General features: G+C 45.9%; 2 protein-coding genes across 4 annotated transcripts; one reads left to right on the plus strand and one right to left on the minus strand.

Annotated features, from left to right (window-relative positions):
- Nucleotides 1–39258: 39258 nt before the first annotated feature.
- Ipmk (inositol polyphosphate multikinase) lies at nucleotides 39259–73465 on the minus strand. Of its 2 annotated transcripts, none has more exons than XM_037200067.1 (6): nucleotides 73181–73465; nucleotides 56491–56576; nucleotides 53719–53815; nucleotides 48289–48407; nucleotides 45157–45238; nucleotides 39259–40454 (listed from the first exon to the last, which is right to left on the minus strand). In XM_037200067.1, the coding sequence occupies exons 1-6, from the start codon at nucleotides 73317–73319 to the stop codon at nucleotides 39838–39840; spliced, it is 1140 nt and encodes a 379-aa protein (XP_037055962.1). In that variant the 5' UTR covers nucleotides 73320–73465; the 3' UTR covers nucleotides 39259–39837. The 2 variants fall into 2 exon arrangements, with proteins under 2 accessions (XP_037055962.1, XP_028733099.1); XM_028877266.2 differs by having other exon boundaries at nucleotides 48235–48407; nucleotides 73181–73463.
- Nucleotides 73466–73722: 257 nt separating this feature from the next.
- On the plus strand, nucleotides 73723–89255 carry Cisd1 (CDGSH iron sulfur domain 1). Of its 2 annotated transcripts, none has more exons than XM_037200068.1 (3): nucleotides 73723–73837; nucleotides 83795–84000; nucleotides 88576–89255. In XM_037200068.1, exons 1-3 carry the CDS (start codon nucleotides 73738–73740, stop codon nucleotides 88663–88665), a joined length of 396 nt encoding a protein of 131 aa, XP_037055963.1. In that variant the 5' UTR covers nucleotides 73723–73737; the 3' UTR covers nucleotides 88666–89255. The 2 variants fall into 2 exon arrangements, with proteins under 2 accessions (XP_037055963.1, XP_028733100.1); XM_028877267.1 differs by lacking the exon at nucleotides 73723–73837 and adding an exon at nucleotides 74831–75035.
- Nucleotides 89256–116281: the final 27026 nt, after the last annotated feature.

Consider the following 116281-nt stretch of genomic DNA (forward strand, 5'->3'; position numbering starts at 1 on the left):
CCTCTGACCTTCACAGGTATGCTATGGTGTGTGTGCATGCATGCACACACACACACACACACACACACACACACACACACACACACACACTTTTTTTTTTTTTTTTTTAGTTCCCTGGCTTATACTCTTCTGCTCCTTTACTTACTGGAGTCTTAGCCCTACAGCGATCTGGCCAGTCCTCCTAGCTTTTTGCAAACGGTCCCCACAGTTTTCTAATTCCGGGAGAACTTCCTCGTCATGTTAGCTCTGAGCAGAGACTTGGACCACAGAACTCCTCCAGCCTGGATTGATGCTCAGGTCCACTTGAATGTCCACAGGCGTGTGTTCCCATTGTCCTGGGGCTCCTTTGAGATACAACTCTCATTTCCAACTCAGTATTAAGACACGGTCCTTGAGAACGTAGGCTGCGCTGAATCAATGCTCCTATGTTACATCCCCTGTAACACCCAGAATAGCCCCTGACCCCACGTTGAGCTCGAAGTTGCTGTTCAAGCATACTTGCATACAAAACTAAGGAAGCAAACACCATTCAAAGGAATTCTCTGAGAAAAGCACATGTTCCTATGTGAAGCATCTGAACCATAAAACCCACCCTGGAAGGTAAATGTTGCTTGCTTTCTTTTAGCTGACCTTACACAGTTTTCAAAAGGTCACCTAGAACATGGTCAAGTTCAGATCAGAGCCTGCAGTTTCGGTCTCTAAATGTGGTAGGTTGTGCTGTTAGCCTGTCTGGATTCCTGTAAAATATTGCCTCTCACTTACCTCCATGTCAACACACGTACTTCAGTGACAAGCAAGGGATCCCATGGAAGAAAACCTTTCTTCGGAAAATGCCATCTTACAAAGATCATTTCCCCTTTGGCCACCAAACTGGCTCTTTAACAGTCATTGTGATCTGAGCTCAATTAATAAGCTAAATGCAATTGCTGTAGTGGAGAGATTTGAATGTAGAAATGGGTACTGTGCCTGCACTTGTAAGAGTGTGGTTGTATGAAGAATTCTCTTCTAAAAATTAGCTTCTCGATTCAGCAGTTTTCAGAAAATCTAGGGATATTGGGACAAGCTGATAAATACCATGGAGGGCTGGAGAGAGGGCTCAGTGGTTAAGAACACTGGCTGTTCTTCCAGAGGACTCGGGTTCAATTCCCAGCACCCACATGGCAATTCACAATTGTTTGTAACCCCTGTTTCAGGGGATCTGACACCCTCACACAGACATACATGTGGGCAAAAGACTAATGTTCATAAAATACAAATAAATACATTTTAAAAAAAAGAAATGTCATGGAGAATGATCAAGCCACACAGAATACAGATCATGTGATCTGATAAAAGGACACCATTTGAGTAATGCACTGCCAAGCAGTGATCACCATTTAAGCTAGAACACTCAGCTCCACACTCCAGGCTCCGGCTCCATCCCAGCATACTGAGTTGCCCTAACATGTGACATCATAGCTCTTCCTTGAGAAGTCAGATTAGCCTCTGCCTAATAGTAACAAACAAAAATCACTGCGACTCCATTTAAACCTAATTCAGAAAGCTAAATGCACTCTACCTCATAAGCACCCAGTTCTTGCCCTGTAGTATGAACACTCCCAACCACTGGTTCCTGAAAGCCTTCCTCGCTGCCACAGTGAGAACAAAGCCATCCAAGGACCGCCACCAACCAGGCAGGGCTAGGACAACTGCCACATCTGTGCTATGCTGATGCCTCACAGCTCTGTCCGGGGACTGAACAGTCTGGAGAGTAACCACAATGTGTGAGGGACAGCACATCTGGATGCTGGCTCCCACAGCTGCAACATAATGCATCCAGAAATTTAAGATGAGCTCATTAAAAAGTCAATCTAAACCGGTGACTATTTTCTCTGGTGTTCATCCTTGTACACAAACCCTTGTTTGTCTGTTTTTTTAATCTTATGGGTTAAACTATTTTCTCCCAACAGACAGCACATTTGTGCCAGGTAAACTCATTGCCAAACCTCTGGGGAGATGACTCCTGGAGTTAGGTGAGTAGCTCTCAGACGAGCTATCCCAAACTCTAATTTTAAAAGCACAGGCTTCCCTTAACACGTCTCAGTCTGATTCTGGTGAGGCCCAATATTTTTTTTTTTAACTCACAGTCATTTTGACAGTCAATCAGGTCTTAGACTTTCTGCTTCAGAAACAGGAACCCTCCCTTTTCTTTCTCTCCATGACCATATCAACTTGCCAGACACTTGCATCTTGTATTGTACCTTGTCGGGGGAAAGGGTCTCTCAGCCATCTGCTTCCCTTCACTTACTTCCACACAAGAGAAAGACGGCTTGACCTGGCTGACAAGATGAGGGATGCCTCCAGCGTGCATGCTCCCATCCTCTGTGCTCAGTTGTGGCTTTCTCCCAAGCAGGCCCGCTCCCCACTGGAAGTTGTTCCCCAATATGCTTCTGCTTGTATAGCATGCATGCCCCTGAAGGGCTGGATTCCGGCCTCACTTCTTGGCCCTCTGACTGGTGTCTCTATACTGGGAGGGATTTGAGTAGGCTGTAGTCTTTCCTTTGTCCCATTAGAAGAAGCAGCTTTCCATCTTGACTCCTCCTCCATGCAGTCCCCAAGGGTGTCTGCTAAAAAGACATAGCTCCTTGAAACAACCTCAGTGTTGTGTTCCCAGGTTAATACACTGAAATTGAATATCTAATGTGGGGAGTCTGGAGGCGATTACATTGTAAGGGCAGAGACTTCATGGGTGGGATCAGTAGCCTTATAGGCAAAGCCCTGGGTAGCGGGGGGGGGGGGGGGCCCGCTCATCATATTCACCAGTTGAGAACAGAGAAAGCAAAAGCCACCTATGCACCCAAAAAGGTGGGCTCACCAGATACCACATCTGCCAGAGCTTGGATCTTGACTTTCAGCCCCCACAATTGCGAGCAGTGAATGGCTATTCTTTCTAAGCCATTGCCTTGCTGGTATCTGTTATAGCAACACATATAGTCGATGATGATGAGATTTACTTCCTCCAGATATGGATGGAGAGGGACCTCGGTGGTAGAGTGACTGCCTAACATGCAGCGTCCCAATTGCAGCCCCCAGCACTGAGAAAATGTTCAGCTGCCAGCACTGGAAGTTTCAGAAACCAATATGCTCGTTAATTAATTTCCATCAGGATCCTCTGACCTCGCTGACCTACTCGCTCTTCTAGAACTCTTATTGCAGACCGCCTAGCCCAAAACCAAAACACAAGTGGAAGACATTCCTGCTCCATCCACCCTTAGTTAGAAAGGAACAGACAACAGGGCCCCCAAAGGAAAAGGAAACTGGAACGCAGAATCAGGCAAGAATTTTATTAAAGGTGAGGTGCACGGACGCACCCCAACTAAGCTCTCTGCAGGGTCAACGTTCTAGGGGATGAAGTAAAGGAAGATGCGCTGGTTAGGAATACTAAATTAAAAGGTGCTCGGGGAACTAAAGGAAAAGGCCTTCCCTCGGGCATCTTCCCTGATGGAGTCAGAGTCTCTGGCCTCTGTGGTTGGAGGGCGGAGCCTCCTGATGCTTCTCATGCACACACATGTGCCCACAGCACATACATAGAGCCCTCTTGCCCTTTCTCCTTGTGGTGCTGGGCACTAAACCTTGCACGCTAAGAGAGCACTCCTCCACTGAGGGATAGCCAGTGTCCTCTTTTTACATTTTAAAGGATGTTTATAAAACATTTTATCAGTGTGTGTGTGTGTGTGTGTGTGTGTGTGTGTGTGTGTGTGCAGATGTCAGAGGACAATTGGAAGGAGTCAGTTCCTTCCCTCCACCATCTTGGTTCAAGGCACTGAACTCGGGTCATCGGGTTTGGAGAAAGTGTTTTCGCCCTCTGAACCACCTCTCCAGCCCTACCGTTCATACTGAGACAGAAACTTAATTTCTCATGAAATCTTCCCACGCTGTGCTTGAACTTACCTATACTATAACCCTGACAGGGCTTGAATGTGCCATCCTCCTGCCGCACCCTCCAGAGTAGCTGCGTTATAAGCCTGCCACCAGACCTGTACAATCATCACTTTTAAAGGCCTCAAGCATTGGCTGAGTCACAGTGCTCATAGGGCAGGCTAATTTTGCTGAGTGTCTTTTAAATTATTATCGTACAAAAAAGAAACAGCTTTTCCAAGAAGACTGCTGTTTTAAAAAATGCTCCAATTTTCAACTCCCAACCTGTGTTCCGTATGCAAACTCCATTTCACCACAGGTAGAAATCGACAAGTAATTTTGATGTCATTTAAAGAAAAGTGCCAAGATCTTTAAAGGCACATGTTCCTTTTTTTTTTTTTTCTTTTTTTTTTTTTTACCAGTCTGTGTTATTCGTTGGTGCTTCCTCTGTTTGAAATGGTGTTCAATCACATGTTCAAGAGTGGCCTATTGTTGCTACATGGCAGGTAGGAGGAGGCTCTTTAAAGAGATCCTGACCACTGGAATACACAGCCTGAGATGACCCCGATTTCCTGTCATCTGCTCTTTCATTAAGCTCTCCAGGTCAATAATTTTATGAAAATATAGTAAGCTTTAACTGTGAGCTGACACTACCGTCTGGTCCACCACTATAAGGACAGACTTTGGACTCTTGTCCAGGTCCCTGGTAGGGTCAGCTTGAGCAGTGGCTCTTCAATTGCATTCTGTGCCCATCATGCGTGTGTGTGTGTGTGTGTGTGTGTGTGTGTGTGTGTGTGTGTGTGTAACAAACAGGTGAAGGGAGCGGTCTACAATCTGCTAAGACTGAAAAGAGCCAATGGCTGTCATAGGAAGCCTTGGATTAGAAAGCTAGACCTGTTGACAGTCAGACCGGTTCTTGAAAACACAACTGGGAGACACTGAGTTCCTTAATTCTTGAATAAAATGGAAAGTGCTTGCCTACTACGATAGACTTTGCCTGTCCAAGGTCTAAGGAGAAGGAAAGACACCTGACCCTTACAGAACCAGGCAGCGTTCACAGAGAGAAGTAAATGTGCATTTTGAAGCTCTCAAGCTGGGTTTGGGGGCGCGCCTCAGTAGAAGAGTGCTTGGCTAACATACATGAAGCCTGCATCCCATCCCAAAACCAGGTACAGCGGCACATGGCTACTGTCTCAGCATTTGGGAAGTGGAGGCAGGAGGATTAAAAGTCCAAAATTACCTTCGGCTGTATAGTAGAAGGCTAGCCTAAGCTATATGTAAATGTTTCATAAAAGGTAGGGGGAGGCCTTCAGCCTAAATCTTACCTGTTTGGATGTTGGTTTTTTTTGTTTTTGTTTTTGTTTTGTTTTGGGGTGTGTGTGTGTGTGTGTGTGTGTGTGTGTGTGTGTGTGTGTGTGTGTGTAAATCTTCAGAGAATATTAGAAAAGTGACCGTGAAAGGAAGAAAAGATAAACCAACTGTTACACCAAGACAAAAGACAGCAGTGACAGCCTCCCGAGTTGTAAATTCCCTCCCATCATGCTTCACTCTGACAACTCAGCTGACTATAATCCATATGCTGAATCTTCTTTAAATTCTCTCGTCAAAGATAAAAATGGATATGAAGACAACCAATGGATTAAAACACACAGGAGAGGGATCCTTTAAAAAAAAAAAAAAAAAAAAAGAACTGTTCAAATGCTTTCTAGGGTTGTTTTTGCAAGAAGTAATATTCATTTACAAAACAGCTATGTGCAGGGTCTTTGTTTGTTTGTTTTTGTTTTTCCAGACAGGGTTTCTCTGTGTAGTTTTGGAGCCAGTCCTAGAACTCACTCTGTAGCCCAGGCTGGCCTCGAACTCACAAAGATCCACCTGCCTCTGCCTCCCGAGTGCTGGGATTAAAGGTGTGCATCACCACCTCCCAGCTCATTTACAAAACAAACACAGGGCTGGGTACAGCTCAGTGGGGAGAGGGCTTGCCCAGCATACACAGAGCTCTCGGTTCAATCCCCACCAACACATAAGCCCTACATGGGGGCACGCGTCTGTAAGTCCAGCACTCGGTCAATGGAGGCAAGAGAACCTGGACTTTAAGTTCAACCTTGGCTATATCATGAGTTTGAACTTATCCTGGGATACATGACACCTTAACTCAAAACACAAATCATGGGGCTGGAGAAATGGATCAATGGTGAAGAGCACTAGCTGCTCTTCCAGGGGACCCAGGTTCAAGTCCCAGCACATACATAGCAGCTCCCAACCATCTCTAACCCCAGTCTCAGGAATCCAATGTTGTCTTGTAGCCCTCCTCAGTCACTGAATGCATGTGGTGCACAGACAGGCCAAACACACGCGCAGGCCAAATACTCATCCAGATAAAATTAGGTCACCAAGATCTGAGGCTGTCATTTTTTATTCACGTTCCATCGGATGCATCAATATTTTCTCCCCTCAGGTATCGATATTCTTAAGTGATCTGGCAAGCGGCATCTCAAGCAAGATGCAATTTAATCAGAGAGTTGGAAAACATTCAATTTCACCTAAGAGCAAGGGAAAGAGAATACATTGGCCGACAAAGAAAATGTATTTCCACCCATAAAAATATTGATTTGCCCACACAAAAAGGAGAGGCTGGTTTACCGTGCCAGCAAGAATGTCCCATCCAGCTCTTTCTGATCTGTCTGACACTGTAATTTCCAACATTTAAGTGTTAAATTCTCCCACCAATTTGCAAATGTATTCTTCTCACATACCAAAAACACATTCCTTTGTGTGATGTGTTCCACTTTAACATAAATAATTTTTTGCTGGACACCTTCTAAAGATGGCAAGGAACCCACTCACCTTTGTGACAGCCTTAATCTGAAATGAGCTAGAATCCATGGGGAAGAAATACCACATCTACAGGGAAGAAACTTTAGCTAACTTGCTATTTTCTTGTGAAGATATTGAGGAAGAAACTGTGGTGCACTGAATGAGAACACCCCATGCCCCGTAGCTTCAGGCATTTGAACACTTGGTACCCAGTTGTTGGGGCTGTCTAGGGTAGTTTATGAAGTGCACCCTTGCTCAAGGAAGTACCCTACTAAGGGGAAGGATTTGAGAGTTTAAAACCTTGTTTCCCTCCCACTTTTACTTTCTCTGCTTCGTGCTTTGCAGTTGAGAACGTGCTTCTCTCAGCTTCCTTCTCCAGCCACCAGCCTGCCTGCTGCCACACCTCCTCCCGTAATGGACTCTGCAACCATAAGTCAAATAAACTCTTCCTTTCCATAAGTTGCCTTGGTCATGGGATTTCATCACAGCAACAGAAAAGTAACTGAAACAGAAACTCTGCCAAATAACTTTGTGCTGCTTAGTATATCCAGCTCCCAAGAGGGAAAGCCGGAAATGGACCAATAGACAAGAAAAACGTGGCTCATCCTGAAGCTTTTAAAGCACAACTGGTGTGAAAGGGAAAGGAGTGGATGAGTGAAATTCTCATTCCTTCACCACAAAGAAAACAACCACAGCTTGGGTTCCAATATTAAACAGAAGGAATCCTTGGGAGGCAATAAGTTCCTGCATCCACCCCAAGAAGTCTTTGATTACGTGACTGTGGCAACATCATAGATTATAACTACGGTTGTTCTGTTTGAACCACAGTGTATTTTAATATTCACAGAGCATCTAACCACAGATACTATGAGCACAGACAAGGAAACCTTATACATCGGTTGTCAATCAAGTAAGCTCCAAATTGCACTGTTAGGCGCCATTGAACTCATGTTCTGCATTAATGGGTCAATTTCTCTATGGGGTCTTCTTTTGCAGTGGACACAGCAATATCCCAGAAGGAAGGGGTTCTCTTGCTATTTCCTGTGACTGCATAGATATGAGGGCATCTGGTGGTCGGCCCCAGCTGTGTGCTCAGAAGACCAACCCTCATCCCGGAAGCCCTGGCCTTGTCTCGCAATCATCACCCAGCCCAAACCTTCTAAACACAGATGCCAGCCACAGCATGCAGCTAACTGTGCCCAGTTAGTCCGAAGGAGCTGCTTGCCCAGAGACTGAAGACCAGCAAAAATCTCTGGCACTCATTGGCTGCAACCACACCTTCTCCCAAAAGAGCTGCCCCCAGCTGCTTCCCAATCCATCTGTGTGACCTTTCCCTGAGCTCTATGGCACCTGTGAGGTTTGCTGATATGTTGTAGCTACTCTTGGAGAGTAGCTTCATAATTTTTATGTCCTACTTCCCATGTCCAGACCATTGTGTAGTTTCCATTTCCTGATTGGACCCAAAATGGATTCATTTACCAGAGATGAAGCTACAGCCCACCCAAACCAAGAAACATCCCTAAGGGCAGAGAGAAATAAAAAAAAAAATTCCCTTTTCAGCCGGGCAGTGGTGGTGCACACCTTTAATCCCAGCACTCGGGAGGCAGAGGCAGGCGGATCTCTGTGAGTTCGAAGCCAGCCTGAACTACCAAGTGAGTTCCAGGAAAAGGCGCAAAGCTACACAGAGAAACCCTGTCTTGAAAAAAAAATCCCTTTTTCAGAACACAAAGAACTGAACCAAGTCACCAGAGTAACATGGCCCCTGGTGTCCTAACCCACAGGGGTCCTATTGTGTTGAACAGGGTACACAAGTTGAGTGCAAAATGAGTTGTAAGCTGAGGACTTGCAATTGATGAGCTGAGGACTAACAGAAATGAGAGAAGAAAATAAAAAGGAGAGAAAGACAAACCACAGTTGCTTAGTCAGGGTTGCTAGTGCTGTGATGAAACACCATGACTGAAAGCAAGTTGGGAAGCAAAGGGTTTATTTGGCTTAAACTCCCACATCATAGTCCATCACTAAGGGACAGGAACTCAAGCAGAGCTGAGACCTGGAGGCAAGAGCTGATGCAGAGGTCATGGAGGGGTGCTGCTGACTGGCTTGCTCCTCCTGTCTTGCTCAGCCTGCTTTCTTATAGAATCCAGGACCACCTGTCCAGGGTTGAAACCACCCACAATGAGTTGGGCCCTCCCTCCATCAATCACTAATTAAGAAAATGCCCTACAGGCTTGTCTACAGCTCTCTTGTGGAGACATTTTCTCAACTGAGGCTCCCTCCTCGACAGTGACACTAGCATGTGTCAAGTTGGCATAAGACTACCCAGCACAAGGGGGCAGCTGGAGGAATCAAGACCATAACTCCAAGTGCAGCACACATCTTTCACAGATGCTAGAACATTTAGCCCTGTTAGGACAAGAGGAATCTGGGTATATCCAAAGGCTGAGTTGAGCTGACTCCAGCTTCAAACACAGAACTCCAGCCCAGAACACAGAAGAGTCTGTCTGCAGGAGCCCAGGCTGTGTAATGTGAGATCCCAGTCTATTTGCAGAAGCCAGGCCAGGTGCTCCACGAGGGGAGGCTGAGTTTTAGAATGCAGTTAGGAGTTATGCTGGTCTAGTAAAGTGGCGGTAGAGAACTCAAAATAGATCTGAGCTGAAAATAAAACTAAACCCTACGATCCATTGCCTCACTGGTATGTGGCTGTTTCTAGCCCCGGACATGATTTCCCTCCTGCTGAGTATGCCTCAAGTCCCACCGGGGAGCTGTTGGTCACTGCCTACATATGAGAGCCACTACTGCGCCCTTAGGTGGTCACTCCTGTGGCTCATAGGCATCAGAGCTGTGGAGGACTATGGATCGCTTCCCTCCCTCTCAACTTGCACGGTACCTTCTGATACTGATACCCATGACACTACAAAAGCTGGACTTCAGAAAGGAGGTTTCTCAGCCAAATCCAGCTCAAACCTCCTGAGTCCTGAGTGCGACTGTGTGATGTCTTTAACAACAAGGACTCAACCTTTGACCTCTGGAAGGCAACCAAGAGCACCAGCAAAAAAACCCATGTTGTTTTGGGAGTCTCTTGGGCTCCCCTTACCAACAACTGGAAAAGGAGGTCTCTCATGCCTGGTCATGGGTTTTTTTGTTGGGTGGTCCATGGCTCTTGAAAAATGGAAGTCTTCACATGAGTTTAAATAAGTATGATGCAAGGCAAGCCAGAAGGAAAACGGTGGGCTTGGCTTCATCGTTCCAGAACACGGAGCAGCTGTAATCCAAATTAGTTCTCATCTTGACACCAACAATAGGGAGTCAGTAATCCAGGAGAATAGTAAACAGTGACCACAGTAAAGATGTAGCAGCCAGACGGTTCCAACACGTCATCTGAGAATCCTTAAGATAACACTAAACAGTGATCAAAGTGGGAGCCAGAGAACCAGAGATGTCAAACCCATCACCTGCACAGTGTTAGACACTCACCAGAGACACGTCTTGGAGAGTAATGATGATGTCGGAAATTTATCACTTCAGATCAGACCGTGTCGCTATGGTAACTAGTAGTTTACATGACAACGTTGAGAAGTTATTAAGCAGCATGATCCCTGTGCTGTTGTTAAGGAATCAGCATCAAAGCCAAGATGACAGTGTACTTACAAAGTCTACCCCGTGGGCAGAGTAAAATGAAGAGCCTTGCTGCTGAGATGCGCCGGTGCCGATCCTTTCCCAACTCTCCTGAAAGAAATGGCAACCCTCCCCGGCTACAATGTGTGTTCACTCTCTCTCTCTCTCTGTATAATCTCTAAGCTTCCCAGTGAATCCTCTGGTGTGCAGAGTGGCAAAATAGACCGTGTCTCAAACATGGCGAAGGTGAGGACAACATTGAGAATGTCCTCTGACCTCCACAAGCAAGCACCTGCACTCACACACAACGAAGAAGAGTAAAAGGCAAAGGACATGGAAACCCCTCACTTTAAAGGACAGGATCGGAACAATGGCATCATCGACACTGCTCAGACCCCACTGAGCAGAATTCAGCTTCATGACCGCCAAGCTGAGGGTCTAGAAAGGGGACACTACCTAATGGGCTTCCAAGCTTCATGATGAGAGAGGGGTGTCCAATACTACTGAAGAGACAGAGTGGCCTGTGTTCTCTTGTGAAGGATATACTAAAGTGATATACCCCTTGCTCAATTCTCAGATTCTGTGGAGGGCTCAGGCCCTGTAAAATCCTCTGACAGATCATTGGAGGGGAAGAATTCTCTGCTGCTTAAAAGACTGGACCTGAAGAGTAAGTCAAAAATAGCTTTAGAAAGTTAAATAATGACCCCCCAAAAAAAAGGATTATACACATGGTTCTTTTAAAAGTACATACTAGCCAGGCGATGGTGGTACACACCATTAATCCCAGTACTCAAGAGGCAGAAGCAGGTGGATCTCTGTGAGTTCAAGGCCAGCCTGGTCTACAGAATGAATTCCAAGACAGCCAGGGCAACACAGAGAAACCCTGTCTCAAAACAAAAACAAAAACAAACAAAAAAACCCACATGTTAACTATCTTTAGTGTTTAATTATTTTGGAGGAAATTAGGCTCTGTGATGGGGTTAGGGTTCCTCTAAGAGACCAGAGAGCTCACTCTGTAGAACCTCCATGGGGGCTGGAGAGATAGTTCAGAGTTCAATTCTCAGCAACCACATGGTGGCTCACAGCCATCTATAATGAGATCTGGTGCCCTCTTCTGGCGTGCAGGCATACATGCAGACAGAACACTGTACACATAATAAATAAATCAATACTTTAAAAAGAAAAGAAAAGAACCCTTCATGGTTCTGCACTGCCTCCATCCTGGTAGGGACACAGGGAGAAGCCATTTGCAATCAAGAAAGTGTGTCCTCACTAAAACCTGATCATGCTGACACCCTTAATCTCACACCAGCAGACCCTGGACTCCGAGAAAGTATACTTCCCTTGTTTCTTGTCTACAGTTCTTCACAATGACAGCCTGAGTTAAGACATCAGTACTTTCCTTTGTCTTCAGAAGACACACGTGACCCTGTTCCTTCCTCAAGGACCTGTTTCTTAGTCACGAGTCCTAACTACTGAGTGGGGAAGTGCAAAGGGGAGTGATGAGGCTGAAAAAAAGAAATGTAAAACTCCCTCCCCAAAGCACACATATGTATGCACACATGTACATGTGTACTACACACAAGCACACAATGCACATGTGCACATACACATCCATACACTTAAGCACACACATGTATATGCATGTCACTGTCCCAACTCCTTACTTTCCAGCCTGTCAGGAAGGGGTTCACTGGCTCTCCTCTCTCTCACTCTCTCCTCATCCTTCCTCTCCTTCTCTCCTTCTGTGTGTGTTTGTGAGACCACACATGTGTGTGTCCATGCCTTCACATGCTTCCAATTTCAGTAGCTAAGGTTTCCAACCAACCGTTACTCCCTGCCGATCTTTGTGGTTTCAGCACCTCGGACAGTGCTTCGCGCCGAAGTTCTGGCCTTGTCTTGGTTTGGTTTTGTTGTTTTTCAAATTAAAATATAATTACATCATTTTCCTCCCTCTGACACTTCCCACATACACTCCTCACTCTCAAACTCATGACTTCTATTGCTTTAATTATTGTTACACATATACATACATATATATTATGTCTGTATATATGTATGTTCCTAAACATACAAAAACAATACGTTTAGCTCATATAATGTTACTTATATGGACATCATTTCAAGGCTGACAACTTGGTATTGGATAACCAACTTTGGGGCTCTTCCCTGGGGAAGACTATTCCCCACCCTACCCCACCCCTGCTCTCAGCCTTCCTTAGCTGCCTCTAGTTCTTTGTCTAGGAAGACCTACGAGATGTCCTCCCTACCATGTTAGCATATCTACTGTCGGTATCCTTGTTAGGGTCTTCTTTAGGTGGTCATGTTGATAGGACTTCATTGCTGGAGCTTCTCTGACGTTTCTAGGAGAGGCCATCTCACGGCAAACTTCCTGCTCCTCTGGCTTTTACAGTCTTCCTTCACTTCTGTTTTGATCTATGAGCCTTAGTTGTGTTGTAGATGTATCTATTGGTTTCGGCTCCACATGGTGACTTGTTCTGTGCATTTTGATATATTGTGGTTTTCTATCATGATGGTCTCTACCTGTTATAAGAAGTTTATTGGATGAAAGGGGTGAGATATATAAGATTAAAAACATAGAACTTGATGAGAAATTCTGCTGGTTTAGTAAAGTGGTGGTTGTATGTTCTCCGCCAAGATCCATGACTTCACTGGCCCTGAGTAGTTGGCTAGATTCCCATAGCAGACATTCCCCTCCTGTTGAGAAGGCCTTAAGTCCGATTTGAGAGCTGTTGGTCACCGCTGTGGTATCCATGCCACGGTTGCAGCATTAGGGTCATCATGCCAGGCTAGTCATTGTTTTAGTTCAAAGTCATCAAAGCTGGGTGGGCCTATTGGTTGCTTTCCTCACTTGGAAGCCTTCTTGCCACCTTCTGTTACCAGGAAAACTATTCCTCAGAGAGGAGGCTTCCGTGACAAAACCAGCTTGGCTCCTCCAGGTCCTGGGTCTGAAGTATACAATGTCTTCAGAATTCTACTTTCGACCTCTGGGAAGCAACTAAAGAGAAGATCAATAGCCCATGTTTGGGAAGTCTCTTGGAAAACTCTGATCAACAACTCAAAAGGGTCTTCTCATGCCTGGTGTTAGGGTTTGTGTTAGATGGTCTTCAGCTCTTATGGAAGCGTTGTCAGACAGATGAGAAAATTCATTATATATGTGTGTGTGTGTGTGTGTGTGTGTGTGTGTGTGTGTGTGTGTGTGTATGTATGTTCAGGTATTATAGGATTTTCTTTTAGTTAGATAATAAACTCCTTATGACTTTTTCAGACATCTTTACTGCTATTTAACCCTCATTTCTCCTTCTTTTTTATTTATTTATTTTATTTTACAATACTATTCAGTTCTACATAACAGCCACAGATTCCCTTGTTCTCCCTCTTCCTGCCCCCCTCCCCTTCCCCCAGCCCACCCCCATTCCCACCACCTCCAGATCAAGTCCTCCCCCGAGGACTAGGGATCGACCTGGTAGACTCAGTCCAGGCAGGTCCAGTCCCCTCCTCCCAGATTGAGCCAAGCGTCCCTGTACAAGTCCCAGGTTTCAAACAGCTATCTCATGCATCGAGCCCAGGACCTGGTCCCACTGCCTAGATGCCTCCCAAACAGATCAAGCCAATCGACTGTCTCACCTATTCAGAGGGCCTGATTGAGTTGGGGGCCCTCAGTCTTTCGTTTCTCCTTCTGCATTTATCTTCTTCCCCTCCTTAATTAAAGCCCTCCTATTTTCTCATTTCCTCCTTCAAATCATTTGTACCCTGCTATCCTGCTGCCTATTGCCACTCCCTGCTCTTGTGCCTTTTTTACTCTTCTTGTCTCTGTAGTTACTCCAGGATATGTACTTATATTCGAACATCTGAAGCCAGGAGCCTCGGATGAGAGAGAACATGGGATGTGCTGTGTGATATTTTGATTTCATTCTGAAAATAAAGCTTGCTTTGAGTCAGAGGACAGAGCTAGCCATTAGCCGACCAAAATTAACCAGAGATTTGGAGGACTGTGGACAGATAGGAGACAGGAAGTAGTAAGGCGGGGCTGAGAGAGAATCTCAGTCCTTTTTGGAGGAAGGAACAGAAGAGGTAGGAGGTGACTGGTGGCTTCTCCACAGCTTCTCTAGTCCTTCAGGTTCTTACCCCAATATCTGACTCCCGATATTTTATTGATAAAGGAATTAGTTAAATGCATCAGTGATGTTTGTCTTTCTGGGTCTGGATGCATCAACGATGTTTGTCTTTCTGGGTCTGGGTTACCTCACTCAATGTGATCTATTCCAGATCTGATCATTAACCTGCGAAGTCCATGATTTCTTTTTTCTTTATAGCTGAATAGTATTACTAGGTAGTGTGTGTGTACCACATTCCCATTATCCATTCATCCATTGAATGGTGTTTAGACTGTTTCTATTTCCTAGCTATGGTGCATAGGACAGCAAGAAACATGGCTGAGCAAGTATCCGTGGAGTAGTAGTGAGTCCTTTGGGCCTGTGCACAGCTGAGTCACGTGGCCGGTCCATTTTTAGCTTTTGAGAGTTCTCCCCGTTGGTTTACAGAGCATCTGCCGCAGTTTGCAATCCCATCAACAGCGAATGAGGGTTCCCTTTCCCCCACACTTCCTGCAGAAGTTATTATGGGTTATTTAGTTGATTGTGGCTGTTCTGACTGAGGTGAAAGGAAAGGTGGAGTTGTTCTGACTTGCATTCTCATTTACATTTTTGTCTTGTGTCTTAATTTTTTTTTAATTTTATGTGCATTGGTGTTTTGCCTGTGTGTGTCTGTGCAAGGGTCCCCTGGAACTGGAGTTACAGACAGTTGTGAGCTGCCATGTGGGTGCTGGGAATTGAACCTGGGTCCTCTGGAAGAGCAGTCAGTGCTCTTAACTGCTGAGCCATCTCTCCAGCCCCTGTGTCTTAGCCATTTTTATTTCTTCTTTTGAGAACTCTCTGTTCAGATTCCAAGCCCCCCCCCTTTTGGGGGAGGTTCAAGACAGGGTTTCTCCATGTAGTTTTGGTGCCTGTCCTGGATCTCACTCTGTAGACCAGGCTGGCCTTAAACTCACAGAGATCCGCCTGGCTCTGCCTCCCAAGTGCTGGGATTAAAGGAGTGCACCACTGCCACCTGGCCCAAGCCCATTTTTTAACAGCTCACTTTGTTTTTGTTTGTTTGGCTCTTTGTTTTGTTTGTTTTTTGTTTTAGTTCTCTGTCCATTCTGGATATTATTCCACTGTCAGATGTATAGCTGGCAGAGATTCTCTTCCATCCTGTTGGCTTCCTGGTCACTGAATGGGTTTTTCTTTAACTATGCAAAAGCTTCTTAGTTTGATGAGGTCCCACATGTCCATTGCTGCACCTCCTAAGCAAATAGGATCCTAGGCAGAAAGTCCACCCTTGCCGTTTTCATCCACACCCACTGCAGGAATGTTATCAGACTGTTCCTGAAGTCACAGTCAAGACAGATCTCAACCAAGCACCTCTTTAAAAAGTACAGGCAATCGTGATACAGGACCAGCAAGGTCTAACATTTGTTGAGCACTTAATGGATGCTAGGGATGTTCAATTCATCTAGTCCCCAAGACAATTGTTCTTATTATTGTCACATTACCAAGGACATTAACTAGATGGCCCAGCTCAGGAGGAAGTCAAATGGTTTGCTTCCACATCATATGGGAAGTAAGAACCTAGCATGTAGGGGCTAGAGAGTTGTTCTTGCAGAGGACCCAAGGTCAGTAACCAGAACCCTACCCACATAGGGCAGCTCACACCTGCATGTAATTCCAGTTCCTGGAGATTCGATGCCTTTTTCCGGTCACTGCAGACATCCCCACACACATACACATACCCACACACAGACCCACAGACACACAAAACAAAAATAAATCCTTTTAAAAGAGTAGAGGCAGGACTAGAATCTAAATTGGGCTATTAATATTATACATCCCTACTTACATAACTCTGCTAAAATTACTGTTTCTCCAGATGATTTTTCTGAAATAAAACACTGCTTTCAGGAGCATTATCAGTATTAGGTGTGTTTTACCACATAAAAATTAGCTGCATCATGCATTGATGAATCTTACAATCTTGAGCTCCATGAAGCCAGACAACTTATGGGGTCTCCTGTAAAGAGCCACTCAAGGCTGAGGCAAGACACCCCAGTGCCCTGAACTTCAACCCTATGCCTGCTGCAGTTACTGCCTGAGCTGAGAGAGCAAGAAAGGGAAATGATAGCCGTGGGAAACTAATGGGTTTTTTCCAAGCCTTTTTTTTTTTTTGCAGTATTTTGAAATTTTAGGTTGCCTATTAAAAGTCCAGTGTATTATACTTTGTCCTAAAGCCTAGGCACACACTCAAGAGAAAAACTAACCCAAAAGGAAAACCTCATTGATTCTTCTAATACCCAAAGATAATCAGCACTCTGTTTCCATGTATCCTTCCATTGTTTTTTTTTTTTTTTTTTTTTTTTTTTTTTTTTTTTTTTTTTTTTTTTTTTTTTTTTTTGTGTGTGTGTGTGTGTGTGTGTCCCCAGCTTTTGAATCAACTGCTGTTTCACCAACCCCTGTAAATATAACCAGTGTCATGAGTGGGATAGAAGCATTTAATTTCAGGGGGTAGGCTAGGCATGACATCCCCTCATCAACCAGGAGTACTAAGAATCCTGGGCTCCAAATGAACTCTCTTGTAAAGGAAGCGCGCCACTCGTGTTTAAAATTAAAGCTTTGACACTTCACCTAGGAATATTTATATAGTAATTATTTTATATGAGTGTGTGAGTCTTAATGATAGACCACAAGTGTTAGAAACTGGTTAGCATCCCCCCACTAGTAGAACTTTTTAACCAGGATGTCAGCAACTCAACTTTCAATTTGCAGTGCACTTAATGACCACTAGGTGACACTAGAGTGTTTTTTTCAGATGAGGGAGGGAGAGACGTCTTCAGGTTTACAAGATTAAAACAAGCTTGACGGAAATTTGAGGGTGGTGGAAAGCTAAAACAAGACTTAGGGGCTTATAAATTCAAATAAAATTTACTAAAATGTCTTGAATTAATCTCAGTAAAGCTATGGAGGAAAAACAAGAACAAAAAAACTTTCCATCCGAATCTTGAGAGCTACACGTGTGTAAGAAAGTTCCTTGCTTGTGTACAGGTTCACATTTTATAGCTGTAAAATCTGACCAAACTCCCAACAGTCTAGTTTTTCTCCTCTCAGACGAGCCTGGCAACATCAGAAAATCACCATCATGTCATAAATACAATTTCTTAGCCAGTATAGTTCAGCACACATTAAAACATCTCTTCTTGGGTATGCAGGACTCCCAGGTGAAAACAACCCCACCTCGGTTCTTCACCTCTGCCATTCAGTGTAGACCCATGGATTCCAGGAGCCCACAAACCCACGTTTTTAATTTATGTGTGATTTTCGGCATTTAATTCTATTATAGATTCTATTTCATTCTATGGCAGCAAGAAAAAAACTAAACAGCATTTTCTTTTCTTTTCTTTCTTTTTTTCTAATCTACAGATCAAATAGTCCAGAGAGTTGAGATAAGCAAATCTTAAATCTAGGCTGAGCTCCTTCAGAAAAAGGATCCTTTTGGCGGTGATGTAAACTGAGATGTGAAAACAGTAATCATAATACATAAAAACAAACGCCTAACTTAGATTCTCCCTCTGGCTGATTCTCACTATTAACATTCTTACTATAAATAAACTATGGTGACCTCCTCCTGAACTTTCTCCTTTCTCATTTGTTCAATGGGGGATATTCAAAACTGACCTTAGTTACTCTTGGTCAAGCATACCTGTAATTCCAGCATTTGGAAGGTAGAGGCCAGAAAATCAGGAGGTCAGGGTCATTCTTGCCTCCACGGGGTGAGTCTGAGACCAGCCTCAAGAAGCAAACCTTCTCTTAGAGAGTGGGGATGGCGATTAAATGAAATAATCTGTATGCCTAGTGTCAGGACTCCAGCCTCTGCCCCCAGCTTGCGGCACTCAGCTGAGGCTTGTGCAGGCCGAGGAGCAGGACTTTGAGGATTATACTCTCCTCTCTCCCCAGCCTGCTTTCTCTGCTTCCCACGGGTGTGAACAGGCAGCCACCTCAACTCCCACTGCCAAGGACCAAGCAACCACGTGCTGCTCCTCTTTCCTTCCCACTGTCATTTGAGACAGCAAAACCCCAATACATCTCTCCCCCTTCACGTAGCTTCTCTTGGGTGTTTTGTTGCGGCAACAGGAGGATGACAAGTTCAAGACCAGCCTGGCTGCATGGTGAGAGCTTGTCTTAATTGAGTGAATGGAAGGAAGGAAGGGAGGAAGGGAGGGAGGAAGGAAGGGAGGAAGGGAGGGAGGAAGGAAAGAAGGAAGGGAGGAAGGAAGGAAGGGTGGATAGATGGATGGATGTGAATGGATGGATGGATGGATGGATCGATGGATGGATCGATGGGTGAGTGGATGGATGGATGGATGGATGGATGGATGGATGGATGGATGGATGAGTGAGTGGATGGATGGATGGATGAATGGATGAGTGAGTGGATGGGTGGATGGATGGATGGATGGATGGATGGATGGATGGATGGATGGATGGATAAATGGATGAAATTATAATAGCCACCCATGCCTGTCAAGGACAGGCTGTCACGACTCCATTTTCTAGCCTTCTGCTCCGTTTACAGATGCCATTGAGGAAGATGGAGAGAAAGTCTGGTGAGCCCCTTAGAGCCTGGTGGGTTTTCATATTCTCATTTTTATCCTCTGACCTTCTCATATATGCATATAATGAATTCCAGTCATGTCCACCCCCATTACCCTCTCTCATCCAAGCCTGCTGTTTTTAATAAAGATTTGGGTATCATAACAATGAAAAAAAAAAAAACCTCCTCCCAGGGAGGGCAGGAGTGTGGCGGGGGGACTATTTAAGTAACATGTTGTTTAACCTTCTGTTTTATTTTGTTTGTATTACTGCATAGTAACCAAGCTTATCATTCTCATGGCTTCCCTTAAGTCCTGTACAAGTTGTTCAGGGGCATTCAAGAAAAAGAAACTGAGTCCTATCCTACCCAACCGCCAGTGTGGTGTAGGGCAGTAAGCTGAGGCAAACAGGGTCAAGGGCTGAGGAAGAAGCTGCATTTGTTTCCCTTGAAGTCAATCCCCCGGGATCTCACAGAATTCTTGGAAAGTACTTCAAACTTCTCTGAGAATGTAGCATAGAGATAGAATCTCAAGAAAAATGTGTGTAAGTCTGTCTATGTGTGCATGTGCATGCCAGTGTGTGTCTGTGTGTGTGTGTGTGTGTGTGTGTGTGTGTGTGTGTGTGTGTGCAGTTGAAATTCATTACTCATGGAGCCATATTTGGAAATTCACTCGCTTGGTAAGCTATCTGTTGCTGTGGGATGTCTTTCTGTACACTGTGAATACGTGTTACTGTTTGGCCAATGACGAGGCAGAATAAGGTTAGGTGGTACATTCAAACTGAAGACGGGGAGACAAAGAAGGGTGGAGTCAGAAGAGATGCCAGCCTGCTGCCCTGCAAGGGAAAAACAACATGCCAGCAGACCGGTAATGCCACAGCCATGTGGCAACACATAGATTAATAGAAATGGGGTCAATTTAAGATGAAAGAGCTAGCTAGCAAGAAGCCTGAACCATAGACCATACAGTCTGTAATTAATATAAGCCTCTGTTTACTTGGGACCAGGCAGGACATGGGAAAACTTCCATCTCTAATCTGTAGCCAACTCAAGACTAGTCTATCAGTCATATTGTAGTTAGGTTTACTACTGATGAAACACCATGACCAAAGCAACTTGGGGAGGTGTGGTAGTATGAATGTAACTGGCCCCCATAATCTTCTAGGAAGTGACACTATTAGGAGCTGTGGCTTTGTTGGAGTGGATATATCCTTGTTGGAGGAAGGGTGTCACTGTGGGGGTCAGGTTTTGAGGTTTCCTATGCTCAGGATACTGCTCAGTGAGTCAGTCAACTTCATGTTGCCCGCAAGATGTAGGACTCTCAACTACAACTCCAGTACCACATCCGCCTGCATGCCACCACTCCCCAGTATGATGATAATGGACTGAACCTCTGAAACTGTACATGAGCCCCATCAATTAAATGTTTTCCTTGTAAGAGTTGCCATGGTCATGGTGTGTCTTCACACCAATAGAAACTTTAAGACAGGATGAAAGGGTTTTATTTGACTTACACTTTCATATCACTGTTAATCGTCAAAGGACATCACCACAGAAACTCAAACAGCGCAGGAATGAGGTGGGGCGGGGAGCAGATGCAGAGGCCATTGAGGAATGCTGCTTCTTGGCTTACTCATCACGATACTTTCAACCTGCTTTCTTATAAAACCTAAGATCACCAGCCCAGGGATGGCACCAACCCACAAGGGGCTGGGCCCTCGTACATCAATCAATAATTAAGAAAATGCCCTACCGGCCTGCATCCCAATCTTATAAAGACATTTTCTCAAGTGAAGGAGCCTCTCCTTTCCTCTCCCTCCCTCCCCTCCCCTTCCCTCTGACCCTAGCTTATGTCAAGTTGACATTGTGTCAAGCTAGCACAAGTCACTTGTACACAGGACAAAAGATCTGAGTCTCCCACTGTTGCAACAACATCTGAGACAGAACATGCACTACCTGCCTCCTTATTTCAGCTCTCCTGTCATAAACACCCTTTTTTCTTTTCTTTTCTTTTCTTTTTTCTTTTTGGTGTTTTGTTTAGAAAGAATCTAACTCTAAAACTCACTGTGTAACCAAGGTTAGTCTTAAAATCATGGCAAGCCTCCTGCCTCAACCTCTTGAGTGCTGGGATGACAAGCAGAAGCCAGCACACAGGACTTATTTTCATTTTTGAAACAGGATCTTACACTGTAACCCAGGCTGGTCTTGAATTCATCATCCCCCTGACTCAGCCTCCAAGAGTTGGACTGACAGTTGTGCCTCCATCATGGTCCCAGGCACATGAGTGCCTTCTAGGTGTCTTTCACACTTGTTCATTTTTTTGGTACCCGCTGGTTAAAGGGGCCTTAGCAAACGTAGCAGCAAAGGGTCGTCTGGGGTCAGAAAGAGCTGTGATGTGCCTGGGAAAGGACCTGTGTGTAGAAGAGCAGTGCCTGGGTACGAGTTCCAGTGCTGCTGACGAAGCTTCGATGGTAACACCAAGGATGTGTCAGGTACCAAGTCTCTAAACCTCCAGGTACTGAAAAATACCTGACACCGCATGCGCAGTGTAGCACTCCGAAAACAGCCGAGCCACCTGGGACTCCGCTCGGCGTGGGCTATGCACACATTCCTCTGCAAACAATGCACTTGGCAGCCCAAGAACCTCACATGCAGATATTACGCATGCACATCTCTCTCTGAACAATGCGCCTGGCAACATGCTAGCAGCCTAGGACTCCCATCTGCATGGAGTTACACGCACGCACGCACGCACGCACGCACGCACGCACACCCTTTGAACAATAGAGTAAATCCCCCTTCCCCTTAGCAACTATCAAACTTAAGAGTCCATCCGAGCATATTCTAGTTACGTCCAGAAACTATGGACAAAGGGCCAATCTGGCCTGAACAGGTTTGGAGTACATGTGCAATAAGGCAAAGTGTCCTCAAGTGAACTATTTAGGGATAGTTCTCTGTTGTCTTTTTCTTTTTTGGGGGCCCACCACCGAGCTCCCAAATAAATCATACACAGGGGCTTATTCCTAATTATAAATGTCTGGCTTTAGCTTGGCTTATTTTTTTGCCAGCTTTCCTTAACTTAAATTATCCCATCTACCTTTGGCCTCTGGGCTTTTCCCGTTCTCTCACTTCTGTAAATTTTACTCTTATTCTGTGGCTTGCTGTGTAGCTAGATGGCTGACCCCTGGAGTCCTCGTTCTTTGGCTGCTACTTCTTCCTCCCAGATTTCTCCTTCTATATATTCTCTCTGCCTGCCAACCCCGCCCATCTTTTCTCCTGCCTTGCTATTGGCCATTCAGTTCTTTATTAGACCACTAGGTGTTTTAGACAGGCACAGTAACACAGCTTCACAGAGTTAAATGAATGTAACATAAACAAAAGTAACACACCTTAAAATAATATTCTACAACAGTCCTCTACTTACCACCCTAGGCCTATGCATAACTGGGCATGCATAAGGCTAAAATTAGATGCATCATGGGAAGGAACATGCCCAGTAGGAAAGGGGTTACATAACCTGATAACTACCAATCAAAATAGAGAACCACACAAACTGTATCCCTAACCCTTCTCTTGAACCTCTAAACCAAAGCCCCAGGGATAGCACAATGGCAAAGTAGATAAAAGCACTTGCCACCAAGCCTGAGGACCTGCATTCAATCCCTGGAACCCATAGTAGGAGAGAACCAACTCTGAGAGGTTATCCTGTGAGCTTCATAGGCAAGCCATGCCATGCATACACCCACACTCACACACACACACACACACACACACACACACACACACACACACACTGGGGCTCTCGGTTGTAGTTTAGTGGTAGAGCAGGTGCTTAGCATGTACAAGGATTTGACTTCAATCCCCAGCAGTGCCCAGCCTCAAAACAAGGAAAGGAGGGGAAGGGAGAGGAGGGGAGGAGAGGAGAGGGGAGGGAGGGGAGGAGAGGGGAGGAGAAAAGAGCTAAAACAAAGCAGTAGACTAATCCACCTGTGTTCATGTTTTTATTCCTCCCGTGCCCTGAAGTTACTGGGCAACGGGATTGGACGTTCTCATTTCCTGAATTTGGATGATGAAAAGACATCCCTCGTTGTGTTAGTCAGGGTTCTCCAGAGTAACGGAACTTAGAGAAAGAGTCTCCCTGTGTATAGGAAGGGTGCTTATTAGAGCTGCTCACAGGCTGCAGTCCAGCTCATCCAACCATGGCTGGCTGTGAAGGGAAAGTTGAAGGATCCAGAAGTCGCTCCGTCCACAAGGCTGGATGTCTCAGCTGGTCTTCAGTAGACATTTGTGCTGACTAGTTTTATGTCACCTTGACACAAGTTAAAGTCATCTGTGAGGAGGGAACCTTAACTAAGACATTGTCCCCATAAGATCAGGCTGTAGGCAAGCCTACAGGGAGTTTTCTTAATTAATGGGCTGGGGGAGGGCCCAGCTTATTGTGGGTGGTGCCATATCTAGGCTGGTGGTTCTAGGTTCTGTAAGAAAGCAGACTGAGCAAGTCATTGGGAGCAAGCCAGTAAGCAGCACCCCTCCATGGTCTCTAAGTCAGCTCCTGCCTGTAAGTTCCTGCCCTGTTTGAGTTCCTGTCCTGACTTCCTTGATGATGAACAGCGATTAAAAAAAAAGTGGAAGTTAAATAAACCCTTTCCTCCCTGAGTTGGTTTGGTGTGTATTAACATTTAGGCATCTGTACTGGCCTACCCTTAGGGTCCTGACAGGATATATCCTCAGCTGCAGCCACTGAGAGCACCCCCTGTGTGCATTCGCTACATTTTCTTTTTCTTTCTTTTCTTTTTTTTTTTTTTTTTTTTTTTTTTTTTTTTTTTTTGTTTTTTGTTTTTGGAGGGTTTTTTGTTTTGGTTTTTCGAGACAGGGTTTGCCTGTGTAGCTTTGTGTCTTTCCTGGAACTCACTCTGTAATCCAGGCTGGCCTCGAACTCACAGACGGGCCTTGGCCACTTCCTGTCTCTCCCTTTTTCTTTGCTCTGGTCCCCAGGAACCGGTCTCTGCCCCTTTTCCTCCTCCCCTCAATAAACCTCCCACATGGGCCCTGTTGTATGGCATGACTCCTTCCCGCCATTTTTAACATACAACAGTGTGTCTTCCTGACTCAAGATCAGATTAAAGGCTGTCTTCCTACCTCAAAGATCCAGATTAGAGGTGGATCTTCTTACTTCAAATTAAGCAAAAACCCCTCACAGGTGTGTCCTCCATTTGGGGGCGTTCATTCCAGATGTTGACAACCAAGAACAGCTGCCACACTCATTTATCCCTCTTCCTCTCATTCAGCATCTACTCGGGGCCAAGCGCGTTACAGGTGTCAGTCATCAGGCTGGACGAGAGACATCATTCTTCACTCTCCACAAAAGCCACAGCCACTGATTCTGCCAGAAGCAACAGGTCAAGAGAAAAGCAGAACCGAAAAGTCCTATGTGATACCTCAGTAAAAAAAACCCCACTCTATCCCCTACAGACAAAGAGAAGCTTAAACCAGGATTCCTAAGTGTAGATAAGAACTTAGACCCCTTTTCCCCAGGTGGCTGTATCTGCTACAGGGACTTTGGAAAACACAGTCAGGATATTTGACCAAAAGACTAAAAAGCGAGGCGGGTTAAAATAAATTATATGGTCTGTGCCTTTAAGAACTAGCCTCACAAAGAAAGGGGAGCGCTCCTTCCAACCTCCCTGCTGTGAGTGAGAGATTTGGAAGAGCCTCCCTGGAGGCTTGTAAACTTAGAAAACACCTTACTTTTGCATTCTGTACCTAAAGTCTCCAGTGGTGGCTTTGGGGACATGATCTAGGCACAACAAGACCCTCACTCTATTGTCTCTAAAAGGGAGCCTTAGACAAAGATATCTCAATATAGATAGACCCAGGCCAGTTTCAAGTCCCCAGAAATGATGGCGCCAGCCCCAGGAACAAAAGAACAGAGTCAGGATGTGTGATGGTAACCAATTAACCACAAGATGCCCCTCTCCAGAGATAACATGACCAGACCCCGGAGATGAATTGTAAAACTCCTGACAGGGCAATCAGATAAGCTAGAATAAGATAAAGTCCAGGCCCGGGAAAAACTGGACCAATCAAGGATGGACCCGTACTAACCCCCTCCACTCTAAGAAATTTTATGGGTTTTGCCTATAAAAACTAACTTCCCCAAGAAAGAAGGACTCTTCTCTGCCTCACTTGAGATGGCTTGAGTTGAGTTCCCTGTCATGACTTGTAACAGATAAACCTTGCTTTTGCATTCTGGTATGCTCGTCCTTGGTGGTCTCTCTGGGGGTTACGATCTGGGCACAACATCCTACATGACGTGGGAGTCTTCAGAAGTGAAGACCCCAAGGCCGAAGGGAAAGCGGTCTTTGTAGGTGGGTGGATTGGATGGAGGATGAAGGGTTGGCTGTGCAGCAATGTCAAAGAAGAAACCGAGTGTGAGCTGCCTGCAGTAGACCCAGGAGGGGGACCCCAGGAAAAGCCGTCCTGGGCTCTTCTTTATGATCTTTCCACCCCTCATGGAAGGAGGGTCTGTGACATAGTGAAGGCAGTGATGCACCCTGGCAGGCAGAAAGAGAGGGAAAGGGGTCACACTAAACAACAAGACAACAAACTTGATCACGCTAAGGCCAGGCGGGCTCTACCAGCCTCAGAAGGCTGACTTGCCCGGAATTTCCTTAAGTCCATCCTGCTTGGCGCTGTGGACCTACCAGCTGCTGCTTCTTAAGTTGACTAATCCAAAACGAGGGGAGGAGACCCCCACCAGGCCACCGAAACCAGCTTAAAGCCCCAGCCTTCCAAAAGGAAAACATATTTCTGTTTCGGGATCCCCTTCCCACACGTGAGAAGTCTTTGGGGAGGGCGCAGAGGAGGTACACTCACTACATGCACTTTCGCTTTTACTAAAACCTGTTTGCTTGCTGTGACTGTAACTTATTTCCTGTCTTTTAATTCTTTAACTGGCAGATAAACTGAACTTGACCCAAGACTTCTAGATAGTCATATTTCCATCAGACAAGGGTAGGTCACAGAATTTCTTGATGGCCAGGGGAAGGTTTTATAACTGCCTTTGAAGGAGAAAAGTTCTGGTGTGTCCCATGGAAGGAAGAGAAGCATGGGGGGGTGGGGAGACGTAGACTCCATAGTGTGGCCTCATTCCATCTTGACTCAGGGTCAGAGAGTCCAAGCTTGTTTTGCCCCACAAGGTTGCATAATAGGATCTTTTGGCCAAAGGCGTGATTACCAGGTGTCTTATACTTCAAGGGCTAATTACAGAATGCTTTGCCGTAAGGCGGGGCTACTAGATGTTTTGAGAATTAAGGAAGTGTTTACACCTGCCTGTACTTTGTCCTTGAGAGGGGGAGGTCTTTTGCCTCGCCCCTTGCTGGTGTATAAAAAGCCCATGAGGAATAAACTCAGGGCAACTGTGGTGTTGACCCAGAGCCCTCCCGATGCTATTCTGTGGCTCTGTCTTTTTCTTTTATGTTAACTTCTCTACTCTTCATATCTATTATTTCTTAATCCTCACTCCTCTCTTTAAGGACTGTTCCGTAGCCAGCAGGACCCGACAAGCAGGGCCTAGAAGAACAGCAGGAGGGCACAAAGGGACTTGCCCCTGGGCCCTTCCAGCAGCCTTCAGTTCTTCAGAACTCAGCATACTGCAGCCCCAAGCTTTGAGGTATCATTTTCTGAGCCCCAAAAGAGGTATAGAAAGCAACGAACAACAAAATGGCAGCGTCCCGTTTCCCTTCTGCTGTGAAAAAAAAAAAGCAGCAGCTTGTGGGGAAAATGGGTTTATTTTAGCTCCCAATTCCAGTCCATCACTGCAGGGAACTCAAAGCAGCTAGTCACATCATCTCTGCAGCCGAGAGCAGAGAGAGAAGGAATACATGCATGTTTAGCATTCAGCTAGCTTTCTCTCATACAGTCCTGGGCCCCAAACCTAGGAATGGTGCCACGCGCTTTCAGGCCGAGTCTTTCCCCATCAATTAAAGCCGTGAAGACAACGCCCCACAGGCCTTTTGCACAGGCCAGCCCATTCCAAACAATTCCTCCTTGAGATTCTCTTCCCAGATGACTCTAGGTTGTAGGACCTTGACCATTAAAGCTAACGATGGCATAAAGTGTTCCCGAGGCCCATCCATCAGGATCAGACTGTAGAGTCCCTGTGGAAGGAGGCACCAGCTGGTTTTGCCCAGGGGGAAAACCTTCCTGACCATGACACAGGTAGAGCTTACAGAACTCAGAGAGAACGTGGGACAGTCAGTTCCTGGGGAGGAAGCTCAGTGCATACGACAGGCTGCAATAAATAAAAGGATCGTGGGTGCCTCGCTTGTCAGGAGGGTACTGAGCATGACAGGAGTGGCAGGAAATGAGATAAGAGAGGGAGTCACAGACATGGGAAGAGAAGATTCTGGAAGGGATGGTCAGGGTTTCAGAGTCTACCCAAGTGCAAGGAGAAGTCGTTGGAGGAATTCTGAGCCGGCGCCCATGGAACTGCTTGGTTGGCATTTTAGTCACTTCTTGCTGCTGAGTGGGGTGGAGTTGGGGGCCACGGGAGGGAAGCACTGGAGTAATCAGGGCTCCACTGAGCAGCCTCGGGCGGAACTGAGAGGACAGCAAACTGTGGTGGTGACTCTGAAAGTACTGAGGGGAAGGCCCGAGCTGGAAGTTCGAACAAACCCAGAAGATTTGCCAGTGAAATCGATCGGGAGTGTATGAAAAACGGAAGTGAAAAGCGCCCTGCAGATTGTGCCACAGAGACCGATGGAAAATGACCTGAGCTGGGGATGGCCGGGAAGGAACCTGAGTAGTTTTTCTATAGTTTTGAAACGCTTAGTGTTCTAGCGCAGTTGAATTATACTGTGAGTACGCTAGTTTATGGACTTCCTTGCTAATTGGTCAATGGCTTGAAGCCTCTTAGGTGCTGGAACTGAGTAAGGACTCAAGATCAATTAGCTAATATTTAGCCACCACTAAGCTCACGGGTTAACTGCTAAATGAAATCAATTATTTTCTAAAAAAAAATAATAATATAAACCAGCAAACTGAAAATAAGGATAGCCTCTGAGCAAGTTACCTTGTGCTTGTCTGGTTTAGGAATTTGTGTCTGTCTAAGTAAAGGGAGGGTGTTCAAGTGTGTGACCAGCTCTGAAAAAAAAAAAAACTGAATTTGAACACAAAACTCTGATCTTTCCTTTGCAATAAATGCAGTGAGCAGCTAGGAATGGAGGCTGGGAAAGGATCTTTAACCTTCATAGAAGAAAACACTTCCCTTTCCAGCAGCTCCTGTCTGTCCTTTGAACCGGGGATGGACTTTGTTTCCGTGGAAACAGAATGTGTGTCTTACAAACAGGTATAACCTGCCTAGCATGAGCAGTCCTCTTAGGGTGAATCACTGTGCCTGCAATTTCCCAGCATGCAATTGGTCCTAATGTCTGGTTGGGGGCACCTGCTGGGGTCAGCTCTGACAGGCTCCGCTCAGTCACAGCAGTCTTATCCTAGTAGTTTGGTGGGAATGGAGCTGTGACATTTAGGGCGATGTTTTCTGGACCCGCTTTGCCCTTGGGGCCAGTTTCTGGCCTCTCAGTCATGGCCTAACCTTTCACACACAAGAAAAAATGATCAATATCTTTGGAAAACCAAACCTTGGTTATCTCCAGTTTTCCACCAACTTGAAACTTGTGCCTTGGAGCTTAAAATGTTCTGAGCAAACCCAGCAAACACGGCTGTCCAGCAGCAGCCCTTGAAGTCTGATGCCTTCAAAGGGCAGCCAGAGTCTGTGGGTTCTGGGAAGGAGCCCATACATACGTGCCACCATCCTTACACAGAACCATATTACCAGGCCCCTTCATCTTCTCTAATCCACTTGGCCCCCACTGAGAAAATAGCAGCAATCAAAAGAGATTTCTCCAGGGGAATATGACCCATAGAGCAATGGAGTGTTTGGCTGGGTGGGGTGGGGGTGGTTAATGATGGCCGCGTCCTATCTAGCTGCTGAGGTCAGGCCAGCTGTGCCTTGTGGTTTCATAGTTCCACCATGACCTGGCTTTGCCCTCTCTGTTCTTCTTGCCGGTGGGGGTGGGGTGAGAGGGGTAGGGGATGAGGATGGGGGGGGGGGTGTTTCACCTACGGGAGAGAAGCAGAGACCACAGCAGATAGAGTGGGGGAGTCAGTAACATTGTAACATGTAGGGCACCCCCACTCAGATGAGAGGCTGACATGGGGATGAGAGCAGTGATTGGAATTGAAGGGACGAGAGACTGAGCGGTTAGGGTGCTGGGAGAAGACACCTGTGCACATGGAACTCGCCAGGAAAACCGCGAGCAAGGGAAGTAAGTACCCGAGGTACCATATTGGGCATGGGAGCACGCAGAGGTGACTGCAGTGAGGGGGGCCCCATCTTCACAGACACCTTCCTGTTCTTTCAAAGAACGGAACTAAGGAGTCAGGCGGCTCTAAGCTATTTGCATATGGGTCAAACAGCCACCACTTACCCTCAGCCCTTGTGGAAATACCAAGAAATGGGCAATGGCTTTTGAAAAGACTACTGTAAAGAAGTGAAGGACACCTTGAAGGGCACTTGAAAAATACACTTCAGTTGTTTGAAGCCGAGGTAGAGGGGGGGTTCTCCATTGTTAATTGCTATTTGCCGCTTTACTTCAAAAAGGTAATGCCACGTTGCAAAGAATCAAACACTCGACAGCCCTTTTGTAGAAGTGAGGTCTCTACAAACACAACGGAGTAAGATTTATTCTGCAGAAGCCATGTGGTCCATTCACAGCTACCGAGCCCCCATCTGTCCATCCTCCTCCTCAGATCGGGCGGTCTACGGAAAGGCTGCAATCTAGAAACCAAGATTGAGCCCCATGACTAGATGAGTTACACCCAGAGTGTTGCATATTGTCCTACGTCCTGGTTAGCTTCCTGTCGTGATAAACATCATGACTAAAAGCAACCCAAGGATGAAAGAGCTCATTTCAGCTCACAGGCTGTAGTCTGTCATTCAGGGAAGTCAGAGCTGGTTCTTAAGGCAGGTACCTGGAGACAGGAACTGAGGTAGAGGCCACAAGAGCGCTGCTTAGTGGCTTGCTCCCATGGCTTGTCCAACGTTTCTTATACAGCCCAGAAGTGTACCGTCTGCCCAGGAGTGGCACCACCCACAGTGGGGTGGGCCCTCTCGCATCAATCGTGAATCAAGAAAATGCCCCCACAGACTTGTCTAAAGGCCAGTCTTACAGTGGCATTTTCTCAACTGAGGTTCCCACCTCTCACATGGCTCTAGCCTGTGCCACGTTGACAAAACATTAACCATCATTCTTCTGAGAAGACACAGTCCTGTTGCTATGCCAACAAAACAGACTCAAAGCACAGTAGGCAGACGGCTACACTATGGAGGACTGAGTGCTAGAAGGCCAGCCCCTGTGTAACCAGGATGACAGATGCTGTGACCTGTCACAGCTGGGACCTAGATGGAGGGACTTAGGTCATGGGGACCCCACCCTTAGAATAGACTAATTCCGATTGCCTGGAGTGGATTGGTTCTGAGCAGAGGGAGGATATTATAGTGATTGAGCAAGGCCCCTGAATTAACTCTTGCTTCCCATGTTCCACATGATCTCTCATTGGCAAGTTCCAACCACAACCACAGGCCCCATGCCATGACGCAGACAGAACACTAAAGTTAAGCAGATGGGGGTCACCTTTCTGCCTCCAAAACTGAGCGCCCAATGAATCTGTCTTTTTTTTTTTTGAGCTGAGGATCGAACCCAGGGCCTTGTGCTTACTAGGCAAGTGCTCTACCACTCAGCTAAATTCCCAGCCCCGAACCTGTCTTTATACAGTTCCTAGGACAGGTGTTCATCCTTGCAACACAAAAGAGAAATGTTTGCTCCAGCATCTCCTCTAGGGGAAACACATGAGAAGCACATGGTGGGTGGGGGTGGTAATTATAACCAAGAAGCATGTTGGAGCTCAAATAGAGGCAAGCAGCTCTCACACCTAAATTGAACCTGGTCTTTCAAGAGAAAAGTTAGTTTGACAGCCACTTTGTGAGCTAACATTGTACTAAATACAGAACAAAAATCATTGTCACAAACTTTCTTTTTTATGTGCATTGATGTTTTGCCTGCATGTTTGTCTGTGTAATGTGTAAGGGTGTTGGGTCCCCTGGAACTGGAGTTACCAGGCAGCTGTGAGCGGCCATGTGGGTGGTGGGAATTGAACCCGGGTCCTCTGGAAGAGCATTTAGTGCTCTTAACCACTGAGCCATCTCTCCAGCCCCTGTCATGAACTCTTAAGTTTCTGTACACGTGGGGAAAAAAATCAGCTGTCACTTGCCATCACTGAGGAAGTTCATGAATAAGATGCATAGGATAACACTCTTTAAAATTGAGGAGGGGCCGGGCGGTAGTGGTGCATGCCTTTAATCCCAGCACTTGGGAGGTTGATCCAGGTGGATCTCTGTGAGTTTGAGGCCAGCCTGGTCTACAGAGTGAGATCCAGGACAGGCACCAAAACTACACGGAGGAGGGTGGGTAACAAATAGGAATCTGGGCAAGGGGCAAAAGGTATATTTTTCAGGGTATTTATAAGTATCCAGTATATAAGATAGGGCTGCCCAATGAAACCAAGGACCATGAGAAGACAAGCCTGGCCTTGGCTAGAAAGTGATCTGAGGATGGAGTCTGTGGCTGATTGTGCTGTGGCCTCCAACATCAGAGCCCCTCTCCAGTGCCATCCACGGAGACTGAGTTGGCAACCTATACAAGCCAAACAGTAGTTTGCAACCTGTTTGCATACACCCGTTTCTCTCAAGCCCTAGGCTAGCCTATGCAGAGAATGTCCTGAGTTCATTGCCCTGCACCCCAGAGCGCAGAGCCAGCTGTCCATCTCCTAACAGAGAGACTGAAGTGGAGCCCACAGGGGCAGATCCACCCACTCTGTTTAAGCCACGCGACAGAGTTAAGCCAATTACACTGGAGAGAGACGCAGTGTCAATTACTGCTGGAGTGGCCAGGCCGACCAATTACCTGAATTGTTCTCTCCTCTGACTTAATGACAATGAGCTGGAGCCAAGTGCTACAGGGAGTAAAAAAAAAAATGCCAATTGAAGCTGATGAGGGCCACAGGCGCTGTAGCAGTTTTAGGTGTGAAGGGTTTTCTCTGAAAGGCATCCAAACCCATGAGTCGTATGCCTGTTCCATCCAGGTTTATGGTCCTCACGCTGCACGGTGAGGTGCTTATAACCGAACCGACACCTTCCTTGGGCCTATGCTGTGAAGATACAACTACAGCTAACGGTTAAGCCACAGAATGTTCCAGATCTGGATAAATAACTGAAGTCAGTTATCTGTAGACTTTTAACATGGCTCAGCAGGGAGAGCCCTAACTAGCCAGTCAGCTCTGGCTTGCCATTTCTGCCCAGCCAATCACCTGCCTTCCATTTTCCCAAATGGTGTGTGTGTGTGTGTGTGTGTGTGTGTGTGTGTGTGTGTGTGTAAGTCTCCATAGGAATCCTGACCCACACTGCCCTATGTGACACTGTTCAGAACTGACCTGATACCTGGCACACAAACTGCTGTGGTGATACATTGTGTACCCCCAATAAAGCTTATCTGGGGATCAGAGGACAGAGTCAGCCACTAGATTAGACATAGAGGCCAGGCCGTGGTGGCACACACCTTTAATCCTATCACTCGGGAGGCAGAGATCTGCTTGGATCTCTGAGTTGAAGGCCACACTGGAAACACGGCCAGGCCGTGGTGGCACACACCTTTAATCCCAGTACTGGGAAACTCACACGCCTTTAATCTGGGGACGTAAGATGGCAGGGCACAGAAAGGTATATAAGGCGTGAGGAGACAGGAACTCACTCTCTTGAGGCTGAGGATTTCGTAGAGGTAAGGATGTGGCTGGCTTGTTCTGTTTCTCTGATCTTTCAGCATTCATCCCAGTATCTGGCTCTGGGTTTTCTATTAATAGCAATTTGTGTTACGAACTGCAATTGTTTCCAAAATAAGTGGTTCATTTTTGTCCATTTTTATTGGCACGGTGGGGGTGCAGTTCAGCTCCCGGAACTGCAGGGGGAAAGATCCTAAGGGATTTTGTCAGTTTTGTTAACATGTAACAGTTTTGTGTATATGGGGTGGGGGTGTTGGATGCTTGCCCTTTCAGAGGCTAGAGCAGGGAGGTGGTGTCTATTCCTCTCTGATTACTGCCCTGCGACACAGATTCTGTCACTGACCTCGAAGTTCAGTTTTTCAGGTAGGCAGGCTGACAAGAGACAGGATCTGCCCGTCTTTGCCTGCAATGCTAGGATTAAAAGTGCCCGAGGCCATGGCTGGTTTTTATTTTTACACTGGTGCTGGGAATTCAAATTCCAGTCCTTATTGCTTACATAGCACTCTTATCCACCATGCCACACACCCCCCCACCCCCCAAGGCCCTTCAATAACAATCGTAAGGACTGCGGGTGTAGCTCAGAGATCATGGTAATTTCCAACGAACATAGCTGGGCCGCGTTTGGATGTCCAGGATGCTGTGGTTCACACAGACCATGCTCCTTGAACTGGCAAAGCTGTCGGCAATCATAGCGCAAAGGCCAAGGCACAAATAATAGAAAATGGCGAGTCTAGTCTGTCATCCCAGGATGCCAAACCTACAGCGGGAAGTGGAGCTGAGGTCTGCACAAAGCTAACGATCCTACCTTCCCCCTGAGAAGGGCCACCACTGGGCCACTTCCGGCTGCATCCTCTCACATCTCAAATCCACTTTCTGCCATTAATTTCTGTTTGAGAAGGGGGATGGGGTTGTTACTCTGTGGCCCCAGCTAGGCTTAGCTTGTGGTGATCCTCCTACCTCAACTTCCCTGCCTATTTCTCTTTTCTTTGTACCAGCTCTGGCCAGGTAGCCCACCTGGTCCCGCAATCTCCGCACCCAGGGGGTAATGTTCAAGTCTTGCTGCATACAAGTGCAATCCCACAACCAGCAGTACCACACAGATGCCCCGGAGGCCAGACTCAGCATTTTCTCAGCCAACCCACTGACTGCACTTTTGGTTCACGTCAGCATGTAGTCTTGGTACTTAGCCTATGACTCGGGGATTATGACAGTGACATTCTGGTCTCTTCAGGACTTGAGCAGCTAGTCTTAGCCAGTTAAAACAAAAGTATTGCTGGGCGGCGGCGGCGGCGGCAGCGCACGCCTTTAATCCCAGCACTCAGGAGGCAGAGCCAGGCGGATCTCTGTGAGTTCAAGGCCAGCCTGATCTGCAGAGCGAGATCCAGGACAGGCTCCAAAACTACAGAGAACCCTGTCTTGAAAAAAAAAAAAAAAATCACACACACACACACACACAAACAAACAAAAAGTACTGACTTACTTTGGCAGATGTGAGGGCATCATGGCTCCCTGAGTATTAACTTAGTATGGACTGACAAGGAGGGGCCATGGCCTCTCCATGCTGTCCGCACTGGTTCCCCGTATAGTCCTGATGGAGCAGCTTAGCTCCATGACTTGCCTTTCTTCAGTCCTAGAGAGCACACATCTTGAGAAAGACTTATGGGACTCTATTTTTAAAATCTCAAGCCAGGTATGTTGGCACATCATCATCATCTCAGAACTGTGGAGGTAAAGGTAGGGGGATCAGGAATTCAAGGCCAGCTTCATCTATATAGAAAGTTCGGAGGCCAGCCTGGGCTATGGGATAACCTCGTTTAAAAGTCAACTGTGGATGGGCAAGGTAGCTCTGTGGGTAAAGGCACTTACTTGCCTCAGAAGCCTCCCAGATCCCATCGTGATCTCACTCTCCCAAGTTATCCTCCAGTGTTCAAATGAATCACAGCATGTGTTCACAAGCACCACACTTAAATATAAGACTGAAGCTGGAAAGACGCTGAGCAGTTTGCAGGAGGCGGGGAGCCTTAGTTCAGTTCCCAGCACCACGTGGATCGGCTCACAACTGCCTGGAACTCCAGCTCCCAGGGAACCCAAGACACTGCTGGCCTCCAAGAGCGCCTGCACGCCTGTGCATACCCCCCCCACACACACATAACTTTTCGAAATCAAAACTCAAAGCAGATAAATATCTCTAATTCCTCTTAATGAATGAAAATACCGGGGCCACTCAGTAGGAGACCAATCCACAAAATTTAAATAGACACAAGTCTTTCCAAGTTAACTTTTCAAAATCACAGTATCTTAAAGCCATGCGTCGTGGCCATATCTCTAATCTCAGCACTCTGAAGGCAGAGGCAGGGAGATCTCTGAGTTTGAGGCCAGCCTGGGCTACATGAGTCTGCCTCACAAAACAAGACAACACCCATAGCGTTTTCACGGCAGCACCAATTTCCCCGAGATTTTAGTTTGTATGATAGGAAAAAAAAAAAGCACTCACACAAATCGATCCCACTCACCCTCATTCAATGAGCAAGTTTCTATCAACTCTGTCATCTGTGAATCCCTCCCGATGACACCATGTTTATGCCACAGTACCCCAGCATTTGCGGAGTGTCTTTTACACCGTGAGTTTGTTCAAATGTGGTAATTAATGAAAGAAACTCCAATGCAAAACATTTTAATAAGTTGTCGAATATACAGTTATTGGAATTATCTAAATATCACTTATAAAAATTGGTACATCACATTAAATGATTCTAGAAACACAGTGATGACCCCTGCACTCCAAGAATATCCTGTCAACGTACAAATTACAAACACTGAAAAAGAAAACTGGAGACATTTAGAACATTTACACCCAAGTACAGCGATACATTCATTCATCAAGTATGGGGAAGGGGGGCGGGGCTGGCACTGTTGCCCGTAGTTACCCTGGACACAATCGGGGTGCAATTTTCCATAATTTTGTACGTCTTCCAGTATTGATCCCACAGCAAAGTGTCTGTGTGTGCCTTTCCCCTTCTCTACAGGGGATCACAAACCCTACCTTCAATAATGAAACTGTTAATCCTGTAAGTGGACACTGGGCCAAAGTTTAACCACAATGATACATTTTTAAAAATAATAATAATAAAAAAAAAACCCTCTGACTTTCTACTGACTTAATGGCATGAATCGTGGCAGCTCGTAATAGAAGTTGGCCAAACAAGTTGGAAGACTTTCAGTATTGCCATCAAAGATGTGGACTCTTCCTCCAAATATCAGTATTTTATGTTATAATGCGACTACTCTGAAGTGAAGGAGTCACTTCGTATCCACTGACAAATGTGAAATACTGGTGATTTAAATCCGAGGTCTGAAACGTTCGCACCAGTAAGGGCTGACCGCGGTGACGCTATGCTAATATTGTTCTAGAGGTGAAGCTAAACATACCTTTACGAGCACAAGTGGAATTGAGCGTTGTTTTACCTTGTCTATAACTGCCCCCCAGATGGCGAGTCAGCTGGAGGGACAACTCTGCACATCTGACCTCACCTCACTTTCACTTGGTGTCAGCTTAAAAGTAAAAAATTATCTGCCTTCTTTGTTAACTCCATACTTACCATTTAATCTTTACGCACACACTCTCCTTAACAGCTTTAAGTGCAGGTGTCTGTAGATCTGTGGGAAAGAAGTCCCTAGCAGCCACTCCACCTAGACAGGATGCTGGGAATGGTTAGACTTAACTGCTTCACAGATGTGTACTGGAGAGGGGCTGAAAATGCTCGACCTGGTGCATGCTTGGTAAAGGAATCTGGGTGAACCACCCTAAGGGTAACCGCATTCTAAAAAGGACTGGATGTTTCTGGGCAATTAAACCATTTTAGGGGGAAGAGAAAGGACAATTGCAGCTACAAAATATACAAAACTCAAGGTCAAGGGTCTGGAAGATAAGTGTGAACAGCTGTTTAAACATCAGACCTCAAGAGGAGTGGTACTAACAGTCGGCCATTCAAAGGCCGGCCTCAGTGCCTGTCCATTTCACAGTTCAGCAACTCCCTCCTGCCTACACCTTCCAAATTCAGAACTCAACGAGAAGACTGCAACCCAATTATGGAAATTCATTTTCCCCCAAATGCTATAAACTTGGTAGTTCCTAGGCCTGGTGGGAAGAGCATTGCCACGGAGATCACAAACCACTAAATTACAGGACATCAACATTCAGAAAATAGTTCTTTGTCAGTTGAGCAGCCTGCAGGGCCATGGTAGCAACCTGTAGTGTGGACAGGCAGAGTGCACAAGCCCCTTCAGTCACACAAAGCAATTGAACGGCTATTAGAACCACTTACACACATTTTCAAAACTCTCTCGAAAGATGACTTAAATATTTAACAATTATAATTTATGTAACTTCCATCCATATTAAAATAATTAATGTAAATACTTTATTATAAAACTATTTTACAATTTTAAACTTTTATTTGAGAAACGTATTCACATCCACAATTAAGAAAGTCCTTTCCATGAGAGTGCATCCCCTAAGAAATACACTCAAATCATGTTGGGGGAGGGGAGAGCTAGCATTTCCATCAGTCCGAATCGTCTCCTCATTTGCTTAGTTCTTAAATATCCGTGTGTTCACATATGCTTGGCTAGTGATGGATGCCTCATCCCCTAAGTGGCAAATCTCAGCATCATCTTACAATACAGGACAGACCAGAAAACGCCACAGGTTGGTTACATATACACGTTCATCACGTCATCAAAAGCATAATCAAAAAGTAACATAAAGTGGGCAACAGTGTTAAAATGTAAACAAGAATTGAGTATTAATCCCTTCCCTGAAAAGCAGAGATAAGAATCGTTTCCTGTTTTATTCAGACAAAACCTAGTCATCAGGAAGGCAGGATGCTGGCTTCCAAAATGCTGCAAACAGCTGTAGATGAAGGACTTTACTGAGCGACCGTGTGCCCAAAGCTTTGAGTACTTGAGCTGACTTATTCATCGCCCACAGCTTGACATCATCCCAGACTGCCTCTTAAGATTCAAAATAGTGTTCACCAGATGAGCTTGAGAGTTACTGAATCACACCCAGGAACAAAAGTCACTATTGTAAGAAAAAAAGGTAAAATTCAAAGTTTTCTAAGAATTATCGCTAGGAACGCACTCCCACAAAAATGTAAGAGACAAAACCATCTCTAGCCAGTACACACTTGGGCAGAGAACATGGAGTCCTTGTGGAGGAGACTTGGAGCCTCCTGAGTGAAAACTCACGACACGCACACGCCCGAGGCACGCTGGCTAATGACCCATTTATTCCTGGCTCACGTTTGGGTGTGGGCATTTGCAAAACTACCCGGTGATGGGGTCAGGAGAGTAAGATAAACTGAAAATTCCCTCCACGTTCAAGAAAATGGTTCTAGGGTATAACAGTTTCATTAGTAATTCTGAAGGAAAACGGGGTTTTAAAAAAAGGTAAAGTCACAACTCAAAAATACTTTTCAGAAACGTCAAGCTGTTCAATTATTGTAACACACCAGTGAGTCAAAGTGCAAGCCATTATTACAGTACTGACAGGAAAGGACTTGAGAGTTTAATATCCATTTTAAAAATATTTTACTGATAAATAACTAGTTAATTTCAAAAGGGTTGTAGCTGTAAAATAAACATAATACCTATAAATCTACTTCTTCAAGGAAAAGTTGCCTGCCCTCGTTCTCAGTGAAATTAAACTATGATATCTCTGTTAGGTGCCACGGGCGGGAAACCTACACAGGATTCCAATCTACACCAGGCATGGCATTGGCTCTGCTTAACCAGATTCTGAGAAATGTGTTTATGTTAAGGCTCAAAAGTAAATGGGGATACATTTAAAAAAAAAAATAGATTTTTTTTTAATGGAAAAGGGTCTCAAAAATTATTTAAAGAAGAAACAAAACTAAGTTTCCACCATGCAACTTTCCAAAGCCTCAGAATGGTAATAAAAAGCATCGCACTTTTCACAACAGAGTAAATGAAGACTTTTCCAAAAATGAAATCCTTGAGGGAAAAAAAAAAAAGAAAGTCATTTGTTCTTTACAAATAACCTCTCTTCTCCTGACCCTAGGGAGGAAGAATTTGTGCTATTTAATTCCAAGACTGTTGCCAGCCATGTGCCTCACTCACCTTTCCCATGAGGCACAGCGTGGAGCACAGAGAAGGAACTGCAGGAGACCCCAGGGTGGACCACGCCCCGTTAAGCACCTTTCATCCACTGCTCTCTGCTTTTTTTGTTTGTTTGTTTGTTTTTTGTGTTTTGTTTTTCGAGACAGGGTTTCTCTGTGTAGCTTTGGCGCCTTTCCTGGCACTCACTCTGTAGCCCAGGCTGGCCTCGAACTCACAGAGATCCATCTGCCTCTGCCTCCCGAGTGCTGGGATTAAAGGCGTGAGCCACCACTTGCTCTCTGCTTTTAACGTGGAGCCCACACAACCTCATCTCCGTGTCAAATGTTCTCCAGTTTTAGGGAGCTCGGGCACACTGGTCCTGATGAACACAACCTGCACTTTCTAGATCTTAAGGTGGTCTGGCGATGTCATAGTTTAGAGACAGCTCACCGGCAAGGTTGAGTGGACAGAGATTCCATGGTGACTGGCTACAGAAAGCTACATGAACTCTGAATGGCTGAGTAATGGTTTGCAAACGGTGTTACAGCTATTTACTCCCTGTCACACATTCCCTGCTCGACATTCCTGTTTCTTTATTCTTCATAGTTTTCTAATGAACAAATTAGTATTCCTGAGTAAGAATATAAAAAAGTTAACCTTCTACCAAAAGTATAAAGACAAATAAAACGTTGACTCACAATACAAACTTTTTACAGAGCATCGTTACAGGGGCCCAGCTGATGCCTGTGGCTCTCCACGGTGATCGGCCCGCTCCTTCACAGACTGCAGTGAGACTCAACTGTCTAAAATACTCCGAAGGACGGCAACTAGATGCTTCAGACCGTAAACATACCCCTCATCGACTGTGTTGCTAGGGAACACGTGGGCGAAGTCTATCATCCGCACTTCCACATCTGTGATCTCCTGGCGCCCTGCGGCGGGAAGGTGATAGAACACCTTTTCCAGTTGGGAGAGTACGTTTCCGTTTAGGTGTTCCTGGGACATGCTTTTCCACCCGTTGTCTTGCTCCAGAGTTTCTACTTTCAGTGAAGTCTGACTGTGGTGCTTTTTTGAGTACAGCTTTCTGTGCCTGGCGTACACCTTGGATAAGCTTTTGCCTACTGATGTCCCATTGGCCGGGGAGCTGAACAGGTGAAAGTTGTTATTGCACTCCAGTACGTCTGCGTCCGACAGGTGGCCTTTGGAGAGAAACTTCCCCGCCAAAGTTCTATCGTTTGATTTTGTAGTAGCTGGCTGAGATGAACCTTCATAAACAAACAGTAATGAGCTGGCATAAAAGTTAAGCTGCTTCTGATTTTCAAACCATTGGAGAATCTTCTCAACCTTCTGAATACTGGCAGCAACCGCGTCTTTTCTTAGACAGAAGCCATTGTGGAAAAACTTGGAGACACCTGTAAAGGAAATACATCAGAGTTAGGGTCAATCCGTGAAGCTGTCACTTGGAGAGTGAGCTCGTGGCAGATAAAATTCTTCACTTGGTCACAACATGCCTTCTAGCTAATCAAATCATTAACTCCACAGTGACTGGCACATAGAAACACAGACCACAATGCTCTGATAAAGAACTCTACTCTTGATAGAGATGGCACTGGTATTGAGAAGGAGCTCTAAGGCCTGGGGTGCAGGCCTGTGCCAGCAACACAGACAGCTGAGGCAGGAAGATTCCACGTTCAAGGCCTGCCTGGGTCACAGTGAGCACAGGCTGGCCTGGGGAACCTGGTGAGTCTCGGACTCAAAATAAAAATCGAGGAGATGGCTAGTGATGTACATTGTGATAGAGCACCTGCCTAGAGGAAGAGGAGAGAGGAACTGAGGGAGGTGGGGAAGGAGATTATCAACCCTCTTTTTAAACTACACCTCAACTGGGCTGAACCATTGGCTAGTAAACCACAAGAGCACTGGCTGCTCTTCTAGAGGACTCAGGGTCAAGTCCCAGTACCCACATGGGGTTCCCAAGCATCTATAACTCCAGTCCCAGGGGATCTGATCCCTCTTCTGGCCTCCATGGGCAGCAGGCAGGCATCCACAAGGTACACTTACATATATACAGGAAGAAAATCCATACCTATAAAATAAAAAATAAACCTTCAAAAAAAAGGGGGGGGGGCTACACCTTAATATACTGAATCATACTTGGGATTATACAGGTTAGGCAAGTTGCTTTTATGTAACTTGTTCCCCACTATGAGGCACAAACTTAAGAAAGGAAGTCAATCATCAGGAAAATGCAAATCAAAACTACTTTGAGACTTCATCTTACACCAATCAAAATGCCAGGATCAATAGAACAAGCGACAGCTCACGCTGTTGTCGAGGGTGTGGAAGAAGGGGAACACTCATCCATTGCTGGTGGGAGTGCAAGCAGATACAGCTGCTATGGAAATCAGGGTGGTGTTTCCTCAGGAAGCTGGGGACAGACCTACCCAAGATCCCGTTAGACCACTCTTGGGCATACGCCCAAAGAATGCTTCATCCTACTCAAGAGACACTTGCTCAACCATGTTCATTGCGGCTCAATTCCTAACAGCCAGCAAGTGGAAACAACCTAAAGGTCTGCCAAGATGAATGGATAAAGAAAATGTGGTAAATTGCAAAATTGAGTATTACTCGGCTGTTTGAACAAAAAATAAAATCATTAAATTTGCAGGTAAATGGATGGAGCTAGGTGGAAAAAAAAATCAGTGAGGTAACCCAGACCCAAAAGACAAATATGGTGTGCATTCATTTATATGTAGATGTTAGCTGTTAAGGCTTCAATAAGCAGGCTGCAATCCATATAACCTCAGAGGTTAGGTGTACAGTAAGGGACTAGGAAGGAAGCTGGATCATCCTAGGGAGGGGAAAGAAGATAGTTATGGATTAGGGGTATAGTGCTTTCAGTGAGAATGGCCTCCTGAATGCTTGGTTACCAGGGCGTGGTACTAACTGAAAGGATTAGGAGGTGTGACCTTGTTAGAGTAGGTGCAGCCCTGTTGGAGGAAGTGTGTCACTGGGGGTGGGCTTTGAGGTTTCAAGAGCCCAAGCCAGGCCCCTGGCACTCTCTTCCTGATGCCTTCGGATCTGGAGGTAGAACTTTCAGCTATCATGTCTGCCTGCATACTGCCATGCTCCTCACCCTAATGATCATGGACCAAACCTCTGAAACTGTTAGCAAGTCCCAACTAAATGCTTTCTTCATAAGAGTTGCCATGGTCATGGTGTCTCTTCTCAGCAATAGAACATTGACTAAGACAGGGGGTGAATGGAACAGAAGAAGAAGAAGAATCAAATGGGGAGGAGGGAAGAGAGGGTGAGGGAGGGAATATGGGAAGGGACAGCTAAAATTAAGGGCCATTTGAAGGGTAGTATGGAAACCTAATACAGTAGAAGCTTCCTAAAATATATACATATTATGAAGGTGATCTAAATGGAATCGCCAAATAATGGGGAGACAGAGCCCCAGATGGACATCTCTCATCACCAAATGAAGCATCCTGTTGAAGGAATGGATTACATTTAATGGAGTTGTTGACCAAAGGGAGCCCCATGGGAACCCCCAAGCAACCAGGCTGTTGCCAAAGTTATTGGTTGCTACCCACAAACTGATGCTAAGGACCAATTGTTGAAGCACCTACACAAGTCAATGAACATGGAGAAGTCAAGCTGGTTCCTACCTAGAGCCTTCATCCTTAATGACTAGTGCTCATGGTATAGGAAGGCACTCTGCACACTACCAAAGGTGATGGTAAACACCAACCCAGCTATAATCCCTTTGATGTATAAGGGTGGTCTGTCTACCTGCAAGATGCAGTACTGCAGTAGTGGTACAAAGGTATGGGACTAAGCAACTAATACCTGATTTGAGTTAAGGCCCACTCCATGAGATGGAACCCATCCCCAGCACTGTTTCAGGGGGCCAAAAACCAAAGATAGGCCAGGCATGTAGGGGAAAACCAAATACTACTGTTCTGCTAAAGAATTGAAGCGATAAAATGATACCTAGTGACATTTTGCTATACCCATGTATCAGTGCCTTTCTCAGCCATCATCAGAGATGCTTTCTCCTGCAGTAGATGGGAACTAATGCAGAGACCCACAGCCAGACAATGTGCAGAGAGTGAAAGACCTTGGAACACTCAGTCCTAAATGGGAGGTCTCCATCAATCCCCTCCCTTCATGTATCAGGGAACTCAGTGGAAGAGGAGGAGGAGGAGGAAAGAGTGTAAGTGTCAGTGGGGATGGTAGACTCGAAAGAAACAAGGCCTTCTCAATACAGCAGGACCAGCACACATATGAACTCACAGAAACTGTGGCAGCATGCACAGGGCCTGTACAGGGGGGTTCCAGCGCTGAGAGGGGAAGTGGACATAAGCCTCCATCTCTAACACAAACGCTATCTCCAAATGATAATTGTTCTCAAAAGAAAAATCCGTTTTCTCCAATGGAGTCTCACTAGATACACAAACAACTCTTCGGCCAGGCCCCAGCCCAGCAGTAGATGACCACCAGAAAAAACACACGCAGTGGCAGCTTTGGAGGTTCTTTGTCTCAATTCTTTGTCAGCACCTTTTTCCTTTTCTTTACATTATCTGTCCTTTGCATACATTTTATGGTTTCCAGTTGTGTGTGTTTATGAGATTTCTGTGTGTGTGTAAAGTGGTGGGTTTGTTTGTTTTAATTTTATCTAATTTTACTTTATTGCTTCCTTTTCTCTCTCTCTCTCTCTCTCTCTCTCTCTCTCTCTCTCTCTCTCTCTCTCTCTCTCCCTCCCTCCCTCCCTCCCTCCCTTCTTTTAAGATGGGGTTTCTCTATGTAGCCCAGTCTGGCCTCGAACTCACAGAGATCCGCCTGCCTCTGCCTCCTGAGTGCTGGGATTAAAGGTGTGCGCCACCACCGCCCAGCTGACCATGGCAATTCTTATAAAGGAGAACATTTAATTGAGATGGTGACTTACAGTTCCAGAGGTTTAGACTATTATCATCATGGCAGGGAGCATGGTGGCTATGAGTATGGCAGCGTGCAGGCAGACATGGTGCTGGAGCTGAGAGTCCAACATCTTGACCCAAAGGCAACAGGAAGTGAACTGACTCTCTGGGTGTGGCTTGAGCATATATGAGACTTCAAAGCCCACCTCAAAAATGACACATTTCCTCCAATAAGACCACACCTGCTCCAACAAGGCCACACCTCCTAATAGTGCCACTCCCTTTGGGGGCCATTTTCTTTCAAACCGCCACAATCACCTAAAGCAAAATTATTTCTAAAAGGCCGATGTCCTTTTGTAATATCCAGATCACCAGAATTTTACAGAAGCACATATGTTAACGGTTTATAAAGCCAATACCACCTGCTTATTCATCAATAACCTTAGAAGCGGCAAAGCTACAGAGGGAAGCTATACAAAGACACTCCACACAAAACTGCACCTTAAAGTCTCCTGCACAATGAGCACTTTAAATACAATTTATACTCAATTCATTTTGTTAATTTAGAATTTAATCCCACAGCTGCTGGGATTAAAGGGATGAGCCACCCAGCCCAGGAGAATATGATTGGAAAGTTTTGACGCTGAGGTGGGCAATGGTGTTCAGCAGTTTGTACTTCAGGAGTGCACACTGCTACAGGACAGCTCCGTGAGTTCTCGAAGACCCCATGTTGAATACATGGTATGAGGCAGCTGGAGGATTTTGAGAGGTGGGCTAATAGTACACAGGTCATTAGTGGCCTCCCTGCCTCCTGGTCATCAGAGAACAGAACACATTTGCTCCCCATAGCTCCTCCAATGATGTGCCCAATGCAAAGAATCCACACACGGAAACTGAACCAGAACAAAGACTTCTTCCTGGACGGACCTTACCACAGCAGTAGGAAGCGAGCGGGCCAGCAAGCTTACCAGTGAGACACTAACCGAAGTGTAAAAGGAAGGGGGCACTCACAACCCACACTCGGGTATACTAGGGTCCAAGGATAATGGTAAACCTACATCTGTCGATTGAGGTTTCTTTTTTCTTAAAGTTTATGAGTTGAATCACTGTTCCGCAGGAGAATGAAAACAAATATGATCGGAACCATCTTGCTGACTGCAGTAGCAAAGCATTCATTGTGAGTGCTCACCTTCCTTTAGCGTCTCTTTTGTTAAGCTTCTTCCATAGTGCTGGTTTTGTGTCTCATAGCTGTCAGAATGAACATGATAAACCTGTCAAAATAAAAGAGCAGTGAACAGTCAAACAATAGTACGGGTGCCCTTGGCCATGAGGGGTGATTTCACGATTTCTCATACCTGAAGGGAATCATATCGCCACATGAACAGGGGCTGAAAGTGCACCTAGCATTCAGGTGCCCCACTTCTGAAAAGCTTCTAAGAGTAACAGATTTTCAACATGACAGAATTCTCTATTTCAATCCATCAAAATTATTCACAAATTTACAGGGCCAAGATGAGAGCATTTCTTAATATTGCACGCTTAGCTGGGTTTAGTTAGGAACACATGCCTCAACACTTGGGAAGTAGAAGCGGAAGCTTAGGAGTTCAAGGTCATCCTTGGCTACACAGCAAGTTTAAAGCAATGGACTACATGAAACTCTGCCACAGAAATAGAAGTTCAAGTAGAGAGGAGCTGGAATATAACAGCGATACTCCCTCTCCCCCCATGCAAACAGCCCTGGGCTCACTCTCCAGCACCAATAAAAGACAGGTGTGGTTGTACACGCCTGTAATATCAGCACTTATATGAGATAGGGGCAAGAGGATCGGAAGTTCAAGGTGAGTTCACCCACACAACCAAGATGCCAGGCTTAGCTACACGAGATGGTGTCCTCAAAAAACAAAAACAAAGGCTGAAGAGATGGCTCAGAGGTTAAGAGCACTAGCTGTTCTTCCAGAGGTCCTGAGTTCAATTGCCAGCAACCATATGGTGGCTCACAACCATCTATCATGAGATCTGATGCCCTCTTTCTGGCATGCAGGCATGCACGCAGACAGAACACTACATACATAGTAAATAAATATTTTTTTTAAAAAAGCTTCCAAAAAATGTGTTCTTGCTACAATGTCTGTTATTATTATTTCCATCTAAAATTGAAATTCTAGCCGGGCGGTGGTGGCACACACCTTTAATCCCAGCACTCGGGAGGCAGAGCCTGGTGGATCTTTGTGAGTTCAAGGCCAGCCTGGTCTACAGAGCGAGATCCAGGAAAGGCACAAAGCTACACAAAGAAACCCTGTCTCAAAAAAAAAAAAAAAAAAAAAAAAATTGAAATTCTAGAGTCAGGTGGGGGCTGGTGGCGGCACCAGTTTAGGGGAAGCAGAGGCAGGAGGATCTCTGCGCCCCAGCCAGCCTGATCTACAGAAAGAAACCCTGTCTTGAAAAACAAAACAAAACAAAAAAAAAGTAGCCATGAAAATAATTTTATGGTTGGGGGTCACCACAACATGAGGAACTGTATCACAGGGTTGCAGCTTTAGGAAGGTTGAGAACCACTGGTCTAAGACCCGGCGAGGCAGACCCATGGCTCACTGTGACATGGTGGGTAATAGCAAAGCCTGGGAAAAAAAATCACGGAGCCGCCAAAAGGAGCGTGCGTGCTCGATTATGGTATGATGATACGAGCCACTGAGACCTCAGGATATGTTAAACAGGAAAAAGAGAAGACGCAGACATTTTGTGACTAACCAGAGAGCTATGTCACAGCAGTGAAATGACTTTACACAGGAAAGGAACTGCTTTGGTTTTCAAGGGGAGACAGTTCAATCGGCAACTCACCGGTCTAGCGTGGTAAGCATGGGGTTTCTTAAAACAAACAACAACAAAAGCCCACAACAGGCAGAAGTTGAAGAATAACGAGAGAATCGATAGTGGACGGTTTTGGAGAGCTGGGGGGGGAAGGAAAGGCAGGGGACAGAGGAGAAAGCGCCTTTCAGACTGAGAGCTCCATCCCAAGAGAAGGTAAGAAAAGACCACAGAGCGCGTGTGGGGTCCAAGAGAACTCTGTATGTGAGCCCTGGGGACCAAACAAGTCACGCTTTCACAGCAAGCTCCTTTATCCAGCGAGCCCTTCTGCAGGCCCCTTTCTGTCTTTTCTTATAGGCTCGTGTTTATTATAGTTTTCTGAAATGAAAAACTGCTTGAACAATTCTTCAGCTTTATTGATCAAGACCAACATGGGGTTTAACTTTGCTGTTGTCACTGGCATGGTAGTAATCTCCCACAAAGCTTCCTCTGAATGCCCAGGAGGAAGCTCATCTGTCACTTGACCGTGCTTGCAAGCTGCAATCATCGGGCACATCTAGACACACTACTGGTTTAGAGGATCACGTGCCACATTACTTCCCAGCTGTGGTTTCAATAATCCGTCCTTCCCATCATACGCATTCTGGTATTTGTGTTGCGACATCGGAGGTGGGAAGCGACCATTGTGATAGCCCTACAGAATGACAGCAAGTCTTTCCTGCCTCTGAGGCTTGTGCTCTGGCCCTTCAGAATGTGGTCCCAGGGCACAGATGCTCAAGTTGACCTTCTGCCAGATGGCATATGGACAAAAGGTCCAGACCACGAGAGACCCAAGCAGCCCCAGCCACCAGATGCTGCCAACCTTGTACCTATTCTGAGGTGAACAGAATGTTCACATATCAAAGCATAAATATGAGATTCTTATGTATCAGCTAAAATAAAAAAATTTAAATACTAAGTCATAGAACTTTGTGCAAATAAAAACTTTTAAATAAAACTATGAAATAATGTGGGTTTTTTTTTTCTATTTATAAAATAGTTCTTTTCCACAGCACCTGGGAGGCAGAGGCAGGTAAATCTCTAAATTCAAGGCCAGCCTGGTCTACAAAGCAAGTTACAGGACAGTCAGGGCCACACCTTGTTTCAAAAAAAGACAAAAAGTATAAAATAGTTCTTTTCTTATATTTATTGTGCACTTAAGCTTAAAATGTCTTTAAAACAAAATCACCAGCATTCCCATCTTTGGGTCTGGTCATTGTGTATTAATTACAGGACCAGTGTCTCAGACCACAGACCAGTGAGAGACAGATAAAAATCCTGCCCTCGTAGCTCACAAGCCTCATGGACGACCCACCAGCACAGGGCCCTCCTTCTTCTCTACCAGCACTGAGGCAGCACCTGCCATCCATCTCACGAGTGGTGTGTAAGGGGAGCGCACACACCTCACCAAAGCTCCTCTTACCCTCATGCCGAGCACCAGGAACCCGATCTCCTCCATCAGAGGGTACTTGCTGACCTGCTGCTGGATTTTCTCCGACGAGGCAAAGGGGTCATAGCTCTTCCGCCCTATCTTCACATCCATTATACAGGGCTTGTTAAACTTATGAGTCACATCTTCCAGTTTTAGGTATACATCTGTTATTAGAGAAAAACCGTAATTAACCACAGGCAATCTTATCACTCAGATAACCTCCAGAGAAGAACAAAGAGGAAACGCTGGCGGAGAACAGACTTAAGGTAAATCTAGAGTCAACAGATTCGTGGACAAGCATACACATCAGAGAACTGCCTCCCGTGTGTGACCGCAGACGTCACGGGAGCGAAGCCAATGTGCAGCGTTACAAAGCCATGGGAAGGAACTCCATCCCCTGTGAACACAACGCCACCCGGGCACACAACGAGATTTCTTAGTATTTAAGAATTTTGTGGTTTGTTCTTCATGTGACATCAGTAAGCTGGGGACAGAATCCAAACGACACCACCAAATTCCCTCTCGATACTTTCAAATGCACTGTTGCTCCGTCTGTCACTCACTTCGGGCCCCACCCCCCTTCACCCCCTCCCCCCCCCACACCTCTGCCCACAGAAGACTGGCTGCCACACCACAAAAGCCCCTTCCTGCAGTTTACCTTGAAAGCAAGGACCCGAGAGCAAAGGGAGAAAGGAGAGAAGAAATAATTCTCCCTCTTCCTAAGGAAAACCATCCTGTCAAAATTCTCAATGAAATCACGAGTCATGTTTTCGTTCTCGGGGCTGAGGAGATGGATGCGTGGGTACAGCGCGTACAAGCACCGGGAGTGAAGTGAGTTAGCCTCCCCAGAACCCATGTAAAGCCGGACAAATAACCTGCACCAAGCCCTCCCTCCTACAGAGAGATGGGAGGCAGAGGTAAGGTCCTGGGGAACTTGCCTCTGGCGTAGGCAGCAGCCCATAGGGGATCCTGTCCTAAACAAGGTGGAAGGTGACAGCCAACGCCCAAGGTTGTCCTCTGATTGCTACATGTGTGCCATGGCTCATACATGTGCATGCATGCAAAATGTATGTGTGCACACACATAGTAGAGTTGGAGAAAGTTTATGTTTCCTCTAAACCAGGTAAAGGGCACCAGAGTAAGAGAAGCCCTGTGCACTACTAACTAATGTCCCTCTTTCCTGTCCCACCCAGGCTGGCACAGTTTTGAAATTACGACAAAGATATTTGTGTGGAACCAAATGAGAACTCAGACTTAACAGGGACAAACCTTCTGCAGAGGATGAGGGTAAAGAGGTAAACGGTATCCCTTGATCAAGCAGGGCAGGCAGGTTAGCACTGTGTCAACCGGACAGCAGCCTGGAAGAGCAGTCAAGCAGTCTAGGAACCTGAACCTGAAACAAGCCGCCCAGGCACCTCGACAACAGGCCCAGGCCACAGCACAGGCCCAAACAGCAAAGGACAAGTGGACAAGCCTCAGCTGGACACAGCCACATTTCTGTGTTTGGAAAGCCAACTCCAGGATGGGGAATCTGGGAGAGGATAGCTTCCCCTTACTGCAGTGTTGATGAGTGTCAATGACAAGGCTCACATCTCAAGTATAGTGAAGACGAAAGGCCTTAACAGGGGAGATACCCAGCATCACAGCCACATCGTCATTAACTTGGAGATGACATCAGAGTCATACTGAGGTAAGGATTGGTGTAAGTGTGTACTGTCAGTCGGGAGGTCTGCACACATCTCAATGGAAGGCTGTTTTCTATGTGTCAAATGTGGATTTTCATTTGTACCTTTTCTTCAAAGCTGTAAAAACTGAACATCAAAACCTGCTTTAGGCATGCAGAGTTCTAGGCCTCTGGGGATGGGGGATACATGCCTGTCATCTCAAAACTCAGGAGACTGAAGCACTGTAGATTAAAGATCAGCCGGGGCATCATGGCTATCAGGCCAGCCCTTGTCCCAGAACACACAAAAAGAAAGGAACACGAGTGTTCTTAGGAGAGAACTGGTGCTGTGGAGCGAGCGGCTTAACACAAGCTTTTGAAAGAGAGAAATAAGAAAGCAGGCCACAACCCGAGTGCCAGCCTGTGAGACTGACGGTTGTCTTGTCTGTAAACCTGAATACTGGTTCACTTTGAAGAGATGTTACTGGCAAATTCTTTCAGTGGTGTAAGTAGAATAAAGCTCAAGTCAAAGTAGGTCAGTCTTGAACTCGGTTATGTAAAGAGCAAAGGTATGTCTACAGGACTGTCTGCTGAGGCCACTGCAAACCAGTAACAAAAGATGTCTCCTCATGGAGGTCCCTCTGGGTTCAGAGTGGAGCGCTGTTTTCCCATGGGTCAGTTGCAGCTGTGCACTGAGAGGAAAGAGGAAGAGATTCCTGACATATAGGAAGTAAGGATGTGGGGCTGGTTTCCAGCTGAGGTGTGTCTCAAACGTTACTGTGTGTCATGGTGCAGACCTCAAAAGTGCTCCTGTCACAGTTGCGAGCCCAGCCCCCAAACCACAGTCACCACAACAGGCAAACATCTGACACAGCTTGGAACTGAGATTTCAGAGGTAACCTGCTTGGGACAGTTCTCCGGATCTTCAGCTCACGCCACAACACGTAATTCCCTCTGTGAGAAGTGAGTGATCCCTTTGGTGGGAACCAAGAGGGAGAGGAAGGGCTAAGGTCATGTGCAGAAACAAATGCCAGCTCTACCATGTGTCAGCCTAGCATGTCCCTGTACCTGAATGGCATATAAGACTGGAGAGTCCAGCGCGGGCCCACCATGAAATAGAGGCATCATGGTCCAGAGTGCTAAGGATGTGTCAATACAGTTCCACAAGTGCCTCCCATGGCAAGGCACTGCTCTGAGACAGACAGGCAACAGCATTTAAGCCTTGCCTTCCAGAGCTGATCCTGAGGAAGAGAGGTAACACTTTATCCAAACAGTGCCTGGTGCCACCTGGTACTCACGGAGCACTGGGATTGGACTGCAAGGATACATTAAGTATTAAACATGAACATGACTGACAGGTACTAAAACCCAGGCTAGGTCACCATGCGTGCTACAGCGTCCAGAATAAATACAAATGCGGGCTGATTCCCTGGAGCAAACTTTTTCCGTTCCCAGTAAGGCAAATACAATGTAGTAACCACAAAATAAAGAGGCACAATCACAACTCAATCAGGCACTTGATAACAGATACCCTCCACCCTGAAGCTAATCCTAAGCCTTGGCCCACAGTTAAACATTAACAAGAACATCTATTTATTACATATTGATTTTTATCTCAGGCTGAAAAGAGCTAAGGCAGCAAAATGCAATCTGATCGCCAGGCTCATGCAGGCCCTTGCAGGTGCTCGGCCGTCACGATGTACTTTCCCTGTTTCCTCCGTTCCCACACAGACACACCTGCTCACCCTGCTGCCAACTACATCAGTGCCTCCCGACTTCGCTCCTGCTAAAGAAAGTCTTAGGGATCAGCTTCAACCGTAAACAGAAAAAAAAAAAAAAAAAAAGCTGCACCAGATGTGAGAACTGCTTTTCTGATGCTGTATTTCCTTCCTAATATGCTATATCCATAGCATAGAGACGATGGCAAAAAAGGAAATGGCCAGGCATGGTGGGGAACACCTTTAATCCCAGCACTCTGGAGGCAGAGGCAGGTGGATCTCTCTCTGAGTTCCAGGCTGCCTTGTCTGCAGAGTGAATTCCTAGATAGCCAGAGCTATGTAGAAAGTCCCTGTCTTAAAGAAAAAGAAAAGTGCTGATTATATATACATATTACACATGTTTATGTTCATCTAAGTCATAACTATCATGCCCAGTTCTCCAAAGAATCTTCTCAAAAAATATTTTCTTTTTAAAAATTTCTTTTTATTCTATGTATATGGCTGTTTTTTTTATCTGCATGTATGTACAGACACCAGGTGTATGCAAATGCCTGCAAAGCCAGAAGAGGTATCAGATCCCCCGGAGTTATAGATCGTTATGAGCCACCTGGGTGCTGGGAACTGAATCCAAGAATAGCCAGTGCTCTTAACCTCTGAGCTATCTCTCCAGACCTTTCCAAGAACCTTGTTCAGCCGAGTATCTCATTACCCAGACCTCTACCCACACTGTCCTCAGCACAGACTGTTCTGTGTCAAGCTGCAGCTGTCAGCACGGCTCACTGGGACCCGGATAAGCAAGCTTCCTCCTCTGATCTCATGAATGGCACTTCTGACAAGTGCCACTCCCAGCAAAAGGGGGAAGGGAAGACGCTACAACGCAAAGTGTGTTTACAACCACGTGTCGGGCAGAATACGGAGAATGAGGACCTGTGGATGTGGCAGCGTACACCTTTAATCTAGGCATCTAGGCAGCAGAAGCAGGTCAACCAGGACTACATAGTGAGACCTAGTTTAAAAAAAAAAAATTAAAAAAAAAAAAAAAAGACCGAAGGACAGCTACAATGGTCTGTGGAGCAGTTGCTCAGAATGCTATTCTCAATCATAAACATCTGCATATATTTGGGACTAAGAACTTTCAGCCAGAGAGCAAGACAGACAGACAGAAAAAAAGATGGGCTGAATGAATCCAACGTTGCTAATCCAAACATCTGAAATCCAATCTGGGCCACACTCTGAAAGTTTGTGAGCACCAACACAGTGCCACAAATGGAAAATTCCACGCTGGCCTCACAGGTTAGATTAGAGTCTAAACTCGGCACAGCACAAATGCCATCAAAACTGCCTTCAGTTTCCACAAAAGGCTGGGCCTGGGGACTATCACCAAGACACCTCTGTCTATGCAAATATTCCCAGACTGGAAATACTTCTAGTCCTGAGCATTTCAGTAAACGGCACTCACCCTGAAGACCACAGAGCCTCAGCTTTCTCTAAACTATAAAGTACAAGTGCTTCTTAAATACCCCACATGGCCCTAGAATGACCACTATTCAGCTAGGAATTCCCCTAGAGAGGAGTCCAAGACAGCCCAGGAGTGACATCCGACACACTAAGTTAGGAACCAAAGCTCAAAAAGGGTTACAATGTTACAAGACCCACATCAGCAAAGCCTGCAGCTTGGATTAACTGAACCTGTCACCAGACTCCAAGACGGATGCACAAGATCTCATTTCTCCTCTGTGGCACTTCCCAGGGTTTCCCAAAAGCCTGCAGGTTGGGAGTACGGCGGGAGACAGCTAAGCTGGGGAGGGACGTCTGTGAGGGTCCTTACTGTTTTATTCTTTAGATAAGAAACAAACATCTGTAAATTAGTGCAGTACTAAGATGCACTCATGCAATTGTAACAGATTTATCCGTTCATGTGTAACAAGTCATTCAAGAAAATGGTGATTAAAAAAAGTGAAAGTACCAGTGAGTTTTGTTTAGTGAAGGGAGGAAAGGAAAGCACATTCATTCCATGTTTTACAGCCTTTTACACGGACCCTCGTAAAGGCAAGCTTGGGAACTGAACCTCGAGAGGTACGTAAAATGCATTACCGTTTGGTGCGGTGGGAGGGGACCAGACGCCGTAGTACTTGGGCAGGTGTTTTCGCAGCTCCAGGAGATCAGCATCAGCACAGTCAGCAGCGTAAACCTGAACAGAGGGGCAGCGCTCGTCAGGGTTCCGTGACCCCTCAGGGGGACCACGCATAACAGATCGGTAACTCATCTGGCATGGCTCTGTAATAATAACCAGCTACTTACAGCACACCGGTGGTCCTGGTGATCCATGGAGAAGGCTCTTCTGGTGATTAAGTCCTGCCTGTCAATGTCTTTCAACTATCGGCCACTAATGTGAGTTGTACCCAACTGACCCCAAATTCAAAGCAATTCTCGGGACACAGGCAAGTAAATTCTGGTGGGTGGGTGGCAGCTAGGCTAACTTTTTGAGCCATTTTTATTTGTATTTTTTTTTTTTAAATTGAGACAGGGTTTCTCTGTGTAGTTTCGATGCCTGTCCTGGATCTCACTCTGTAAACCAGGCTGGCCTCGAACTCACAGAGATCTGCCTGACTCTGCCTCCCGAGTGCTAGGATTAAAGGCGTGCACCACCACCACCACCACCACCACCACCACCACCACCACCACCACCACCACCTGGTTCTATATGTAATTTTTACATTCGTTCATTTAGTGTGTGTGTGTGTGTGTGTGTGTGTGTGTGTGTGTGTGTGTGTAGTGGACAACTTAAGGACATCAATTCTTTCCTTCCACCATGTAGTGCCCAAGCAAATTCAGGTTATCAGGCTTGGAGGCAAGCTCCGTTACCTGCTGAACCATTTTACCAGTCCCCTTGACTATCTGTAACACTTGCCTGGTTTTCTCACTAAATTAAATAGTTTGCATATTATCTATTTTATATCTATGAAACAAGTTTTATTCATTTTAAACTCTGAGGGCCAGCTTTAATATATGTCTAAACGACACATGATTTTACAAGTGTGCACACCACACAGGTTAAAATGAAACTACAATAAACTTTTAAGAAATGTGTAAGACAGAATTTCAGTTACCAGAAGCTGAACCTCATATCTAAGAGAAAGGGGAAAGGAAATAAATTATCATCTTTCTACCAGAAATTGACTGAGAAACACTGACTACTAAGTGAGCAAACCATGTTTCATCTGTGCAGTGTGGGCACACCACTCATGACCAATAGTCACACACAGGCTAAACTGAAGACTGGAACACAGTGCTCTACTCCCAATCTTCAAGGCTCTCGGGAATGAAGGAAAGAAATTTTCACTTCTCGGGAGTCGATCATTTACAGGGTGAGCTGTGAGCCACCACAATTCACCTGTGTGACCCAAACCCCAGTGCCTCAGATGTGAACACATCTGGAGACGGCATGCATGACCATCGTGGTTAAAACCAGGGTTCGTCATGCTGAGAGTGTTCTCAGGAAGCACATTAAGACACAAACCCCACAGAGGAAGATCTGAGGAGACAGCCCGTGAGCAGGAGAGGGAGAGAGGCCTTCAGAAGAAACTCCTGACTGCAGCCTGACCAGGAGGCTAAGTGTGAAACACTTCGCTTGTGTATTTCAAGCCAAATAACTTGTGTTCCTTTGTTATGGTGGCCCTAGTGAGTGAGCACACCGCCTGACCTCCCCCACTCTTTGTGTTAGACGTGGAAGAGCGCCTTCAGAGGGTCAGAGACAACACAGGGCAGAACAGGGGGTAACAAGAGAGGGGAAAGGAGCTCCCAGTGGGGTGGAGGCATCTTCCGTGATCTCTTATCAGAGCCAGGAAAATCGATACAAGCCCAAACAGAACCAATTAGAGTTGGGTGTGGTGGTGGTGCACACCTGTAACCGCAGCGCTTGGGAGACGGAGGAAGGCAGCTGTGAGTAAATTCCTAAGCTATAGAATAAGACCCTTTCTCGAAACAGCAACCGGAGAAACACGGATATAAGCTGGGCCTCACCAAAATGCATGGCTTTGTGTTTGCGAGGACCCTACCAACACAGTGAAAAGAATGGCGAGGAACACCTACAAGCGGCTGTGCTTGATCAGGGCTTGTACCCACACTGTAAGGATGTAACTGAACGTTTCATAGACACTTCAACTGCAAAATGGGAGAAATGTCTGAACAAGATTACCCGAGAGGACACACAGAAGCCAGCAAGCCTGTGGGGGGAAAAGCGAACCTGTGGCTGGCGGAGCCATGTGGTTCAAAACGTTTTGAAGTTAAGAAATAATTGGTGGTCACGGAACACTGTGAACACACTGAAAAAACATTCTGGGTCATATGATGAATGAGGTATCAGGAATGAGCCCTTCTCCCACAGTGCAGAGGAACACTGAAGACTGGAAGAGGCGGAGCATGGAGGCACAGGGCACTGGGAAGGCTGAGGCAGGGGCTCTTGTGAGTCCTCCGCCAGCCTGTGATATATATACAGTGCGACCCCACCTCACAAGGCAAAACAAACACGACTCTAAGAAGCCGTAATAAAAACACTAACTTAGCATTTCTGAGAGCGACAAACTCTCTGTTAAGTGTTTCAAAATTGTGGGTCACGATCAGTTGATTAAAATCAATTTAGTGACTCAGAATAAGAATCTCTAGGACGTGAAACAGAACAGAAAATTCTAGGCAGCAGCAGAAACCCTGGAGGATAAACCGTTTCCACAAAGCACGGAGCTCGTCTGTTACTCGGGGACCCGGGGCATGCTGTCCAGCACGTTTCTCGCTCTGAGTCACAGTGGAGAACTGAAGGGCCCGTAAAACAGCAAAGCGTAAAACAGCAAAGCGTCCTGCGTCACTTACCATGGTATAAAATTCCAGCTCTCTCGGGCCCCGGGGCGGCGGCTGTAGCTGTTTCAGAACTGTGCCATCTGGGTGTTGGAGTATGCCTGCACAACAGAGACCAGGCAGTGGTCAGTGCTCTGCTTACGGTACCCTGCTTCGCAAGGAGCATCTGCTCCTGAAATGGCAGGTCAACCACTGCCATTAAGTGTAAAGGTTTACTGTTACTTGTTGCAGAAGTTTTAACATTCAACTAACGTTTTCAGTACTTGCTACAGAGAGAGACCAGCGCACACTTAAGCGTTATTATCTTCAGTTCTTCTCCCTCAGGGAGTCTCTTAGGGGCCCCTGGATTTTCTAGAAACTTCTCAGTCATAGATTTTCTATGATATGTTATGATTAAATAAAGAAAACAAAAGCAGTAACACAAATCCAGCTCATTTTTATAAACAGGAAAAAAATGTGTGTTTACAGTAGCAATATACGAATTTCATACTTGGCAATGTTTTATAATTCTCTCATCTTCCCAGCTCAGATGTACTGTGCACAGCTGTGCAAGGTCCCAGAGTGGAGTGGTCAAGAATGCCTTTCTAGCCAGGTGGTGGTGGCGCACGCCTTTAATCCCAACACTCGGGAGGCAGAGGCAGGTGAGTTCAAGGCCAGCCTGGGCTACTAAGTGAGTGCCAGGACAGGTTCCAAAGCTACACAGAGAAACCCTGTCTCAAAAAACCAACCCCCCCCAAAAAAAGAATGCCTTTCTATAATTTGTCCATGCAACACAAGAGTCTTTTTCCAAGTCACTATATGCACACCAACATTAGCACAATGTAAGTAACAGCACTCATTACGTATTGAAATTTTAAATCTATCTGTTGGGATTTCACAGAACCATGACAATTGGGACAAAATTCTACTTAGAATTTTATAAGATACTCCACTTGTATCTATGCTTCTTTTTGGCACTTGACATGAACTCTTTTTTTTTTTTTGTTGTTGTTGTTGTTTGCTTTTTTGCTGGGTTTTTCAAGATAAGATTTCTCTGTGAAACAGCCCTGGCTGTCCTGGAACTCACTCTGTAGACCAGGCTGGCCTTGGACTCAGATCTTCCTGCCTCTGCCTCCTGAGTGATGGGATTAAAGGAGTGTGCCTTCACACTCTGCTGTGACGTAAACTTTACAATGGCAAAAATGTATAATTTAAAGACAAAGCAGAAGTCTAAGATCTAAACACCAGAAGGAAGGAGAGAGCAAGGTCCAAGGGAAAACTTGGCTCTTGAGAAGATTCGAGTACTACAGGATTAGTCTAAAGTAACTGAAAACGGCTGGAGAGCAACCTGTTTCTGAAGACGGGAATTTAGGGCGAGCATGCCCTCTACTCCTGCAGCCAAGAAGATCGGCATCTGCACAGACACCTGGGTTGAATCCCACAGGGAAAAACCGAGGCATTAACAGCCAGGAGAGTAGCTAGCACACCTGCCCCCGAGCCTCTCATGGTAGGTCTACACAATTGGGAGCTTCCCAGACACGTTTTTGTTTACAAGCACCAATCAGGCAACTATACCAGCTGTGTGGAGGAGCGGACTGGATCCAAGACTATATAACCACTGGAACAAACCACTGGGTCCTACAGAATAACTAAGTTTTCATAATCCCAGTCCCAGGTGAATAAAGCCAACTGAACTGTGACATCTGAGACCAAAGCCACATCCCAACCAGCAAGCTCCACGCCGCTAGGACAACAGCCAACAGCCATTAACTAAGATGCAGCATGGTCCTCCTGAGCTCTGTGAAGAGGAGACAGGCCCTCCAGAGGAAAAAGCAAAACTGTTCACTCTGCTTTCCCGTGTTCTGTAAGCAGGATGCCCTGTGTTCGATAGCAAATTACGAGGCATACCGAAGAAGGGGAAGAACAGTGCCGTCGACAGATGCTGACGCAAGACGGCCACATGATTATAATTAGGAAGCAAGTATGTTCAACAAAATCCCGTGTATGCTACAGAAACTGGAGAAAAGTGCAGAGACTAAGAGAAGCCAAGGAAATTCCAGAACCGAAAAAACACAGCACACGAGATGGGAATGTTCTGGGAGGGTAAATCAAATTATCATAGAAGAAAAGAGCAAAATGAACTTTAAGAGAGAAAAGAGCAAAATGAACTTTAAGAGAGGCCAGCAGCTAGCGGGATACCAAGGAAGGCTGAGGAAGGACTGCCACAAGTTCAAGGCCAGCTGGAGTAACTGATCAAGACCCTGTCTCAAAACACAAGGGAAGTCCGATGTGGTGGCGCACTCCTTTAGTCCCAGCACTCGGGAGGCAGAGGCAGGCGGATCTTTGAGTTCTAAACCAGCCTGGTCTACATAGCAGGTTCCAGGGCAGCCAGGGTTACAAAGGTCTCCAAAAAACAAGAACAAAAAACAGTAATAACAGGGTGGTGGTGGTGGCGCACAACTTTAATCCCAGCACTCGGGAGGCAGAGCCAGGCAGATCTCTGTGAGTTTGAGGCCAGCCTGGTCTACAGAGCGAGATCCAGGACAGGCACCAAAACTACACAGAGAAACCCTGTCACAATACTAATACTAATACTAATACTAATACTAATACTAATACTAATACTAATACTAATACTAATACTAATACTAATACTAATAAAAGGGAAAGGGACAGGCATGATGGTACATGCCTTTAAGCCCAGCTCTGAGTCCCAGACCAGCAACAATCAAGTGTACCTAGGTAAGAGGCAGGAACATGTGAGGCAGGGGCCTACAAGGGGCAGACAGAGTAAAACAATGGCTGAGAGCCATCCTCTGGTGAGTCAGCTGCACCGGAACTGACACCTAAGACCTGTTTCAGAGCCGCGGGGCTCGGAGGGGACGAGTCAGCTGCAGCTGCTGTAACAAATACCTCGGAGCCTTCCAACCTGAGATATAAGCCACGTACTTCTGGATTCCACTCACGTGAAGCGTCTGACACGCTCACGTCCTTAGAAAGCAGAATGGGGGCAGACAAAGGCTAGCAGCAAGGACAGGCAAGTGTTGGGCGGGTATGGAGTTCGCAAACACCCCAGAGTCTCAGGCTGGGGCAGGAGACAGCCGGCTGCTCTGCAGGTGCCGGGTTCAGCTCCCCGCACTCCATCAGGTGGCTCCCAATGTCTGCAGCTCCAGCTCCAGGGGACCTGGTGCCCTCTTCCGCCTTCCACGGGCAACCGCACACACGTGGTACACAAACAAACTCTTGCAGGTACACATACACACATACGTAAAAATAATACACTAACAAATATTTTACAGCTCACAGGCTGATGCCACTGCATGCGCTGATGGTAAGTTCAATACTGTGACTTTCACCACAATAACCACTGTTGTAAGAGCTTAACATTTCAGAAATAAGCATTCAGAAAAATGGTAACTACGTGTTCAAATTTCTGTGAAAGGAAACCAGGTACCGTGGTGGCACATGCCTTTAATTCCAGTACTCTGAGGCAGAGGCAGGCACAGATTTCAAGTTCAAGGCCAGGCTGACCTAGCAAGCTCTAGAGTGAGACCCTTCCTGTTAAAAAAAAAAAAAAAAAAAAGAAGAAAAAAAAAAGAAAGAAACAGAACTGATTTATGTAGAATGAGCATTCTAGGTGATTTCAATCTATATCTTTATGTTTTTCTTCCTTCCAGAAATTATTATCATAAACATCTATTAGGGTTGTGTGTGTGTGTGTGTGTGTGTGTGTGTGTGTGTGTGTGTGTGTGTGTGTGTTTGAGACAGGGTCTCATTGTGTAGCCCTGGCTGGCCTGGAACTCAAATGACCTATCTACCTTGGCCTCCGGAGTCCTGGTATTAAAGGTGTATACCGCCACCTCCAGTTTCTAGATGGCTTTTCTATCTTTCTCTGATGGGCCACCATAAGTGGCTAACACATAATCCTTTTATTATTAGAAATAGAATTGTATCACAAAAAAAACAAGCATATACTAAAAGAAATACACATTCTACTTAAGGTAATTATCATAAATTTGGTATTTAAAAATGGAGGGAAGTGTTTAAAAATGAGAGATTATAGAAATATAATAAGACTAAGATGTTCTAAAAATAAATTTTAAATGTTTTAATCCACAGCCAAAGACAATGAGGATCCTAAATACATGGGGGAAGAAAACCAAACCTCCAGAGACCCTTCAAATATACAGATAAAGTGGGTTATAAGTAAAAAAAGAAAGAAAGAAAATGGGGCTAGGTGCTCACCCCATGGGTACAGGGCTTGCCGACAGTATGAGGCCCCATGAGCCTTTCAAGGGGAAAAGAAGGATGGGAGGGAGGGAGGCAGGACTTGTAAACTCCAGTCATAAGGAAGATGACCACAGCACATCACATGGCAAGCTCCACGAGGAGTCTTGATTTCAATCTTGTGTGTGTGTGTGTGTGTGTGTGTGTGTGTGTGTGTGTGTGTGTGTGTCTGCATGTGTATGTGTCTGTATGCATATGTATCTGCATGTGTGGGGGGGTGGGGGTGGGTACCTAAAGAGTCCAGAAGAGAGCATCAGGTCCTCTGGAGCTGGAGTTACAGCAGATGTGGGTGCTGGGAAATTGATCTTAACCACTGATCGATCCTCAAGGAAAGGAATCTTTTCATATTTAAGAAAGACATGTCATAATGACAAGGTCAGTTGATTATGATACAAAATTACAGATGTGTAACAGGGCTTAATGTGGCTTCAGGATACAGGGAGGAAAAATGACAAATTGAAACAATAAACAAATTCACAAAGACTTTCTGGTATTTGGCAGAGAAGGCATTGTAATGATATATAAAACCTGAACAGCAAAAAACAGGCCAATTTATAGAGCAGAGAAGCTGTACCCAGCTTGCACCTTGTGACTACAGCCCCAGCTGAGGTAGAAAATCCCTGCACAGTCAAGGTCATCTGGAAGACAGGACAGGAGGAAGAACTACATCCAGCAGAACACACACACAGTCCTTCAAGCATAAACACTCTATTTACCACGCCCCAAATCGACAAGGATTGGAATCCTGCAGAAGATACCCTCAAACCACAGCAGCAATAGCAAGACATGGGGAAATGCTAAATCATTGGAAGGAAACAGCCCTGCTGTAATTACACATGGATCAAGCCACAAGAGAAACGAGAAAGTACTCCAAGTGATAGCAAAAACACACAAAGTGTGCACAGCGCAACTCACAGTGAAAGTGTAGTTGTATTTCTGTCTAGGGCCACTGGTGGATGGCCTGGTGGGTATGGGCATTTGCGGCCAAACCTACGGACCCGAGCACAATCCCTGTAAACCATGATGGAAGAGAGAACATTCCACAAGTTATCTGCTGACCTCCGCACGGGCACCCTGCCCATCTCCTACCACCTCCAAATAGATAAACGTAAAGAGAAGGCATTCAATATTTCTATCATTTAGGAAAAGGAGCCACGCTTAATATGTTAGAGAAAGATGTACCAACTTCACATAAATACATATGAACAAAAAGCCAATTCAATAAGAACTGACACTGAGCATGGTGATCCCCCCACACACACACACACAACTCCCAAAGCACGGAAAGAGGGTCAAGGGTTAAAGGCCAGCCCGGGAGATACAGTAAGAGCATGTCTCAATAAATAATTTTTTCAAAGGACAACAGACAAAAACCAGTGAAATCAAGTAAGTGGTCTAGAAAACTGGTAAGCAACTTGCTGAACAGACCAAATAAAAAAAAAGGTAAATTCTCGATATTAGGAATAAATGAACATTCAAAGAGGAAGAGGCTCATGAGGTTACCATTGGCAAATGCTACAACTTCCATGAGACAAATACTTTTAGATGCACATTATCGAAACTGACCCAGGAAGACACAAGTCTAGGGGCCAGTGCTGAGGCAGGGGCTGCTGACAGAGAGATCCCCCTGCATGCATGTAGCCCTGGGTTTAATCTTCAGCATCACAAAAGAGAGTGGGTGGTGGTGGGGAGGAGAAAGACATCCAAATGCAGCCAAAATGGCCTCCTAGTGACTGTTCCCAACACAACAATATCAAACAAAAACAAAAATAGCAATAGTAATCGCATCAAATTTCTCAGGAAATAAGATAGCATCTTTCTGTAACACGAATCTTAAAAGGCCTTATTAATAAAATACCCAGAGTCAGATAGGGGGGTGAAGGCTGAAAGATCAGAGAAAACAGAACAAGCCACAGCCAACCTCACCTCACCAACTCCTCAGCTGATCCTGTTTCCATGAATCCTCAGACTGAAAGCCTCTGAGTCCTGACCCCTGAGGGTCATAGTTGAACTGCTTAAAAGCCTCTAGTTCCTGGTCCTCACACCTTATATACATTTCTGCTTCCTGCCACCACTTTCTGGGATTAAAGGCCTGTGTCTTTCCCAAGCAAAGACATGAGATCTCAAATGCTGGGATTAAAGGTGTGTGCCACCACACCTGGCTCTGTTTCCAGTGTGGCCTTGAACTCACAGAGATCCAGACAGATCTCTGCCTCCCAAGTGATAGGATTAAAGGCGCGTGTCACCACTGTCTGGCCTCTATGTCTAATCTAGTGGCTGGCTCTGTCCTTTGATTCCCGGGTAAGTTTATTAGGGTATGCAATATATTGGGGTACACAATATAACACCACATCTTTCTCAACTTGTTTGTTTTGAGGTCAGTCTGAGAGGGTTTTGGTGAGAGGCTGTTTAGCTTGGAATGACTTAGGACTTACTATCCATCCCATGCCGGCCTTGATCTTCCTGCCTCAGCCTCCCAAATGCTATTCTCTATAGTCAATTCTCTCTATCAGCAGTTCTTAACCTGTGTGTCTCGACTGCTTGGGGGTTGCATATCAGATATCCTGCATGTCAGATATTTATATTCTGATTCATAAGAGTAGCAAAATGACAGTTATAAAGTAGCAATGAAATAATTTTATGGTTGGGGGTCACCACAACATGGGGAACTATATTAAAGGGTCTCGGCATTAGGAAGGTTGAGAACCACCGCTCTACATGAAATAGTATAAATGTGACCTCTAAAACCTCCAACAAAGATGGCTAAGAAAAGTACAGACCATAATCTCAAATAAACACCATCACAAGAGCTGGGAATAGCTCCACGGGTATAACCATTGCCTAGTTGCCAGAGTCCCTGGGTTCAATCCCCAGCATTGCATAAATTAGGCATGGTGGCACATACCTTTAATCCCAGTATAGGAGGCTGGGAGACAAGAGTTCAAGACACCTGACTACATAAGCTCAAAGCCAGCCTGGGTTACATGACATTCCATCTTGAAAAAGTAAATAACCACAATTGCAAACATTAAAAAAAAAAAAAAAAAAAAAAAAAAAACAAAACTGGTAAGGGGACTGGAGGGATGGCTCAGTGGGAAGAGCACTTGCTACTCTTCCAAAGGACCCAGGTTCAATTCCCAGCACCCATATCACGACTCACAACAGTCTGCACCTCCAGTTCCAGGGGATCTGAAACCCTCTTCTAGTCTCCCTGCGTACGAGAGGTATGCAAGCGGTACACTAAAGAAAAAAAAAAAAAAAAAAAAAAACCTCATAAAAATAAACAGTGGTAAAAGCCAGGAGCGGTAGGTACCTCATGCCTATATGAGCTCTAGGACAACCTGGACTACACAGGAGTCCCAAGCCAGCCTAAGCTACAGGGACTCTGTTTCAAAAAACAAACAAACAAATAAAAAAGGGTAAAATTAATACAGCAACAATACATATATGAGAACAATTTTCCAGGAACAAAAGTTTATTTAGGATTTCAAAGCGAGTAAACACAATCATGCTTTGAGAAGATGGGAGACAAAGCCTTAAGATGCTGGGCTCAAAATACAGGCACAGGCCCCAGGAGAGGCTGCTCAAGCTTGTGCATGGGCGGGGCCCTGCCTGCAGTCTCCAGGGCATGCATTCCGTGCACACACATGCATGCAAGTAAACACACATAACCCTGACACATGAAGGCTGTCTCTCTTTCTTCAGTCTGCTCAAAGAACAAGCAGAACCATACACGAGCACCAAGCACACCTGGAATTCAGATTTGAAATGCTGCTCATCTCTAAAAGACACAAACAGTTCCTTCCAGTTCCGGGGCCGGAACAAGGAAGACACAAAACAAGCATGCATCATCTTTTTTATGCCAGAAACAGAGAAGACACTTTAAAAGAAAAAAAAAAAAAAGAAAAAACAGGAAATGTCAAAGAGACACAGGAGCAAGCCTCCAGAAGCTGCCACTGCCCAAATTTAGGAGAATGGCATTTTGGTGATGATTAAAAGTAGCAGCAACAATATGGATAATATCCGCTGACTGAATTTTGAGACATCTTAGTGCATCCTAGAAAAGAATTCATGGGAAGAGAAGTGGGTCCCCAACACACAATGCCAACTACTGGAGAAAGACGGGAGTATTTCATGGTGTGGCCTTCCCAGTGATACAAGAACTTGGCAATTCTTAGTGGGATGCTTACAACATTAAATAAGTGAGGAAAGGGGTATACAACACTCAAATATTCCTCCCAAGCCACTTAATTACAATGGCGAAAAAATGGTAACTCCAAGGTGGAAATACCAACAGCCGGCACTTAGCCATGTGAGCGAAGTTCTGGTAATAGCAATGCCGTTGATAACCTGTGCCATATAATCCGAGAACACATGAACTCACACACCAAAACTGCTCAGTCTCTGACCCTAATCATAATGAAATAATCAGACAGTTTAAGGTTATGTGAAAATCTCATATCTCAGATACTGCAAACAGGTCATGATTATCTGGTGTGGTAGTACATACCTATCATCCTGAACTTGGGCAAAGGCAGGAGGATCAATTCAAGGTCATCCTCAGCTACACACTGAGATCCAGGCCAGGCTGGCCTACATAAGACTCTGTTTCAGTCAATAATAATAAATACATACATTCAAAATAAAGGGGAGATGGCACTTACCATGCAAATGAGGCCCCAAGTTTAGATGCCTTGAACCCACATACAACCAAAAAAGCATGGTGGCTGCCTACTGGGAGGCAGAGCCAACGGATGCCTATGCAAGCTGGCTAGCCCAAGTAGTTAGAATCAGTGAGCTCAGGGTTAGCTCGAGACCCTGCCTTAATGAATACAGTAATGAAGGAAGACAACTGATATCAACACTGGGTCTCCACATGCCTGCACCCCCCCCCCACACACACACACATACACACACACTCCATAGATGCACACACACAACACATACATGTAAATCACAAAGAGTAGGCTAGGAAGATGAGTCAGTCGATAAAATGCTTGCCAAACAATCATGAGGACTTGAATCCTGACCCCCAGCGCCCACTGAAAACTGTGGATGGATGCCTATAATCCCAGCACTGGGGAGGCTAAGACAACGGGGATCCCTGGGGTCTGCTGGCCAACTAGTCTAGAGTCCAAGATCCTGACTCAGTGAGTGGCCTCAAAAAGTAAGGTGGACAGACGTAAGACATCATACACCCTTGTTGCGGGACATAGAGCAATCAAGGTAGAAATGGGCTAGAACTTCCTCTCTCTTGGTCAGCCCTCAATGGTGCCAGAAGGTGCTACCCAGGCTGCTGTGGAGAACTGCCACCAACAGTCTAACTCAGTGGGGGGCTCAATGTGAAACAAGACTGACTGGTCACATGGATAGGCCCAGTCTGGTATGAAAGTCATCCACCACTTGCTTTCTCATTGGACTGAAGGCCCTCTCCAAGGAGGGAGTTCATTTCTGGTACCGTTAGTTCGGGCTGGAGAGGCCATAGCCCTAGCAGGGAAGCTACTAATGTTGTTTTACCAAACTGACACGATGTGCCCTCTGAATAACTATGTTTACGCCCGTAGGGGAGGGAGAAAGATGAATGCAATACTTACAAAGACTCTCAATAGAACCTTCTGGTTGCCGCACACACGAACACGTATACACCGCCTCTCACACACACATATACACAAACTAATCAGTAAATAAAATAAATTCGTGGTCAAAAACTATGAAGGCTGGGAGTGTAACTCCATGGTGGAGTGTGTGCTTAGTTCGAAAGATTCTAGGTTCAGTTCCCTAGCACTACTTAAGAAATAAAACAGAGTCTCCAAATGGCAGAGCATCAACACCTACGATAACGGAATGGGCTACCTTGTACTAGAGGAAAGAACATGCCATGCAGGGCTCACAGCACAGGTTACCGGGTCAGCCCCGCCGCCTGTGAGGTCACATTTGAGGTCAGGTTTCCTCGCAATGGTGGCACCTGCTGAACATTATATCCTGAATGTTACTGTGTTATCCTAAGTAGGCAAGAAGAACATTGTATTTTTTAGGAGATACATTAATTATTCGAACAAAGGGCCATGATATGATTTATTCTTAAACAGAATCCCCCTGCACACACAGTGCCATCGTAGTGACTATACACAACTGGTTTACAGCTGTTCTGGCAATGTTTTATAGATTTGAAAGTCCTCCCCTAAAAAGTTCGTTAAAAAGTCCGAACAGTTTGGAGTACCATTAAACAGTCTGGGAAGCCTGGTGAACTCTGTGTATGACCCCTCTCTTACGAACACTGGCCCTCACTTGCAGAAACTAGAGAAGGAAGGCATGGTGGAGAGAAAGTGCCACTTGTTTGAGCTCTGGAGGGCTCAGGGCGGTAAAGAGATTAAATCAATTGCTCCTGAGCGGTCTGTGAAGCGAGAAAGCATTGCCAAGCGGGACTTCACCGGATTTCTTAGGGAAAGTGGGGAGGGGGTCACAAAGGGCCAGAAAAAGGCAAGGCCGCCCAGAAATAGAAAGTAAGATGCTCGCTCATTTATCCTGATGCCTACCACACAGCACTGAGCAGTGAGACAGAGCAGACCCGAGAGACCGGCTGAATAAACTGTGGTCTACACACACCCCAGGCCACAGAGAGCTGGGAAGAAAGAAAAGCTGTATCCTCCTCCATAGACAGCATAACTGATTTTTACATGATGACGGTGTGAACATTTAAAGCAACCTGCAAAAAGGTTATCTACAGCATACCGCCCTATGTGTCAGGCAGAGGAGGAAAAACTTACGTTAACAGGGGAACTCAGAAAGGATGCAGAAGAAAATACTCAAACGTGTTAACCTACGAAGACTGCCGAGGAATGTGGTGGGAGGATTAGGTCTGGAACTCGCTATGTAGACCAGGCTGGCCCTGCTTCCTCTGCCCCGCTCCCCCCCCCCCCCCCAGTGTTGGGATCTAAGGCTTGCACCACCACACCAAACCCTTTCTATAGTTTTGACCTTTGGAACAAAATGGGAAGGGGGAAACTAATTTAAGAAGAAACAAATGAAACCAACTAGATTTCTAATGAGTATTATACTATAAAAGGGAGGGGAAAGCAATAACAATTAAAAACTCCGAATCCAAAAACCTTTTGAATTGGTTTCTAATCTCACAATCTCTGTGTAGGAATCCTGACCTGAGTCTAGAGAGTCGACTTAAAGGCTGGCACACTTACTGCTTGGGCAGAGTGCCCAGGTTCGGTTCCCAGCACCTACATCCGGTGGTTCACAATCACCTGGAACCCCAATTTACCCTCTGGCTGCCTCAGGTACTGCACAAACGTGGTGGATCTGAACTCGTGCAGGCACAAACACATGTGCATAAAAACAATAAATAAATCGTAAACTTAAAAAAAAAAAGACCTGACCTTGAATTATTTATTGTAGGTTTGCTTTCTGTTGAAATTTGGGTATAAAAATTCTAAAACTTATACCATTATGCAACAGAATAAATAGACTGAGCACACTAGGAGTCAGGGTCCTCACTGGGGAAGAGGAGAAAGGCAAATTGAAGAGTCCAGAAAGGGAAGGACTCAGGTAGCTGTGCAGTTGTGACTTCTAAAATATCTACGCACCATCAGCTGTACCCACAAAGGGCCTGCCAGTGATGACACCCCAATACCAACACTCCTAACACCCAAGTCTTAGATTCCAAGGGTCATTTCCTGTGTCAGGAAAGTGGCCCTGTGGCCACGAGTTCAATCACAGAACTGAAAAAAGGAGAGAAGAGAAAAAAACAAAAACAAAAACAAAACACAGAAACAGCTTTTACCACTAAAAAGGGAACCAGGGCTCCTTGCCCAAAAGGCTAATTCTACAGTCGGGGAGGGGCCATGCCATTCAACAGTAACTTGGAACTGAGAGGAAGTTCCCATGCCAAGGGAAAAACTAGTTCTGTGGTTGGGTCTGACAGGCGTCCCGATGGGTCATAAATAATGATGTACAAGCACAGAAGGAAAGAGAGGTGATTTCTTAGAACGCTGAGTGTTAACGGCAGTGGTGGAATTGAGGGGGAAATCATAATGTCACAACCATCTGTTTCAGACAAGAATCATCACTATACATCAAAATCTAGGGGTGATATATGACGATGGTCCAGATACCCACACGGTGGCCTTCAAAGGTCTACCACAGACAGCTTACTCATTCCAGGGGCAAAAGCACTAACTACGGGGTGGGAAGCCAGCCCGTACTTGAAGGAAATGACCAAAATTAACCACTAATAAAGGTCAGCCAGCTACTGTGGGTCTCCCGATGAGCATCATGCTCCAGTCAGAAACTTACACCCTGAGTCTCATCCTACGGAACCTTCATAAACTCAAGACTGGACAGCATTTCCTAAAATGTGTAACGGGAATTCTTCAGTGTCAACACCATTCAAGAGAAAGGGTGGGGCCGAGTTGTAAACACGGCAAGTCTAACTGAATGCCTGTGGTAAAGATGGAGGGCGCCTGTCCTGAGGACCACGAGTGGGGGATAAAACACATGATCCAAACTCGACTAAGTGAGGCTGAGGATTAAAACTACGGAGCTGCATCAGTTAAATCCCCACATGCCATAAATACACCCTGGCTACAGAAGAGAATATGGATGTTCTTAGGAAATCCACGCAGAAGTGTCACTATATAAATGGCAGGACATATGCAACCTACTTACGGAAAAGTTCAGGAAAAAAAAGTCACGTGTGAGGAGCTGAGAACACAGACTGGGCAACATGCCTCCTCCCCTCTCTCCGCTGTTCCTCCTCTCTCCTGAAAGCTTCACAGTGCTTTGTACTAACTTCGGGGGAACAAGCGGACCAACAACGCCAACTAGCTGTGAGGGTTCCTACCACGAGCATCAGCTTAAACCCTCATTTCTCCAACCAACTACCTCACTTCTGCATACCAAACTTGGCCAAGGCACCAATTCTGGCTTTGAGACACTTGTTTAAAATTTTGGAGGTTTTTAAGTGAAACTAGTGGTATGTCACTAAACTACTAAAACAGGAAAGGGGTTGTAAACAAACCATTTGAGAACTCTGGGGATCGACACTGACGTGGCTGCTGCATTTTGGCGGCACAATGTGCAAGGCGAGCTATTGTGTCCAGGAATGTCTAACACACCTTCTGTTACAGAAAACACAACGTCATCTAGCGAGAGAGGCACAGGTATGCAAAGATACGTGCACTCTATAGGAGACACTCTGAAGTGGGGTAAAGGCCACCAGGCCACCAGAGAGCAGTGTACTTGGTGAGGATTAGTACCTCCATGGCAGGTCAAGGAACACCTCTACATCAAATGAACATGGTTTACCACAAGGTATGGCACAGATAAAAAAAAAAAGAGCAGATGCCACTGCATCGTCGTCAGTATGAAGGTTCAGAATGCCGTTAATGTGCGTAGTTAAGTGCCCCAAAACAACAGCCCAAGGACAGGCAGGATGCTGCCGCCAGTGATTAACCCTAGGACAAGTGGAGCAAGGGCATCACTCTTTTCTTTTCCTAAAAGATCATGAGCTTTTATATATATATAAAATTTTCATAAGGCAAACATTTTGTATCCAGAGAACTAAGTTTTCAATGTCCTTTTTGATGGAGTATGATCTCAGTGAGGAACATAAAACCAAAGCGGTGTCAGAAATACTAACAGCTTTCCCTTGGCTACGGGTGTTGTTTGTTGACGTGGGATCTTCTGAGTCCCATGTTTTTCATTGTTTTAAAAATTAATTAAATCAACAGTTCTTTCATTTTTGGAGATAAGATCAATCCTAAAATGAAAACTCCAGTTCCATAGCAAGAGTGACCACAGTTAAAAATGATAACAAATACAAGCCAGGTGTCGGTGGCGCACGCCTTTAATCCCAGCCCTCGGGAGGCAGAGCCAGGCGGATCTCTGAGTTCGAGGCCAGCCTGGTTTATAGAGTGAGATCCAGGACAGGCACCAAAACTACAGGGTGAAACCCTGTTTTGAAAAACAATACAAACAGCCACGATGTCTTCAAAAGCTCATCAAGAACTAAGGAAGTGCAGAGCAGGGTCTGAGCCTCAACCTGTGGGTCACAAGACCTCTCACTGAGGTCGGCTAGGACGGGTGTTTACGTCACGATTCACAATGGCAGCAAAACTGCAGTTACGAAGTAGCCACAGAAGTCATTTTATGGTCGGGGGTGTCACCGTGGATGAAAGGGTCTCAGCATTAGGAAGGTTGAGAACCACTGGTCTCGACACTGTGACCTCCCTGTGACAGTGGAGGAATACTAAACAGCTGAACTTTGAACGGCTGACTCCCTTGCTATCTATTTATGATCAGGGAAGATGATGGCCAGCGCGGTCTACAGGGTAAACATCTGAGAACTCAGAGCAACAAACAGCAGACTGCCGGAACAACATGAAGAATTTGATCTCTGGGAGTCAAAAGAATCTAGTGAAATTGGGGGGGGGGACGGGACAAAAAACAAAACTGAATACTAAAATTGAGGACTACGTTCTTTGCAATCTAAAATTATTCTTTCGATTAGGCAGTTTGGCTGAGAAATTAGCTCTCTCTGCACTGTTTGTAATACAGTCACATTCAAGGCACTTGGTTGTTTTTTGTTTTGGTTTTTGTTTTTGTTTTTCAAGACAGGGTTTCTCTGTGTAGCTTTGTGCCTTTCCTGGATCTCGCTCTGTAGACCAGGCTGGCCTCGAACTCACAGAGATCTGCCTGGCTCTGCCTCCCGAGTGCTGGGATTAAAGGTGTGCGCCACTGCCACCCAGCCAGGGTTTGTAATCCTTCACCAATGACTCTAAGGAGGTCGCTGGTATCATAAGCTCGTCTCAAGTGCCAATCACAGATGATTTTTATTTGGGTCTGTTCTTTGCAAAGAAGCAGCTCTCAGGACCCCCCAGGAAACAATCACTTTCTTAACACCTTTAGATTATAGGAATCCTGTCTTTCAGGACAAGCTGACTCCAGACATGATGCATAGGAGGAAATATCTCAGCCAAGAACCTCAAGTTCCCTAACTCTAATGTAGTCTTTCAACATTTCCTGAACGCAGCTGAGCTCCAGTCTATGTGTGCTTTTCACGGCCAAAATATATGGTGGGTGCTGGTTTCTGATTCTAGGACACAATAGCAATGTGACTTCAGTGAGGTATGTCACTTAATCAGGATTGTCTTAAAATGTATTACCTTAGCAGGACCTGTTGGCTCATGCCTATACCCCCAGCCACTCAGGAAGATGGAAAGTTCAAGGCCTGCCTGGGCTACAGAAAATTCCAAGTGGCACTTTGGGAACCCCTGTCTTAAAAGAAAAACAGATAAAGGAGAGCTGGGGGATGTAGGTCAGTGGTAATGCTCTTACCTAGCCTGTCTGAGGTCTTAAAAGTGAATCCTCTATACCACTGAAGAAAGAAAAAGAAAATGTATTACCTAACCAGCCTAAACCTGAACCACTTTATCAGCAAAATACAAAATACAAAAACGGTTGTTCCGGGTCAGCTATCCACAAGAGTTCCAAGTCCATCTTACTCTTCCTATGTCCGCTGCCCATCCGCTGTGAGCAGCGGGATTAATTAGTCTCTGCCCTGTGCTGTTTTATAAATCGTGAACTCACAAACTACATGACAAATGCCAAGGAACGGTCTATAAAAATGAACAAGGAAAGAATGCATATTTTATTTGTGTACTGATCTATGCAACAGCCGGGCGTGTAGCCTACCCAGGAGGCAAGGTTCTGCACTGCTGAACCACGCCTCCCAGCGCAATCAAAGACACCGAGAACCCTCCTCAAGGGACAGGGAGTGATCTTGGATGAGCCAAGGCAAGTTTAAAAACATATAGCAGTTTGTTGTTTTCTTCCCCTCCAGCGATGCAGCTGCACCAAGCAGAGAAGCTTCGGATTAGCATCGCATGCATTTGGGTCCCTTTTGCAATTACTACTCCCGATTATAAACAGATCTTGAGCTCCAGGGAGAATTTACTTCCCGGTCCAGAGAAGAAAACCAAGTTCCTTATTTTTACTAACAACGCCTTCTCCAATCAACACTCGCCTTCCCTGGGGCGAAGGGGCACGCCTCTCCGCACCACCAGAAGCCTGTGGCCGCTCCTGGGGGCGCCCGGCTTCCTAGCCCCGGGGACAGGGAAGGCTTGGGGAGGCGGGAGCTGGCACCTCGAGGCTAGGGACAACCAGGACCGGGAACAGCAGAGGCCGGAGACTGCCGGGTAGGGAACAGAAGAGCCTTGGACAGCTGTGATCAGGATGGGAGGCCTGGGACTGCAGGGTGGGGACAGTGGAGGCCGGTGACTGTAGGGGTGGCGACGGCGAAGTACTGAGGACCACCGAGACTGAGGACAGCGGAGGCCGAGGACTGCCGGAGCGGGGCACAGCGGAGGCCGGGGACTGCCCGGACAGGCTACAGCGGAGACTGAGGAAGGGGACCCGGGGCTGCACTCACCCACTTTGTCCTTGCCGTACATGTGGCCAGCCACCTGATGCGACAGCGGCACGCAGCCTCCGAGCAGGCGCGGCACTGGCGGGCTGTCCCCGGTGCTCCCCGGCGGCCGCAGGCGCAGCGCAGGGGGCTCGGCGGCCATCGGGGCGGCGACACTCGGCGTCAGGCGTCAGGAAGGACCGGGCGGCATCGCCTGCGCAGGCCCAGCGCGCGGACCCATACCGAGACCGCGCTGCCCGCTCCGCGGCCCGCACTCTGAACTCCGGCCGCCCGCGCCCGGGATAAGGGCGCCTGGGCTCCGCCTCTGCCCGCCCCCTGCTCGCTCCGGCCCGGACAGGACCAGACTGAGCATGCGCAAATGCTACTAGCCTGGCTCCGGCCCCGCCGTGTTGAGCATGCCCAGAGGCTACCCTACTGGAGCCCCGCCAGCACCTCACTGAACATGCGCAGAAGCCACCCGCTAGACCCGCGCTCACCCTTCCAGGAGCACGTCCAGAAGATTGACCAGCACCGAACTGAGCAGGTTCCGAGTCGGAGCCTGCTGCCCAACAGCACTGAGCATGCTCAGAGACCCGCAGGATGGGACTGTTGTCCCACGTATCCACTGTTTGCTTCATCACCAGCGCCCCAGAGTTTCCCGGGACAAACAAGCATCCCTCGGTACGTCCCGATGTGAGGTGCCCCACTCCTGGGAGACGGCAGCAGGGCAACCTAGAGAGGTGGTGATAGGCAGACCTCCCACCACGCCCTGCCCTCCCAGATCAAAGGGACAGGAGCATCCTGAGTGAAGTTGTTTCTTCTCACACCTTCCAGTTGGCACCCAGCCTGACTGTTGCCTCAAAGTATCGTGACAAGTTTATGTGTTAGAGATTGACAGTCATCCTAATTCACTTTCTTTTTAAAGATTAATTGTATGTGTGTGCCGGTGCTCGGGGAGGCCAGAGGAGTAGGGTTCCTTAGAGCTGGAATAGCAGGCGTTGTGAGCCCACCTACGTGGGTGCTGGGAATCAAACTTGGGTCCTATGAAAAAGCTGTATGTGCTCCTAATCTCTAAGACTCTGCGGCCTTCTCAGTAGTTTTCCTAAGTGAGCACGTTTTTCTTTGAAGAGATGAACACTCTACTTATGTTTATTTATTCATGGCAGTGCTGGGAATTGAAGACAGAGCGTCGTGCGTGTTGGGCAAGCACAATACCGTTGAGCAAGCACAGTACCGCTGAACTGCCTCGCCAGCCGGAGCAAGTTGTTTTTGTTTTTCTGGGTAGATGACTGGCAAGGTCAAGGACCGAAGGTCCGGAGGCCCAATGTGGCTAGCAGAGGTTCCAGATGCAGTTCCATCAACGCCTGTGCGTCTGCACTGGCAGCCTATGGCAAAGTCTGGTCTTGCGGGACCCACAGCGGAGCTGGCCAGATTTGCAGGACCCACCGTGGAGCTGGCCACCCCTTGCGTTACCGATAGCCAAAGCGGGCTTATGGCCGGCTATAGGGCGACAGACAGTCCTGCGGGTACTTGTCCTAAGTCACCTGAAACGCTCACAACTGGACCACCTGTAAAACCCGGCCTGGATAGGCTCGCCCGGCCAGCGCAGACGCAGTCACCACCTTGGCACCCTGGGTTGTCCCGCGGCTGTCAAATCCTCACCGGTCCTCCGGGTTGGGGCCGCCGCGCATGCGCGACTCTACCGGCGCGCCCTCACACGCGCTCCCCAGCTTGCCGCGGCGCCTGCGCAGTGGCTGTGAGTGGGCCCGGAGGTTGCGTCCTGCCCGGGTCTCCGCGGTCCCCCAGCGCTCGCCCGCGCGGTCCTGCCACGGCCTTCCCGCTGCCCGCACCATGGGCATCAGCAGCGACTCTGTGCGAGGTGAGCCGCCCGCGGCCGGTCCCCCGCCACCCTTATCCGGACTGTCACCTTGACCTGCACAAGGGCAGGCGCAGGCCTGCCGAGAGCTCGCGGGTTGCCGGATGCTGGTGCCGGCCGGCATCCCGGCCCTGGACCACTTCCCCAGCCAGCCACGATGTGCGCAACCAGGCTAGCGGGTTACAGTCCACCCTGAAAATCCTCTGTCCCTCAGTACCCCCAAGGGCACCGAGAAGTGGTGTGGGGAAACTGGCAGCTTCCTCCGACCCTGGCGTCCGGGAATGGTCATGTCGTAGATATTTTGTTGGCTTTTTTGTGATCCAAGGTGAAGGAAACCCAATCCGAGCGAGGTCTTCAATTTCCCAGTTTCTGACGCACCTTGCATCAGGCCACTGATGGCAGTGGTCCAAGAAACAACTGAAAGTAGCCTTCTTCCCTAAGCTTTGAAAACAGTATTTTGAAGAAATCTGCCTGAAATTTAGAGAATTTGTGAAACTTGGCTAGTGTTAAGGTGATAAACTGTTCAAATTGACCACAAGCTCTGCGATATGCGTGATAGACTCTACCCAGGTATAAAATGCCACACCCCAGGGTTTGGTTACCTCAACCTTAGTTGAGCAAAGGTAAAAGTTCATTACGATGAGCCCCATTGATTCATTCAGCAAATGCTGATTATCTATAGTGCTCAATTCTGTAACCATTCCTAACTTGGACCTCAATTTTGTAGTAGTTAGGTTATAGATAGTGGAAGGTTCTACCGTATGTCAATGAAACTGACTTGGCAGGTAAGGGGGAGAAAAACTTTTATTTTTATTTTTTTAACATTTATTGGCGTGCCATGGCTCATGTGGAAGTAAGAGGAGAACTTGTAAGGAGTTGATTCTCTCCCACCATGTGAGTCCCAGGGACCAAACTCAGGTTATCAGGCTTGGCAGCAGGCACCTTTCCCCAGAAGCCATCATGCCAATGACCGAACATTTTAAAGTTACTAAAGACAATTCTTTTGCAAAATTTACTCCAAAGGATAGCCATCTTGGGACTCCTTTAAATACATGCACTTTGGTATGTTTAAATTTTCTTTATGGTTTTTAAAATCTGGGGGGGTTGTTTTGTTTGCTGTTGAGCGTTTGTTTGTTTTTGTTGTTTTGTTGGTTTTTTTTTTTTTGGAGACCTAGTCTTTCCTTGTAGCCCAGGCTAGCCTTGAATTCAAAATCTTCCTGATCAGCCTCTCTACTGCTGAGACTATAGGCCTGTGCCACCACACCTGAAAAAACAATGTTCTTGGCAATAAGACTGTTGCACAAAATAAAATGCTCGTGTGGTTTGTGGTGCAGTTGTTTTAATTTTGTAGGAACACTGTTGCACATGCCTGAGGTGAGCCAAGAGATTGCAAAATATGTTTTTGTTTGAAATCTGGGATCATACTGTAGAAGCAGATACTAGACCATGATTTAGATAGTGTGCTGTTGAAAGGAAGGTGAACCCCCAGGACTTGTCACCATTTGCAGACTGGTCTTTCCTGCAGTCCAAAGATAAGGTTTTGGTTTTGCTTCATTTGTGGGCACAAGGAAGCTCAGAGGTGACTCTCCATTAGTTTACCATTATCTACGGAATAGGAAACCTCTTGGTGAAACCCCCCAGTTAGCTTCAACTTGAAGTACTCGCCTTTGTTATACGGGGTAACTTTTTAAAAATAGGAATGACAGAGAGATCATTATGAAGACCGTGGGGAGAGTCCCAGAGGCTTTGCAAGCTTCCTCTACCAGCTCCTTCCCCCTCAAAGTTGGAATGTAGATTGCCTTGGAAATAAATCCCCCACCCCCTTTTAAGATTTATTTACTTTATGTATGAGTGTTTTGGCTGTTTGTATTTTGGTATATGGTGTGCATGAGGTGCCCATGGAGGCCAGAAGAGGGTGTCGGTCAGTTGCCCTGGAATTGGTGTTCCAGACACATGGGTGCTGGGGATGGAGCCCTGCTTCTCGGGAAAAACAGCCTGTGCCCTCAGCTGAACCATCTCTCCAGCGCTTGCAATATACCTTTTTATGTTTACTTCTTGGATCTTGTACAACTGTTGTGGTTTGCTTTTTGTTTTTGTTTGTTTTTTTTTTTTTTTTTAATAGAGTCTTGTGTGTAACTCAGGCTGGCTTCTAACTTGCTATAATAGCAGAAGATCACTTTGAACTCCTGATCCTTCTGCCTCTACCTCGTGGGTGCTGGGATTGTAGGTGTGCACTATCACACCCGGTTTATTTGGTACTGTGGATTTTATGCAGGGCTTTGTGGAACAAAGCAAGCAGTGTACCAATTGAGCCACACTTTGGACCCTTAGAGTTAACATGCCTACTGGTATTTAGTTGAAAACTAAAATACTGATTTACAACCAGGTGTGGTTGCAAATACCTGCTATCCCAGCCCTCTGGAGAATCAAGAGTTGGAGGCCAGCTTGGGCTATGTAACATGACCATCTCAAGAGGAAAAAAAAAAAAAATTAAGGGTGGGGGGAGAATGTCTATGCTTGCAGAATTCTTTACATTGAGGATGGAGAGCCTGTGGTCCAGAGGGAAGGCGGCTAATAAAGCTAAGTGGGTATCAAACCAGGACTGGAGTTAGAGAGGGGCAATGCAGAAAAGTGATGGAACTTGAGACCCGCCCCCTAGGCAGTGTGAGATAGTTTGGGCAAGTGTCAGCGAGCTCACTATGGTTTCTGGAAAGTGGCCTTCGATGCCCACGTATGCAGTCTCATGATTCTTCCTCTTGCCCAATAGACGGCCTTTCTGAACTCCTCCTGGTCTCGATGCCTCCACACCTCACAGCGCCTGCTGTCGCCCTTCACCCTTCCATTCCCACAGGGCTGACTAAAGAGAGTCAGTCTCTCCCGGCTCTGTGCTATCTCGTTGCCAGTGCCTGTTTCTGTTTGTTTTGTTTGTCTTCTTTATTTGAGTCAGGGTCTCTCTCTGTTAACCCTGGCTGGCCTGGAACTCCCTATGTAGAGTAGGCTGGCCTCAAACCCACAGAGGTCTGCTGCTGAGCAGAGTAGAGGTCAGAGGGCAGCTCTATAGCTTCTTCTTCAGTCTTGTGGGTTACATGGACAGAATTCAGGTCATGTGGCTTTTTCAGCAAGTGCCTTTACTCATGGAGCTAGCCTGCCTACCAGCCTCTTAAATCAAAATTCTTGTTTAATAAATTACTTACTGTGTATGAGTTCGAGGGGAGGGGGTCAAGGGTCACAGCACCTGGGTGAAGGTCAGAGGACAGCTTATGGGCGTTCTTCTCTCCTCCCATCGTGTGGGTCAGGAATGAAACTCAGGTAGACAGACTTGGCAGCAGGCACCTGTATCCTCTGAGCCCTCCTGCCAGCTCTGTGCCTTGCCCTGCTTTCTCTTGTACATCTTCTTACTTGGTCCTGTCCACAGGGTATAAAGAGGGATTTATGTGTTTTCATGTGCTGTGTTGTCCACTGCAAGCCTGGATCATCACAAGCACATAACTAATGCTGGCCCGTCTGTTTATACCCTTTATTTATATCCTCACTTTCTTCGGAGTCCTTTATATTTTTCCAGTTCATTCTATCAGAATATATTAATTCAGTAAGTTTCTCGAGTTTTTTTTTTTCATCTTTATTTATTTATTTATTTTTCTATTTGTTGCTCCACAGCATCTATTATCGGCTTGATACAGTACAAATTCTTATCCTAATAATGAAATGTTTCACTGAGGCTTGACCAGTGATTGAGTAATACCAAAACTTATTATAAGCCACAGTCATCCTAGGGTCCCCCCTGCTATGCAGCCTCCCTGGATCTGTGGGTTGCAGTCTGACTGTTCTTTGCTTTATATCTAGCATCCACTTATGAGTGAGTACGTACCATGTTTGTCCTTCTGGGTTTGGGTTACCTCAGTCAGGATGACATTTTCTAGTTCCATGAGTTTTGGAAAGTTATTTAAAGGATTTTTTTTTTTCTGCAAAAGAATGTACAGGTCACACCAAGAAAATAGTAAGCAGATAATGAGCAGTGGGATTCCCAGCTGGAGCTGAAATAAGAGCTGTTGTCTTTGGTGGATGTTTTCTGGAATGGGAAAGAGTAACCCTGTGCATCCCTATGGGTGCCTGAGGTGCCCCCTGGCTGACTGATGCTTTTTGTTTTCTGAGTCTGAGAAGTAGATCTCAGGTCTAGACACAGGTCTAGAAAAAGCCATCAGGTATAAGAACACTGAGGCCATGGAAGGGACAGGTGAAAATCAAGATGAATTGCTCATCCGTCACTGCATAGTGCTCCCTTGATGTTGACGCCACGTGTACCAAATCTTGAGGGGAAAAAAAAAACCAGCACTCACGGAAGGTTTGGTTTCAGCACAGTGCCCCTCCCCCTCTCCTGACCCACGCACATTCCAGCACATTCCGGTTCTGTGGCAGTTGGTGGTAGTGGGTAGGTGAAGGTCCTTTGAGCAGGAACTAGTCTGAAGGAAAAGAAGGGTGAGATTTCTAAGTCAAAGCAAATGAACCCTCCCAGTAAGGCATATCTGAGGGATCAGTCATAAGGAGGGCTGTGGGTTTAGGAGCACGTCCAAGAGAAACCAGAGGCTATAAAGCAGACCCGAGGCTGCATGAGGAAGCAGAGATCGTGTTCTCTTGTTGCCTGGCTCTAATCTTCCTTTAATGGTGTTTATGTAGAAGAAAACAGGTTTGATTGATCTCCAGGAACAACCCACCCTTACGAACTGTATCTAGCAAAGGAAAAAGGATTGCCCTGGAGGAGGCAGGAAAGGGCTCACGGCCTGAAAGGAGGCAGCAGAGAACAGATCAGAGTCGTGTGTTGTCTCTGCAGTTGTGAGTGAACTTAAGACCAGCCCTGCCATGCCCTCAGTGTGAAGAGGTACCCCAACAGGCACTCAGCCTCGGATGGCAGATGAGGGACTCCAGCCTGACAGTTACTAATTCTGAGACAGGCTTCTGCCATGCTCTGGGTGTTCTTGGGTTGTGTTATTTGCTTACTCTCTGATTCTTCTTCCTCCAGGTTGGCATTTGAATCGTTTTTATCTCTCTCTCTACTTCCCTTTTCTTTCTTTACCCTGGAGTTGCCAGAGTTGTTTGCCACTCTTTGCCAGAAAAAAAAAACCTGATTGAGGCTGCAGTCATGGAGTGATAAAGTAGCAACATTTTCCTTCTGTCTGGAAAGTAGCAATCTGTCCCTGATGAGATTAGAAATTAGAATTTGGGAAGAAGGAAGAATAGAATTTTTCCCTCTAAGGCCTGATGCAGCTCTGTGGGTCTAACACTCACTTGAAGTGATTCCAATGCTGTTTCTCTAGCACACATACAATACTGTGACACTTGTCGGGGCGGCCAGTGCCCTTGCTGGACGTTTGGTCACAGAGCCTGTGTGTTGAGTCCCATGGGACAGACACCCTCGAGTACCTAGGGTGTGCGTCAGCTGTGACGTCTATGGTATGGCTGCTCTTCTGTGCCTGTTCCTCTTTCATTTCTTCCCTGGTCAAAAAATTCTGGAGAAGGTAAAAGTTTATTTGGTTTTTGTTTTCTGATGTCATCCTATATATTAATATGGTAATAGGGAAAAAGAGACTGGAGGAATGTTTCCTACCTTGAACCCAATTAATGCCAGCCAGTTGTTCTACGAATCTCAGGACATTTGAAGTTTGTGGGGATCATTAACATAAGTATAAAAAGCTTCTCAGGAGGTGGAGCCTGAACTCCATTACAGCAAATAGGTATCAGGGGCCATTTGCCTTCAAAATTAAATTCCTGCAAAAAAAAAAAAAAGAAAGAACTAAGATCACAATATTCAAGGAGCTGTGGTAACCTAATTCAGAAGGGGAGTTATAACTTCTTTTTGAGTTCCTGTTACATGTCAGCAGACACTGTGAAATTGAGGTTTTCATGTTTTGAGACAGGGTCCAATGTCTAGCCAAGGTTGACCTCAGATTCTTCCATCTGAATTGTGAGTGGCTTCGCCTTGGGTATAGCTACCTGCAGCTCCTTCCTGAGCTATTCATCGAAGGGGATGGGAGTCCGGCAAATTGAAATAGATTTCAGCCCCGCTTGAACACTGAAGTTCAAGAGACATTTACACAAAATTCGTAGTTACAAAACATTCTGAAGGGCTGGAGATGCATCACAGAGGCAGAACATTTGCCCAGAATACTCGAAGCCTTGGGTCAGTTCCCAGTCCTGTAAAAAGAGAAAAATTCCTGAGGAGGTCAAAGGTTCGAAGTTGTCAGGTGACCACTGGTCAGGTGGCACCTGGGAATAACAGAATACCAGTTAATGTTTATTCTAGGTGCCCTAGCAAGAAGAAATGGAAATGACCTGGGATGGAAACCAATCTAAATTGGTTTCTACAGAGAAAAATGCTTCTGTAGTTGAAAATAGAGTCCATGATCCATAGAGTGTGCCCATTAGAAACATTGGGTGGAGGCTGTTAAATAAATGAGAAGACCAAGATGAAAGGAGTTGGGGTGGGTGTGAGGACTCTTGTAGGTGAAGCTGTTAGGACTGAGCTCCAGCACACCCTTAATCCCAGAACCTGGAAGGCAGAGGCAGGCAGGTCTCTGAGTTTGTGACCAGCCTGGGCTACAGAGCGAGTTCCAGGACAGCCATGGCTACACAGAGAAACCCTGTCTTGAAAAGAAAGAAAGAAAGAAGGAAGGAAGGAAAGAAAGAAAGAAAAAAGGATTGAGCTCTAGTTTGGTCTGTGTAGACACCATCAGATGTGTCCCACTGTGAGACAGGAAGACAGAAGTATCCTGGGGTCCACTATGCCCATGGGATTGTGTTTGGCAATAAAAATGTTTTTGTACTTATCTCCCTAGGGCTTTCTTTGATAGTCTGGGAACTCATTTCAGACACTGAAGACCTGATGAGGAAGTGCTAGGAAGCAGCCCAGTGTGTTTATCCTGACCCCAATCGATCGACTTCTTCCTGCAGCCCCTCCATGCTGGGACTAGACAACTCTCTTCTGAGGCTAAGGGCAACCAGATAATGCTGAACTTGGCTTCTGCCGTCACTGCCTGGAGCCGAGGTGGCTGCTAAGCACTTGGGTTTCTAAGGAGTCCTTGGATGCAGAAGGAATAAATACATGGCCTGTTAGTCCAACAATTTTTTTTATTATTATTATTGGGAAGTAGAATAACATTTTGCTTAAAATGAAGTTTTAGGAAATTCAGAAAGAAAATAGAAATGAAGAATTTATTGAATGTTTCATATGAGACTATTGCAGTTACTAGTATTACTAATACTATGCTTTGTATTTTAGTGAGAAAGCAATTTGTAGATTTTGGTAGCCTTTGAATAACTTCAGACCTAGAACCAACCCTGCCAGGCAGATCCTGGGGATGCTCAGTGATTGGGGGGGGGGGGGGGCAGGCGGGGCAGGGTTTACTGGTCTCTCTTTGTCTTGTCCAGATCTGGTTCTATTTGTGTTAATGTCGAGGTGCACTGGGTTTTGATAAATTACAGCATTTCAAAGCAACTGCGGGATTTTGCTCTTTAAGTGAACTCCTTTTGCTAATGAATGCCATTACTCCTGGTCTTTCTGTTTTGTTTATAACCTGAATCTTTCTTTTTTGGTTTTTCGAGACAGCGTTTCTCTGCGTGGCTTTGCGCCTTTCCTGGAGCTCACTTGGTAGCCCAGGCTGGCCTCGAACTCACAGAGATCCGCCTGGCTCTGCCTCCCGAGTGCTGGGATTAAAGGCGTGCGCCACCACCACCCGGCTATAACCTGAATCTTATTTTTCAGGTTTTGTTTTCTTCTTTAAGCAGTAGGTATTTGCAGGTACAGGTGCTACTGAAAATGTTGATGAGCGCTTGAAAGATTATCAAGCTTTGCTTTCCCTTTTCTGTCTTAGAGAAGGGAAAATAACCGTTGCTTTTCCCTCTGTTATATTAACTTAGCTGTCCACTCAGTAGTAAAAATCACATCTGCATTAGGGAGGGTGGTGGAGAGCCTTGAGAAAAGAACTCTACACCACTGTGTTTGGGTCATTTAGTAACAATGAAAATCGTTATCACTCAGTGGGTGACGACCCAGGAAAAGCCATCCCCATCACCTACAGAGCCTCACCCTTAGAATTTCTGCATACACTTTGCCAAATCACTTCTGCTTTGCAAGCCAGACCTAAATATCCAGGAGTTGGTCCTGCTTGACTAGCATGCCGGAAGCCTGGGTATGGTGGCACAAGACAGTTACACAACACTGAGTGTGGAGGCAGGAGGATCAAGGTCATAGATCACAGCTATAGGAGACTCAGGGAAGGAAGGAGTGAGGAGGAAAAATGGAGGGAGGGAAAAAGGCCCACGAGTTGCCTTCAGTTTTGTTTGTTTGGCCTAAACCACCTGTCCGAACAAAAGGTGTGATGTTGTGGAATATTATTTTAAGGTGTGTTACATATTTTTCCTACCGCTTTTGTTAACAATGCAAAGACATGTTACATTTGTTTGATTACATAAAATTAACCTGTGGTCAAAAAAAAAAAAAGAAGAAAAAATCGTTATCAGACTGGCAGGATGGCTTCAGCAGGTACAGGTGCTTTCTACCTTGCTTGTAAACTGAGTTCGATTCCCAGGACCCACGCCATGGAGGGAGAGAACCAACTCCCAGAAGTTGCCCTCTGACCTCAGCGCGTACTGTGAGCACATGCCACCTACCCGTAAATAAGAAATGGATGTGATTCTAAACATTATGCTTGTCGGGCCTCGGGAGCTCGACTGCCTCTCACGGTTCCTCCCTCCCTTGTCTGTTGCAGTTGAGTGGATTGCAGCCGTGACGTTTGCTGCTGGGACAGCTGCCCTCGGTTACCTGGCTTACAAAAAGTTCTACGTCAAAGATACTCGTTCCAAAGGTATGGTGAACCTTCACGTCCAGAAAGACAACCCCAAGGTGGTGCACGCCTTCGACATGGAGGACCTGGGAGATAAGGCTGTGTACTGCCGCTGCTGGAGGTCCAAAAAGGTGAGTGGTGCTGTGCCAGTGTGCCAGGCTGGTGGAGAGTGGTGCTGTGCCAGTGTGCCCGTGTGCCAGGCTGGTGGAGAGCCTTGCCCCTCCTTGCTTCTGTGGGGTCCGGTCCTCCCTGGTTTTCACACACTGCTTTCTGTTTGTCAGAGACGGACTTTGGCCAGGGATCTCAGACTTGCCATCCTCCTGCCTCTGTCTCAAGTGCTGGGATGGCAGGCTTGCCTCAGCACACACAGCTCTCCATACTCCTGCGGAATATGTTTTCTCAAACGTACAGCTGCCATGCAGTGAAATGACCTCATACCCTCAAGGAATTAAACTGAGTTAACCATCAAAAAAACCCAAAGATGAAGGAAACATGTCTTCGATTTTCTCTCGGGAATTCTTCCCCAAGGGGATCTGGGGAGGAAATTCCACAGCCTAAGTGCAATGAGAAACTGACTGAGCGGAGTGTGTGTGAGAGAGACAGGATCTTGCTGGGTAGCCTGTGAAGCTGCAGAGGCCCCTTGGAGTCAGGTGCCCTGCACTGGTGCCGGTCTTCCTGTTTTGGATTATAGGTGTGCAGCACCTCACCTGGCTTAGATTTCTTACTGGTAATATCTATCCTAAGCCTTCTCTTAGCTGCAGTCCCTGTAATTAAATACCTGGCTGTATTGAATCCATTAAAACCCACTTGATGCGATGAGAATTCTATTCTGTCAGATGGAAATGACACCTGCAGGCTCTAGACGTGGACAGGGTGATGCACTGGGTGACTTCAGAATACCAGGTGTCCTGAGAGGCCCAAAATGCTAACACTGGATGTGCTGCTGTTCACATTCGAGGGAAATGAAGTTCCAAAGCTTAATTTCCAAGGCCATGGCATGCTGAGCTGAGAGTGTAGGCAGTGGTGGAGAGTACCAGAAGCCATGAGTTTGGTCCCTAGATCTAAGAAAAAACCCCACATAATTTAAAGTACTATTTTCTAAAATTGCAGTCTGTTAGAGGCTTACTACAGAGGAGAATGCTATCACGAATCTTGTCATAAACGTGGAAGGGGCTATGTAAGACCTAGTAGAAAGTGTGTCTCGGGGAATATTTTATTTTATTATTTTTTAGTTTTTAATACCATCTTTGTGCATTTGTGCCTGTGTGTGTGTGTGTGTGTGTGTGTGTGTGTGTGTATGCGTGCATGAGTGCATGTGTGCGTGCATGTGTATGTGTTGATATGGTCACATGAGCTCAAATACCTGCAGAGGCCAAGGCATCAGATCCCCCATGGAGCTTGAGTTACAGGCAGTTACAAGGTACCCAAGAGTGCTGGGAGCTGGGATTCGAACTTGGGTCTTCTACAGGAATAGAACATACACATACTCCCTTAACAGCTAAACCTTCTCTCCAGCCCTGTTGGGGCCGGAGCGGGTGTGTGTGTACATATTTTAGTTAGCATGCTAAGAAATGGGCTTCACTGTGCCATTTTCATAAATATATATATCGTCATACTTTGCCACCCCCTCCCGGTTCTCCCTGACCTCCTCCTTGTCACCTCTTACTGCCATTTCTAACCCTAAGAGTTCCCCTTTCAGCTCTCACATCGTGTGCATACTGATACCCTCTCCTGTTCTGCTCCTGCCTTCATCCCCCATCACAGCCCCGAGGAACTGCTTCAGTAGGCACTTCTAGTAGCTTGGTGTTGTGTGGTTCAGTAAACGCAGATTAAGAGACGTCACTGTGTCCCACGATGGCCTGGTGTGGACTTGGAATGTGAACAGTAGGTGCTCCTGGAGCTACTAGGACATAACCTCTTGGCGCTCTGTCATCTAGACTTGTTTCAAAAGGTGTCCCTACATAGGCTCCATTCTTACTGCTCACTAAACCTTAGAAAGTAAAAATGGAGACTTTCCCCGAGTCACAGAAGCTCTCCAGTCAGTGATGTTAAATCTAAATTCCTAAAACTGCTCACTGGGGTACCCCTGCTCCCATGCCAGCATTGGTGTCCCAGGTGAGCCCTGTCTGTGTGATTCTGGTGCATTGGTAAATGGGAGTGCTTATGCCGTGGACTGAATTGTCTGAGAGTCCCACTGCCTCTAGAAAATGGGAGGCAGATGCAAGTATTAGCAGTGCTTGGGGCTGGAGAGATGGATCAGAGGTTAAGAGCACTGGCTGTTCTTCCAGAGGTCCTGAGTTCAATTCCCAGCACCCACATGGTAGCAATGCTTTCTCAAAATGTGCAAGAAAGCAGTCATGAGGAAAGGGGGTGGGTGAAGACTCGGACCCTCCGGGGATGAGTCCGTGAGGAAAACCAGTGTGAAAACTTTGCCTCATGGTTTGGGCCATGGGTCTTTCAGACGTAACTTACAGCACCATGCTGGCTGTGGAAATGGAGAGAAATGAAGAGGATCAGCAAAAAAACAGTGACTTTTTAAAAAGACTTCTTTTTATTAGCTTTAATTATACGTATGTGCATGAGTATAGGTACCCACAGAGTTGGGTCCCCCGGAACTAGAGTTATAGGCAGTCGTGAGCTACCTGACATGGGTCCTGGGAACCAAACTCGGGTCCTCTGGAAGAGCACACACACTTAACCACCGACGCTCTCCAGCCCTGGCAGGGACTAGTCAGGGAGACTGGGGAGGACACTACAGCATCTTAGCCTGTGGTGTAAAGCGGGCCATCTTTAACAGAAAAAAGGAATTCAGTTTGAAAAGCTAATGTTTCCCCAACAGTGCTAAAGAGTTGAGTTGCAAAGAGTGGGTTTGGGGTGAGGGTTGAGAGGAAATGTGCAGCGGCAGTGGTCCCGACTTAGGATCTGGTGAGTCAAGGCGACACGGCAGGAATCGGAGAGGATGTTCCGCGTTTGGACAATGCAGAGTCAGACAGGACAGGCCCTGGGGGAGAAGTAAAGATAGAGGCAGAGCGGGAAGGAGAGTTTTCCCGGCTTTGGTGCTGAGCTGGCTGTCAGCACGGCCAGGTGAGTGGGTGATGATGGCGAGGCTCTCGGATGAAGCAATTAGCAGCTGACCTTTTGCTGCCATTTCAACAGAATAATTAAAACTCTGTGTCCAAGTCGGTGAAAGCCTATGTTCCCCCAAAACAAGCGCTACCAGTTTGAGTTTCTGTGGGTGAAAGCGGACGGGAGACAGGGATCACGGAGACGGGAGGGGAGAGCAGACGGGGAGACAGGAGTCATGGAGACGGGAGGGAAGAACAGACAGCGAGACAGGGATCATGGAGACAGGGATCATGGAGACAGGAGGGAATTTCCTGGATTGACTTGCCCCGTAAAGTAGATATGGGCCTCAGGAAGAATCAAGAAGAGGCTGTTGTAAGTAGTCCAACAGCACACCCCAGGAATACTCTTCCTCCACTGTTAAGACCCTGAACTGCCATTTCCTGTCCCCAGGACACATGTGGCAGCTCACAGCAGTCTGTAGCTCCAGTTCCAGGAATCTGACACCCTCTTCTGGCCTTCATGGACACTGCACACACATGATGCATTGATGTACATGGAGACAAAATAGCCATAACACATAAAATAAAATTAATTTAAAAAATGAAGTCTGGCCAGGCATGGTGGCACACACCTTTAATCCTAGCACTCGGAAGGCAGAGGCAGGTGGATTTCTGTGAGTTCGAGGCTAGCCTAGTCTACAGAGTGAGTTCCAGGATAGGCTCCAAAGCTACACAGAGAAACCCTGTCTTGAAAAACCATTTTAAAAAAAAAATGAAGTCTGCCAGGACTCAGGGGCTCCCTGGTCTGTGTTGTAAGCACAGCGAAAGCAAGCCTGTGTCCTGCAGAAGCTGGCTCTTTGGAAAACAGTGACAGAGGATTAGTTTGTCCCTCTACCACCAGACACAAAAATGTCAGTTATACCTATGATGTGGAATTAGTAAAAATGAACCAACGTTGGAAACTTATAATCACATTTCCAGAAGAAAATGTCTCCATGGACCCTTCAAAATGAGCCTCATTAGAGGGGGAAGTACTGGAGGCGCAGGGGCTAGCAAAGTGGGAAAACTGGAGCCCAGATTGCTGCAAAGATGTTGACACAGGGGTCCTAAGCAAAGTGATTTTTGTTTGGTTTTTGAGACAGGATCTCATGCAGCCTAGGCTGGCCTTGAACTCTTGACCTTCTGCCGCTCAAGTGTTGGCATTACAGGTATACACCACTACACACAACTACAAATTGATTTTAATGGAATAAACTTGAACTCTTACAAGTAGAACCATGGGCATAATTGTGGGTCCAGTGCCTGCCTAGTGTGCACAAAACCCAGGATTCAGCCCTCAGCACACATCTTTTTTTTTTTATTTTGCCTATTTACAAATAGGCAAAAGACATAGGTCACTAGAACGGTAGCCAGTAGGTAGCCACAGCTAAAGTCTTCAGCGTGCATCACCAGATGTCAGGATGTTGGGGTAGTGATCTGGATTTTATCCTCCTCTCCATTTCTCCCTCCTGCTCAAAGAAGTACCTTTGCTAGCCAAGAACACTAGAAGCTGGGATGTGTGGGAATCTGGCATCGCTACCCCTCTGCCGAGCACAGACTGATGTGGGGATTAGACATTTTACAGTCTTTCTCTCTTCCTAGTTTCCGTTCTGTGATGGGGCTCACATAAAACATAACGAAGAGACTGGAGACAACGTGGGACCTCTGATCATCAAGAAAAAAGAAACTTAATGGACAGTTTCAATGCTGCACCCCAGAGTGTTGTGATGTCACCTGATCATTTAATTAGAATTAATGAATGAGACACTCACTCTGTCTGATTGGCCTCCCTGGGTTCTAGATGTGGTTGGTACCTCGCGAATCGCAGCTTTCACATTCATGGCATTAGCCTTGCTATTGGAATATCGTGGTGGTGCACATTTGTTGAAAGAAGAAGGAGATAAAAAAAAAAGGCTAAACCAACCTCATGATATAAGGGTTATTTTGGTCTTGTAAGGATCCGTTACTTTAAAATAATGGTCTTAGAATATAGTTGTATCTTGAGGTTAACGTATTAAATTATTCTCAAAATCATGTACATTGTAAGTTTAAAGAAAAATCACCTTTTCTTAGTTACCTCGGAAATTAATAGAGTGTGATACAGTTGCGTTGATCCCTTACAGCATAGGAGAAACCTGCCATGACCTTGACTGTCTTGTGGCCGAGGTGATGACATGAATTCAGCTTGTGTGTTCTAATGTTTTAGTCAGAATTAACCGAATGTTCTTCTCCATAAAGTCGCCCAGGTCAACAATAAAGGGGCAACAACTTCCTTGTGTTCATCGCTATGGATATTTGATTGATCCACCAATAGCAGAAATCTAGACCACAGTGATGTCGGCCAAGTAGTCACAAAGAATGTTGGGGCAATGGCTCTGTGGATAAAGTGCCCATGTAAAAGCCAGACAAGCATGGTGGCTTGCCTGTCATCCCAATGCTTGGGAGGCAGAGGTAAGGATGACCAGAGCAAGACTAGCCTGAATCAAGGAGGTCTACGTTCAACAAGAAACCCTGCCTCAATAATAACAGGAGCGCTATCAAGGAAGAAGACACTGGTATCAACCTCAGGCCTCCATTTGAGCACACACGTGCACCACACAATGTGAATGTGATTATACACATGTACATCACATATCCTTATAGCAAATCAAAATAAAATGTAGTCTTATGGAACTTAAGCCCAAGAACAGAAGGGCATTGGACTGAAGGCTTTGATGGGATTTGGTGCCCATGTTCAAGTATATTGATCTCAAAGCCACATAGTCTTGCAGAGCATAACTAGTTTCAATCAAAAGCATAGGACATTCTTATTTCCCACTCTGAATAATCAAGTGCATGGCTCGAGCTAGTAAAGGAACAACCTTTGAAGATAAAAGGGACCCCCTCTTCTTTTAAACTTACAAGGCTTGAAGACAAGTGTTACTGTCATAATTGCTGCTCTGCCTGAACACCCGAGGCTCCAAGTGTCACCCTCATTGACTGAGCCCTGGTGAGCAGTGTGCTGTCTTCTCTAGACCACTTACTGACCTCAGCAAAGCCACTCGGCTCCTCGGCCCCAGTGTATGAATGTTGTGTGTGTTCGTATGGGGTGTCTGGTCACATGTGGAGGCCAGAGGTCACTGTTGGGTCTCATTAGTTTGGCATCATTGGCTCACCAAGGAGCCCCAGGGCTCCTCCTGCTTTCCCCAACCCCCAGCACCAGATTCCACTGCACCTAACTTTGGGGGTTTGGGGAGCCAGACCCCAGTTTTCATGCAAACCACAGCAGGCACCTTACCCACTAAACTATGTCCCCAGCCTGTTTCTCGGCCTTTTAAATCAGGAAATTGGACTAACTGGCCTTTCCAGGGTTTGCTTGCAGATTTTAGACCAACATAAAATGTGTGGCTTTCTCCCCAGGAAGGGGAAACGGCTACGAAAACAGTCACCCTGGACTCACTTTCAGCAGAAAGGTCTTGAGTTCTCTTAGAGTTTCCCATGTGAGGGGCCATGTTTAGAGATGCGGTGACATCTGTCTGATGGATGTGTGCACCCCATAATTGGATATCACAGTTTGTGATGTAACTAACAAGATCAGTGTTTAGTTATAGCATTGTACGATAAGGGTTCTTTGATAAATGATAGCTGCTTCCAGACTGTTGGACGGGTTTTTTTTTTATTTTTTTTTATTTTTTTTATTTTTGCATCCATGATGGTGACATTTGGCTTTAAGATAAACATTATCTGAGGTCCCCAGTTGGTAGCATAAGTGGTGGAGGCTCTCTTTGAGAGTGTATTCTGCTAGTTGACACAATTGATGTATTAGAGATAGAGTCTTACTGTGGAGCACAGGCTGGCTTTGAACACAGATCTGCCTCGACCGCTCTCATGCCAGAGCCGCAGGCCTGAGCCACCACGGTAGACCTGTTCCTGACAGGCAGGGCCACCTCACTTTTCAGCTTTTTCAATAGACATGGTTGTGCTAAGTGACTTATGAGATGTGGGTCCCCAAACTTTGACCAGGGTCAAATGTTTAGCTATCCAGGAAGGAAAAATAATAATAAGTTATCAGCATGAATTTCCTTCTTATTGTAAGACAATTCCAACGTCTATGGTATTGAAGTATCCTTCAATGAAATGTTGGTAGTGGTATCAGTTCCTTTAAGTACTTTCTTTTTCTCTCTCTCTCTCTCTTTTGGTTTTTTTCAAGACAGGATTTCTCAGCCCTGGCTGTCTTGGAACTCTCTTTGTAGACCAGGCTGGCCTCGAACTTGCAGAAATCTATCTGCCTCTGCTTCCCGAGTGCTGGGATTAAAGGTGTGTGCCACCACCGCCCAGCTAAGTACTTTTCTTGTTAAAATAAGAAGATTGCAGCCATATATATATATATTTGTCCCTTTTTAACTGCTCTACAAACTCACCAAGTCTGAGCTGCACCAAGCCAAGGTCCTATCGAAAGTTCTAGAATGTGTTTGCTGATGTCAGTGCAGTGTGACACTTGACTTAAGTTTCGGATCTGATAGTGAGCGCAGCATGGTGCAGGTGCATGGGAAGTTCGTCATTGCCTTCAACGCTTCAGACTTGCTGCTCCCTTTACCACCATGGGTCCCTAAGCAAGGGCAATGCTGCGTGACTTTAGTTTCCCCAAGGATGAGTTTCTGCCTTTCCTGAGCAAAGCCCAGGTTTACTGCAGGCTTAAGAAGTCTGGACTGGGAGTCAGCTCAGTGATGTAGTCCCTGCCTCCCACTGCAAGGCCCAGGGTTCAATCATGAGCACCACAGTTTCCCAAAGTTCCACAGAGGGATTGCACACGTTAACATGGTAGCTGCAGATCGCCAGGGTTACTGTAGAGAACAGAGATGAATAAGATTTTCCATCGGGCAATAGGACGCTGTTAACCTCTTATGTATCTGGAATTAGTTACTTTTCTCCTTGCTCTGACAAAAATACCTAACAATTTGGGGGTACATACCACTGAGGCACATGGCATCCACAGTCAGGAAGCAGATGAATATTGGTGCTCAGCTCACTATTCATCGAGGACCCCAGGCCATGAGATGGTGCCGCCCTGTGGGTGGTAGATCTTCCCATTTCTGTTAGGCGGGTCACAGACAGATCCTGGTGTGTCTCTTAGACAGTTCTCGATCCTGTTCAGTTGGTAATCATAATTAACCACCACAACCCTGAACAACAAGAAAGCCATTTCACATCAAACGTGCTGGGAGAATGCCGGGCCAGCCTTGTGTCCTGAGGATCGTCCTCATTGGTGATAGCTCCTGTACAGGTCTCTGGTGACAGACTGTTCCTCATGTTCCCAACCTGTCTCCTAAGGACAGCCAGAAGTTGATTCTTCACAAGGCCTCAGGTGAGTAAACAGAGTTACATAGATTTACCAGTTTATCATTCATTATTCCTGTGTGTGTGTGTGTGTGTGTGTGTGTGTGCGCGCGCGCATGATTGGGGAGGGGGGACGGGACACGAGCACTTTACATGCTGTGCCGTCTCACTAGCCCCCAGTTTTATTTTTCATTGAAAATAATTTTCAGCATTGCCTGCTTACTTATGGGGATAAGGTGTATCTTCTACTGTTCCCATCACAAGCCCGAGTTCTCTCTCTCGGGCTAGGCTCATCTAAGTGCATGGAAGGTGTGCTCCAAGTTTCAGGATCCATTAAACTCAGGAAGTCTGACAGTTCCTTTGAAATCCAATCTCTTACGTCATCCGTCCCTACAGGGCAATCCTTTTCTCTTGTGTTTATTTGGGTTTTGTTTTCTTTTGTGTTTGTTGTTTGAGTCAGGATCTCCCCAGGTAACCCTGGCCTTGAACTCCCAATCCTCCTGCCTCAGCGCTGTGTCTCCAGAATCCTTGTTCGATCTTTATTGACGCAGTCCAGCCATGTGTTCAACTCATCATTGTGACTTTAAATTTCTCAGCTGTTGTCTTTCCAACACACTAGCCCCATGGTGAACTTTTCTGAGTCTGTCCATTTTTCACTCTTCCAACATAAAGCAACCGCCCTCGGAACCCTGCAAACCCTAGATGATGGCACGTAGTCTTTTGACTTCAATCTGGGCTCGGAGTGCCACCTAGTGCACAGCCTCTGGTGCTGACAACACAGAACCCTAAATGACATTTTGTGATGTGTGTGTGTGTGTGTGTGTGTACTGAAGTCCCTGACCTTGTGCACCCCTAAAGTGGGGGTCACTTTCAGCAGCTGACATTTGATACTTCCCCGTGGTTTGGACATCTGGTTTGGGAAATAGCCAGTAGTGTTCTTTTTTTTTTTTTTGGGGGGGGGGGTGAGGTGTTGAGACAGGGTTTCTCTGTATAGTGTTGGTGCCTGTCCTGGATCTCGCTCTGTAGACCAGGCTGGCCTTGAACTCAGAGATCCGCCTGCCTCTGCCTCCCAAGTGCTGGGGTTAAAGGCGTGCGCCACCACCGCCACCACCACCACCGCCTGGCACCAGTAGTGTTCTTGATCCCTGAGGGAAAAGTTTTAAAATTTTGGTCACTAATGTTAGTAACTAGAGCAGCATTCAGTGAATGTTTCAAGTTAACATATGTGAATGCAACTTTAAAGGCTACAAAGATAATTGCCCAGAAGGCAACATTCCTATTTTCTCCTCTCCAAACCTGAAAGTCCATTTTGGTTTGTGTATTTTATTGTTTGTTTTTTTCTATTCTGGTATACTACATCTAATATGCTAAACTTGGGTTGGGTTTTTTTTGTTTGTTTGTTTGTTTTCGTTTCGTTTTGTTTTTGTTTTGTATTTTCTTTCCCAACCAGGGAACCATTCTGAATAACCTACCCTAACAGTTTTGGCTGTGATGTATCCAATCAGCAGTAAAGCTGTGACTTAGCTGGCATAAAAACCAACCAGTAAGCCAAGTTTGACCCAGGTGAGGGTGCAGCTGGGTGGTAGAGTGCTCCCTTGGTGTGGTGCTCCCCTGGTGTGGTGCTCCCCTGGTGTGGCGTGACCCCCAACACCACAGAAGTAAAAGCCACACACCCCTGTCCAGGCTGTTCGGAGTTGGCATGCTCAGGGTGCAGCAGAGAGAGGGGGTGGTGCCCTGTGGCACAGCAGCTTTCTTGACAGCCCATCACCCCATGATGAGGTCACCTGTAATTCCAGCTCCAGGGATCTAACACTTCTAGTCTCCAAGGAAACTTACACACATGTTCATATTCGTAGAGACGTAAATGCATATGCATAATGAATTTTTTAGACATTTCTTATTTACACGTGTATGTATTTGCCTACTTGCCTGTGTGTGTACCACATGAGCACAGGTGCCCAGAGAAGTCAGAAGAAGGTGTCAGATTCCCCCTAGAGTTGGAATTGGCAGTTATGGGTTGTCTGATGTGGATTCTGGGACCCAGGACCTCTACAAGAGCACCAAGTGCTCATAACGGCGGAGCCACCTCTCCAGGCAGTCCCCTACCCACTCTGTAGTCAGGAGAGCCTCTTAGTAACTGAGCTGACCACTGTCTACAGTGCTGCTCCAACAACCATCCACGTCGCAAGGTGATGGCCAACCTTGACAGCTTGCTTGTCTTCCATTCCCCTGACCTCACTAACACGAGTCACAGCTTCCACAGCTATTTCAAGAGATGTGACAATGGCAGCTGCTGCCACAGTTGGGGTGCCAGGCTCTGGGGCTGGGACATACTGTGTGGCATCCTCATCGTTAGGCCAGGAGCCCTTGGAAGCAGCAGCCCTTCTTCACCAGTCTGGACTTTGTCCCTTTGGAGGCCAGGGTTCCTAGTCTGTTTGGCTTTTCTCAACCTCTTGGACATGTAAAGGAGTATCTCCACCTTCCATTGTTTTCTCCCATCTGCCCTGTGTGCACCGTTACCTCTGTGTCCCAGACAGTCCAAGCAAAGTGGTCAGCTCAGGGTTAAACAGAGGGAAGGACAAACACATATTTCATTGTCTGTGAGCGAAAAAAGAAACTGCTCTGACCAAACTTGACATTGCTGGTGTTGGCCTGCGAAGCCTGCTTGCCACGTATCACCTCCTTGAGATGGCATGGATGTGTATAGAGACTGCAGGCTTCTAAATCAGACTGAGATTCTAGCCCCTACTCACTCTCACTTTGTTGAGTTCTTGAGGTTATTCTCTGCAATGGTTAGTTTTACGTGTCAACTGGGTAGGACATGGGATACTCAGATAATTGGCCAGTCAATAATTGGTGTTGTAGGTGTTTGTGTGGGTGTTTTAGAGTAAGATGAAATTAAAGCACTAGATGAAATAAAGCAGATTGCCGTCAGCAAAGCACCACAGACCTCAGCCAGCCCTCTGAAAGGATCAGGAAGGCTGGAGTGTGGTCCACTTTCAGAGCCCCTGGCCTGGATTCACACACACACACACACACACACACACACACACACACAGCTGCTGTGGGTACACACTGGAATCAAGAGGGCAAAGCAAAAAGATGACAAGGTTGGGGCCAGCCTAGGCTATACTCTAAAAGAAAAGTTGTGTATTTCCCTGCCTTGTAAAGTGCAATTGGAGATTGCATTGTCATCCCTGATCGTCGGGGCAGAAGAGGCCAGAACACGCAGGAGTTTACCTACCAGGACCTCATCGGAGAGCAGAGAAAATCAGTGACTGCTGCTTAGGCATTATCATTACATAATGAAGAGATGCCCAAGCCAGATGTTTCCTGACCTCTGTACAGCTATAACTGAGCACCCATACCTCCACCCCCTTATTGTCCCCAACGTCCAGTGACCATGGGTCAGCTTCTGAATGACCCATTCATGGATGAAACTGCAAGATGGCTCATTTCACTTAACATGTTGTCACGTTCTGTCTACGCTATAGCAAATGACAGGTTCCACTGAGTGTTTACAGGCACCACGTTTTCTTTGTTCATCTGTTGACAAGACACTGCAGCTGATTTCATGTCTGACCACTGCTGCAGTAAACGTCAGAGAACAGATGCCTGTTGTAAATTAAGCCACCCCATATGTAATTGCAAAGGGGATTGTGTTAATTATATATAATAATAATGGTGCTAGACCACTTGGTCAGGTCACTAACCTTCCCGAACCCTTATAACACAGGAGTAGTAGGACTATCTCACAGAGTGGTCATGAAAATAAAACACAGGTCATACATTTGTCCAAGGAAAACACTGCAGAATTAGTTACAAATCTAATTGGCCTTTGTTGGAGATCCATGAAATTGAAGCGGCCTCCACTCTACAAAGTCAGACAAGGGCTCCCACTGGGCAGGAGTAAAACGAGGTTTTGTTGCATGATAACGGTACACAGACAGTAAAAATTAAAACATCTTTACAGCTCTGGGGACCAAACCCAGGACCTCCTCATCCATGCTAGGCAAGAACTTCACCACCACAGTCCACCCCCACCTCACATTGCTCTTCTGTAAAGACTGAAGCAAAGGCCAGCTTCCTTGTCCAGCTGACTCAGCCTGTTGGGGAAAGCTGGTCTGGCTGGGTTTTATCTGCTTCCTTAAAGGTGTCATGTGGTTAGGAGCCATTTCATCTCGTTCTGACTTGGGACTCTTGGAACCAGGAACAGGAGCTTGCTCCAAACCATGACATCCCATAATTTTTGCCCAGCCTCTAAGAGTGTTCAGTTACTCATTGTCACTGGATGTTAAATAGCATGCCACCATGCCCCAGAATTCTGACCAGTTTGTGTCTGAGAAGCTGTTTCCTTGACCAGAGTCTACAGCTTAATCATAATCCCAATCAACGAACCATTTCCTACAGGGCTAGGTTGCTGTGTTTGCATGGCCCTTGTGTGACCAGACTCGCTAAGAGGAAACTGGAGAGGGATAAGAAGAATAAACACCCACCCACATAAGGGGAGGACCCTGGAAATGAAGGAGAGAGGCAGTAGGAGCAGCCCTGTTATTCCACTGCCCCCCTTCCATTCATCCTCTGTTCATACCTGCTTGGTGCATAGGGAGAATGCAGGGTCTGCTGACTAAATAAGTGTAACAAAAAATGTAAAGAAATACCAAGCACGGAGTAAAAAGAGATATGTCATGGTGTTTGGCAGCAATGGAACAGATATCCTGCCTCTCCCTTGACAACGTGGGGAGATGGGTCAAGGCGATGGCAGGAGAGAGTGCTATGACGTGGAATTTCTAGTCCTTTCCCGCCCATACAAATGCCATAGCATTTCCCTTATCTTCACTTAGTCACTTAGGCTATGACCTAAACTAAGACAAGTGATTGCATAGGACTCTGCCCTCAAATGAGGCATGTTTCTCATAGCGTCACCCCAGCGGATGTCACAGTAGGGTCAGGTTTCTTGCCCTTCATCTTTGGATAGCCAGAACAGGTAGATCTGCCTTGCAAAGGTCAAAAAATGTTAACAAGGGAAGGACAGAAGTCAAAGTCAGGTATATACTGATCTGAAGTCCTACTGCATCTACAGGTCACCTCCTGTGTCATACTCAAACGTACAGTTGTGGCTTCCTCCAGCCATGGCTTCTGCATGCATGGATGAACCCAACCACAGATTGAGAAGCCTGGGGACACGCAGTGCTCAGAGCTCAGTCTCCAAAAGGAGGAAAGGAAAAGCAGCGTTGAGAACAGGCTGCGCCATGGTCTCAGTCATCCCAAATTGTGTCAAACTGGGTGTTGACAGTGTGTCTTGCCCTGAGAGACTCCATTTTCCAAACATCTCAACTCTGTCTGGAGGGTGGAGGGTGACTGTACTGCCAAGTGGACAAGTGAACATCATCTGTCCAGTACCACTCACACACCACAGTCTCAAAGACTTATTCCCAGGAGTAGAGAAGGAGCTTCCCTGTGATTTATCAGGGTGGATTGAGACTGTAAGGTCACATGGATGTATTAAAACAGTATCAGGAAAACCAGGACCAAGAACTTATAAGATGTGCCAGGCCAGGGAAAGGGTCCAGCTCCCTTACCCAAACCCCATGAATTAATGGACCTAGCACTGTGATGGCAATAGTCTCGCCAACCTGTCCGATAGCTGGTATGCAACTCAAGGACTAGCAGGCAGAGAATCCCCAACTGTTCCTGGGGCTTCATCTCAGCTCGGCTCCTGATGTTGATGCAGCCTGCCCCACCGCTGACCTACCTCCTCACCTGTTCGAACTTGAGCCCATCATCTCCTGGTCTGACCCTGTTCTGCCCTCTGGCCTCAGTAGCTGACACCGTGGATCTCAAACCGCACTTTCTGACTGCCTGACCTCTACAGTGAAAGCTTCCTTGCAGCTGCTCTGGGTTCCCTTATATATACAGGCTCTATTTGCATTTCTCCCAACCCATTTCTAGAAGCTCATGAACTCTGTTGTACCCTCTTTACCTTGTATTTATTCTGAGATATATATATATACATACACACACATGCATACTTACATATGCATATAGATGTATAGATACACTTTCTGTGTGCTGTGCAATATGAGTTGATATTAGTGATTAAGTCTGGACTAAAAGAACCTACATTGCCACCGGGCGGTGGTGGCACACACCTTTAATCCCAGCACTTGGAGAGGCAGGCGGATCTCTGTGAGTTCGAGGCCAGCCTGGTCTCCAAAGCAAGTTCCAGGAAAGGCACAAAGCTACACAGAAAAACCCTGTCCCAAAAAACAAAACAAAGAAAAGAAAGAACCTACATTGCCTTGACTAGGTTATCAAAGAAGGTGGGATTCTTTAACTTAGTTGCTAACAATAAATCTATTGCTGTTCCAACACTGTGAGAAAGGACAAATGTGTTCGTCTGTTTCTGGCATTCCATGGCAGTCATTTCCTGTAGAGGACTTGTGTGTCCAGATTTGTGTTTGCCCTCTTCTGAGTCTCCTCGGTCTCCACTTCTTTCAAGTTCCCCCTTCGTTTCTTTCGTCCCAGCAGACATTTCTCCTCATGGTGCATTTGACCTTTCACCTTCAGTTACTCTGATCTTTCTCTCTCTTTTCTATTCCAGCTGTCATTATTTTTAACCAGAAGATGTAACTATTTCTTTTGTTCATTTAGTTGTTTTGTGTGCTTTTTGGCTTTTTTTATTTTAAAATTTTTTTATTGAAAATGAATGTTTTCATTCAATATATTCTGATCATGATCTCCCATCCAATTCCACACTTTATGCTTCCTTTTTCTTTCTCTTTAGAAAACAAGGTGGGGGGGGGGGTTGGAGGGAATGGAGGGGGATGGGGGGGCAATGAAGAAACAAAGAAAAATCATGAGAAACACAAAAAAACATAAAAATGCAAAATTAGAAAATATAACCTACCAGCAAAAGGCCAGTAAGTTTTTTTTAATGTCTAAACAAAGCAATATGAAAAAAAAAAATCTCCAAACATCCCATTGAGATTGTTCTGTGCTGCCGTCTACTGCTAGACATGCGGCCTGCCCTTAAGTGTGGTTTATATACCCAGTGAGCCTCCACTGGAGAAAACGGAGTTTTCCCTTGCAGGCGGTTGTCAATTGGAGGTAGATTCTTGGTTAGACATGGAGGCTTGTGTTCACTGACCCTCTCAACCCTGGGGCCTATGCAGACCATGTGCATCCTGCCACAGTCTCTGTGAGTTCATCAAGTCTGTTTTGTTGTTGTTGTTTTGTTTGTTTTCCCCAACAGGATCTCATGTAACCCAAACTGGTCTAGAACTTAGCATTCAGGCTAGAAGGACCTTGAATTTCTGACCCTCCTGCCTCTACCACCCAAGTGCTGGGATTACAGATGTGCACCAACATGCTTACTTTGTGGCATGCTAGAGATGGTGGGTGCTAGGTGAGCAACATGCCCACTTTGTGGCACATGGGAGATTCTGTGTGCCAAGTGATCAACATGCCCACTTCATGGCATGCTTGTGATGGTGTGTGCTAGGTGATCAGTCTACCAGCTGAGCTACATCCCGGATCTATCTTTTCCTTCTTTTCTAACTCCTATCTGAGGTGACTGTTGGCAGGCACAGCAGATACTGGCCCCACCTGTCTCATATTACCTGTGGACAGTCAAAGCCCTTCTTGGCATTTTCTCTGTCGTACACACCTCCTCACCTGCTGATATTTAAGCCCCTATTCATTGCTTAGTGTTGCCCACACTTACCTCCACATTCCAGCCTCCATGTCTGCTTACACTATTCAATCTCACTCTTGCTTTGCTTCATGGTGCTGGATGTTGAACCTGGGGCCTTGTCCACCCTAGGCAAGCTGAGCTAGACCTCCAGCCCTGAACGACTTTTTCTTTTTCTTTTCCTTGTATTTTCTTAGAAACTCTGAGTATTTTTAATTTGCTGTGTTCTGTGTATGAAGCATATAATGTAAATATATCGTGTGGCAGGACATGGTTAGTCCCAGTACTTCAGAGGCAGAGGTAAGAGGATTGCTGTGACTTCAAGGCCAGCCTGGTCTACATAGGAAGTTCCAGGCTAGCCTCAGCTATACAGTGAGACTGATCTGAATGAATCAATAAATAAATAAATAAATAAATGTTACTTGCTTATAATCCAACCATTCTTCCTTTTAATATATTTTGGTGTGTTTATACTGGTACCAGTAATTGCAGTCCTATCATTTTTAAATAATTTCTTATTTTTAGCTTCTTTTAAAAAGTGACCATGTGTGCCCTGCTTGTTTCGGGTTGGTTTGTGAGTTTCTTTTGTCAAATTTAAAGATTGTGGTTTTGTTATTTGTCTCCTTTATAACAAAGTCTATTTAACACTGTATGGGTTCAGTGGCCTCTGCCTTCCGCAGGTGAACATGCAGCATGAGATGGACCGGATGTAGTGAGAGGGAGGAAGAGAGCAGATCATTGCTGCAAGGCTTCTGAAGGGAGCGTGTGCAGGGATGCTCTGCAGACCGCTGCATGGAGAGCAGAGCTGTTGTTAACCTGACCCTGGCGAAGCCGAGAGTCACACATAATATTAAACTGCACTGACGAGTGAGATGATGTGAGAAATGGAGGAGGATGTAAAAAGAAACAACAAGGAGGGGAAAAAAAATCCTAGAAAGGACCTTAGTCCAAATGGGACTTTAACATAAAAGTCACCATTTCAAGCCATCAAAGCAAAGAAAGATAAATTATCCAAAGCATATTCCTGAAGTGGCTGGGGAGCCAACTGGGGAAATGTTAGAGCCCTTGCACAAATACAGCAGTAAACCCAATGATAATTCATTAATGAAGAATTTTAAACCAAATCCCAGATCCATTCCCTTCCCAAAACTATAAAGGCAAAGAGACTCTGTAGTTTTGAAAGATAGTATGGTATTTTTAAACTTTTAGTAGAGTTTATAACAACGTCTTTAAAATAACATTTTAAAGAATATTACACTACTTAGAAAAATAGAAGTCTATAGAAAATCATATACACACAAATACTAATTTTCAATACTTTATAACAATTTTATTCAAAACAAAAACCAAAAAAGAAAAACAAACACCTCATAGCCTGGTGGTGGTGGTACATGCCTTTAATCTCAGCACTTAGGAGGCAGAGGCAGGCAGATCTCTGTGAGTTAGAGGCCAGCCTGGTCTACAGAGCGAGTTCCAGGACAGCCAGGGCTACACAGAGAAACCCTGTCTTGAAAAACAAAATAATATAAAACAAAAAACTCATAACATTTAGAAAAATAGAACTCTGTACAAATCCAAGAATTGGGTATGATTCTGTTGTTTGTTTTTGAGACAGGGTCTTTCTTTGTAGCAGAGGTGGTCCTCAAACACAGGACCCTCCTGTCTTAGCCTTAGTTCTAGGATTGTCAGTGTGACCTTAAACGTGGCATCGTGAGGCGAGGCACTGGAAATGGGAGAGCTGAATCTCTGCCTAGAACACCATGAAACACCATCCCCTTCCCTACCCTCAGAGGTACCAGAGAGGGTTCACTATGAGCATCTGTTACTATGGAGAAGAGCCCAATCCCAGCCAGGCAGTGGTGGCACATGCCTTTAATCCCAGCACTTGAGAGGCAGAGGCAGGCGGATCTCTGTGAGTTCGAGGCCAGCCTGGACTACCAAGTGAGTTCCAGAAAAAGCGCAAAGCTACACAGAGAAACCCTGTCTCGAAAAAACCAAAAAAAAAAAAAAAAAAAAAAAAAAAAGAACCCAATCCCAGAGTACTGGATATGGCAACAAGCTGGATGAAAACATCTCCAGCAGGGCTGGATGGAATTCTGCATTTAAACAGTGAGACCTGAGCCCCTTCCTTCCTGCTTCCTTTCCTTCCCACGCCCTACTCATCCCATCCCAACATGCAAACGGAAAGAAATGCTGACCTATGCAGAGACCCTAAAAGTATACCCACCCATCGCTGCTGAGAATGAATAGCCAAAGACCACAGACTTTGAGCTAAAGATAATACAGATTCGATAATATGGAAACCAGAAGCAAACAAACAACAGATGAAATTTGAAATTCTTAGCTACAGTTTAAGCATTACAACTTAGGGATGAAAGAGAGCCTGGGGATGGTGGCAGGAGACCATTGCTTCTTGCTGGAGCCATGAGTTCAATTCCCAGCACCAGATGAACAAGCAGAGGATAGCCTTCTTCTATGGTGAAACCACTTACCTGATTATAGTCATTAAATTGTTAGTCTCAATTTTTTTTTTAACCAAAACTGGACAGATGGGAAAGGACAGCACTTTTTTCTGCTTATAGCATTTACCTGGCTATTAAAATGGGACACAGGTAAATCCTGGAGGCCTAGTCCATGGTGGGTGTGCAGGGGGAATCAGGGATGGGGTGGTTCACAATTTCTGGGGTTCTAGTCCATGGTGATCCCATGGTTGTTTCAGGCCTATGACAGCGTGGTTCATCTTGCTTGAAATGCACAGCATGAGAAGCCTGTTCACAGAAGGCCAGCTGGGAAGCAGAAGGAAAGAGGAAGGGGTCTAGGTCTCAACATCTCCTTCAATGGCACGCCTCCAATGACCCCATTCCCTCCAGCTAAGTACCCCTATGAAGGAGTCTACCATTCCCAATAGCCCGACTGGTTGAGAGCCAAAGCTTTAACACATGGCTTCCAGAAGGATGGCATTCAAGATCTGAGTTATAACAGATACTAAAATCAGTTAAAGTCTAGGAACCAAGAACAACCAAAATTACAAGCCATAAACAGAACAAAAGATACACAAGTTTTTATGGAGAAAAGTCTAAACTTTTCCATTAAAAACAAGCAAACAAGAGGGTTAGGAGATGAGTCAGTCATTAAAGGGCTTGACTTGCACGCATGAGAACCGGACTTTGGGGCTCCAGCACCCACATACAAAGCCAGGCAAGGTGATGTCCATCTCTCATTGTTCTAGGAGGTAGAGACAGGTGGGTCCTCGTCCCTGGTCAGTCAGCATAGCCAAATAGATGAGCCCCAGGTTCAGTGAAAAACCCTCAATGAACAAGGTGGGGAGAAATTGAAGATGACCCATAACATCAACCTCTGGCAGCTGCATGCACTCATAGCACATGCACCAGCATGCCAGCATGCACATTCCCACATGAACATATACATACAACACATATACACATGAGAGAGATTTTAAAATCCATGCAAGCAAACACATACAAGGACATGAATAGATGAAGCATCTAGCGTATAAAACATTCAGGATTGCTGTGTTAGCCATGTCAGTTTCTCCCAGAGTAATCTTTGCAGTTAATGCAATGACAACCAATTCCCCATGCTTTCTGTCGACTTTAAAATCCATATGAAACAGTCAAGAAGAGCTCCATTCTGGTTGTTCCCAGCTGAAATCTCAGCACCAGACAAGTTGAGACTGAAGATTACAGAGTTTGAGGCTAGCCTGGTGAGTTCTGAGCTAGCTTGGACTACACTGAGACTCTGTCAAAGAAATAAAGAATAAGCCAAATACAACTCACGATAAAGCTAAAGTAACTGACATAGCCTGATTCCATGTGGTCCAATAACACCAGAGAAAGGAGCAGAGGTAACCGTCAAGATTTCCAGAGTTTAGACCGTGACAGGACGCACTGTCCACCACAGGAAAAATGACATATGGGCTTCCCAGACCATTCCACACACATTCCCAGTAACAAGTCAAGAACAAAATACAGATGCCAGAGTGCTTAGAAGGTTTGGTCACATCTGTCTATAACTAAACTGTAACCCAGCACTCAGGGGATGAAGGCAAGGACAGCCAGGTTTCTAGGCCAACTTGGGACTCAAACAAAAACAAGGGTTTTAGAGAAGGAGGAGGAGATGAAGAAGAAGAAGAAGAAGAAGAAGAAGAAGAAGAAGAAGAAGAAGAAGAAGAAGAAGAAGAAGAAGAAGAAGAAGAAGAAGAAGAAGAAGAAGGAAGAAGAAGAAGAAGAAGAAGAAGAAGAAGAAGAAGAAGAAGAAGAAGAAGAAGGAGGAAGAAGAAGAAGAAGAAGAAGAAGAAGAAGAAGAAGAAGAAGAAGAAGAAGAAGAAGAAGAAGATTACACCAAAATACTTTAATGACCTTGAAATGAGGAGAGAATTCTTAAATAAGATTCCAAAAACACAAACTCGAAAGGGGAAAAGCTGATTGCATAGATCCCGTAGGGATTTGATTGCATACATATTTAAACCTTCCATCTAATATGCAGAATTTATAAAGAAGAATAAGGTTTTAAAAAAGGAAGGGCCAGCAAGGTGGCTCAGCGGGTGGCGGCACTTGCTGCCAAGCCCGACAGTTTGAGTTTAAGCCCCTGGATCCACGTGCAAGAAAGAGAAAGTCTACTCCTCCGACCCCCCCCCCCCCCCCGCAAGCACGCCAAATTTACACAGCAAAGGAAATGCAAGAGGAACTGTGGAAGCAGGGACACCTGAGCAGGTGGAAGATGTGTCACCTCCTGAGCGACCTCAGGAAATTGTTGCTTTAAAAATAACAATAGGATACCAGTGAATGTGCATCTGATTGTCAGAACAATCTAGTCACACTCGATTTTCTTTTCTTCAACTGTTTATTTTTTTTTTAATTTATTTTTTAAAGATGTATTTATTTATTATGTATACAGTGTTCTGGTATGCCTCCATGCCAGAAGAGGGCTCCAGATCTCACTATAAATGGTTATAAGCCACCTTGTGGTTGCTGGGAATTGAACTCAGGATCTCTGGGAGAGCAGCCAGTGCTCTTAACCTCTGAGCTATCTCTCCAGCCCCATTTTGTATTTTTTATATATAAAAAAAATACAGTATATTCTGATCATGACTTCCCCTCTCTCATCTCCCAGATCCTCCCAACATCCCCACCCATTCAACTCCATGATTTCTTCCTCTTCCTCCTTAGAAAACATACGTGTAAAATTTAAAAATGCTTAAAAAGGAATGTTAAACTCTGGAGGAAAAATAGTTTTAAAAATTCAAAACTGATTTTGAATTGTTATCCTTTAAAAACTCTTGTGTCGCAGGTTTCTATATATTTACAATGCACGATGAAATAAATGCCTGGTGGTGGTGGTGGTGGTGGTGGTGGTGGTGGTGGTGGTGCACACCTTTAATCCCAGCACTCGGGAGGCAGAACCAGACAGATCTCTGTGAGTTCGAGGCCATCCTGGTCTACAGAGTGAGATCCAGGACAGGCACCAAAACTACACAGAGAAACCCTGTCTCAAAAAAACAAAAATCAAAAAGGAAAGAAAGAGCCAAAGAGTGCTTGCTGTTCTTATAAAGGACTGGAGTTCAGTTCCCAGAACCCATGCCCCACGACTCACAACTCCTTATAACTCCAGCTCCAGAGGATCTGATACCCTCTACCCTCCAAGGGTGCTGCACCTACATGTACAAACCTATACACAGGTACACACATACACATAAATAAATAATAACTCTTCACACAAAACTGTGGCATAGGAGCTGTCTCTTCAGAAAGAAGTATAATTAGCATAGTTTCATCTGTGATGTTGAATATTATGTATACATTATACATAATATATGTACACACATTAAATATAGATGGTAGGAATACAATGGGGGGGCTTTCACATAATTTTTGCATTTTCCAAATATCTTAAAACAATTTAAGAAGAGAAAGAGAGAAGGAGATCGTCTTAATCTAGTGCCCAGGCCTTTTGCATCACTGAAGGATTTTAAGGAACATATGCTGTTTCCTTTTTAATTTAACTTATTTACTTATTGCTCCCTTCCCAACCAGTGTTTCCTTTTACAAATGAACCTTAACAGATACAAAATAAACTAATATTAACAGTATAGCAAGTGCTGCTTGGATACACATGTACATTTTGTGATTTTATGTTATTTTTAAATCAAGTTTTGATACGCATGTACATTTTGTGATTTTATGTAATTTTAAAATCAGTTAAACATACTGGCAAACAAACAAACAAAAAATCTTCTTTGTTCTGGCTTTTTTTTTTTTTTTTTTTGGTTTTTCGAGACAGGGTTTCTCTGTTTTGCACTTTTCCTGGAACTCACTTTGTAGCCCTCGAACTCACAGAGATCTGCCTGGCTCTGCCTCCTGAGTGCTGGGATTAAAGGCGTGCGCCACCACCGCCCGGCCTTTTGAGGTACTCAGCACATACCTTCCATCTGTTTTCACTGTACCATAGATAGCACACCAGGACTTTGCTTTTTTTTTTTTTTTTAATTTATGTGTATTGATGTTTTGCTTGCATGTGTATCTGTGTGAGGGTGTCAGATCTTGGAGTCACAGACAGTTATGAGCGGCCCTGTGGGTGCTGGGAATTGAACCCTGGTCTTCTGGAAGAGCAGTCAGTGCTCTTAACCGCTGAGCCACGTCTCTAGCCCCTTGGTTGTTGCTTTTGTTTTGATAAAGACAAGGTCTCCCCAAGCAGCTCAGACTGGCCACGGACTCCAGACTGGCAATTCTCCTGCCCCCTGGTGCTGCATCATGGCAGTACATCATTGTAAAGTGGAATCCACTGACCTGCCCTTCTGCTCAGCTCCTGGTACCCAGCTCGCCTTCTACTTTCGATTCCTATGAGAACTGTTTTACCGCCCACGTGCCTGGATGTGCTGAAGGGAATCCTGAACCATACCATATTTCTATTTTTAATCTTTTGAGGAACATGCTTCTGTTTTGCATCATGTCTATACTAATTTACATTTTCACCAATGATGTTCAACAATCTATTTTCTTTCCTTCCTTCCTACTTTTTTGTGGCACTACTTATTGAACCTAGAACCCCAAGCATGCTAGGGAAGAGCTCTGTCGGATGAATGGAAGAAAAAGTGGCACACACCCACTAGGGAAGTAAAGAAGAGTGAAATCCTGCCATTTGCAGGAAAGTTATGGGACTGGACAGCGTCGTGTTAAATGCAGTAAAGCCAGACTCAGAAAGACAAGTATTGAGTATTTTATCTCATATGCAGAATCTAGATTTTTTCATTCAATAATTATATTTATGATATTCATTAATTACATTAATTGTATTGATTTATTACATTCATGGTATTATGTCCTGATACTACTGTCCATTTGTGGGGTTTTTCTACCACACAAAACAGAGATGCAGAATCTAGATTTAAACATACCCATGTGTGCACACATACACACACACACACACACACACACACACACACACACAATGCAAAAGTTGAGCGGTCCTATGAGGAGGAAGAAGTCTAAAAGGAAAGGATAGGGGAGCTAAAGAGGGTAATGGGAGTATAAAAACACAAAATCCAGCATTTTTGTACACAAAACCTAGATTTAACTCTACATACCTCTATGATGAGACAGAGAAGGGGTGTGTGTGGGGGGGAAGGGTCCAACCAGAGGAGGCTGGGGGGAGGGGCAGAGAAAGATAATGTGGCTAGTCAACAAGACTAAGGTCCGGTGATAATAGAGTGAAACCTACTATTGGGAAGGGATTCCCGAGGCCTACCCATCTGAGGATCTCAAGGCTGCTACTATTGCTTGGAGGGGGAGATGATCCGGACCCATGTCCTGGAAACAAACCTAATGAAACTCACTGAGTCATAAAAAAATGGGAAGAAAAAAGAGATGAAGGTAGAGGAGAGACTAGTTAGGAACTGGTAGGGGATTATCAGGAGGGAGATGAGAGAGTAGGTGAATATGATCATTATACAATACATACATGTATAACATTGTCATAATGAAACCCATTATTGTGTATAATTATTACATGCTAATCAAACATACATACATGCTGTGGGATGGTCTATATGTCAAGTTGCTCTGATTGGTCAATAAATAAAACACTGATTGGCCAGTGGCCAGGCAGGAAGTAGGTGGGACAAGGAGAGAGGAGAATTCTGGGAAGCGGAAGGCTGAGGGGGAAAGACACTGCCAGCTGCCGCCATGACCAGCAGCATGTGAAGACACCGGTAAGCCACCAGCCACGTGGCAAGGTATAGATTTATAGAAATGGGTTAATTTAAGATATAAGAACAGTTAGCAAGAAGCCTGCCACGGCCATACAGTTTATAAGCAATATAAGTCTCTGTGTTTACTTGGTTGGGTCTGAGCGGCTGTGGGACTGGCGGGTGACAAAGATTTGTCCTGACTGTGGGCAAGGCAGGAAAACTCTAGCTACAAATGGCAGGGGATTATCAGGAGGGAGATGAGAGAGCAGGTGAATATGATCATTATACAATACATACATGTATAATATTGCCATAATGAAACCCATTATTGTGTATAATGATTACATGCTGACCAAACATACATACACAATAAAGTCATTGTTCCAAAATAAATAATTTAAAGGCAGGACGGAGAGATGTGGACCACTGCTTATCCAGGGAAGACAGAAATTAGACAGACCGATTTATGCAACACAGTAAGTGAACCGAGTTACCAACCCCCAAAGAACATGGTGAATATTCATAAATCCAAATGCAGAAAGTCGCCCTTTCTCCAGTGCGTGTCCTTAGCACCTTTGCCAAAAATCAACTGACGCTCAGGTATGGTGACGCACGTAACACTTGGGAGGCAGAGGCGGGAAGAGTGGAAGGCTACCCCCAGCTACATAGTGAGTTCAAGATCAGCCACAAGAGAGCCCGCCTCAAAAAACAAGGAATAAAAGCCCTCAGCTGCCTGTGGATGCGAGCATGCCCTTGTCCTGCTCTGTGTCATCGGTCTATGTGTCCATGTAAGTATGTATGTGCACGTATGTGAGTATGTATATGTGTAAGTATGTCTGTGTGTTTGTATGTTTGTAGGTGTGTATATGACTGTGTGTGTTATCTTCAGATTCCATGATCAGTATTTCATAGTATTCACTGCCGAGATCTTTCACCTCTTTGATTAGAGATGAATACATTCCTAGGCCTTTGGTTTCTTCGTGCCTACTGTAAATGGTTTGCACTCTTGTTCTTATTTCAGATAATTCACTGTCATACAGCAATACCAGCAAAACCTCTGATGGGGGGGTGGTGGTTATACCTGGCCACTCTGCCATATTCATTGGTTAGTTCTAATGGCTCTTAAGTGGCATCTTTGGAGTTTCTATATATAAGATTATGACACACAGCACTTCCACTCAGATCCTGACTGAGCCATGCCTCCACCCTCACGGTGAGCTAGTGCTCAAAGTTTTCCATGGAGTGCTGGGGGCTAAAAGAAGGAAGTGCAACTGTGAACTGCAAATATAGTCTCCTCGAATTCTAGAGGGACAGCTGTGCAAGGCACGGCGGGACACCTCTTTCCCGGTGGTGCCTTTTCTTTGATTCCCAAGACTGTGAAAGCAGAGGAACTCTCAATAAGGGGACAGGCACTTTCCAGTGGGTGGAGCTGTGCAGGCTGGAGGCTGAATTTAACGGTGAAAGGTTAGCGCTCCTTGAGGCACTCCTGCCGTAGCTGGCAGTTGCTGGCATTGCCAAAGAGGCTGCCAGCTCCGACCCGGCTCACTCCAGCACACCGCCGTTCTCTACCCACCTAACCACAGGTGAATGTCGTCGTCGTCGTCGTCGTCGAAGCTAAGTGAACTTATCCAGTTTCACACAGCTGCCTCTGAGTGGGCTTGGGATGTCAAAGGCAGTTCTCTCTGAAGATTGACCTTCTTGTAGTTTCCTTTCTCACTCAATGCTGGACATAGATGAAGGCCAGAGGCAAGAAAGCATTTCTGGATGAGGCTAGCAGGGGAGATGAGAGCAAAAAGAGCCAACAGCAAAGGGAAAAAGACGTGGAAGAGGAGAGCTTGAAGGGGGGTGGTCGCTTTAGGTTTTGTAAGTTTTTGCACATATATGAAGATAGATGTATGTGTGTGTTGTGCATGTGTGGGTGGGTGTGCACGTGAATATGCATTCGTGCAGAACCAAAAGTTGACACTGTGTATCTTTCTTTATTGCTCTCTACCTAATTGTTTTTATTTCCTGTGCGTGGGTGTCTACCTGCATACAGGTCTGTGCACCGTGTGCATGCCTGTTGCCCAAGGAGGCCAGGACAGGGTGTCGAATCCCTGGGAGGAACTGGAGTTACCGATGGTTGTGAGCCACCATGTGGGTGCAGGGAATTGTGTCTGGGTCCTCCGGAAGAGCCGGCTCTGAACCCCTCCCTGGGCTGTTCCTCCGGCACCAACCCACCTGCATTATTTCTGTTTGTGTGTTTACTGACAGTGAACCTGGAACTGGCCAGGAAGCCTCATGGATCCACCTGTCTCTGCCTCCTCGGTGCTAGGGGTTCAGCCACTCACAGTCACCCTCAGTTTTTTAAGTGTGTGGCTGGGACCTGAACACAGCTTCCCGCAGACACTTTACCAATGGAGGCATACCCTCAGCCATGTTTTTGTGGGTTCTGTTTTGTTTTTCCTTTTGATGGTGGGGAGTTGAATCCAGGACCTAGGGCACATCAGGGAAGCATTCTGCCAGTGAGCTGCACCCACCCCCCCTTGTTTTTCTGACACAGGGTCAGAATGCCCTTGAACTTACTGTGTAGTCTAAGCTGCCCTCTACACCATCCCTCCATCTTCACCTCCTGAGCGCCAGGGTGACGGGCATAGACTGCCACACCAGGCTACTTATGTGTTGTTGTGGCTCTGGATCGCCCAAATATAGCAGCTTCAGATATCATTAATCATTAGCTCATAATTTTCACCAGCCAGAACCCAGGTTCCAGACCAGGATCTCGCGAGGCTAGAATCAACACATTGGTCAGACTGTGGCTTCACATCAAGACTGTTTATGGAAGGATTCACTCCCCCCTCTTGGTCATCAGCTCCCCACCATCTGGGGCTTGCTGGTGTTCTCTCTTCCTGTTGTTGTTGTTGTTGTTGTTGTTGTTTCAATCCCAAGGTCCTCCTTAGCTTCTTACAACAGGGACCTCTCCAACAAGACCCTTCCAGAATGTAAACAAGCCGGGAGGTGGTGATCCAGCCAGCCAGGAGGATCTCTGAGTTCGAAGCCAGCCTGGTTTACAGAGTGAGTTCCAAGAAATGCTCCAAAGCTACACAGAGAAGCCCTGTGTCGAAATAACCAAAAAATAAAAATAAAAAAATAAAAATGTAGATAAGTGAAGTTATATTTCTTTTATGCAACTCTTGATAATGATCACAGAGTGCAGGGCAGGTGCTGCATGGGTAGCAAACCGGTTCAGAGTTAGAACCTGGCTCGCCCCTCCAGCTGCTCTTCCCGGCACTAGTCCTTGCTTCCGAGGTCTGAGGATTCTTCAGTCAGTCACAGCATGAGACCATGTGATCCCTGACATACACTCTGACTTTTGAGCCTATGACTTTGGGAAGGTTTCTGCTTCTGTTGGGCATCTCTCTTGATGAAAAAATTCTTTTTTTTTTTTTTCCCGAGACAGAGTTTCTCTGTGTAGCTTTGCGCCTTTTCCTGGAACTCGCTCTATAGACCAGGCTGGCCTCGAACTCACAGAGATCCGCCTGCCTCTGCCTCCTAAGTGCTGGGATTAAAGGCGTGCGCCACCACCACCCAGCTGAAAAAATTCTTAAGAGAATTTTTTTTTTCTAACTTGAAAAACATGATATAGTAGAAAGATCTGGGAGCTTCATTTCAGCAAAGCGAACCTTCTCTTGCATCCAAGGCATGATATGCCCTGCATGTCTTCTCATGATGGAAGACGGGTGCAGGGACAGGATGCTAGCTGGAGTTGGCACTAGCAATTCAGCGCATCAGAAGAAGAGTATACAAAGAGGGCAGGGTGAGATCCCTGCTGCCTTGGTCTGTGCCACAGGAGAAGGACAGATCGAACCTTTCCAGTGAAGATAATGGAGACCACTTCAGTCCAGGTGTGACGAACCCACAGAGAGATAAAGACAGGTGCTGTGGGATGTTCTGTATGGCAAATGTGTTGCTCTGATTGGTCAATAAATAAAATACTGATTGGCCAGTGGCTAGGCAGGAAGTATAGGCGGGACTAACAGAGAGGAGAAAAGAAAGAACAGGAAGGCAGAAGGAGACACTGCCAGCTGCTGCCGCCATGACAAGCAGTATGTGAAGATGCCAGTTAGCCATGTGCCACGTGCCACGTGCCACGTGCCACATGGCAAGGTATAGATTTATGGAAATGGATTAATTTAAGCTATAAGAACAGTTAGCAAGAAGCCTGCCACGGCCATACAGTTTGTAAGCAATATAAGTCTCTGTGTTTACTTGGTTGGGTCTGAGCGGCTGTGGGATTGGCGGGTGACAAAGATTTGTCCTGACTGTGGACAAGACAGGAAAACTCTAGCTACAGACAGGGAAGATGTGGAGATGGACTCCTTCAAGAGTGTCCTCCCCCTAAACCACACTCCTCCCCACAGTGTAGCCACGGTCTCAAATGTTTACTGAAGTGTGACCTCTGCTGCCAGGTTCCCCAGCCTCACTTAAGACAGGAAGAGCCAAGACCTCACTCCTGACCATCCCTGCGTCTCAAGGATTTCACAGGTGTCAAAGGAAGGACAGAAGCCACCTTCCTTTAAGATGTCTCTGTGTGAAAGGAAACACCTTTCCCCCCACCCCATCTTGTGCTTGCAGTACCCATCATTCTTCCTTTGTGTACAGTGTGGGTTCCAGCAATGGGAGCCAACTGGCAAGTAAGAGCCACGGACCTTCATGGAAGGCTGCCTTGGTGGAGCCTGCAGGGACTGTTCAAAGCACTAAGAAATTCACCTCTCACTTTTACAAGAACATAATGACATTTCAGATGAGATTTCAGAAAAAAAAAAAATAATAAGTGTCAACCTTGACGAAGGACTTCATGAAAAATAAACAAGTAAGCGTCAATCTTTATGAAGAATTTCATGACACTACCTCTAAAAACCTAAGATTCGTACGTCATTTGACCTAGAAACTCCACATCTAAGAATCTATCCTAGGAATTTTATTCATATGTGTGTACGTGACGTAAGCTTAAAATCACTACACAGTATTTTGCAATTGCAATCGAAAAGAGATGGCCTAAAGGCAAACAAATGGAGGTCAGATAAAACACGGCGCAGCACAGAGCGACATGCCAGCGGCAGCCACTCAAAGAAAGGAGGCAGCTCTGTTTACACCAATAGGAAACCCTCCACAGTTAGGCAGACACAAATATGATTTGCTCTGTCCACTGTCCCCAGTCTTGGGAGGGCTGTACCTGTACATAGGCGCACATATGCACTAACTTAAATGCCACGTGGTTTCAGGAAAAGTCAGTGTCAAGCTTTATTCCAAGACACCACACGATAAATATCTGTTGCTCCGACTGCAGGGGTATTACCGCCTTACATCCGGTCCCAAACCGGAAGGTGCCTGGGAATGACGGGTGGGCTCCCCACTCCCTGAGTCTTTCATGAAAATGGCCAGCAAGCACAAGGAAAGTGGAGTTTGCGTCCCTGACGGAGAAGATTGGTGCGGCTGTCGGTTTCACATCAATCGGAGAGGTTTTCAGGTGTCTCAAAGATGGGCTGGGGACATGGCCGAGTGGGAAAAGACTAGCTTAGGCTAGATGAGGCCCTGAGTTTGATCCCAGAGTCGAGAGACAGGGGTTGAGGGAGACTCTTTTCCTGTTAAGTTTTGGTCTGTTCTTTAAAGACACTAATACACGGCAGGAGTGGAGGCAAAGAGTGCCCAGAGACCTCAGTCAGCTCACAGCATCCTGATCTCACCATCAAAACCATGTGTAGCATTAATCTTAAAAGGTCTTATTAATAAAAACAAACCAGGAGCCAGGTATTGGGGTGAATGCTGGACAATGAGAGAAGCAGAACAACCCACAGCCACCTCACCTTGCTAATTCCTCAGCTGATCCTGTTTCCTCAGACTGGAAGCCTCTGAGTCCTCATTTAGAATGGATCTCATCTGAACTGCTCAAAAGCCTAAAAGCTTAACCAACTCTAGTTCCTGGTTCTCATGCCTTATATACCTTTCTGCTTCTGCCATCACTTCCTGGGATTAAAGGCATGTGTCACCATGCCTGGCTGTTTCCAGTGTGGCTTTGAACTCACAGAGATCCGGGTGGATCTCTGCCTTTAGAATGCTAGGATTAAAGGTGTGTGTGTGCTACCATTTTCTGGCCTCTAGATTATCTAGTGGCTGTTCTGTTCTCTGACCCCAGATAAGTTTATTAGGGTGCACAATATATTGGGGAACACATTGTCACCACACCAATGTGTCTTGCTAAATTCGAGTAAGAAAGGGGCCATCCACACAACTGGAAAGCCACCCAGGTAAGAGCCAGCACAAAGCTGATCAAGAATTAGCAGGCAAATGTGCTAATTAGAAGTTTCCATGTGTCATTACTAAAATTCAGTCAGTGAAATGTTCCAGGCTTACACCTCTATGCATATAAATGATTTAAAAAAAAAGTGAATGCATCTTTTCTTTTATCTTTTCTTTCTTTTGAGGGGAGAAGAAGGGGGAGTGAGACAGGGTTTCTCTGTGTAACAGCCCTGACTGTCCTGGAACTCACAGAGATCCACCTGCCTCTGCTGGGATTAAATGTGTGCAACACCACGCCCAGCTGCATTTTTTTTTTAAATAGATGGATGTTATATTGTGGCAATTACATCCACATAAAGATGTAAAACCCACAAAGCACCACAGAGGACCGACTGGACTGTTTTCCCTTGAATCAATGACATATTTTGGAAGATTGGAGCATCTGATCTCTGCCATTTCTGTCTATTGTTCTTCAGTTCTCTACAGTGAGCCCTCCCAAGGTGACACACACTTGTTCACCTTGGCACATATTCAGTTATCATTCCGTATCATGTAATCGTTATAGCTGAATTCTACTTGGGGCTCTAAACCCAGGAATCTAGACACATGATCCATCCTATGTCATTGCTGCTCACATACAAAGCCACAAGGATCCAGGGGCTCGGACCCTGGCAGTAAATGACATTCATTCAGAGATAATCTTGCTGGTTCCCTGCCTCAGGAACTGAGTGCTAGGTCCTCGAGTTCCTTACCTGAGCTCTTTCTCCCTTTCCCTGTAACCACCTCCCCCTCTTCAGAGTGTATTGTTAGAAATGTCTAAAAACTACTCCAAGAGCTTCTGGTGTTCTGAAACTTGCTAGCAGCCCGAGACTTTAACACCAGCCAAAGGAGGTGATCTTCAGATGGGGTGAAGACAACAGCTGTGCTCACACTCCCCACCCCTCCTCTTCCTGCCAAGGCAAGAAGGGCTGCCATCCAGAGGTGCCTCATGAAGTGGGATCCTGTGTGGGACAGTCTGATGAGTGGCTTGTTTCATGAGCATAATGTCCTGAAGGTTCAGTAAACGGAGATTGTAGTTCCCGTCTTCTGAAAGCCTGGGGTGTGGGTTCGAAGCTGAAGGAATGTTGCATCTGGTGTCCTAAGGCTTGAGTGAAACATCTCTGTAAGCCTGGTTGGAGAGGATGGGCAGGAAGAGAGACGGGAAGGGAAATCGCAGAGGAAGGATATTGTGGAGTAAAGATTCAGACAGCAGCCGGGCGGTGGTGGCGCACACCTTTAATCCCAGCACTCGGGAGGCAGAGCCAGGTGGATCTCTGTGAGTTCAAGGCCAGCCTGGACTACCAAGTGAGTTTCAGGAAAAGGCACAAAGCTACACAGAGAAACCCTGTCTCGGAAAAAAAAAAAAAAAAAAAAAAAAAAAAAAAAGATTCAGACAGCAGAAGCCTAGAAAGCTCCCAGGGGGCAGCAAGATGATATGGAGAAGCAAGGTAGGAGAGCAGGTAAAGGCATCTCCCACTGAGTCTGAAGACCTGAATTCAGTCTCCAGAACCCACAGGATGAAAGGAGGGAACCTACTCCCCAAATTTGTCCCCTGACCACCATTCATGCAGCATGGAACTGTGTCATGTACACACAGATGCACATACACTCATGCACACAAGATAAATAAAATATTTTAAAGGATGACATCAGGGTATATGTTTTGGAGTATATTTTCCTTGGGTAAGCCTAACCACCAAATCCCTTTAGCAGAGAGAGGTATTCCTTCTCTACCTTTTTGTGAAGGTCCTGGCAGGTTGGTGGCTCTAGAGTCT

The sequence above is a fragment of the Peromyscus leucopus genome, chromosome 16_21 (assembly GCF_004664715.2).
Source record: "Peromyscus leucopus breed LL Stock chromosome 16_21, UCI_PerLeu_2.1, whole genome shotgun sequence".
NCBI classification, from domain to species: domain Eukaryota; kingdom Metazoa; phylum Chordata; class Mammalia; order Rodentia; family Cricetidae; genus Peromyscus; species Peromyscus leucopus.

Coding starts and splice junctions, on each gene's coding strand:
- Cisd1 (XM_028877267.1), top strand. CDS start 74,846: ATGCGCGACTCTACCGGCGCGCCCTCACACGCGCTCCCCAGCTTGCCG. Junction 75,036..83,794: donor CAGCAGCGACTCTGTGCGAG/GTGAGCCGCCCG, acceptor TGTCTGTTGCAG/TTGAGTGGATTGCAGCCGTG. Junction 84,001..88,575: donor GCTGCTGGAGGTCCAAAAAG/GTGAGTGGTGCT, acceptor CTCTCTTCCTAG/TTTCCGTTCTGTGATGGGGC.
- Ipmk (XM_028877266.2), bottom strand. CDS start 73,319: ATGGCCGCCGAGCCCCCTGCGCTGCGCCTGCGGCCGCCGGGGAGCACC. Junction 48,408..53,718: donor CCCTCCCACCGCACCAAACG/GTAATGCATTTT, acceptor CTCTAATAACAG/ATGTATACCTAAAACTGGAA. Junction 40,455..45,156: donor AAAAGAGACGCTAAAGGAAG/GTGAGCACTCAC, acceptor TTTCCTTTACAG/GTGTCTCCAAGTTTTTCCAC.